At 46.4% G+C, this 143,952-nt stretch overlaps 3 long non-coding RNA genes across 4 annotated transcripts in view; 2 read left to right on the plus strand and 1 right to left on the minus strand.

The window, feature by feature from the left end:
* Nucleotides 1-27,598, plus strand: part of LOC121033503 (uncharacterized) — a 195,637-nt gene extending 168,039 nt beyond the window's left edge. For both annotated transcript variants that reach the window (XR_005791945.1, XR_005791946.1), the window contains exon 4: nucleotides 25,855-27,598. This is a non-coding gene — a long non-coding RNA (uncharacterized LOC121033503). The remainder of the gene's footprint in view (nucleotides 1-25,854) is intronic.
* Nucleotides 27,599-39,892: 12,294 nt separating this feature from the next.
* On the minus strand, nucleotides 39,893-118,231 carry LOC121033504 (uncharacterized). The gene is made up of 4 exons (XR_005791947.1): nucleotides 117,978-118,231; nucleotides 99,226-99,464; nucleotides 55,619-55,698; nucleotides 39,893-40,249 (listed from the first exon to the last, which is right to left on the minus strand). It is a non-coding gene; the product is annotated as an uncharacterized LOC121033504 (long non-coding RNA).
* LOC121033505 (uncharacterized) lies at nucleotides 48,443-50,365 on the plus strand. Its single transcript, XR_005791948.1, has 2 exons — nucleotides 48,443-48,838; nucleotides 49,133-50,365. It is a non-coding gene; the product is annotated as an uncharacterized LOC121033505 (long non-coding RNA).
* Nucleotides 118,232-143,952: the final 25,721 nt, after the last annotated feature.

A 143,952-nucleotide genomic window follows, 5' to 3' on the forward strand; every position in this document is an offset into this window, starting at 1 on the left:
AATAAATAAACATTAAAAAAAAAGAATGTATAAAAATCCTATAACAGGTCATGCAGAACAACAGCAACGAAAAACCCAGCAGAGCTCATTCTCTTAGTGCTCAGGGTCAGAAAATTCTGGAGCACCAGGTGTAAGGCGTTGAAAAAGAGTGATCCGTGAATTTCATACCCCGCGCAAAGTGCGTCTGGTGTGCAAAAGCACGTGACTTGACGAGATAAAGGGATCCTTCCAAATAGATCCAATCCAAGTATTCTTCTTGTAGAAACTATTATTTCAACTCAACAAGATGAAAAAGTGAGAGCTCCGTGTAAAACTCGAGGACGCTGAATAATTGATGGGCACAAATTATAAAACTGAATGTCAATGGAGCTTTTGCAGAATGAAAAGGCAGTGCCGTGCAGAGTAAGCACTCCTGGCAAGAGGGTGTGAGGCTTAGAGACCACGGACATTTTCTTTTTACTTCTTTGAGAGAAGTACATCTAACATTTTCAAAAGCATATGGTACAAATAACTAAAAAGATTACCGTCCCGATTTATGCAAAACCTTCCCAATTCTGTAAGATGAAGGTGACTAGACCTAATAGAAAATTTCTCAAAAATGAAAAGATGAGTCAGAAAAGGAAGATTAGGAATATAATTAAAAATGCAAAATAAGAGGCACCTGGGTGGCTCAGTTGGTTGAGCGTCTGACTCTTGGCTTTGGCTCAGGTCATGATCTCACAGTTAGTGAGTTTGAGCCCCACATGGGGCTCTGTGCTGACAGGGCAGAGCCTGCTTGGGATTCTCTCTCTTCCTCTCTCTCTGCCCCTCCCTTGCTCTCTCTCTCTCTCCTCTCTTGAAATAAATAAATCAACTTTAAAAAATGCAAAACAAAAAACCAAATTGATATTTTTATTTTAACCTACCCAAATGAAAAGGGCTAAAAAAAGAAAAAGATACTATCTAGCCTTAGCAAGGGTAAGAGGAAATGTACAAGGCTAACTCAATGTTTATAGAAATGTAAATTGGAATGATTTTCCTGGAGGGCAATTTGGGGACAGACGTCAAATGCCTTACAAGTATGCATACTCTTTGACTCAATAATTCCACTTCTAGGAATTATTCCTTGTGCTCTGCCTTCATGGCACTTGCCTCTTTTTAAAATCAATTGTTAATTATATATGTATTTGTGTGATTATATGATTAGCGGTTAGTTGCATAAAAGCAGAGATTAGTCTGTTTGTGCTTATTATTACACCCTAGCACTCAGCATATCCTTGAAAGAATGAGCAAGAAAACATTTTTTTTTTTTTTGAGAAAATACACACATACATGCACATGTTGTGAAACAACTTTCAGCGGATTAGGGCCCAGGCAGCATCATGCGGGAGCTGGCTCACCCCAGTTACTCTGAATCTTGATTGTAGTGATAGTTGCACAACGGTAGACGTGTGTTAAAATTCACGAAACTGTTAATTTCATGGCGTGTCAAGGTTTGTAAGTTTACTTATTTATTTTGAGGGAGAGAGAAAGTGCGAGTCGGCGAGGGGCAGAGAGTAAGAATCCCAAGCAGGCTCCGGAGTGTCAAAGCTTTTTAAAAAAATAATAAAGAAGAGAAAAGGTATTATATACTTAAAATTCATCAGTTATTTTACTACATTTTATTATTTTTGCTGTTCTTGCAGTTATGTCTATTGTAGCTTATGGCAAAAATACTCTAGAAGCGTGTGTTCATGCGTATCTCTCCCCAACTCCGAGTGGAGCGGTATCACCGTGGTATCCTGAAACGGGCCATGGGGCGAGCAAGTACATCACAGAAATTGACAAATGCAACAAACCAGGGCTTTTCTCCTTGGAGAGCCGGTCGTTAAAAGCTTACCAGCTCACCCCTCGTTAGGAGCCCAGGCTTTCTAAGCAGATGTTCCTTGAGTATTTGGAGCTTGGACCCTGCTTGACAGGAAGGGGACGGGAGGGCAGGTGGGCAGAGCACCTCCACCTGCTTCTCTGTGTGTACCCGTGAATATAGGAGGGGAGGAGAGTTGCTGTCGGGGGAGATGTGACAGAGGCCTGGCGTCTTCCCTTTTCAGGCAAAGGTATTAAAATCTGTTGAGGACGGGGATCACTCTGTGGAGGCCACCTGCTATGAGAGAGTGCACTACCCCCGCGTGAGCACGGCTCACTCACCCTTTCCCAGCTGTTGAGTGTTGGCTGCTAAGGTCTCACAGCTGTCCCCTTCTTTAGAGGATTGTCCTGGGCTGACCAGAAGTTGCCTTGCCTAGAAGGTTATGCTCCCCACTCCTTCCCTGGGGTCAGCCCATAGCCGGTAGGCATCTGGCATGAGGTATAAAAGGCTGGACCCCTTTACCCCCAAGTGGGATAACTCAGTGGTACTATCCCTGCTCCAGAACTCCCTGTGGGATCAGGCGGAGACAGACTTGGCCGAGGCTACACCCTTGCTTAGCCCCTCCCCTGCCAGCTGCTGCCTCCTTCCCTTCTCTCCTAAGAGTGCTCCTCCATGAATCAATTGGCCAAGAACCCCGGATTTCAGGCTCCGTTTCTGGTTATCCTGACCTCAGATAGAGACAGAGAGAGATTTTATCGGGAGGGCAGGTGACGACTTGCTCACAGTCAGGGCATGTGTTGGCTTCTAGGTCTGCTCCGGTAATCCCAACATGGTCATTCTGGTGGGGCCTTGCTCTCAGGAAGCAGCCGTGTGAAGGAACCTAAGATCTGAAATTTGAAAGACCAGGCCACTTCCATCGCGGAGTACCCTTAATCTGAACAAAACCCTGAGGCGGGAGCATGCTTCCCACCCTGGAAAACTGGGCAGAGACCCAGAAGTTAGGCTCAGCAGGACTAGGATATCTGTGGGTTCCCTGGCATCAGTCAGCAGTGACAATATGCCTCAGGATTTATGGGGACTAGTGGAGGTCGGGTACAGAGACACCCAGAACTGGTGGCCAAGTTGGGATCTTGTCTCTGGACAGTGTCGGACTGTTAACGAGCTGTGGATGGGGCCCCCGGCATCACCAGGAGGCGAGGAGACAATACTGGGAGGAAGCTACAATAGTGTTGATGTGTGCACGTTAAAAAAAAAAAAAAGAAAAAGAAAAAAGACTTCCGTGCTTCCATGGGGGCCCAGTGGAGTTTCTGCTTCATGGAGTGAGAGGCACCAGGAATGAAGGAGGAGCCCTAGGGAGTTTTGCACCTGCTCATCAACAAATATTATCAAGCCAAGCGCGTGTCAGGCGCTATTCCACATTATCGTCCGTTATGTTCCTTGGCCAGAGGCTCTGTGACAGCAGGTAGCCTGCAGCAGGTTTCCTGGGGAGCCTTCTTAGAAATAGCATCAGTAGAGGAGTTAAGGAGGCAGGAGTGGACAGAGGGAGGTGAACCGTGATGCAGCCAGTTCCACGGGGGCTCTGTAATTAGAATGGACCTTTGGAGTCATTCCAAGCTGGGGCAAGGGGGTTGGGCCTCGGTACCCCCCAAGCCTACAAGTCACTGATGTGGGCTACTCTGTGGAGGAGACATAACCTTGGAAGAGGCACTCCTTTGGCTGAAGGTTATTCCTGAAGAAGGGCTGATCTGTGAGCCAGCACTCCAACTCCCAGCAGATTGGCTAATGAGAACCTTGGCCTTGAACTTGTGGTTTGGGCAGCAGACCATGTCATTCACTGCATAGATCCCAGGGATGCAACAATGATCAAAAGAGACAAAATCCCCACTTCACGGAGATTATATTCCAATGAAGGGAGACAGATCATAAATAAACAAGATGAACATGAATTTTTTTTTTTTTTAATCACAGTGATCATCTCTGGGTCGTTGAGTTCATGAGAGATTTTAGTTTTTCTTTTACTCTTGCTTGTGTGCATTTCCCAAGCATTCAGTAATAAGCATGTATTACTTGGACAATTAAAAGACAAAAATTATTTAAAACATCTTTTGGAAGGATGTGTGGGTGAGAATAGTCAAGATTAATTTTGATTATGTAGACTCATTAGGGGATCTTGTCCTATCAAGATACTTAGTAGATGGTTAGATGCAGGACAGGACAGGCAGAACTATGAAGTTAAACAGATTGTATGAAAGGACCATGCCCCATGTGACGATTTGGTCTGTGATGTAGGTGGCATCATAGCAGAGTGTTTAAGATTCGGGAGTCAGAAAGTCAAGATCACTGGCTGTCTCCCTGCTCAACCTCTATGAGTTTCGGTTCCCAGATCTGCAGAGTGTGGTGAGGTGCACAGCAACTGACGTAGTAGGCTAGCTTGTGAGGAAGGATCTAGCACAAATCTGAGTGGATAACAAGTACTGATAAATGGTAGCGGGGATGATTATTAATAAAATCACTAATATTCACTCTCAGTGGATCAGAGATCCATCAAAAAGGGAAAGTACATTCCAGGTGAATTACAGAATTACAGGTAAAAAATGTATCCGCGCATTTCCAATGAGTTTCACAATTTTGAAAAACCCCCGCATTTATATTTAAATGCCCCCACATAAAAAATGCTAAGATTATAGCGTCACATGCCATGGAACACCAACCAAAAAAAGGTAAGAAATGGAATTTGGGTATCATTAGAAGTCTCCTCACGAAGGCCAGACTTTTCCCTTGCAGAATCAATTTGCTTCCCTTCATTCTGATAGAAGCAGGGGCTTTGCCTCTTGTTTGGAAATTCCTTCGAAATATCTGTTTAGAATTCTGCAGCTGCAGCCTGCTATTTCCCTCCGCCCCTGCCTCCTATTTTCTAGCACCCAGAGCTTTCCTAATAGGCACCATATCCAGAGACATCATCTGACCTCCTCCGTCTGAGATCTAATAACTCAGAGAGTTTTACACCGCGATCCGAGGAAATATTTTACCTAGCAATTTACCAAGTTTCACAGAACCATTTTCCCAAACACTGACAGTGCTTTGTGAAGGAGAAGTAAGAGAACTCTAGAAAATTGCAGGGATGAACCAAACGTCCAGTGACTTCGCAGGTGGATCATTACCAGACCCTCGTGAAATCTTGTTTATCTTGTTAAAGATAAATTAGTTAGACCCGGGCAAAATGGTTTTGATAAAATAACCGTATTTGGCGTATGTCTGCTCTGACCTTGAAAAGCACTTCAAGGTACTCCTCTGTTTTCGTTTTCCAGTTTTCACTAGTTCCTCATGAACAAAAGAACATTAAAAAATACTTTCATGTATCACCATTGTTTTATTGATTATTATTCATCACTCTTTGGTTGTGTGAGTCGTATGTTAATGGAGAACTATGGAAATACGGAAAAGCAAAAAGGGGAGAAATCAATATGGATCTCATGGAACAGATATAACCATGACTAATATTTTAGGATATTTCTTCTATCTTGTTTGCCATATACACAGATGCAACACAATTGGGATAACACAGGGGCACTCAGGTGGCTCAGTCAAAACATGCGACTTTGGCTCAGGTCATGATCTCACAGTTAGTGAGTTCGAGCCCTGCATCGGGCTGTCTGCTGTCAGCACAGAGCCCACTTTGGATCCTATCTCCCTCTCCCTCTGCTCCTCCTCCCACCTCAAAAATAAATAAACATTAAAACGAAACAAAACAATTGGGATAACACTGCCCTTAAAAAGGCAATGTGCCTTTTTAAAATTTAAGATTCTACAGTAAATTTATTTCCTTAAATGATATTCAAGAACCTGGTTTCTAGAAATGAAGTGGACCCTTACATTGAATTATTGTGATGTATCCAAGCCATTCCTCACATTTGGACATGTAGGTGGCTTTCAATTTATTACTATTATAAGTAACTTCCTTGTATGTCTCCATCAATACATCTCTTAATTGTTGAATTTCTTATCATTTTCCCAAGGTAATTCCTAGCAATGGAATGACTGGTCGGAAGGCATGCATATTTTTAAGGTTTTTCATGTTAATTTCGTCTCTCTGCACTTCAGTTTCCATATTGTAAGATGGGATAATAATAATAATACCAACCTCACGTGATTGTCGAGAGCATCAAGTGAGGTAATTTATTGCAAGTTTAGAGTAAACTAGGAAGTAGTGTGCTGAGTTTATTATCATTAATCATTCCATTCCATCCCATTCCAATCCACACCAGTTGGTTCCCAGGCAGGCTAATTAGCCGCATCCTATCTCAAGCTTGCCGAACACAAAGGCAGAACATTAATAAGTTTCTGGGTAGCCAGCGGCTGCTGGGAGCAAAGCAGGCGTTTTATTCCCTTGGGAAGTTGCCAATGCTTTTGCTCAATTCGCCTCCGTGTATTCTATGCGACGGCGATGTTACGGGCTGGAACAGAGCAGCTCGCCTGTTTTCTGCCCTCCCAAACCCAAAAATTCAATCCGGCTCTGAGAAGTCTGCCAAGGCTTCCCTGCCCCATGGAATCGGGAAGAGTTGTGAATAAATATGGTGTTTTATTGTTTTTAATGGAGACTTCAACTTCCCGGATACTCTCAGAACACCTGTTTACGGGCACAGGCACACATGTACACGCACCGTATGCGTCCTTACCAAGATTGACATCCGTGTTGGGGAGAGGGTCTCAGGGCCAAGGCCAGCTCACTGGGGCTCAGTCCCAGGGGCAGCGGAGTCTACACGGGGGAGGTAAGGAAACAAAGCCAACAGCCGCTAGCAGAGTCCTTCTGAAGGCTGTCTTGGGGATCGGAGCTCTCTGACCATAAACGGTCTAAGGGATAATTGGCTTCAAGTCACACAGAAGCAAAATGAAAAAGAAATTCAGGCCAGTTAAATAAAGTCGAAGCGACTGGTGTGCCGGGGGACAGCAATGGCTCACAAGGAGAATCTCGTTTCATCTCTGATTTGCATACGGAGAAGATTGATTTTCTACGGCTAATCCAAATTTATGACACATCAGGTGATATTTAAAGGACTCAATGGAGCATTTAATAGCCAAACATTTTTCCTGATTAGTACCCACTTGACCTGGTGACCCGGAGATGAACGCTGATCACCCTGCCCCCCCTCCCCTCTTTCCAATGGCGGTGAGTAGAAGAGCAGCAGGAGAGCAGCAGATAAACAGACCAGCCGGTAGTGGGAATAGCCAGCTCTTTAGACGCCCGCCACTCTCGGGGGGCGGGGGAGGGGGGCGGGCAGGGGCTGGGGGGCCAGCTGGTGGGTTTGTCTCTTTTTCAAAATTGCACACGTCAGGGACTTGATGGCTTTCATGCCCCTGGTCGTATTTATGCAGAATACATCTGCAGAGCATTCACTCATTATATGCCATCATCTTATACCTAATCTTAATAATCTCAATAGATAAGAGATTCTTCATCTCAATCGGCGGATGAGGAAACTAAATCCCAGGGAAGTTAGGTAATTTGCCCAATCCCCTAGCTAGTGAGTGGTGGGGCCAGGATTAAAACTTGATTCGGGTGACCCCAAAGCTTCAACTCCTTCCAGCTTAAACCCTGCTCGCCAAAGACTCATGGATGGTTGCCTTGGGTGGTAGCTGGATCCGAGCAGAAACTCTCAGGGGTCTGGGTCAAGGCACGGGGGAGAGAATAGCCAGAGCCAGGCCAGAGTCTCTGCATGAACCGGGCAAGGGATGTTGGGAATTTTTGATCGTGACTTTTGTTCCTTCACAACATCCATCTGGGGAGCTGGGAAGGGGGTCACGGAGCCCGTGTCAATCACCCGGCATGAATAGCTGCATTGCTCTATCATTTGTGAGCCCATCAGCAGGGGGCCTCCCCAGGAATAAACCTGCCCACCCCTCAGGTTTCCTATCAGCAAAGGTGATTTCTCCCAACAAGATGGTGACAGACTAGTTTGTTCTCGGGGAAACCTACGTGGCCCTTGTTAAAGATTTCGGGAGTGCATTCTTTATCTATTGACGCATAGGAAACCACCCACACAATTTGGTGGTTTAATACAATAACCATTTTTCACTCATAATTCTGTAGGTCAACACGTTGGGCCAGGCTCAGTGAGGCAGTTCTATGGAGGTCTCTCAGAGGACACCCACATGATTGCTGTATCTGGCAGCTCGACGAGGACTAGGTGATCTCGTGTGACTCATTCACACGTCTGGCTACTGGTTATAGCTCTTGGCTGAGCCTCCCTCTCTACAGTTTTTTTCATCCTCCATCCAGCTGGCCAGGGCCCCTTCACACAGGGTTCTTGGGGTTCCAAGAAGGGGAGGGCAGAAGCTGCAAGGCCAACTCAAGGCCCAGACTTGGACCTCCAATGTCATCACTGCTATTGCAATCACTGTTAGTGTTCAAAGCAGGATACGAAGTGTCCAGATTCAAAGGGGTAGAAAAAGACTCTGCTTCTCTCTCTTTTTTTTTTTTTTTTTAATAATTATTTCTTTTTCTTTTCTTTTCTTTTTACTTATGTTGAGAGAGAGAGCATGCACGCACATGAACATTGGGGAGGGGCGGAGAGAGAGAGAGGGGGAGAGAGAATCCCAAGCAGGCTCCGCGCCGTCAGCGCAGAGCCCAATGTGGGACTTGAATTCACAAACCGCGAGATCATGAGCTGAGCCGAAATCAAGAGTCCCACACTTAACCGCCTGAGCCACCCAGGCGCCCCCAAAGGCTTTGCCTCTTGATGGAGGAGCAAAGGGAGCTTGTGAACAGACGAGGGAGGAATCTGTGACCAGCTTTTACAGGCTGTCACAGTGAGAAATAGTCCCGCCCAAACAAGGGAGGAGCTCTGTCCAAGCGTTCTTCACACCATGGTATACGCATAAATCATCTGCAGCGCTTGTGACGACGCAGGTTCTGATTCAGTAGGTCTAGGCGTGGGGCCCGAGTGTCGGTATTTCTAACAAATTCTCAGGTGATGCTGGTGCCACTGGCTTGCACACTATGCTTGGAGCAGCGAGGTTCTAATCAACGATACGGCCCAGCTCTTTTTCCTGCCAAGCTGGGTTAGTGCTGGCCTGGCTGATAATGCACAGGCTCTTCCAAGAGTGGAGAGCCTCCCAGCGCCCCCCTCTGCCCCGCCTGTGCCTGGAGTCTGGAATACACAGTCAGGGCATGTGTCCATGTCCGTGGCTATATTTTCCATGCATGAATTTTATGATCCCGTTAGGAAAGATCACCCAATCTTAACATGAAAATGTTCACTCTAATTTCAAAAAATGCCATCAGTCTCTTTGATAGGGTTTTTCAGAAGATTCTGAATAGTTTCATAGTTCAAGTATTATTAGAGTCGATTGGGGAGGCCAGCTGGATAATTCTCAGAGTCCAGAACAGGTAAAGCTTGTCTGACTGCATTCAGTGCCAATTTTCTTGCACGATAACCCCTCCTGGACAGGGCTGTTCATACCACTGTCTCAGGCAGGGTCCCCAAGCTCAGGGACAGAAGCTTGAGTAACAAAAACCTGAGCTAAAGCCTAGGACTCTGGTCACTAGGAGCCCACACAGAGTATATATTCTCTTTTTGACATGAACAGACGATGTGATTTGTAATAAAAGCAAACGTTTTGAGCTCGTGTCTATGTTCTGGCTGATGTGGATGCAATGAGCCATTTGTAAAAGAGTGATCAGTCATTGCATTTGTTATTTTGCTTGTTTTCTTGTGTTTCTTCTTTTTAATTTATTTTTTAAAAGATTTTTAACACGTTCTTTATTTATTTTGAGAGAGAGAGAGAGTACGCATGTACATGCATGAGTGGGGGAGGGGGAGAAAGAGAGAGAGAGAGAGAGAGAGAGAGAGAGAACCCCAAGCAAGGTCCGCACTGTCAGCACAGAGCCCATCGCCAGGCTCAAACTCACAAACCGTGAGATCATGACCTGAGCTGATATCAAGAGTCAGACACTTAACCAACTGAGCTACCCAGGTGCCCCAATTTTGTATTGTTCCTTGATGTCACCAAAGCCATTTTATTTTTGTCCTCCCATATGCTGGTCACCTGGGAGAAACTGAGGCAACACATACAATCCTTCTCTGGATAGTGAGGGGCTACAAAATGAAAAAAGTGGTCAGAAACATGGACACAGATGATGGGCCGCTAATGTGCTTTTTTTCCTTTCTGGATAGTGAATAAAAGTCTAATCAAAGTTAGGCATCATGTCAACGCCTAGAGGCAGTTGTTTATTTTCTGATGGTCGCCTAGGTTCCTTTCAAAGCGGAGGGCTGAAAGTATAATACAAAGGGGAGAAACAGATCTGGTTATAAATTAATGGAATGCGAGTGTTGAAAGGGATATAAGGAGGACAATTACTGTGACCATTTTTGAAACAGATCCATTATATAGGTAGATATAGATATTTACTGAACACACATGGAGATAAAAGTTCCAACAGTACTAAAAGGTGTGACAATATTTCTATGATTTACCCGGCCCCCAACATCATAATCCTATGCTCCAGAGGCAACCACTTTGAACTAATTCTTTGGGTAGTTTCTTCCATATTACTGAGTTAGCTATTATACACCATTGGGCATCGCAAGTTGAGTGGCCAAACCTAAATCCTAAGTATCCACAACTTTCCCTCCTGCTTAGGTGGCCTAGGTCAGCTAAAAGAGTTAGTCCCCATTCAAATTCTATAGTTTCCAAAATTTTTCTTTTTTTGTTTTATTAAAAAAATTCTGTTTAATGTTTATTTATTTTTAAGAGAGACAGAGCACAAGGAGGGAAGGGGCAGAGAAAGAGGGAGGCAGAGAATCCAAAGCAGCCTCCAGGCTCCAAGCTGTCAGCACAAAGCCCCACGTGGGGCTCGAACTCACAAACTGCAAGATGACCGGAACCGAAGTCAGATGTTTAACTGACTGAGCCACCCAGGGGCCCCTCAAAAATTTTCTTTAAAAAAAAAATTTTTTTTTTAATGTTTATTTCTTTTGGAGAGAGAAAGAGAAAAAGCATGAGTGGGGCAGGGGCAGAGAGAGACAGAGACACAGAATCCGAAGCAGGCTCCAGGCTCTGAGCTGTCAGCACAGAGCCCGACTTGGGGCTCGAACTCACAGACTGCACGATCATGACCTGAGCTGAAGTCATACGTCCAACTGACTGAGCCACCCAGGTGTTCCCCAAAATTTTTCTGTCATGTTTTACTTTTTGTTTTCATAGACTGTGTCTTTCAAAAAGCCCCTCTACTGCTTTTCATTAGGGTTTTGAGACCAAGAAGAAAATGTATTCATGTGGTTAATCTACTATCTCAACTTGGAAGCCCCATAATATTTTTATTGATTTATCAATTTTATTTTAAAGTTGTTTTTTTTTTCAACGTTTATTTATTTTTGGGACAGAGAGAGACAGAGCATGAACGGGGGAGGGTCAGAGAGAGAGGGAGACTCAGAATCAGAAACAGGCTCCAGGCTCTGAGCCATCAGCCCAGAGCCTGACGCGGGGCTCGAACCCACGGACCGCGAGATCGTGACCTGGCTGAAGTCGGACGCTTAACCGACTGCGCCACCCAGGCGCCCCTGATTTATCAATTTTAAAAAATATTTGTTGACTCTCTACCTGAAAGGCAAGAATATTAGTTCATTTATATTATCTCTTCTACTCCCTTCTATTACTTTAGTTTCGGGTTGCTTATATTTATATTTTTATTTTATCTATTTTTGTCTGACTCTAGTAGAGGGGATACAACAATAACAAAATAGACAAAGTGTCTGTATTTCCAGGGTTTATGTTCTAGAGGGGCAAACTGAGTTTAAATGGTTTGTACATACATATGCATAGAATTATTACAAGTATAAAATAATTATGTATAAAATTTTATATGTATAGACATATAAAATTTATGAACTCATTCTTGCTCCTTTTTATAGATACACGTTCTGTTTTAATGGATGCAGTAGCCACTCAAGTTTCTCTAGGGAGAAATTACATTTTCTCTACAGTTCTCTCCTTCAAAAGTTATTTCGGCCAGCGTTCTCTGTTCGTATTGGCCCAAATCCTTTGTTCTGCTTGTTTACTTCGACAGCTAGTGAATCTTAGTTATTTCGTCTTATATATGAAAGGGTAACTATGGCCATGGCGTATGACCCTTTTGAAGGTCCATTTTCTTTTTTCCTTTTTTTTTTTTTTAATGTTTTTGTTTTATTTTTGAGAGAGCGAACATGAGCGGGAGAGGGGGACAGAGGCTCCGAAGTGCGCTCCTTGCTGACCGCAGGCAGCCAGACGTGGGGCTCAAACTCAGGAACTGTGAGATCACGACCTGAACCAAAGTTGGAAGCTCAACCGACTAAGCCACCGGGTGCCCCAGAAGGTCCATTTCCTTCATAGGCTGCCTATAGGTGCCGTGTAAGTGGACCAGACGGATGGACCCGCCAGCTTCGTTTTCGGAGGCCCGGCGGGTCCAACTGAGCACTTGGTGACCCTCAAAAGTCAGGACAGAAAGACTCCAGCCCAAAGCCGCAGCCCCTTCATTAGATGTCCAGGCGTGCTTTTCATTTCCTTGGAATTCCTCTCCTAGGGTCAAACCCTGATAACCCTAGGGCCAGGAGTCATTGCAGTTTGGAGGCCTTTGCTGTTCCCATGCTTTTCACCCACCAACTAGAAGCCAGCATTTCCCCAAGCTCCAAGGTCCTCTGATCAGGACACCCCCTGCTCTGGTTTATTCTTTCAAATCATCCCACCCTGCCCAGAGGTTCAGCAAGGTCTCTGGTCTTCTGCACCATTTTTCCTCCTTTATGAGCGTATCGTCTTCTGACCACTTTTCTGTCATTTAGTGGCAAATGTGTGAGGTCACTCCGCCATCTTGAACCAGCCAAAACAATCTGTATTTTAGGAGACTCCCCAGATAATTGAAAAAGGACAGCGAGGGTTGACAGTCACGGTTTGTGAAGCTCACAGGTCCTCTGGGCATCAGGGAAACTCTTGTTAATCTTTCTTTCAGCCCTTTAAGAAAACTTTATATTAGCGATGAAAGAACACACAGACCTAGTCACCAAGCGAGGCAAGCCTGGTGTGGATTTCAAGATGTCATTGAATAGCTAACAGGTGCTGTCATGACACAATGGGTCTCAAGCTATGGTCCCTGACTGGCGAGTTGTGTATAATCTAGTGAGGGGCGTTGGCACAGTATGACCAGGAGGAGCAAAGGGTCCCACAAATGCTTCAGAGGGAAGCGTCCCTCCTAACTGGCTTGACTGTGGAAGCCATGAAGAAGGTAGCATCTCAGCCAGGCTCCCAGGCCAGGCTGTATTAGTTAGGAATATTATGGTCATGGAACAGGAAGCAAAACTCAAACTAGCTTAAACAAAAAAGGTGATTTATTGACCCAAGTAACACAAGTCCCAAGTCAGGGCAGCCCTCAAGGTTGATGGATCAGGTGGCTCAGTCTTCCCACTAAGCAAATCCCTCTTCTCCCCACCTGCCTTCCACGGTGTTGTCATTGTTCTAAGGCTGGCTGGTTGATGGCTGACAGCGGCAGATAGTGCCTTCACTTCCCCTTTTGCATCCAGTTAGAGAGAGAGTGCTTCTGTCCCAACTTCTGCCCAGGAAAGAGACCTCAATTCCCACTGAGGGAATGGCTTAGGTCTCATGTCCAATCCCGGACCAATGACCGAAGTCAAAGGAGATAGCGTCCCGGTTGGTCCGAACCACCCAGATCCCACCCTTCGTGCCAGCTGGGGTGGGGTCAGTTCCTGGAGAGAGAGAGCGGACAACTAAATAAAACTTAGGGCACTGAGGGGTTACCTGATGGAGCAAGGATGCTGGAGAAGTAACCGGCACTGACCACTGCTGCAGAAAATGGCACGTTAGACGGGGCGTCAGTGGGAACGGAGACTGAGGAACAAGAGACTGAGACGTGTGTCTGGGTTTGGAGACTGGGAAGTATCCGAATGTGACTGCATAAAGAGGGAAGCAGCCCTTGCACCTGCCTCTGGGTCCTTGATTTTTCTCTTCCACAAGGAAATAGGGATCTTCACGTTGAGGTCTTTGTATCCCCAAAGGTCCACTGGACAGACTACAGGGCGGTCTAGAAACCTCCTGCAATGATGTACAAAGTATTGGATGTGTTTGATGTACTGGAGGTATTTGCCCATTTTTCTGGGGCGAGACATCTGAACGTTACTCAGATTTATAAAATGGCACATGATTTTGCACGAGTTAAAATCATAAGCCCAAGTAAGAGCACCCATGCCTGGGAACAGTGCAGAAGGCTGGAAGTCTGTGCCCTTCATGCTGAGCTTTATGATTTACCCTCATCACTGCCCAGCTGTATCCTAGACCCACGTGCATGCCTCGTTCTTCCTACTTCTGCAAATTTCCATGGAGTTGACCATTAGCTCACTTTCAAATCACTTTTAAACCAACAAAGAAAGGACAGATTGTTAATAAACCTGAAATATTTTGAAAAGAAAAGCCTTGTAATTTCTACATGAAAATAGATTCCATATGGTGTAAGGGAATAAATGTAAAAAAATTCACCAAGCCTATACCAGAAGACGTTACACTTGAATAACAACATAATTTTAAAGTATTAAAGGAATTCCTTAACGTAAGCTCAAGGGCAGTTATCTTAAAAGAAAATTACATAGGGATTAAAACCTCTGGACATCAAAAAGTAACAGAAAAGATTAAAGGCAAATAAACTAAGAACAAAATATATGAAACATGTGTGACCAAGAATTAATATAATTAATCTATAAAAAAAAAAACCCTCGTAAATCAAGAACAAAAGATGAATTTTCCAAAAGACAAATGGGCTACGGACACGAGCAGTTAGCGTACAAACGATAAATTACAAGATGCTAATGCAAATGCGAGAAACTTTCATTTTACTTATAATAGAAGTAGTAAAATGAAGACAATGAGATTTTTCTTTAAGCTGTAACGATCAGTAAGAGAAAGCTATAAAGGGATGGAAACCCGGTACACCTGCTGATGGAGTTCAAATTAACACCACATATTTAGAGAGTGACTTAATTGCTTTTAGTTGGTAACAAAAGTCCTAAAAACGTGTGCGTGTCGATTTAGCAATTTCACCTTTGGAAACTTGGTCTAATAAAATAGTCACTCACGTAGGTAAAGATGTGGGTTCAAGGATATTTATTACAACGCTTGTAATAGAACTGGAAACACTCTACTGTTTTACAATAGGATATTGGTTGAAGAAATTATGGCCCATGTTTATAATGGAACACCATGACTATTATGTATAACTTTGAAACCTATGTCTCTGGACGTGGAAATATGCCAACAGTATATCAATAAGTGAGGAATGTGGATTATGAAATGAAAAGTACCATGCTCTTGCTCTTACAATATATGTAAATGTACAGAGAGGTACAGAAACTGATTATCCGAGCAGCACCATCCAATAGAAATATAATGGAAGCCCCATATGTAATTTTACATCTTCTAGAGGCCACATTGCAAAAGGTAGAAAGAAACGAACACAACTGATAATGTTTTATTTAACCCAGTATATTCACAACAGTTTAATTTCAACATGTAATCAATTTGAAAACTACTGAGATATTTTACAACTTGGTGGGTGTGTGTTAAATCTTTAAAATCTAATGTGTATTTCCCCTTACAATGCGTCTCCATTCAGGCTCGCCACATTTCATGTGCTCACTAGCCAAGAGGGAATAGTGCCTACCGACGTAGACAGCACAAGTCTAGAATCATATTCGCCAAGCTTTTAATAGAAGTTGAAACGATTAGTGCCCTGTGCGCTCTTTATGTTTTTGTGTCTTCTGGAATATATGACTTTTTTTCATAGAAGAAATAACTCAAAGAAATGTTTTTATTTACTCAGAGAAAGGAGTCCAAAGAGTCATTTGAATATCGGATCAGGCAGACGGTGGAAAATAGCATGGAGTGTCCTCAAAACATTAAAGATAGAACTACCCTACGATCCAGGGATTCCACTACTGGTTATTTGCCCGAAGAATACAAACACACTAACTGAAAAAGGATACATGCACGGCTCTGTTTATTGTGGCATTCCTTACATTAGCCAAGATATGGAAGCAGCGTCCCTCAATAGATGACTGGAGAAAGAAGATGTGATATATATGATGGAATATTATTCAGCCGTAAAAAATGGATCTTGCCATTTGCAACAACATAGATGGCTCTAGAGAGTATAATACCAAGAGAAATCAGAGAAAGACCAATACCATCTGATTTCACTCATATGTGGAATTTAAGAAACAAAACAAAGAGAAAAGAGAGAAACGATAAAACAGGCTCTTAAATATAAAGAACAAGCTGATGATCACCAGCGTGGAGGTGGGTGGGGGATGGGTGAGAGAGGGGGAGGGGATTAAGAGCCCGCTTCTCATCACGAGCGCTGAGTAACGTATAGAAGTGTTGAATCGCTATATTGCATCCCTGGAACTAATATAACACGGCATGCTAATTATACTGAAATTTGAAAAAGTAAAAAGTTGAAGAAGCAGAAGGGAGAATCAAACACACTGACCACATACGCCTAGAAAATGGAACAGAATTTCTGAGCTCTCCATACATATGCTCCCAGGAACCCAGCGCACGAGGGTGCTTACTTGTTTTAAACAACACTGGAATTTCATTCAAGTAAAAATACTGATTAACAAAAAATAGCTATCCGGGGCTTTGGAAATCAGATAATTCCCTTTTAAAGATATTTCTGGAAATTCTATGGAGGTGTAATAAAACACACACACACACACACACACACACACACACACACGAAACACTTAAAGCTTTTCTTGCTGTGGATGTTGGCATCAAATGAAGAGTGTTTAGGGCAACATACCCTTCAGTCAAGCCAGATTGATGGGTGGAAATGTTCCAGTAAGGATAACGTAAACATAGAATTATTATTTAATCACAATTTAAATTATTGGAATATTTCCACATCAGGCAGAACTTAAAGGAACAAATAGAAATAACTTAGTCGGGGCGCCTGGGTGGCTCAGTTGGTGGTTAAGTGTCCAACTTTGGCTCAAGTCATGACCCGTGTTCATGAGTTCGAGCCCCGCATCAGGCTCTGTGCTGACCACTCCGAGCCTAGAGCCTGCTTTGGATTCTGTGTCTCCTGCTCTCTCTGCCTCTCCCCTGCTCGCGCGCGCGCTCTCTCTCTCTCAAGTAAATAAACATTTTAAAAAAAAAAAAAAAAGAAAGAGCTTAGTCTTATCATTAGGACACACATGTAACAGACATAGGGATGCACCCACGGAGCCACAGGAAGAAAAAGGTAAGTTGCCCAACTAATATTCTTGTAAGTGAGCGTGTTTTGCCACGTTTGAACCTAACAATTAATTTTATTTAACTCTACTGCCAACCTGTACGTTCATGTCTTATTTGCTGGGGCTTCCTCAAGACCTCCCGTGGCACCTGCTACATGGTAGGTGCTTTTTACTACTTTGCTTAATAGCACTGTTTAGTGAGTGTCTATTACGTGCCAGACCCTGTTCTGCTTGTGGTCTGTCACAGGACAAAAGGCAAAAGCCCCCTAGCCTCATGAAGTTTCCATTCTTTTAAAAAAAATTATTTTTTTTTTTAACATTTACTCATTTTTGAGAGACAGAGACAGAGGGCGAGCATGGGAGGAGCAGAGAGAGAGGGAGACCCAGAATCTGAAGCAGGTTCCAGGCTCTGAGCTGTCAGCACAGAGCCCGGTGCAAGGCTCAAACCCACGAGCTCAGATCATGATCTGAGCCGAAGTTGGACGCTTAACCAACTGAGCCACCCAGGCACCCCGACGTTTCCATTCTAATGAAGGGAAACAGATCATAAACAGTACACATACAAATGAGTAAATTTTATAACATTGTACAAGGTGATAAATGCAGTGAAAAAAACCAGAGGAGGGTACAAACCCACATTCATGACAGCACTATTCACAGTAACCTCCAGCTTGCATCAACCCAAGTGTCCATCGATGAATGGATAAACAAAATATGTTACATATGCACAGCCTTAAAAGGGAAAGAAATTCTAACGCATGGTACCGGGTGGATAAGTCTTGAAGAGATTAAGTTAACTGAAATGAGGTAGTCATCAAAAGACACACACTGTGTAATTCCACTTATTTGAGGTATCTAAAATAGTCAAAGTCATAGAGACAGAAATAAAATGGTGGCTGACGGGGGTTGGGGGGTATGGGACGTTGTTGTTCAATGGGTACAGAATTTCAGTTTTGCAAGATGAAAACGTTCTGGAGGCTGGTTGCACAATAAAAAATAATAAAAAAAACTAGAGGAAAATAAAGTGGCTTAGGAGTGCTGAGGGCAAGGGTTTGGGGGTGCTCTCGATGTCAATGATGTGATTAGAATAGGTGTTTTAGCCTGAATGTTTGTGCTCACCCATTCACCTGTGGAAATCCCAACCCCCAGTGTGACAGCATTAGAGGGTGGAGACTTTGGGAGATCGTGCGGGCGGAGCCACCATGATGGGATTTTAAGAAAGGAAGAGACACGAGGTCTCTCTGCACCATGTTGAGGACAGCAAGATAGCCATCAGCAAACCAGGAAGGGGGCTCTCACCAGACACTGGACCTGTCGACACCTTGATCTCGGACTTCCCAGCCTGCAGAACTTCGGGAAATAAATGTTTGTTGTCTAAGCTGCCCAGGGGATAGTAATTTGTTCCAGCAGCCCAAACAGACTGAAACAATAGACTCGTCCTCACTGAGAAAGTAACATTATGGCAAGGATTTGAAGGAAGGAAGGGACTGGCCATCTGCATATCTGGAGGATACTTGCATTCCAGGCAGAGAAAACAGCCAACACAAAGAAACAGGCCCAGCGTGTGTGAATAGCAATAAAGAGGCCAATGCAAGGGGAGTGGCTTAAGGGGGAAAGAGAGGGTGATGGGGACACTTGGGATGGGAGCCTGATCACTAAGGCCTTGGGCACCATTCTAGGACTCTGACTTTTGTTTGGGAGAGGAACCACTGAGGGTCCCGAACAGAGGAGTGATGTGACTTGACACAGGCTTTGAGGAGATCACTCTAACTGTATGGAAGCAGGGAGATCATTAGATGGTCCGAAGGTGTTGCCACAATAAAAAAAAAAATGAATGAAGAAACAAACGAATAAGTGGGAAAATTAAGGTCTTTTCAAGCAGTGACATCCTATCCTATAGTGACGAATTATCTTTACTCAAAGCAAATTCTGGCCTTTGCTCTTGGCTTCTGGAAGCTGATCTTTAGTCCCCTAGAATGTCCTGCCTGATAGGAATGTCTTCGTTTGCCCATGAGCTTTGACCACTGACACTCTCATAGCGTGATTCACGGCGGAGGCTCTGGAACAGGCCATATCACTTCTGAACTCTGGAAGAACTGGAAGGCAAAGGTTTTAGGTTGACCCTTGGGAGGGGCGGGGAGCTAAAGCTCAGCCTCAGTGTGTGGTCAGTGTGTGACGGGGGCCAGTGAAAGCTCTGGATCCTGACGCTGGGTTGGCAGGACTCCTATGAGCGCTGTCACACGTCATAGCCAGGAAGAGAAATGTGGTACAGGACTCCGTGAGAGAAGACCACGAAAGCTTTATGTTTGCCCCCCTTCCCCACCCCGATCTTGCCTTGTGTGTCCCCTCCCTCAGCTGGTTCACATTTAAACCCTTTTACTGTAATAAAACTTCAGTTGCAAATATAGTACTTTGCTGAGCTCCATGAATAATTCTAGAAAATTATCAAACAGGAGGGAGGCTGTGAAAACCTCCAAATCTGTCACCTAGTCAGAAGTGAGGGTGGCCCTGAGGACCCCCAGACTTGCAGCTGGTGTCTGAATCTTGGGCTGATAGGGTGGGTGTGTGGAGAACGGTGCCCTTGGCCTTGAGTTTGGCAACCAAATGCAGTTACGTATTTCATTTACGGTCTCCATTCAAAGATATCGCACACATTCTTTTATAGATTGTTACTTCCTGGACCAGAAGTTTGCAGACACTAGCCCATGGGCTAGATCTGGCCCCCTGCTTATGTTTGTAAATAAAGTTTTATTGGAACACAGCCATGCTCGTTCCATTACATATCATCCGTGGCTGCTCTCCTACTGTTACAGCCGAGTTGAGTAGCTGCAACAGAAACTGTATGGCCTGCAAAGCCTAAAATATTTACTCTCTAGCAAACTGTCTCGAACAGAAAAAGTTTGCCAGTTTCTGATCTGGACCTGAACTTGACCTGGGAATCGGGAGTATGGGCTCGGAGGGTCACTAAACGTGGACTAATTATTATTATCTTTCACAGGACAACAGTTGGGCAGGACATACAGGACAAGGAAAGTGAATCGCAGTAATGAATTCAGCAAACGGAGTGCAAATTACTAGATAGGCGTGGCATTATTACGTGATAAATGTGAAATGATAAGCTTCCATGTTGGCCCCCTAACCTCTTTGTCATCAAAATATATTCTATAGAGCAATTTTTATTTTGTCCCCATGACACATACTTCCAATTTTAGGCTAAGCAAGGGTGGTAATTTACATTAAAAACTCTACAGGGGCGCCTGGGTGGCTCAGTCGGTTGAGCGTCCGACTTTGGCTCAGGTCATGATCTCACGGTTTGTGAGTTCAAGCCCCGCGTCGGGCTCTGTGCTGACAGCTCGGAGCCTGGAGCCTGCTTCGGATTCTGCATCTCCCCCTCTGTCTTCCCCTCCCCCACTCATGCTCTGTCTCTCTCTGTCTCAGAAATAAATAAACATTAAAAAAAAAAAAAACCCAACTCTACAAACCCATCGCTTCTCAGCCTTTTGGCTAAGATCAAGTATAAAAACTACAAACCTTGCCAACCACCGAGATAATAGATGTTCAACTCTTAAAAAAAAAAAGCCAACTGGCATCATTCTGTCCGGAGATTAGATCAAATTCCATTCCGAATCTTGCAGAAAGTGAAATGCTGCCCTGAGATGTCTACAAGACCCCAGAGGCCACATTTGTGGGGCCGCCCCTCACACAGAGCTGCACCTCTGCGATGCTGGTTCTGTTCTCAGCATTTCCTCCCACCTGTGCCTGCTGTCACCACCCTGCCTCACTGAGTCGTCTTCGACACTCAGCCACGTGTCAACACTTACACACATTCTCTTCCGGTGTTTCGGAACTTGCTGAACCTTGGGAGAGACAGGACAACATGGCAATCCACACTGGGAACTCAGAGTGAATGCTGTAGAACCCTGGTTCCCAAACTGTGTGCCAAGGCACCCTGGGGTGCTGCAGCCAACTCACAGCAGTGCTGGAAGATATTTTACGTTTCCGAAGGAAACAAAGGGATATTCAGTCGGGCACTGCACACGTTACTAACTCAAAGTAGTTCACTGTTTCAACAGCAGATTGCGCTACGCTCCTTTCAATGACATCTCTGTGACTCGTCGATGTTTGAGGTTACTGTTATTAGAAGCACGTCTAGAGAGAAACTCAACATGGAACAGGAAATGAGGGCGGAGGCATCTAATCCGATTCCAAAGTTGAGAGGTTCGCACCGCCCAAGATGCACGCATCTGATTGGTAAATCATTGTGATTACTTAACAATAAAATAAAATAAGTTTTCATTTAACTTTTCTTGCAAACTGCCGCTAAGTTGTTAGGCCATATTAAGCTGTTTGAGCTTACCACTTGATAAAAGAACCATTAGGGAATTCGTTTGACCTAGGGGCCGCCGTGAAAAAAATCACAAACACTAAGGGTGCTATGAGCTGAGAAAGTTTTGGAACGGCTGTTGTAGAAGTTAAACGGTTGAAAAAAGTCAACGGGCCATTTCTTCCATCATAGACGCCAGCTCCTGGCCAAGGGGTTCATCATTTCTCTCTCTCTCTCTCTCTTTTAATTTATATTCAAGTTAGTTAATATACAGTGTAGTTTTAGCTTCAGGAGTAGAACCCAGTGATTCATCTCTTACATATGACACCCAGTGCTCATCCCGAAAAGTGCCCTTAATGCCCATCACCCATTTAACACATCCCGCCACCCGCCTCCCCTCCAGCAGCCCTTCTATGCTGGGTCCCTATTTCTCAGCTCCCAATTGCCTCCAGTACAGAACTCTTGAGTCCCCAGTGCTGACTTACCCCTCAGGGTGTTCCCTTCCAACCTCCAACAGCTTATCAAGGTGTTTTCTACACAAAGACAGTTCCTCCCTCCACCCCCAAACAAATTCTTTTACTAGAAAATAAAAAAAATATTGGGGGGGGGGGGTCTTCTAATGTATACTGTTGTGATACCAGAGAAGAGGGTGTGCATGTCGAGAGCCCCAGGCACTCAGGAAGAGGGAGAAAGAAAGGTCAACTCAGAAGCAAGACTGGTGATGAAAAGGAGAGAAAGAGGTCCAAGAGAAGGTTGCCTGCCTCACAATGGCGCCCTGACCACGCGCTGTGTTAGCAAACGTGCTTTAGCCATGTCATCTGTGGGCTTCGTTGGAGCACAAACACCAGCCTCTCGCTTTAACCTTTATTCCGTTTTTATTTAAAAGAACGTTGTACAGCTTTGCCAGTTTTGGGGCGGGGTGGGGGGTGGCAGGGAAAGAACAGAATCTTTCACAAGAGCAGATCTGACCTGCCGTTTACGAAGGCTTTGCCTGCGCCGTTTGCTCTGAAGTCCGAGTACCGTGCTCCCTCTGCCTCCTCCATACCCATCACTGTCCAACGGTGACAGAATGATGGACACACAAAATCATTCTTTCCCGGAGCAGAAATCTCTCGCCCCAAGGGGTTTTGGGTAGCTCCTCTGACACATCTTTGGCCATCAGTCTCCTTTAAAATGGGATCCATATTCCGCTCTGCGTTGCAAGAACCACCTGTTCCCGTGTTTCTTTGCATTAATTTGCATTAATCCCCACGGCAAACAGGACCTCTGCATTGCTGACAACACTCTGAGGGGGCCGTTTACGGGGCATAGATGTGATAAGCGGGGAGGAACATGGCTTTCTTGAGGCTTTGGTTGGGAACGCCTGCTTAGAATTATTTCTTGTTCGTCCATGCTAAGGAGCAAACATCTCCTGAAATTTCAGGTGGACAGTCTGTGTTTCATTTTCTCTGTACAGAGAGATCTCAATCTAATCTCAACCACATCATTCCAAAAAAAAAGAAAAATGACTCCTACTGTTCCAAGCACTGGACTAAGGGCTTAGAGTTGCTGGTCTCCATACGTGACCGCCATCAATTGCTTCCCATGCCGCACGCACCCGTTGTTTCTCATTTGAAGAGATGGAGTGTATTTCTGCTTCCTTTGAATCTGGGCTTGGCCCTTTGGTCTGCTCTGACCATCACAATGTCGTGATAATGACACTGCGCCACTTCTAGGCCTAACCTTTCGGAGGTCTGGGGGCTTCTGCTTCTTTTCTCTCTTGGGGGCCAACTGCCAAATGAGAAGTGCAACTATGCGGACGCTTCCATGCTGGGAGGTGGCCCAAGTGTCTGGATGGAGAGGCCACGGAGCCACACAGAGGGAGAGCGAGCACCGCTTGGACAGCCTCCAGCCATTCCCGCCGTGCCGAGTGAGGTGCGAGACGTGTGTGCGAAGAAGCCATCTTGGATGTTCCAGCCCAGAAGAACCACCAGCCGAGCACAGCCTCTAGGCAGAGTTGTGAGATCACAAACCATCGTTGTAGGTCGCTAAGTTTTGGGTTGATGTGTTGGGTGGTAGCCGATAACTAGAACTATCCTTAATAAGTATTATTTCATTTAATAAACATACCACCAACTTGGTGAGGTACAATCTGCCCAGCCCCCCATCCACACCCTCCCCTCCCCCATTTCACAAGGGAGGAAACTGAGGCTTGGAGAGCTACATGATCTGTCTGATGTCACACAGCTAACTGTGACAAGGCTGAACGGGCACATGGTCCCAGGCCTGCCTGATTCCCAAAGCTCAGGGTGTCCTCTGTTCAAAAGAAATCTGTTAAAATGCTTGGATTAGCAGATGCTCATAGCTCCTGACTACCCTTCCCTTCATGTTTCCCTAAAAGAAACCCCCGTGTCAGACTTTTCACAAAGATGGACTGTGGCCATGTGAACCACGTCTGGGAATGACAGCTGCTGACAGGGACGGAGAGGACAAGGGGACAGCTGGGGAAGGAGGTAGCGTTTGTCGAACAGCTACCATGTGCTTCTTGGGCATGATGGACTGACAGAATCCTCAGGCAAGCCGGCAAGGATGGCATAACCACGTCTGCTTTACAGATGAGAAAACTGAGCAGAGAAGTCGAGGAACTTGCCCAAAGCAACCTGCAAGCAAATAGCAAAGACAGCATTTGGCCGCAAGCCTGTCCAGCTCCTAAGTCTGCAGTCTTTCTGATCTAATGAAAACCAAAGACCTGGCCCTATGTGCACAACTCTGAGATTTTTAATGTTGGAGGTGTGGGCATTTCCAGTTTTTACGTTTTACTTTGCAGTACCCTCATTTTGCTAAAGCCAAAAGGCAACCCGGGGACAGACACAGAGGAAAAGAATGACATGTTTCAAAGAAAGACCCGGGAGAACTAACTGAAATACAAACCTATTCAGGACAGCGAAACAAAATCGGGAAAAAGCCTGGTGTGGGTGGAGGTGGCGGGAGGCCCAATGCGCAGGACCCATCCTAGCAGCCGGGTCTGGAGGCCTCGCTGCAAAACTCCTTCGGCAGGGGCTACCAGTCGTTATGGTGGCTTCTAAGGAAATTTAAAATGTTTTGGGGAGTCACCCCTTTGTAAAAGTCACCCCTCTACCCGTCACGGCCCCTTTAAACAATAGCAGCAAAGATTCCAGCAAAGAACTTGTGGCCCCGTGGAGTCGCCTGCAGTTCCTGTCCCTGCGTCCTGGGACAGTCTGCCTGCCCTTGTGAAGGTGTGGGCGTGCGCGCGTGCGCATGCACACACACACACACACACACACACACACACACACCGGTGCACACACACTCACTCACGCACACATGCTCACTCGCACCTGGCGGACCTCACAGCACACTGCCTCTATCAGCAAGCCAAGCACTGTCCTAGTTTCCCTTGGGTCCCCTAGTTACTTAAGAGTCAGCCTGGATAGCGCGCTCTTTCTCAGAACAGAGGCTCTGGGGACCAGCTGAGTGCTGTCTGTGTCCCATGCAGTCTGCCCGGTCTGTCCCTGCGTTCCTTTTTCCCCTGCCTGTGTCCCCAGCACGGAAGGGACACAGGCATCTTTGGAATTCTCCCCCTTCCTCAGACCCACGGCAGGTGCAGAGGCTCTGGAGGTCTGTGCTGCTCGCCGGCTTGCCTTGGGAGGGAAGGCAGGACTGGCTACTCCTGGGCGTCCCCCTCTCCGGCCTCTGGTCTCCTCTCACTCCAACCAGGAGTTCTACAGCAGCGCTCTTAAGGGATCCTCCTTCCTCTGACCTACCGAGACCACAGAGTCTTTTCCGGTCCGCAGACTGCCATGCTGGGGAGGACAATTCTGTCCCTCGAGCTCTGAAAGCCTTAGCCCTATTGTGTCCGTGGGGGGGGCTCTCGTCAGGGTCTTCCCGGGAGGACTGATGCATGGGTGGGTCTGTGAGCACCTGTGGACTTTGCCCCCTGCCCCATACCCAGGACCCTCTGGTTAGAAACATGCATGTGGGGCTGGCTTAGTAATTAGATATGTGACTGGTCCCCTCCTTTTTTTTTTTTTTTTTTTTTTTTGCTGCCTCGTAATTGCAGCCCCTGGTTCACCCCAAGAATGACTCTCCTATTAAAAAGTAGAAGAGAGGAGAGGAAAGCCTTATTAATCCACCCACATGCGCTGGTAGAGCTGCTGGTGAAGTAGGCGAATTAACAGTCCCATTCTGTAATTCTGCTTAAAGCAAAGTAACAAGAGGCACCCCCGTTGCCACCCCTCTCCCCACCTCATAAATGCTTCTGGTGGCTTTGGACAACTGGAGCTTATGAGAGCCTGAGTGACAATATTTTCGCAGCTATGGAGTCATCTGCCATACCAGGGATCTTGGGCTCCAGGCTCCGTGACCACGTATGATACCGTATCTTACTTGCTCCTCTATCCAGAGCCGTAAGATGGTGTTTCTTGTCCTCTCCACAGCTGCCTGAAAATGATCCGTGAAACTGTCTGAAGAGACTCTTCCACCATCACTGCAAGGCAGGGCTTGGGCTACGTACAGCTGAGCAGGCACGTGTTCTCAAATAAGAAAGGTTATGTATGAAAGAGAGAGGACAGATCAAAGATCGGGACAGTGACTTGGTCAAGTCATGCAATCCTTCCGAGCCTCAGTGTTCTCATCTGGAAAATGGGAATAAGAACACATACATTTGCTGCACAGAGTTATTTCAAGGCGTAAACAAGGTGGAGATCTCGATCAGGTAAGCTCAGAGTTAATCGCTTGAAGACCTTGGTCTTACGATCTTTCCCAAGGCCTAGGTTGATTTTATTTTCTTCATCTGTAAGGAGAGGAAATGCACACCTAGGGAGGTTCATAAAATTGCCAGGCCTGGGTTTATGACAGGCAGAGCAGGGGTGGGGGCACCTGGGAGTTCTGGCTGCTTTGGGGTGGTCCCCACGCAGCATCTTGGTGGTTCCATTTCTGTCAAGGAGAAAGACGCGTGTGTGTGGGTTTCTCCTCTCTGCATCTCAAAGTCATTCTTCCTTTATGGCAACACATAATAGGCGTTTGCTGAATTGATTTGATGAGACTCTAAACAGAGCAACACAAAATAAAATGGCCTTGGGAAAAGACGATAGTGAAGTGACCAAGTTTTCGATGAAGACCAAGTACAAGGTGTCAGCATTGCCGACCCAAACAGATGGGTTTCATAAGAAGTCCATGCATCACCGAGAGCAGAACTGCCTCAGTCGAAAGTATACGGGAGTCAAGGCTCCTAGAGTTGGAAGGTCTTTACAGATTCTCTTTCTTCAACTCTCGTCTCACACATAAGGAAAATAAAAGGAAGGGATTTGGCCAGAGTGACCCAGAAGACGAAAGGTGTTGCCAGGTCCTTCCTAATCGCTATATTTCCAGTAAACCCAGGACCATAAGTGTGTCAAAAAAGTGGCCAAAGTTCCAGACCCGTATTTGCAGTTCTTAATCCAGAATACCAAGCTATGGTGGGTTCATCAAGGCTCAGTCAGAGCCCCTTATCCGACCAGGTCCCAGAGGCCGGCAGGGCGGGATGTTGAGACCTCTTAGACACTAGAAATATATCACAAGGCTGACCATGACCCAGAAAGGCCCCCCAAAGATGCAACATGGAACCTGGATGGGATGTAAGAGGACGGTGTCCAGGCAGAGGATGGATGAATAGTTGTTGTTGTGTTGTGTTGTGTTGTTGTGTTGGCAGGAGGCTGAATGGGAGAAATAGGGGGAGACAGGAAGGTGTCAGAAAAGTGGCACAGGGTGGGTAAGAACAAGAAAGTTCCTGCACGAACTGAGGCAGGTGGGAGAAAGAACGCCAGAGCCAAACTTCTAGAACTGGAGTGTAACACATCAGCCTGGCTCCAAAAAGACAAAAACAAAGAAGAACAAAACAAAAAAAATCCAAAGGGATGCCCAGGCACAAGGAATGGATGTAAGAGCAGCGCAAGTCTAGTGTGGACGGAACAGAACAGCTGGCCTGGCGCCCCAGAAAGAGGATCCAGAAAGAGGATTGTCTAGAGGTGGTAGTCGTAGTTCCAATTATGTTGGAAAGGCTACAGGGGGGAGAAGGCAGACGGGTCCTGTTCTGCAAACTGTACCCAGAACCCACTTGGCCCAGAGGGAAAGGAAAGGAAACCAAAGGCAGAGGAGTTGATGCATAAAGGTTTCTAAAACATTTATTTGCAAAACACACTTTAAAAAAAAAAAAAGTTGAGGACTAGTGGCAATAAGATCTAAGGGCTGGGGTCCTTTTTTACTGAGCTGACATTTCTCAGTCCTACAGTGGACAACAAGGAAGGGAGGGCAGAGCTCTCTCCACAGAGCCCTGGGTCGTATCTGGAGGAAAACCAAAGCCTCGAGGTCTCCTCCCACTTCTGGTCCTCAGCATATTTTTGGAAATATATGGTATGGGTAACGTCCCATTCTCATAAAGATTTGAGCCTTGAAATCTCTGACTTTATTCACAGCTGGACCTGGGCCTATTGACCATTGCTTAAGTGATTCCATGCCTGGGGGAGCCTAAGTTGGGCCTTTCATGTTCAAAGGACACGGTCCATTGAAGACTTGGAATATGGACTTGCTCTGATGTTCTTAGTCTTTGGTTCTCATGGCCAAAATAAGGCTGATTTCAAAAAGGTGAGTGTTATCTTCCTCTCTTCCCCCACTTTCCATATTATCAACTGTTCAAGGGCAGAGGAGGATAATGCTACATGGGAGCGGAGGAGTGGCCATGCCGGCAGAGTTTAACTCTTGGGCTCTCAGTGTTTCTTTCCAGTCGGCAAACATCTCCACGACACCCTTCTGTCATGAAAAGCACACCATGTCAGATGAGCCTTTCAGCTGGACTTTGAGGGTTGGACTTGAGATAAAAGAAGAAAGATTTTGAAATCTGTATTCAGCCAGCATTGTCTGAAGTTCCAAATCGGCACAAATTTAAAGGAGGGCCCCCATTCTTTCCTTTCACTGGGAGCATAATGGGAATGTTAACTGTTGTCCCAGCTCAAGACATCAAGACGGGCTGGTTTAGTTCAGCCCAGGAGCAGGCTCTAACACTCAGGGGTGTCGAGCTGGGTGGGGGCGGGGTGTACCCCATGGTTGGGTCACGTGGTGCTGCAGCGTAGGGGGAGGGCACACACAGGAGCAATGGGCAAGCAACAGGTGAAAGCACTGCCTGTTGGCTTGTGGTAAGACCACGCACGGGTCTGGGTGGGTGGGTGCTAGGAAAATACACTTGGGGCTGGGGCAGCCCGGGAGGTCCTGGGGAGGCATACCTGGCAGAGACTTGCAGTTAGTTCCCTCCCAGGGGAAGGGGGCAGTGCTTCCTGTGGGAGGAAATGTGATAGAGGTATGTGACTGGAGACAAATTAAATACCCATCAGGAGCTAAATATCGCGGAGGCGTGTGGCATGTAGAGCTTTTCGTGTAGACGCACGAACTCATTCATGGTTCCCTAATTTGCAGAGGTGGAAACTGGCAGCTCAGAGAGTTAAAGGGCTGTGAGAGCTGTTTTTCTTCCCTGTCCCAGCCTCAAGGGCCTAGAGCTCTGGGCTGGGGTGGCCAACCGGAAGTGTTTATAGGACCCTGCCTTGCTCTGGGGCACAGCACACGCTGGCCGGCCTTTATCCGCCAGACCAAGAACTGCTGCTTTAACTGGGACAGAGAGGGACAGCTTCCCATCAGCACCAAGCACCATGCGCTGTGGGAAGAGCTGGCCTAAGCTAACCTGCTCCACTGGACGGCAAGACGCTTGCTTCCAGGCTCTTGAGGGGAACTCACCTTGTGTCTCTCTCCCGCTTGACTTGGCTCAAAGAGATGTAACCATATGGGGGCACCTGGGTGGCTCAGTCGGTTAAGTGTCCGACTTCGGCTCAGATCATGATCTCATGGTTTATGAGTTCGAGCCCCGCGTCGGGCTCTGTGCTGACAGCGCGGAGCCTGGAGCCTGCTTCCGATTCTGTCTTCCTCTCTTTCTGCCCTTCCCTTGCTCATGCTCTCTCTCTCTGTCTCTCAAACATAAATAAACACTAAAAAAAAGAGAGAGAAAGAAATGTAACCATAGCCACGGAAGCCCAGAAAACAGAACCCATGCCGAGTAGTTCAATCGAGGGATTTTTAAAAGGGAACCTGGTTATAGAGGTTTTGGAAGAGCTGAAAAAGAGACAGAGGGGCAAATTGAAGATTAGAAAGATGTGACCACTCTTAGAGCTAGAGGGACAAAGGGCAGAGATAGTGGCTCCAGAACATAAGAGCCAGGCCTGCCTAGGTGGAGCCGAACCTTGGAATTGGAAACATGGGGGTAGCGGCCCCTGGGATCTGGAAGATCTGGGATCTGGAAGGGTGAGCACGCCTGCTCTCAGTTTCCCATGGGCTCTTCCCATTGGTGAACCTCACAGGAAGCCAGTGGGCAAGGAAGCCTGGGAAATGTAATTTTTAGGGGGCTGATGCCACATAGAGCAGAGCAGAAGTGCAGAGACTAGATCTAAGGCCAAATAGGCAAATGACCAATATACTATAGGACGAGACTACAAGTAACCCACATATTCACCTATGGTGAGTTATATGTCACCTACCCATCTGCCCTCCATAAGCCACTAGGGAAGCCATCAGCAGAGAGAGAAGGGAAAAGCCTCTGGGCTATTTCTTTTCTTCCTTCTTAATACATGTGCCAGCTTTGGATCCTTCTCTGTGGCCCCTGTTGGTTGATCCCGGGCTGGTCACTTCCGATAGCCTGATTGTTGGTATGCTAATTGCGGAGAATTTCGTGGTCTCTTTTTCTCAAACTTCTCACTCTAGGATTTGCAGTAGAATATCTTCCTTGACTCTGTATCCACATTTCCTGTTGTCTTCACTCTTATTTGGTGCTGCACTATTCAGTGCAAATGTTGGAGTGGGGACTCGCCTCTGATTTTCTAAAGAGGATTGCAAACAGCTCAGGAATGCCACCTGGTCTCCGCATTATTAGAGACAAATAGATTGATACATGTCCCAGTCTTTAGTGGGAAGGGGACATCCTCTATCTAATCTTGGTGCTGGTGGGAGAAGTGTCCCCTTCCCCACTCATTGCTTTTACACATGTTCTGGGTCATTGTCTGTGACTCTATCACCCTCCCCCCACTCTGCCAGCCACTCAGCTGTTGTGTTCGCTATTTTTGCCCTTTCGTGTGTGGGTTGTAGGAGCAAAAATGAGTGGATTAATCACCATGTTTGCACCTCAAACCCCTCTTACGCCAGCTGGCAAAGCAATTCATGCCTCACCTTTCAGCTGACCTGCCTTCCTATATATGGAGACATATATAGTGCCCTATTTTCCTATGTGCTCACCGTAAGACAGGGCCCAGGAGATCACCCCATTTCCTGGGCCCCAAGGATGGTTATGCATCTGACTCAGTAGCTGTCTTGCTGTGAGGCTCTCTGAGGTCATGCCTTGCATCCAGAGATGTGAATGTCTGTGCCAAGTTCTCCGACAAAGGTCCTTTAGGGACATCAAATATTTTACATGAGCCTCCTGGATTGCTTGCTTGCTTGACTTATTCATTCGCTCAACACATATTTACTGAGCATCTACAGTGGACCGGGCCCTAGGGATGTGTTGATGGATGCAGGTGAATAAAGGGCAGAGAGGATGCTGTAGCTTGATTGATCTGCCCTACAACACTAGCAAGATCAATAAATATGTTCATTCTCTCTTTCAAAAACATCCCGAGAGAGGACTGGGGGCTAGGCACACATTTAGTGATTAACATGGCAGGTGGTATTATTTGCCTGGGTCTATTCCTGTTCTCTGCGTGGTGCAGCTTTTACTCCTGCTCCCCACTGACTCCGAGGCTGGACGTGGGATTTGCCCTGGCTGCTGCAATGTGAGCAGAGGGGACAAGGTGCCAGTTTAGAGCCGAGGCCTTATAGGAGGCATCGAGCACCGTTTCTTCGCCATCTTGGAGTTTCTATCTTTTGCCACAGGAAGAACCTTCTCCACAAAGCGGTTGGGGCTGCAGCCAGGGTCCTGAGATAACAGTATAGGCAACGTGAAGCCTGGAGCCGGAAGCCAAGCCCACCTGAGTTGCACCTGACCTACAGACTCATGAGTAACAGATAAATGCGTATTGCTGAAATCCGCTGAGAGTTTGGGATTGTTTCTTACACAACAATATTGCGATACAAACCTAGCTCTTAAGGCAAACTCTCCAAGTACAGCAGCCCCTACTTCTTGCTGGTCCCGGCTCCTTGGAGCTCCTGGCTCCAAGGGTTTCAAAGGAAATAGCACAGCGCCTGGCATACATAGTAAGTGCTTTGTAAACGGTGGCTGTAACATCACCATTAGTATTTTTTGAATGTTTTGTTTTATTTTGGAGAGAGAGAGAGCGTGCACATGCATGTGCAAGTGGGGCAAGGCCAGTGAGGGAGGGGCACAGAGGATCCGAAGCGGGCTCCGTGCTGACAGTAGAGAGCCTGATGCAGGGCTCCAACTCACCAACTGTGAGATCATGACCGGAGCTGAAGTTGGACCCTTCACCGACTGAGTCACCCAGACTCCCCTCATCATCATTAGTATTAATACAACTATGAGATTTATCCAGTGAGCCCTTTTCAATGGCAATGCTATTCATCCTCCTCAGTAGGTTCTAGAATAATCTACGGCCATGTTTTTATGAAGCCAGAGCTCACATGATGCCTAAATCAACTAGGCTCAGATCATAATTGCTCTCTAAGCTGACAACATTTTACCTTGAATTTCCTTTAATATAGCAAGTGAAGGCTGTGTGAATTGCAGGTGCTAAAATCCATTACCAGATCACTCGGTCTGAGATCTGTGGGCCAAGGGAATACACTACCACAGTCCCTACACGTCATTAAAGAGCTGGTTTTCTCAAGAACATCAGGTGAGAAGAGTAATTTAATGAGAGTAATAAGAGGCCTCCAAATGAAAATTCAAGTTTTGAGAATTAGGTCATCCTAAATGGAACTCAGAAACCTAGGCCTAAAAATAGACTAATTCCATGCGGGGTAAGAGACAGAGGCAGAAAATGGGAACAGAGACCCTTGCACAAAGCCAGTATACTCAAATGCCCCGGTCTTATTAAACAATTTTCTGGTTAATTTTATATGTCAATGTGGTTGGGCCACAGGGCCCAGATATTTGGCCAAATATTATTCTGGATATTTCTGTGAAAGGTTTTTTTGTTTTGTTTTGTTTTTTGGTGAGAATAACTATTAAATCAGTGGAGATTGAGAGGCAAGCAGATTTTCTTCCACAATCTGGGTGGGCCTCATCCAATCAGTTGAAGGCCTTAATTTAAAGACAAAGATTGAGGGGCACCTGGGTGGCTTAGTCGGTTGAGTATCTGACTCTTGATTTTGGCTCAGGTCATGATCCCAGGGCCGTGGGGTTTAGCTATGTGGCGGGCTCCATTCTGAGTGTGGAGCTTGTTTGGGATTTTCTCTCTCTCCCTCTGCCCCTCTACCCCACTTACTCTTGCTCTCTCTAAAAAAAAAAAACAACAAAAACAAAAACAAAAACAAAACAAATGAACAAGGATTAACCCTCCTCAAGCAAGAGAGAATTCTTCCAGAACTGCAACTCTTCCCTGGGTCTCCAGCCTGCTGGGCTACCCTGCAGATTTTGGACTTACCAAGTCTCCATAATCGTATGAGCCAATTCCTAAACTCTCTGTCTCTCTGTCTCTCATATGCACTTATAGATACATAGATGTGTATCTATATGCCCATTCTGGTGATTCTGTTTCTCTGGAGAACGCTGGCACAAACAGTGAACTAAGGCAAGTCCATTCACTATCAAAGAAAAGTGACTAACAAGTTTGAATCTCTTTGAGCCTTCCTCGCAGTGGAAAAGATTCTTCTCTGGGAATGTGCATCCAAGGGTTGCCTCATATCGGTTCTAGGCTCAAACCTATCCTAGCACACTCCAAACCGAGACATGAAGAAAGAGCAGTCCTTGGGAGGCCACATCTTTGGGGCAACTGGAAAGAAGCGAAAGTAAAATCCTTTGGGAGAGATTCCTCCCACTCAGCCTGTCCACACAGGACACCTGCAGATAGATCCCACCCCACATAAGCTTGAAAAACAAAATTCCATGAGCTGGGGTCAAGAGAGTCAACCAACAGAAGTCTTAGACTCCTGGGAACTTCAATGATAAAAGTATCGAATTCAGGATATAAAATAAATATATTTACAAGGATTAAATAGAAACGGTATAATATAGAGGTTAGCTTACTGTAAAATTCTGGGCAAATTACTTAATCTTTATGTCTCAGTTTCCTTATCTGTCAGTGGTTCCCTGAAGTCTGCGTTTTTACCAGATCCTTAAGGGTTCGGATGAATGCTCTATGTCGAGCCCCACTGCCCCCGGTTATACTGGGTTAGGAACATCACAGGACAGAGATATTCTTCTGTCTTCAGGATGGACAGTCATCCTTTCTATTGGCCATCCCCCACTTCTCTCTCTGTACACAGGCGGTAACGCTTTCCCCCGATCAGAACAAGCAATAGATACTCTTCATCGGTGTTTTTATAGCACGTTCGATCCCAACTGGAGTGACGTCATTAAGTTTGGCTGACAACCTTGCTTCCCAACCATCACTGCTTGAGGATAGGCAAAGGAGGTGAGCCACTGGATGAAGGGCCTAAGAGCCAAGTTACTGGAAGAGTATCGGTTATCTCAGCAAGAGCAGGGACCTGACTAAATTATGTTGCCCGGGGAGGGTGCCAGAAGTTACAGGAAGGGGACCAACTGAGGTACAAGATGGAGGACGGCATGCTAGGAACAGAATGGTCGTTACTGAAAGTCTCTCTACCGTAAGACTTACCCTGCAATGAGCACGGGGAAAAAGTGGAGGAGGGCATGCTGAGGTGGCTCAGATTAGAAATAACCTGGTGAATTTTTCCTGAGGGAGATGATGGGAAAACTATCCTCAAATATGCAAAGTTCAAGAAAAGGTAGTTCACTTCGTGGGGGTGGGGGTGAAGAGCACTTTCTTAGAAGCTGGGTCTGATGATGGACTCCCCAGGGATTATAGCAGCAAAGTCAAGCATGAGCCTGAGGAAGATAGACACAGCCACAGAGAGGTGTGGGTCAGGGAGCCAGGGAGGGAAAGATTTTTCCACAGCCTCATTTTATACCTGCATGATGTTGTTTGAGCCTTACGGCATACACAGGGATGGCCCAGAGGTGGACCAAACACAGAATAGTGAGGAAATCACGCCCTTGGAAACAAAGCACAAAGGAGGTGAGCAATTCACCCCGGGGGGCCAGGCTAATGCACACACCCAGAGAAGTCAGAGTCCCTCCCACAGCGGTGGGTGGTGTATCTGCTGAATGAAAGGAAATCTGTCCTAGGGACACTGGGGTGCACAAAGAGATCACTGGCCGGAGAAAATGTAGCAAGAACTGATCATTCAACCTGGTTATCCTTGTTGACAAAGGTTCCTCCTCCCTTTCCCTTGTCCCATTAGAGGGACGCAATCCACTTCGGAAGGGGAGGGCACTTCGCGGCCAGCAGGACGGAATGTGATCGTCTCCCCACTAGCTGGCAGAGTTTGAAAGCAAGCCGTCCCTGCCTCAAGGAAAGGAGAACCAGTTTTTTGGTTGCTAAATGTTTGAGTTCTGGGTTTTAATGAGCCGAAGTTAATTGTGAAAGAAAAGAAAACAAGGCTTTTGTACAAAGAAACGGGAGTGTGTAGGTCAGAACCCAAAGGAAGCCTGTGGGAATAGGAGCAACCAAGGGTCCTGGATGGGGCCCAGTAGCTCAGAATAGGCCCTTTGAACATCCTGAGGTGGGGTGGGAGGGAACTCAAGACCTGTAGCTTGTGACAGCGGCTCATGAGGCCCTCTTTGTAGGACACTTTATGGAGTTGGTCTGAAAATCCCCACTCATCTTACACCAGAAGAAGACACCTCATTAGCTATTCTAGAGTATGAGTAGCATGGCCATGACACCAGGGGAGACAATCTGTTCTTTCATAGCCCGTTGCTGACAACATCTGCTTCCAGCCTAGCAGGCACAGGCTTGCCCGGAGGAGCGCATCCAGACAAACCACAGACATTAAACTCACTTGTAACTTTCCCTTTTTTAAAGGAAACAGCCCAGGAAAATAACATCCCACCCCATCAAACAGCAAGAAGCCGAGTAGAGTCCATTCGCAGGCAAACCACCTCAGGCTCCTTGCACTTGCTGCTTCCTGTGCCTAGAATGCTCTGTCTCTCATTTCATCCCACTGTCTGCTGAAGCATCACCTCCTCCAAGAGACCTTCCATGGCCACCCTAGCTGAAACCACATCACCCTCAACTCTTTCTAACTCTGCTTCTCTTCATAGCACATATTATGTCTGGCCTCATTCTGGACATTTGTTTATTTTCCGTTCCTACTAAGATGTGAGCTTCAAGAGGGCAGAGAAGTTGTCTACTTCATTCACGTTTGTATCCTCTTTATCTAGAACAATGCCTGGCACACGGTAGGCACAGTTAGGTGGATGAATGAACCAGCAAGATAGAAAAATTAGTACTTCAGCTAAAACATAGATGTATTTCAAAGGAGTTCTATTTCAAGTCAGTTAGATATCATCCCAGCCCACTATGACCCTTTGAGAGCGAAAGAAAACTAGCTTTCCTTACTGAACCTGTCTTCTATTAGAAAAGAAAAGTGGTCTGGGAGCCTGAATTACCTGTTGGACTGCTCCATCAATTGATTTCTGAGTCATTAATTTATCTTGGTGTAGTGGTGAGAGCTCAAGAACACCAGTCAGCTAATGCCTGTCACTGATCCACAGCAGAAAAGATACAGTCTGTCTTGTCACTTCTGTTCTTTACTGTTTTCCTTCTCTAATTTAAAACTAATTCTATTTCCTCTCAATTTAAAGAAATACAAGGAAGCATAAAATAAACTCAATGCAAAAGAGGACAGTGAAAAGCAAATGTGCTCTTGACCTCAAAGACCCTTGGTCTCCCTCATCAGAGATGCATTCATTGGCATCTCGTTGTGGTTGCAAATGTACACAGCCCTCATCACAATGAAATTAATCAGCTTTTCGTATATTTATGGCCATTTAGACACGTTGTTCCCTAAGTGATCTGTTTAAGTCCCTTGCCTATTTTTTCATTGCATTGTATACTTTTTTCTTTCTTTCTCTTTTTTCTTGTTAATGTTTTTAAATTTATTTTTGGGACAGAGACAGAGCATGAGCAGGGGAGGGGCAGAGAGAGGGAGACACAGAATCCAAAGCAGGCTCCAGGCTCCGAGCTGTCAGCACAGAGACCAACGCAGGGCTCGAACCCACAGACTGTGAGATCATGACCTGAGCCGAAGTCGGACGCCGAACTGACTGAGCCACCCAGGCACCCCTGTATACTTTTTTCTTATTGATTTGTAGTCTTTATATTCAAGATACAAGTTCTCTGTCAGTTATATGATTTCCGAATATTTTCTCCCACTCAGTGGCTTGCATTTTCATGGTCTTTTCATGCTTAAAGGTAATTTCAGGCTCTTAAAGGTGACTTTTTTAAACAGAAATTCTTAATTTCGAGTCTGGTTTAGTAATCTTTCTTAACGTCCAGTCAGTGTTTCTTATGGTCTCGTTTAACCTAAGAAATGTGCAAAGTTTGCAAGAGAGGGATTGGTCGGAGAGCCAGGGAGGCAAAGACTTTCTCACAACTTGATTTGGAGTTTTAAAATTTGAGTATGGGGGTGCCTGGCTTAGGTCATGATCTCATGGTTCGTGAGTTCAAGCCCTACATCGGGCTCTGCGCTGACAGCTCAGAGCCTGGAGCCTGCTTCGGATTCTGTGCCTCCCTGTCTCTCCACCCCTCCCCCACTCACACTCTATCTCTGTCCTTCAAAAATAAACATTAAAAAAAATCAAAAAGAAAAAAATAAAATTTGACTAGGAAGATAAGTATATATGCATCAAATTGTCACCATAAACAGTGCCATAAATGGGACCATTACCTCTAAAGGTGTCCTCCTTCCTTTTTTTCCATAAGAACACTTAACCTAAGATCTACCTTATTAGCAAGTTTCTATTTCATTAATTACTATGTGTTTCCGTATTATTTCCTTCCTCTAAGATAATGAAGATATTTTCTAATCTTATCGTCTAAAGAATTTGCTGTTTTGCCTTTCACATTTAAAATCCACTTGGAATTGATTTTTGTGTATAGTATGAAATAGGGGCTCAGCATAACTGTATCTCTATATCTCAATATCTCTATCTCTATCTCTATCTGTATCTACACATCTATATCACTATCTCATTGTCCCAGCACCATTTACTGAAAAATCTTTATTCTAATTCTCTGCAATGCCACCTTGGTCATAAATCAAGTATTTCTACACCTATATATTTGTTTCTTGGCTCTCTTCTGTATCATTGGTGCCTTTGTCTAGACTTTTAGCTTAGTTAACCGTATCTCAGTTACTGGAACTTTAAAACAGTAATTCTTGTCTGGTAGAGCAAATCATCATGCCTTATGTTTCTTCTTCAAGAGTGTCTCAGGGGGCGCCTGGGTGGCGCAGTCGGTTAAGCGTCCGACTTCAGCCAGGTCACGATCTCGCGGTCCGGGAGTTCGAGCCCTGCGTCGGGCTCTGGGCTGATGGCTCGGAGCCTGGAGCCTGTTTCCGATTCTGTGTCTCCCTCTCTCTCTGCCCCTCCCCCGTTCATGCTCTGTCTCTCTCTGTCCCAAAAATAAATAAATGTTGAAAAAAAAATTAAAAAAAAAAAAAAGAGTGTCTCAGTTTCTCTTAATTTTTACAGAAAGAAAACCCTATTCATAGTTTGTTTGGGGCATCAATTCAACAAGAATAGATGACTTTTACATAGAGTCTGCTAATCTATAAACATGGTATGCTTTTCCTGTACTGATGTGTGTGTGTGTGTGTGTGTGTGTGTATGCATCTCGTATGCATTGCACATATACCCTATACATTGCAGAATTGAAAGAATAGCTGAAGAACCAGGTTTCAAAAATGATAGAAGCTAGGGTACTCCAGGGATCTCTGAGGCAGGAAGTTTTGTAGTTTTTATATCACTCTCTTCAGAACTCAAATTCCAGGGAGTGATCACCTGATTTACGTCAGGTGCCCACCTCTTGGCCAGGGGCAGGTAGGGCAGACTGGTTCCTCAAAAACAAATATTTTATCAGAAGATTTGGGACTGGATGCTGAACAGACAAAAATAACACGTATCCACTACTGATACAGATAGAGAAATATAGCACGAGAGACACCAGAGCGTGGAAGCAGAAGAGAAGAAAAAGGAGCATGGAAAAAAACGAAAACAGAAGGGGTGGGGTACTTTGGACTAGTGTGAGCCATCTGAAGTGGGAGAATAGGCCAAGAATCAAAAATAAATAAATAAATAAATAAATAAATAAATAACTGAACTCCTCCTCAGGGATTCAGTGTAACTTCTATGGGTTTTTATGAGTCCCTTTGTTCATTAAAAGAAAGGTTTTGTTTTTTTTTTTTTTAATTCTATTTTATGACTGTGCTGGTATAAAGACAAATACCACCCAGGCTGGATTTATTTTTACATATTCATTATGATTATGTCCATTCTTCCTTCTGATCTGAAAAGAAACTAGAATGAGAATGTTTTCATGGGCCCCAGATGTTGTGCCTGACGAAGGAGTCAGCTCGGCCTCTGTTCTTCTCCCCCTCTTCCTTTGGCCTTTACCATTTCCATGCCTGTTGGCCCATCTGTTCAGGGCTGGCACCTGGGGCACTTTGCCTGAAGCTGGAATTGTTAGGGATTTCCTGATCTAGCAGCTCTAAAACAGTATGTAATGGGAGATGGTGTGTAAATACCCTTAGTTCCTCACTTCCCAGGCCGAAAACTCAGAGGCCCACGTTCTTCATTGACTCCCAGAGGACACAAGCAGGATTAACCCCTAGCCTCCCAAAGTGTAACTTTTTTGACAATGGACCTTTTATTGGCTGTCTTTCCTTCCCTTTCAATTCTTCACTCTCCCACCCATGTTTCCTCTTGAATAAACCATTTACACTCAAATTCTTTTTTTTTTTTTTTCAATGTGTATCTTTGAGAAAGGGGAGAGGGGCAGTGAGAGAGCGAGAGAGAAGGGATCTGAAGCAAGCTCTTCGCTGACAGCAGAGAGCCTGATGTATATCTTGAAAACACGCACCAGGCGATGGTGACCTGAGCTGAAGTCAGATGTTTCACTGACTGAGCCACCCAGGGTCCCTTACACTCAAATTCTTGCCTCAGGGTCTGCTGCTGGGAGAACCCAAGCTGAAGACCTACTCTTCGGGTTACCTTGTATCTTGGCACAAAGCTCTCAGATGTGCCACCTTGCAACCCAATGGGAGGGCTTGGTCCTTCACTCTACAGAGGGGAGGAGAACAAAGGCCGGCCAATTATTTTCTTACAGAGATGTTAGCTGGGAGGGGTAGGCTCTTTTGTTTTAATTTCATACGAAAACTTCAGCAATGGCCAACAACAACAACAAAATGGACTATGTAATTCAATCAAAGCCTGGTGGGATCTTTCTCCTTGATGTTTTGGCTGGCTGAATCACTTGGTTTGCACAGACCAACACCAGAGGGGCAAAGCACTTTGATAATATAAAAGGTTATGGAAAGACTAATTTATGTGAATCATCTGAGTTAGGTTTTCATTTGCTTTAATGTGGTGGACTTGGCCGTGGGGAGAGCAGGCCTCATGACTACTCCTCAGAATGAAATTTTAAAGGAACGCGTAGTTTTGGAGAGCCATGTTTCTGTAACGCATCCCGAATTCTTATAAGAAGGTTTAGCTGGCAACACGTCCACGTGAAGAGCCGTTATGTACATTATGATCCACGGCAGAGTGCTTGGGGTACTCTGGAAGAAAAGAATCGAGAGGAATCATGCAAGTTTTCATGGCATATTTATGGGTGGAACTTGGGAGCAAACGTGCTTTATTCTTTCTTTAAAATAGCTCTTATGGTTTTACCCACATGAATATATCTGCAGTACTCTTCTCCACCGTCCTCAAGGGGTCAGCTCACACACAACGTAATGATTAACAGCATGATCTTCAAATTCAGAAAGATCTGGGCTGAAATCTTAGGTCTACCGCTTACGTGTGACCTCAGGCTAGGTACTTAACCTTAACAGCTGGGATTTGTTGAATGGGGATAATTATTCCTGGGTTCACAAACCCATGAACTTAGTGTTGGTAGAAAAAATCATGGACAACAGTGCTTAGCATGTACAAAATACATTACATACTATTGTTCTTAGCCGATGTTCCCTTCACTTGAGTGTTTCCCTGCCTTTTGGTAAGTAACTTTTCTAGATCATTCACAATGTCCTCACAACTACAAAGCTGCTCTCACTCAAGGCCAGGGCGCTTCTCCGTGTGGACTCACCTTCTCACCTTTGTGAAGGGCAAGGTGGTTTGGAGAGAGAATGAGCAGAGGCCTGAAGTACAGGGAGGCGGGAAAAGTAAACTTCACTCGGGGCCAGGGAGGGTATAACTGACCTGCAACGATACTCAAAGCAATGAGGGAACACAAGGCAAAGACAGGGATAGACGGTGTTCAGGGTTATCCAAAATCCAGGAGTGGGATGACCATAATAGGTGAACTTGGGCATCTTACACAGTCAACCCAGATGACCCAGGAGCTAAAGGTAATAATCACAGAAGTAGTAACCCGTTCTGTTGATCCTTCGTTTTACAGCTTGCAATGGATTTTCATTCATTCCTTGTAGACAGCTCCCTGGAGGCTGCTCTGTGTCTCATTTACCAGCAGCCATGTCTGTTTCCCGGGCAGAGACACTAGGGCAGAGCAAGCGGTTGGGAGTGAGGAGACCGGGGAGGGGGCCTCCGCTGTGGCCCTCCCAATTATGAGCTGAGTTGCAAGGGCAAGCACACAGCCAACTGAATCTCCAAAGATTTACCCGTAAAGTAAGAACCTGATAATGTCTACCACAGGGCTGTTGGGAGGACCAGATGAGGCCAGTTACGTGAGATGCTTCATAAACTTGACAGGACCGGCCACACGATACGTTATTCAATTTGCGGCACTTAATCCGGGGCTTTGTACCTGTAACAAGGTGTTAATCTTGAAGTTTCCACAGAGAGGATGAGACACAATGGTGTGAAATTCCAAAGCCAGCTCCCTCATGTAAAATTTACAAAGAAAATTGTCAAGAACCAGTTTTAGGGCTCCTGAATCTTCTCTCAGCCACTCAACTATACTCTGCACTCAAAATACGCAAAAACAGTAGCGAGAGAGGAGAGGGTGAGAGAATTTTGCAGGGGTGTGTGTTATTTATGTATTTATTTATTGAGAAAATACTTGCTCTGCCAAGGGGTTCCTCATCCCATCTAGGGGAAATGGTAGAGTGCTACTTTGGCCTCAGATTTAGGGAGACGTGGCCATGGGACGCCTCAGAAAGCTGTGACATGGGTAAAGCTGTATGAGAAGTGTGGAAGGAGAGATCAGTATCTTCCTTCATGGCTGCTAGAGACAAAGCGGTCCGTGGCTGCAAGGTTGAGGGGATCGAGCTGGATGCAGAGGGGAGCAGGGTGGGGTTTGCCTGCATTCATCTCTACAAAGGCCCCAGGAGCTGACGGGAAGGCTGGACCTCTAGGGGCCGTGGAAAGAGCCTGACCAACTCCTGGGACAGAGAGACCTCTGTCTGGATGGAGGGAAGGCCCAGTGAAGAGCCAGCAGGGAACATCCAAGGAGCCCACACAAGCTCCCCGAGAAAAGCAGCTCCAAACATCTGCCGGAATAAGAGAGGACAGATCGGGGTCTGCTCTCAGCCAAGCAGGATTTTTTCCTGCCCCTCTTCCCTTCTATTCTCCCTGCTGACCACCCTGGGGCATCAGGAATTGTCCGCCATGTTGGCCTCTGTACAGTCCGATGGCTTTATACTGGGAATACGCTCTCCCCGAGACACTGCCTAACTGGAGAACTCTGCTGCAGAGCCTGTGAGGTTGGTGAAAGATGTCCCGGGGAAGTTTCACCTTTCCCCCTGCCTCTTGGCAGGCAACCCCAAACAACTCTTGCTGTGGGGCCCCAATCAGGACTGGCTGCATAAGGTGTGGGGCCAAAGACAAGATGAAAAGGCAGGGTTCATCGTTTACGAATTATTAAGAAATTTGAGCCAGCAAGAGTAGGGCATTAAACCAAGCCTGAGGACCTTCCCAGTGGGAAGCCCTGTGTAACTGCATGAGGTGAACACACATAATCCTGGCCCTGACCCGAATTTATGCCCTCCATTAGTAAGCACTAATAGAGGGTTCTGGAGTCCGGCCACCATTCAGGGAGACCTTCCTTAGGCTGCACCCTCAGACTGACTTGAACAAGCCTCAGTCTGCCATCCTCCTCTTCCTTCTCCAGGTGGGAAACTGAGGCACAGAGGATGATTGGTGTTAGCTGGAGCTCTAGGAGAGCCCATAGACCCAGGAAAGCCTCCTCCCAGCAATGTGGCTGGGCACTCCGGGTGAAAAGAATTCTCTGACAGGACCCAGCCTCTGTGTAAGCCCAGCGATGACTGGGATGTTCACCTTCGGTCACAAGAGCTGCGGGGTGGCTCTCAGCCCACGATAGCATGGGGGGTCTTGAGCCGTGTTGGATTCTGTGGGACTGATGTTGAAGTCATGGCCAGACTCTTCTAGGAGGCAGCCATATTCCCCCACAAGCTGAGCCTCTCCCGAGAGGCTGAAATAACCAAGTTAAAAAAATATATATAAAGGGGACCCGGGTGGCTCGGTTGGTTCAATGTTGGACTCTTGATTTCAGCTCGGGTCGTGATATCACAGTCATGAGAATGAGCCCTGCATAGGGCTCTGCACTGGGCAGGGAGCCTGCTTCAGATTCTCTCTCTCTCTCTTTCTCTCTCTCTCTCTCTCTTTCTCCCTCTGCCCCTCCCCCACTCCCTCCCTCCAAAAAAAAAAAAGGAAAATAATTAGGAGAAGGAGCTGTGAGCCACACCAAGGGGTCTCCTGCAGGGTTCTTGCCCCTTTAACTACATGGGTTCACCGGCGGCAGCCAGCTCAAGGGAGATGGTGAGACTGGTAATGCCATCTGGGCCCCTATTTCTAACTGCATCCCGGCAGCTCCCAAGCAGAAGGTTCTGGTGGCCATGCTTCTTCCTAGACTCACTTGCACTCCTGCACCGTCTGGGAAATACGGCTTTGGAGGCAAACAATCCCACTACAGTGTGGAAGGCCACCCAGCCACCACGCGCCCAAACGGATGCGTGTAGCAGTCTAATATGTGCCTTTCCCCCTGGTAAACAAGCTCCGAGGGCATGGGCCGTACCCATCCGGCTCCTCGTGTGCCTCAGTGAATGAAGCGTGCTTCGACATATTTGTCGAATACCTGAATGGACTGAGAAGAGAAAGGTGGGTGAAAGCTTTCACGGCGGGCTTGAGTCCGGCCTCCTTGTAAGGTCTGGCTACATCTCGCTTTGTCTTACATTCCCTGCCCCACAGGCAGAGCCTGAGAAGGTGGCCAACTGCGTGTGGCTTACTGACAGAATGCTCCCAGGGGAAGGGAGGGAGGGAGGGGAGCCCAGAGGGAGCAAGAGACAGAGCAGGGATGGGGTCTCAGCTGGAGACTGCTGGGGCTCGGACTGACCCCCTGGGCCGGGCTGGCCTTTCGTGCCCCCATTCCAGTCAGTCATGGGCTGCCTGCTGCCCCTGGATGGGGTGCGGGGCGGGGGGAAGGAGGTATGAGCCTCCCCAGGGCGATTCTCTGGAGAAGCAGCTGTGACCCCTTCACAGCCGACACTCACAGCAGCTGAAGGATCGGGGCACCCACCAGTCCCCATTTGACCACCCAACTCTCAGCCCCTCCCCCAGCAGGCACGCCTGAGCAGGTGGGCTCCCAGATTTAAGTTCTCAGGATATGAGGAAGCTAGGCTTTGGTCGGCAAGCCTAAGCTATGTTCACGGCCTTAGGGGTATCTGGTGCTTTCCCAGTGATCACAAAAGGGATGCTTTGTTTTCCCTTTGGCTGCCAGCGCTCTTGAACACAGAAGACTCTGTCCAGGACCCTGGAGGGGAGATGCAGGGAGTTGGAGGAGGACCAAAACCTTGCCCTCGCTCTGTGCTAGACGCTGCCTGCGTGGAAAGCGAGAGGGGTTCACAGAGAGAGCAGAGTGACTCATCGCCATAGCGGAGAGTTGCCAGTAACGGGCATCAGCTCCCACAGCCCCTGCTAAAAACCGTCGCCTGGCTTTGAGTGACACCGGATGAGAATCCGGACTCTGCGCCCTATGTGCGAACCTCGCCTCACCCGGTCCCTGCGCACCTCTCTGGGCTCCCCGCCTCCTGTTGGCCCTCTTTCGTGTTCTGGCACCGTGGCATCTCCTCGGTTCCACAGGCAGGCAGATCTCACCGCTGCCTCGGGCTCTCCCGCCTCCTCTGGCCCCCACCCGGGGCGCTTTCTCCCGCATCCTCTGCTTAGAGAAGAAGCCAGTGTTGGTCACTCCGTCCAGTGAGGTCTACACCTCTAACCCACTACACCCTGACCCCCCGTCGCCTGGTGTCTCTCTTCTTTTATCACCTGCTTTTTACATTCTCCCCCCCTCCTTTGCAAATGCCAGCTCCACGAGAACACAGATCTTGACCAAGTCACTCGTGGCTGTAACTCCAGCGACCACACATGGGAAAGTCAGGGAAGGGAGCTCTGTGAGAGTGAAGGGGGAAGAGTCATGGGTCTTCGGTAGAAGTCGAGTTTGATGTTCTAGTAAAGCATGTGGATGGAAATGCCCGGGAGACAGCTGGAGATGCCTGGCCAGACCCAAGGGAGAGTCTGAGCCTGGGATATATATGTTGGAGTCCTTCCCATAGAGCTAATAGCTAAAGTCCTGGGTGTGGATGAGAAACTAAGAACAGAGCCTTAGGCAACACCTACTTTCTGAATATTTGTTTTATCACTGCCTAGAAGGTTCTTCCTCCTGCCATGAAACACCTCTCTCTCAAAACTAAAATTGCGGCCTAAGAATTCCTTTCCCCTTTCCCCGTGTTTATAGTTCCTGCCCTGTCGCGAATGTGGACCAGCAAGCACAGCCCTTCTGGAAGCAGCCCTCCCCCTCCTGGCAGCTGACGGGAGGCTCTCAGGCCGGGCTGGAGCTCCGCATATGGAAGTTCAATTACTGTCAATGGGAGGCCCATCTGCGGGGCGAGGGCAGAATGCACAGTGGAGATTGGTACACCAGATAGTAGCCTGGATCAAAGAGGAGCCCAGAGTTTGTGAAGCCCTTTCATCCTTCCTGATGAAAGGTGATACACGAAGGCAAAATTATCATGATTATTTCATTGGGTTCCAATTGGAGATGGGCTATACAGCTCACTAGCATGGACAATAGCTCGCAGGCTGCATGGACATTTCTATAATACGCACAGACGGGCTGTACACAATCAAACGTGTGTGTGTGTGTGTGTGTGTGTGTGTGTGTATGTTCATCAATAACATCACCTGAGCACTCTATTGTCAAAGAAGCCCTAAAAAGAATCACAGACTTGAACTCACTGAGTCCTACAGATACTGACATACCATGAAATATACATATTTGGTAAATGTGTATAAAAAAGCCGTGAAGCAGGGGGTAAAGGAAACAGTAAGGACACTTGGATTTGTCAGCGTCTCTCCAGAGAGAGCCCTGAGGATATACCATTCTTAGAATAAAGCTTTCATTTCACAGTGCATCAGTGGGAAAATTAACAAGCTCCCTTCGTCCTGTTCCATAATGCATTCTCTTTGTTTTAGATATTGAGCTGAGCTGGTGACTTAAAGCCATGCAAAATAGCTTTTAAATACAGATCTGGGCCTGGCAGTTTTGCCTTGCCAGTGACGGAAGGCCAACTCGTCCCATCATTAGGGAGATGGACATCATGTCACTTTGTCATTCAAATTCCATTTCGATTTAACTTCGCGTCCCTCACTGGTGTTGGCTGTGGCACTGCAGAGGATGTGGCTTCTGGGTTGAACACTTTCCTGCCATTCGGGATCGGTGCTGTGGCTGGATTTAGATAGAGGTCCTTAGCTTGGAGTGAGGATAAGACACGGTATACGTGGGGTGGGGGAGGGGAGACTTTCTTAGGCCCCGTGTTTACCTGACCTTGCACGTAGCTTCTTCTTCCTCAGGGAGAAGCCGACTGCTGTTTTTGGCAGTTCTTCATGCCGAGGGAAAGCGAAAGGCCACAGGAAGGTGACAGCTGAGGCAAGGCTAGAACAGCAGGTCCCCAGGGTGGGTCACTCACGGGGCTGACAATCCAGTTGATGCTTGCTTGGGTTGGGGCCTCGCGCTAATTTGGGTGCTGACATCCTGGTGACAGGAGCAGAGGGAAAGCGAGCCAGAGAGCAGACATGGGAAACCTTGAAATGACTCCCCTAAATGACGGTTGACTTGTTTTGTGGCATCAGACCCCCGAGGCACAGGAATGCTGAGGTGTCAGCTGGGCAGGCTGGGTACGCTTCTATTCGGGACATGGAGGCAAACAGCGTCCTACAGAATCGGCCCAGTGGCTTCATCATACGGGGTTTTGTCCAGCTGGGTCCGGATGTCCATGAGTCTAGGTTCCATCTTCCCTGCTCACGTTTTTACTCCGGCAGAAATGGAGGGCTTTCCTCCCTGCAGCCGAGCAGAAGACGTGCAACTCACAAGCAGACCCTCTCAAAGGACATCGCAGGTTCTTGAAGAGAGCGTAGCAGGTCTAAGTGGATCAGATGCCATGACTCAACAGCTTCTCCTTGATTCTTTAATCTCACATCTTTAATCTCACATCCACCTGTTGCACATTTGCACACTCAGTTCGAGGCGCTGGGCATGATTTGTAAGTGTGAGCGATGTTTTAAAGATCGATCCAAATCATACCCAGGAAATTCTGTTCTGGACCAGGCCACTGCAAAGCCCCATGAAGGCCAAGAACCGTCAAGAAGAAAGGGCCACCTCTAAGTTAGTTGGAGGGAGAAGAGACAGACGAATACTATAGACCTTGGACCAAGGAGCATGGGAGTGAGGTTTACCTCCATTTCCAGCAACTGCCACACACATAGTCCCTTTCAAAAATGCCAGTGGCCTCGAAGAAGAGACAGCTGCCTCCCCAGTCCCTCTCGTTCATCACCTGCTTGTTGCCCTAGGACTGATAAGACAAATCCAGATCAAATTCCCTGGCAGCTGGGAGAGCTCTGAGACAGGGAAAGGGAACTTGGCAGGAGTCCAAGAGGGTAGCAAAGATCAAATTGTGTCTTACATTTTCCAGGAACTAAAACCTTGCTCCCTCTGCAAACCTAGGGGAGGCACCTCAAATCAGTTAGCACCAAATGGGCTTTCTTGGAAGAAAACAATGCCTTCAGCTTCCACAAGAGGAATTAAGACAACAGAGAACTGATAGGCCAGTCTATTCTCACTGGGCCAGATAGTAGGAAAATAAAGTCAAAGGGCAGAGACGAACATTGTAGCAGAGATGAAGGGCAAATGGGAGAAGCTTTGAGCAACACCGGACTGAGCGAGAGGCATAGGTTCTTGTTCTCTCTCTCTCTCTCTCTCTCTCTCTCTCTCTTTCTCTCTCTCTCTCTCTCTCTCCCTCTCTTCTTCTTTCTCTCTCCATCCCTCCCTCATTTTGAAAATGCACTCAAACCTCTCCGGGATTTAGGTTATTGTTTAATGTAGTGATCTCTTCAAGTTCAGATCCCTCCGGCTTGAAACTTTTAGAATTTCTTAATACCAAAGTCTTCACAAGGCATTCCATCTGATGTCTAACTCTTTTGACTCGTTTATCTTAGTGACACCTCAAGTTTGGGCTACAAAATAGCCCAGAGGTGTTGCTAAAGCTTTAACTTTTTTTTCACTCAAACATACCAGTTTTTTGGGGAAGCTGCATCCAGACGTGAGGTCTCAAAATATCAGTGACCTGAGGAATTCTGGGAGGAACTGCTCTGTGTCTTATTTGTCATTATACGAGTCCTTGCCGGTGTTAAAAAAAATCATAGAATTATATACACCCAAAAAGGTAAATTTTACTGTTGGTAAATTTTAAAAATATGAACACAAAAATTGCCAGTGATGTCCCAGTATTAAATCAAGCAAACGTCCTAATCAGATGAGCTCTCTTCATTCATCCAAAAAGCAAAAAAAGGAGATGGTAGGTATGGTAAAGTGATCACATCCACGATCCTAGTTCCCCACCCCTTCTTGTAGCCATGACCTCTGAAGACCTCCTACTGTCTGTGCATCCAGCCATGTGACTTGCTTTATCCAATGGGATATTAGTGGGCAAGACACAAGCAGATGCTTGAAAGAGCACTTACATGTTTCCATGTGCATTTCTGTTCTTGTCTTCTGTCGCCACCAAGACAACGTGCCCCAGCTAGTCTGCTGGAGGGTAGGACACAAACGTGGGAGCAGAGTTGAATCATCAGCCATCCCAGCCAAGATGGCCAATAGTCAGACAATTACCAGATACGTGAGTGAGTTCTGAGACCAGAACTGCTTGGCCAGCTCAGCCTAAACCGCCAGCACACAGACCCATAAACTAAGTAGATGTTTATTATTTTGGACTTTGAGACCGTCTGTTATGCAGCATTATTGTGACCACAGATAAGTGATACAAAAGTAAGGAATTAGGAACCATAGGAAAAAGCCATTTGAACCAAGGAATGAGTTCAGCTTGGAGAGGTGGGAAACTATAGGATCTGGGCACACATTCCTGAAATGCCCTTTTATTTGTTTGTTTGTTTGTTTGTTTGTTTGTTTATAGAAAGGCCACCTGAATAATGCTGTACAGGGAGATGAAGGCAAGATCGGAGTGGAACCAGTCTGGGCATGTGTCACCTTGTGATCAGTTCCTGATAGTGAGGGTGTCTCCAGATCTTTGAATTCGAATCTATGGATTCAACCATACACAGCCTCAGATGAATGTAACCAAGTGATTGTAAAGGAAAAACAGAGCAGTGCTGTCATAGTTTTTCATGAACGCATGTATGTATCTTGTATATATATTATTCTTCTTTGCCTCCTTCCTGTCTGAAATCTCCACCAGACTCTAAGGTCTATGAGGATGGAGATCAATTCTGTCTTGTTCACCACCGTATGCCCCATGCCTAGCACGGTGCAAGGCATACGGTAATGGTTTAGTAATCATTTACTGAATAAATAAGTGAGATCTGGAAACAAGGCAGAGGAAGAGCAAGACAGAGCCCGGTTAACGGAATCATCCTTCGGCCCCCACCTTGGGCGCCCCAGATGTAGTATGTGGGCCAGTGGGCAATTTCCTGTCACATTTACAGCCACTGTCTTTATGTGGCTCAGGGATAGGTCTGGGTCAGGTAGTCACGTTAGGGCTGCAGGAGACAGTGACACATGTCCTCTAAAGCTGCAAAGAGCTAAAAATATTAGTCTTCAAAGGCTAATTCACTCATAAAGCGTTACCCGAAACCCTCTGTGTATACAGCTCTAAGACATTATGGTTGGCTTTTCCCCTCCTCTAACCCAACTGTCTGGCCCAACATCTCGCCATCCAGACTCTAGCTAACAGCTGATAGAGAGAAGCTTCCCAGAAACTGCCCAGAATGTCCATTGCTGGGATTCTTCTTGTCTTATTTCTACGCCAGCTTCTAGGCTGCTAGCCCTTGTCCTTAGCTGCCATTTTGGCCTCTGCTCCTCCTCCTTGTGACCATGCTAAGAAGCTCCACCCTGAACTTGGTTACTCCCCGAGGGTGTCTTTGGCCCGGCTTCGGGGTCACACTGGCCTGGAGCTGCCAGTAGGGTCCACCAAGGCTCAGAAGGCTTGGCTATGCTCTGGTCGACGCCGAGGACACCCAACTCCGCTCCTGCCAGCCCATGAACTCCAGCGGCTCTGGCTTGCCCTGCTACTGCTCTCCTTCTTGTCCGTTTCCTCTGTGGCCCTTCGTGGTTGTCCCTTCTCTATCCTTTCTTCATTAAAAAAAAATGAAAGTGGAAATTAGTGGGAAACCTAAAGCTTTCCAGTATATAGTGCTTTTGTTTTATTTGTTTGTTTTTTAAATGGCATACTTTAAATTTTTTTAATGTTGATTTATTTTTGAGAGAGAGCGAGACAGACAAGAGAGACAGAGTCTGAGCGGGGGAGGGGCAGAGAGAGGGAGACAGGATCGGAAGCCAGCTCTGAACTGTCAGCACAGAGCCCGATGCGGGGCTCAAACCCACAAACTGTGAGATTGTGACCTGAGCCGAAGTTGGACGCTCACCCAACTGAGTCGCCCAGGTGCCCCATATTTGTTTGTTTGTTTGTTTGTTTTTACACACTTATCTGGAGGTAGGAGTAGCTTTGAAGCCTGGATTTTCCTCCCTGCATTGATCCAAAATGCTGGGTTTGAAAGCACTGGGAGAAAACAAGACAGTACAAGTGACCTAGACTTAAGTAAATGGAAATAAACATCAGGCATTGGCAAAGCCCTACTTTGTGGTCAGAGGACAGTTGCCAAACCAGAGGGGCATTCGATAGCGGGAGACCTAAAGTGACCACAGGGGAAAGGGCTTCGAGTCGTCAGAATCCTTTTGGCAACCAACAGCCTGGAGGATGTCCCCTAGCCTGCCCATCATCAAGGAGGTCCCACCCTCTCGCCCTGCCCCACCTCTGCAGGGCTGAGCACCGGCACGTGGTAGGAGGCCTTCAAAGACACTTTTGCAAGAAGCAGTATCACAGAGTCTTTATATTTCAGGAGAAACGAGCTCCTCCTGAGTTTTTAACGTTTCACGGTTCCACGCAATCACACATAGGTACCAGAATAACAGGGCAGCAGAAATAGAATCGCTGAATTGTAAGCAAGACAGAAAGTCTCCATACTTCGAATACGGGACGTTGAAAAGCTTCTGCACTTAGCACGTCAGCTCAGACACTAGAAAATGGTCGATCCGATGTGGGTTTGTTCGGACCAACAGGGGAGGAAGGTCTTCGTGGACTATTGAAGGAAGCGAGGAGAACATGGAACCAGGAGAGTATGGGAAGAAGGGTCCAGCCGACACTTACCCTCAGCCTCCTCTCTGAAAAAGATGCAGCCATTTCTTAGGAAGGAGGGATGGGAAGGAGCCACTAGACTTGCAGGGGGAGTTAAGCCTGTATATATGTTATGATTTGCCTCCGTGTATTTATCCAGTTTTAATTAGGGCGCGATTAGTTTAATATGTGCATTTTAGTTTATTGTTTAATATGTGCTTTTTAAATAGAACTTCCTGGACGAGATGCTTTAGTGAGTGCCAATTAGTGGCTCCAGCTGTAGGCAGTTCAAGCACAGGGCAGGCAGTTCAGGGAGGCACTTTGGAAGTGGACGGGGTCTCCCAGCATTCTTGGTACTACCTCAAGGTAGCAACTTTCTAGACCACTTCTGGGTCTGGGCAGCTCACTCAGAATACTAACTATCGCCAAGGGGATTGGTCCCCCCAAAATGCTCACCCCGGGTTCCAGGAAATTTGACTTTCTGTCGCAAAGGGTGCTAAGAAGGGGGCCCCGTGCCAGGGTGAGAGAGGCCTGAGTGCCAGGCATTTGCCTGAAGGGCAAGGTCTCCGGAGGCCACTGCACATTCCATAGGGCAGAGTCAGAGCCCTGGCTTGGGGAGGGGTCTGCAGGCCATGGCCTTTGCTAGAACTTGGACGCCCCACCCCCCATTCAGCTTGTGCCTTCCCCTCCCCCCCATCTCTGAGTCACCAGGCATCTAGAAAAGCTCTCTCCTTGTTTTATCTGGCAGAACCTTGGGGACAATACTTGGACTGGGTTCAACTGGCCAGGAAACCAAAGCCCACAGAAAAATGCCTCATGACTCCTGCCAACCTCTGCTCCGTGCCAGTCCCAGTGCCGGACAAACAGCCCTGCCAGCGTTTGGATTTGAGAGGGGAAGTACATTCCGTATGTGGAAGCCACATGATAGAAGTTATGTACTTTTCGGGGACTGAACCGGCCAGCGCCACTGTGGCTCCCATTATGTGGCTCATGAAAGGGTTTCACCTCCTGGACTGGAAGGGAGTTGGTCTGTCTGCAACAAAGGCGTTTGCCTCTGTGGCTTTCTGAAAAAGAATGTGTGTGCTTGTCAAAACAGAACTTTCCTGCGTACTTGGAAGAGTAGGCCCGTCTGCCTGTCAGAAAGGAGCAAGGCCTCAGTCTGGTTAAACAGGGAAAAAAATTCCACTGGGCAGGCCCGTTAGCCCCTGGCCAGGACGGCCTGCCTCTCTCACAAAGACATTTGTTCAGGGTGCATTGCCGCCTTCCCCAGCAACTTCCCGCCAGTGCAGTTGGATGCAGTCTGGAAGGGGGGGGCGGGGAGCTGGCGAAGTCACTGGGGTGCATGTTTTCCTATCATGGAAAGGTAAATAAAACTTTTCTCCATGGTGGACGGGAGCCCCGAGGCTCACGGAATTGTAACGTGTCGGTAAACACTCTCACTTTGCTTTTCCAATCATCTTTTTCCTCTGAACTAGGCTGCCGTTTCCCCTGTGATAGTGGAAAAACAGAGACGCAGAGATAACTTGCCCCCGGACCTGGAGGAGGGCTCTGAAAACCCACGTGGGGATTAATCAACTGGTTACGATAGTGCGGCTCTCCTCCAGAAGTTTGCTCTGGAGTCGACCTCCCAATGCAGACCTGAGAATGGGCTCAACCAAAGCAAAGTTCAGGGTCCAGATTGGGTTCGGCTCTACGAATCCAATAAACACCACTGGTCTCTTCTGCAAGGATAATCTAACGTGGGTGTGATTGGCACACACTTCCTTCCAGTGCCCGACAGAATCATTCCCTTGAATGGCTCCAGATTCTCAAGGAAATCTTCAGGAAAACTCAAAAGTTCACGCAGAAGAGGAACCCCTCTCCCCTGTAAATGGATCATGTCTCCATAAGACAGAGTAGGAGCACAGTAGGCTCCTTGAGGTGATGTGCGGATTCGAAGCCCCTGATCCTGAAAACTGCGTCATTTAATTTGAGCGGTGGGGTAACTTTCCCTAACAAATGAAAATTGCCTCCTTGGTTCCGAGGCAGGAAAGAAAGAATACAGGCAGAGCCTGGGTTAATCTCACATTTGCCTTGTTCTCTGTGGTTGCAGAAGCATTACGTTTTGAGATACCACAGCCCTCGAGTATCTGCCTGAATTTCTGGAGACACCACCAGAAGCCTTTGCAGCATGAAGGACCTTTTTAGCTCCAGTTCCTAAAACCCTAGTTGTGAGCTCCAGGACGATAATAAAATATCACCGCAGAGCGTAGCTGTTGCTAATTTATGCAAGCTTGTTTAGATGACACGGGGAATTTTTGTTAACTGATGCGTGCAAACTTACACATTGCTTATTGAAAACCCATAGCTCACATCTGTGAATGTGGTTGCTCTGTTATTAAGAACGTGCCTGACCCCCTGGGGCTCCGAGAATGAGTGTGTTAACACAAGCACCTGGTTCGATGCCAGGCACTGTTCCATGCCAAGCAGAACTTCACCATGGTTCGAGAGGTTAAAAATCACCAGCCGGGCATAATGATAAGTGTGGACCACAAGTGAAACTTCAGAAGTAGTTTCCTGTTATTATTTCTAGGGATAATACACTGTGGATATACCTGCTGATCTCCAAGGGGTTCATCTGCTGCGTGTGTTCCGGGGTTCCTCGTGACTCTGGGCTACGGTAAGTCAACGTAAGAAGTCAACGGTAAGAAGTTACAAATGCTGTCCAATTGAGATTCAAGAAAAGTATACTAAGTTTAAGAAAAACGACACCATGTATTTAATGAGGATGTGCGCTAGGAAGTTCCCATAAGCATGATGCGTCTCTTTCTATGATACAATTGGAAGCATACAATATTCCCTAAGAAGTATTCTTGCCAGAAAGAATGAACCCGGGCTTTAATCAAGGATCTGGAGGTAACCACCATGCACAGGAAGTTCGGGAGATAGAGGAATACGCTAAACAACATTATGAGAAGGAAGGAAGCCAAGTCCAGGAGATGGGAAATTCTATAGGACAACGGACTTGATTCCTTCAACATGGAAATGACTTTGAAAACACGGGACAGGAGAAGCTGTTACAGATGAATGGAAACTTAGGAAATGTATTGAAAACAACAACGTGTGGACCCAGTTTGGACCTGATGTTATCCAACCAGTTGTAAAAGTTTTCTTGAGATATTCTGGAAAATGTGAACAAAGGTTATTAGATAATCCAGGCTGGTGATAATACACTATGGATATGTTAAAAAACAAAAGTTCTTATTTGTGTGTGTGTGTGTGTGTGTGTGTGTGTAGCTGAGATTTACTTTGAAACACTTTAGCAAAAAAAAAAAAAAACAGATATAGATATGTAGATGAAACAAGATGAGCAAAATGTTGCTGAACGTTGATGCCTAGGTAATGCATCCATAAGATTTCAGTATGCTATTCTCTCCGCTTTGGTGGACAAGAAAAATTTCCAGAATATGGGGGCACCTGGGTGGCTCAGCCACTTAGGTGTCCAACCTTGGCTCAGATCATGATCTCACTCTTTGTGAGTTTGAGCCCTGCATCAGGCTCTGCGCTGACAATGCACGGTCTGCTTGGGAGTCCCCCCCAGCCACCTTCCAGGATATATCCGTGGAAAATATGGCAGCCACGTGGTGCCGTGAGGAGGGGAGGGTGAGCAGTCTTCGGAGGATCTGGGGACTTCGGCCACAGACAGATGCTTGGGAGTGCTGGTCAGGTTGCCCCTCACAGTGGCCTTTCTGAGTTGTCAGCCAGCAACCAGACCAAGGGCCCTGGTCTATGCTGCCTGGCACTCTGGCTTAGGGGGCCGATACTGGACTTCAATCACTGGCCCTGGGGCCATATAATGTGGAACAGCCTCCAGGAGGTATATGCCACACGCATGCGGGACACTACCTTTGGAAAAGTATTTGCGTTGGCTCCTGGGAACAACCGTTTGAAATCTCTTAACGCTGTGCCCCGTTCCCTCGCTGCCTTCTTTCCTGTCACCAACACGGACCCAGGCAACCCCATCCTTCACTTTGCTGCTCTTCCAAGGACCCGGGATCACCTGCATCCCCGCTAATTATTCTCTCTCCCTCCCTTCCTCCGCCCTTGTTTTGTTTGAAGAACTCCAAAGGATTGTCCGGGCTAATTGCAAAGCCTGTTTGAATGAGAACAAGTCTCTGGTGAAAGAAAAGCCACAGTTAGAGAATGCTTTGTTCAGAAGCAATCTCGTTTCTGGAAAGTATGCACGGTAACTCTAACTGCTTATCAAACAGCTCCAAATGTAGGTCTCACCTTTTGAATTGCTGGCTTGTAAATGGGCCTCCCTGGCATCCCGGGTCTCTGCAGAGGTGCTTGGGGGGCCAGCGCCGGCCCTGAAAGAGGGATAAGATAGGAAAGGACATCTGAGCGTGCAGGGTCCCACAGCCCACTTTCGCCTCAGAGAACTCCCCTTTCTTCTGCTTTGTCTAAGACTTAAAAAAAAACTTCCCTGTCTAAAAAAGTAAATAAATAAAAAGAAAGCTGAAAACCAACGGCTTTAATAAGTAAATACTCCAGCTGATTATTGATTTACATATAGTCTTTGCTAAAGGGCTTGGGAAATGATTTCCTAAGATGTCTGAACACTACCTGCAATTTTGTTTCATCTGTTTGTTTTGCTAACAAACCTTTCTTCCACAGGAAGACAAACCAGCCCAGTCCCGTGGGATTTTGTCCAAATTTGCATAACTGGGGGATCCAAAGGTAATTGCATTTTCTATAGCTAATCTTCTTCCCAAGTGGAAATTCAACGTTACCAATCAGCCAACATCCTGTTTGTGGCTCGCTGCACCTGCCTGGATCCCATATCGACATTGAGAAGCCACCTGAACATGGCAGGGGCCGTGGGGGAAATAGTCTCTCACTGATCATGAAGCCTGACCCTTTTCCTGCTGGAAAACCAGACTGATAAATCCAGGTAGCCTCAGATGTGCCCCTCTTCACCTTCCGACTCCCATAATTCCCACAGCAAAAGGCCAAGCGACGTTTGATGGTGACAGGAAAAGCGGCCACGCCATCGATCATGAAATCCCGGGGCGGCAGTTGAGAGTCAATCACTGCCTTGTCACCATTTCCGATAAAAACAATGGCAAAGTTACTGCCTCATAACTGCAAAGTACCTTCGTGTTTCAGAGCAGACACACAAACTGTGGGTGCCTCGATCTCTTCCAAATCCCAGAGGAATGCATTGAACAGAGGCGAGGGAACAAGTCAGAGAGCAGAGAATGACATCGCGACAACTGTTGTGTCCCCAGTAAGGAGTCAGACAACCGCATTCCCTGGCCGGCTGTGGGGGACGGGGCATTCCACTTTATGCCAACAAATATTTGTGGAGCACACGCTCCAAACGAAGCCCTATGACCACACCAAAGGGGCCACGAGGACGGTGAGAGGTGTCCTGTCCTCAAGCAGCTTGCGATCCGGTGACACAGCAAGGTTGTATTCAATGAGCCAGAAAGCATAAAGCACAAGGGGTTAATGTCATGAGAGGACACAGCACAGGCACCAAGGTCAAGGGGCTGGGCATGGCGTACCACCCCGAGGCCTGGACTACAGGGTTCAACCAACCACTGTACCCTTGCATTTGACATGGACCATACTGCAGGGATGCCCCTCCTGACGCTGCACCCCTTTCCACGTAAGCAACACATACGCAGGACGGAGGTCTCTCTGTGGTTACCGCGAGGACCCAGAGAGACTCCCTAGAAGCTGGATTATTGGCCCCAGGAAGTGCAGACAAGGTGAATGCTGTGTACACAAAGGAAGGAGGGGCAGTGGTCTACTTGGCCTGATTTCAAGACCAGAGTACTCTTTATTCCAAAATATCTCTCCAGTTTGCCTCTTTTGAAATAAGAGATTTGTCCTGTAACCAAGACCTTTGTGAGGAACAGCACACTGGATTGATAATGGGCCGATGGCCCATTGACACGCACAGATGTTCAGAACTGGCAGGTTTGACAGAAGGAACGTGTTACCCAGTCACCCCACCCCTCTTGTTCCTCAACCTAGTTAGGAACTTCAGGTCCCTGATTTCTCCGCTTTCTTGCTGTAAATCATCTTTTCCCTCGGGTCCCTCCCCATCCAACTAAGGAGGGGGGGGGGGGTGCTCGCTCCAGAGAAAGTTATTATAAAGTTATAGGGAGGTCTTATTGAGTTCAAAGATTGGAAACTAATCCAGGCCTGTGGGGATTGAAATCTCAGGAGTCAGGGCCACTCCAGCTCTCTCCATACCTTAGGTGCTATTTTCTCACTGGTGCTTCTTTCTACCTACCGATTTGCTTCTCAGTCTGCAGATCAACTTCTTTTACCATCTCATTAACTTGTTCATGGCCCCCAAAGGGCCACTCTAGCCCCAGGTCTATTGGGATCCCGGCATTCAAACACAAACGACATCCACATATCCACGTGTTTTGGTTCAAATTCCCAAAATAGAGGTTCTGATGACTCAACTCGCACGCCACGGCTTGATGGTTGGCCTGTAGTCAGGGGTCAGTGGGGTCAGGTGCCCACCCTTGCCTCCCACCGACAGCCCAATCGGGGAGGTAAGACCGCATGAGCCAGTGCATAAAACAATACATACTTGCCATGTTTCAGTCTGCTAGGACCGGGTGGCTTAAACAACAGAAATCGATTTTCTTGCGGTTCTGGAAGCCGGAGATCTGAGATCTAAGTGTTGGCAGTCGTAGTTTCTTCTGAGGCCTCTTTCCTTGGTTTGCAGATGGCCACCTTCTTGCTTTGTCCTAACACAGTCAACCCTCTGTCTGTGTTGTCTGTGTCCTAATCTTCTCACGGGACATCTGCCATGTTAAATTAGGGCCCACCCTAACGACCCCATTTGAACTTAGTTGCCTCTTTAAAGGCCCTGTCTCCAAATACAGTCACATTCTGAGTCATACTGAGGGTTAGGGCTTCAGCCTATATGAATTGGGGGCCCAAGTGGACCCATAATAACCAATGTGCCCACCAGAGGGGATGTGGGAGGGAAGAGAATGACTGATTTCTCTCATACCATGGTCTGTCATATTCTTGTCAGAATTGTCAGCTCCTGTGTCATTGTCTTTTCATCACACACCTGGGGAAAAAAACCCCAGCTTTATATCAGCCTCCGTGTCTCAGCCTATACTTAATGCTGAAGAGCACTGTTAAAGAAAACCACCCCTACCGTGCAAACTGGTGCCACAGCAAGTTCTCCATCATCAGAGGGGCCCAGAGAGACCTCTGTGTGCCCTGAAACAGCCCTTTCCTCTTTTTTTTTTTTTACAGCCTCTGTTTCAATCTCTTTCTACTCTCCTCAGACCTCTTCCCTCTTGGCAAGTATTCTTACTTGCTTCTCCCTACAGAAGATGGAGTGCCTCTGAGAGGGATTCCTTTGACTTCCTGTTACTGACACTACAAACATACCTGCATCTGCTTCTGTCTTCTCTTTCCTTCTAGTCAAAAGGAAGGAACCCCTCTCCTGCCTGCGACTGGTCCCAACCCCTGGGTTCTGGGTCTCTTCCCTTCCAGTCTCTGGGGTCTCCTCCTTCATTTACCCCTTCTCCATCCCACTGGTCCATTTCCATCAGTATTTGTACATAATCAAATTTCTTTCATGTGGAAAAATCCTCCCACAACCCATGTTCTCTCCAGCTAATCCTCAGGAGAAACATTTAAAAAGGCTTGACTATGAACACTTCCTGCTTCCTCACCTCCCATTTGTTCCTTAGCTCCATCAATGTGGCTTCTGTTCCCATCACTTTGGTAAATGTGCATCACTTCCCCTTGCCACGCCCTACCGTGCTCCTTAACTGAAGCTCACCAGTCTAAATATCACTTCTGGGAAGCCATCTCTGCCTTTAAGACTGGGTTATATACCTTTTATCTATGTTCTCATAACATTTGACTTTTCCTCTTATCATGAAACTCATCATGATGACTTCCAATGATCCATTTACTGCCTGATTATAAGTTCCTTGAACAGAAGGGCGACTTTTCGCTCACTAAGGCATCCTACTGCCTATGTCAGTTTCCAGAACAACAACAACAAAAAGATGTTCAAGGTTATAGAGCTAATGATGGGCAGTGCCGTGACTCAAACACGAGTCAATGCCAAGCCCTATCTAGAATAGTCTCTGCATCTGATTATCAAAGAGATTTCTCTAGATCAGGGCTTCTCAAACTTTAATGTGGAATGCTCATCACCAGAGCATCTTGTTAAAGGTGAATTCTGATTCAGCAGGTGTAGGGTGGGGTCCAAGATCTGCATTTCTAACAAGTTTCCAGGTGATGCTGCTACTGTAGGTTCATGGGTCCTACCTAAAAGCAAGGGTCTAGCTGACATATAAAAACAAACTACTTTTGTAGACTATATCAGAGAAAGAGAGTCTCCCTCATTCCGTGTAAGCTCAGATCCCAAACGCAATGGGGGAGGGACTGAGAAGGGGTTCCTCTGCCTTCTGTTCTCTTCTTTGTCTAGCCCCAGAGCACCTGCTCCCTGACAGCCAATGAGAAATGAAGTCAATGATTCCTTCCTGTGCAGTTATACATTTTAACTCACCCTGCAATTCTTGACTGCATTTCTTGCTCTAGGAAAGGTTCCAATTTGACAGGGGAGGATGAGATAAACCCTGAGTTATCAAATTGTATTTCCTGGATCTGTCCAAACAAATTCCCTCAAACCCTGCTGAGGAAATGGTTCTGCTGTTTCCCCAGTAATCTGGGTAGAGTTGATGTCATTCAAAACCCGGAGATAAGTCAGGGCTGTTCCCTTCTGTTTCTTTAAGGTGCCTCACCCAAAGGAACTCCACGCTTTAGAGATGCTTTCTCTGTAAGAAATTGAAGAGACAGTGCCTGTGAGCCAACCAAGCAAGGGATCGCCACTCCACAGCTGGGACGGCAGTTGGAGGTCACAGAGGGATACAGTGTGCTGAGTGTCTAGGACACCGACCGTTGGTCACTTCTACTGAGCACCCATAGCTTTCTATCGCTTATTGAATTAGCATAAGTTCTTTCCAACTTTGTATGCACCATTACCTTACTGTACCATACCTACTCAACTTTCTTAATATTGCTTTAGTTTATCTATCTACATCCAAGCAATATACAAAAAAAAGCACCGATGAGTTGAAAATTAAAAAACAAACAAACACCCAAACACGTAGATAAAATGACACAAATGAGAGCAACCAAAAAGTCATTATAACAACAGGAAATTAACAAAAGCTAAGACTCTAGGACCTTAGGAGACTTACGTTGCCAAATATATTATCAATTTTTTCTATTCCAGAGTTGTCTAGGAAAATCTAAACCATAGCCAGCTGTCTTGCAAAAATCTAAATTTGTACTCATGCTCAGAAAAGAGACAGGAAGAAATGCGAGGCTGGATTAGCTTAAACCCTCCCCTCTATCAAGAAAACCTTCCATGTGTGCTCTCCTGATGAAGGTGGGGTCAATGGCGATGTGTTTGTCACATGTGCTTGCTTTCCTTCCCAGCTAAGTTGTACATTTCTACACAAGGGTATCTGTCTCTCTTCTGAATACGAATGTCTTATTAAAACTTCAAATATTACCATCCCCCCTAGATCACCTTAGACTCCCATCTCAAGGAGCTCCACTGAGCCTTATGGATAAACTGTTGCAAAAAAAAAAAAAAAAAACCCACAATTACTTCCCTCTTGGTATCCACGTCCGTGTGCAATGTGACTTAGCTGCTCCTCCAGTCAAGAACTGGAAAAGTTCCCTACTCTTAAAAGCTGAGCTGGCCATGTGACTTTCTTTGACTAATCCAATGTGGCAGAAGTAATATGTGGGAGTTTCAAACCTAGATCTCAAGAGATCTTATGGGCTTCCGCTTGCTGCCTGGGGCCCCTGGCTTCTGCCATGGGAACAAGCCCAGGCTCGCCAACAGGAGAATGAGGGACAGCATGGGGGCGGAGTGGGCTCAGTTATCCCACCATAGGTATCAGACATACAGGAGAGCACAACCAAAGGAGCAAAGTCAGTTCCAAGCAACCCACCAGCTGACCACAGGAACCCGAGTGAGCCCAGCCCAGATCGCCCAAGTGTGGCCAAGATGAGAAGAAAAGCCCAGCTGAGGTTCACAGATATTTTGATAAAATTTCCGTGTTTCTATTTACCAAATTAGATTAACTCATGGAACTAAAACGAAACAGATGCTGCCATTCCAGAAAGAGTTCCTGGATTGGTAAATGACATTAAATCATAAGTGTCCGTTTGAGAACCTTCATGAATGTCTGGCCGGGACCGGATGGCTCACCTCCCTACCTCCCCACCCCTTCCGTGATAAGCCGTGTGCCTAACAGAGAGCTGAGCACACAGTAGGCCTTCAGCACAAGCAGGATGAGTACATATGCAGCTTCCCATCTGTCTTACACAAAAGTGGAATTCATCGTCACGAATCCTGTAGATCAAGATTTACTGGAAATACTCCTTCCTAGTCCCTGGGGGACAAATAAAGGTAGGAAAATTTCCATTTTTCTGTCCAGTAAGCCAAGAGTTCTCCACTTTATTTTGCTGCCCTAACACCTTGAGTGACACACACTCCCAAAGGGAAGCTCACCGCAGACCTGGGCAGGGCCCTTCCTCCCGAGGTGGGAGGCGGTGCTTATCAGAATAATAGTGTGCGTGTGCTGTTTGAGAAAGCCTTCCAGGGGCACCTGAGTGGCTCCGTCGGTCAAGGTGTCCAACTTTTGATTTGGGCCCAGGTGGTGATCTCCCGATTCACAGGACCGAGCTCCGCGTCAGGCTCCGCACTGACAAGCAGCGAAACCTCCTTGGGATTCTCTCTCCCCCGTCTCTCTCTGCCCCTCCCCAGCTCATGCTCTCTCTCTTTCTCTCTCAAAATAAGTAAATACACATTAAAAAAAAAAAAAAAAAAGCCTTCCAAGTAATTCCGATCTGCCCTTCTCCAGCTACACGGAGATTCACCAGGCCTAATATGTCTCAGAGTGAACAATAATCGGTTTTCAAACCCTCCTTATTAAACTACAAGCTTCTAGTCCTCTGCTGTTCAATATGGCCTCTAGGCATATGGCTGCTCAAATTTAAATTAATTATAATTAAGTAACATCAAAAATTCAGTTCTCCGGTAACACATTTTGAGTGTTCCATGGCCACTGGTGAACGGAACAAGGCAGAGGACATTGCCATCACAGACCTGCCACGGGACAGCACTATTCTAGTCGGCCCATGAGCTCCCCATAGGGTCCTGCAACCTACCCGTCCCACCGTAAGACATCTCGTTGTCCAATCCTCAGTTTACCTGCTCTCTTTCCGTTTCTGTTTTATCTTTTCCACTGCTTGCCCTTCGTGCGCCTTCTCCCCTTCAGTTCATAGGGCCCACCCTAAACACCTTCCCACAGGTCCTGGATGTGGGTCGCTTCAGTATTTTTCTTTCTCCGGGAGCACATTGAAAACCCACATTTACATTTAAATGAAGGTCCTTCTTCAACCAGACAGAGGTATGCCTGGAAATAAATCCATACGTTTCAGGCAGGGGAGTTATCTTCATTCTTGTAATATAACCTGTCTGGACTCCATTGGAAATTATTACAAATCCGCCGTTCCCTGTGCCTTCAGGAACAGAGTGCCGATTTGGTCTGTCGGCTAGGAATCCAGGTTGCAAACCCTTGCTGAGGGCTGGCTCCACTCTTTCTTTGGCTGTGCTGTCTCTAAAATAACTGATAGCAGTTTAAAGCTGAGCAATAAGTCTTGCCGCTATAATTGGACATCGAGCAGAAAAAGACCTTGAGCTATAATGGGAGGTATGTTTGCTAAAGGACGTCCATCTTTCTGTCTTTCAGGCATCTGCTCCTGCTGGTGATTTCCAATCTAAGAAGGATCATCTTGACCTCCTCCTACCTTTGGGTAACCTAGTTCATCTCTAAATAGGCAGCACAAAGCTGTCAATTCGGAATGCAGACTTTATTAATCTTGGAGAACTGGGGAGTGGGTGGGGGAGAGGAATTAATGATCTCGGAAATAAGAAGAATGAATGAGTATGTGTGCTGATGTTGGGTTCCTCGGGAAGCAGATCCTGAAACAAGGGTTTTAATACAAACAGTCTATAGGAGGTGATCCCAGGAAGCACCAGTATGGGGTGAGCAGGCGAGAGAGAATGGAAGGAAGCCAGTGTAGGAAGTATTGATTACCTCTATAATCACACCAGGGTCCTCCAGGAAACAGTGTAGACCACGCTTTGGTGTCACTGAGATGGGGCTTTTATCTTCCAATTCCCAATTTGTCGATGGATGCTCCTGGGGACGTTAACTACCTCCAGTGCCCACGAACAAGTCAAACACAATCCTGCGGTGAGAGCCCTGAGAACAATCGCAATTGCAGGGGCTATCAACATGTATGGGAACAGTAACACCAAAGGGCTATGCACGGGGCACCAAGAGCTCTGCCAGACCCCTCTTCTTACTAGACGGTAGTTTCATCCGTTTTCTTAAGCAAGCAGGAGGTTTGTTTTTACATCCCTGGGACCACTTAAAAAAATCATCCCCAGTCACGATGCACGGTGGGAACCGTATTGTGTCATTCCCTCCCCTAGAATATTAACGTCAACCCCGACTCTGAGAAGTTATAGTGGGTACAGGGGCTTTGCTGCATTGGCTGCTCGGCTTTCTTTTTTTTCCATCCCGTATGACTGTGATGGAAGGGTCTGTGGATCACAGAGACGGGCCTGTCTTCTGGCTGCAGAGGTGGACACACGGTCAGGGCCAGCCCTATCATAGCCCTCATACGGTGAATAAATGTTGAAAGGGCCCGCATGGGCCTCCAGCAGGGTCAGTCAGAATGCTTTAGTTGACACTTCATATATCGATGCTGGGAGAGCAAACTTCTCAAGGGCCACGTAAGCCTCGAGCTGCCAAGGATCACCTTTCCATCCACAGAGAGAACATCTGGAAAATGAAGCCATACAGAGGAAAGTAGCACCAAGGAATTGGTAGACAGAGACTGAATTATGGTGAAAACGTGAATCCCTGCATCCAGCTTTGGCTGAAGTCAGTCCACTCCTGACTTCCAAAGCACACGAGCCGACCAAGGCCGCTGTTCGCTGGGCTTCACTCACTTCGCTGAAAGAATCCTGTGCAAACAATCTGTTCAAGAGCATTACGCTTTTTGTCTTTTTTTGAGGGCGGACTCTTCATCCATTAGACCATACAGAGAGAAGATCAGCCACTGCGTTCACCATTGGGATACCAGTGTCACCTTTGTGCGCCCTGCCTTTGCTCCAAGGACCATCGAGGAAGGTTAACTTTGCCTAAGATTTACTTGTGTCGTGGACAATATAAATTGTATAACTGATCAGGTTCCCTCCTCCCACTGGCTGCTAGAAAGACCTGAGGGAAACGTGTTGTTTTTCATTGTCTTCATTGCCTAATTTCGTCACATCTTGTCGTTCATCTACGATGAGCTAATCCTTGCATTTAACAGTGACCCGGCTTACTGAGCTTCTGGGTTTTCCTGCCTTGGAGCTTCTCCAAAGCCACCAGAGCTTACTCAGGCCACACAAGCACAGCTCAGAGGGTTGGGGAGATTGACATCCCCAGGATAGACCCCCTATCAAAGGAGGTTGGGGATTGGTATAAAAATGCACCTCTTTTGAGGTGTATTCTACACAGTTCCATAGGGACCCCCCCAGAACGACTGCTCAGGTGCCCACAGAAATTTTACTTGCTTTAAGAACTCACCATTTATTGGCTTGTCTTCTTCTTATCTCACTCTCCCCATTTCCTTACGTTACTTCCTGGAATCACCTTGCAAAAAACTGTAAGCACCCAAGTCCTGGTCTAGGGTTTGGTTTTTGGTAGAGCCCGAACCGAAAGAGAAATTAAATAAACACAAACAAATAAATTAGTAAACAACCCCCCCCCCATTTAGGAAACCCCATTGTAGGAAACGCCAAATACAGCAGCATTGTGCAAAAAATAGAGCAAAGTCAATACGTTTGGTTGAAAATGGCATCGACAGTGTCTGAGAAGGTCCCCCAGCCAAGCTCAGGGATCATATTCCCTCCGTGGGGAGGGCTGTGATGAGGTCCTGGAGGGAAACCAAGCAATCACAAGGCGCAGTTGGACACATCGCGGCCTGCTGGTTGCAGAATAAAAGCAAAACCACCGAGGGGAGGATCTCCTTCTAGACTGCAGGCTTGCAGACACATTTATATGTGCATACCATGCCATTATGCTAAAAAGAGTGACATTCAAATAAATGGAGCCCAAACAAATGCAAAACTTGAAACTTGAAAGAAAAATAAATTAGCTAATTATTCCACATCAAACTAACCATTTGGTACAAATGACTGGCAGGATGTAACATTCTCCCTCCTTTTTCTGCGAACAAAATTTCCACAGCACTTGTTCCCAACTGTGTAATGTACTTCCTGTTGTGATTTGTGAGCTGTTCACACCAACCTGATGTTTCGCGTCAGTTAAAACTTCCCCTTACACCAGGCAGGAGCGATTATGCCCTCTGGGATTGGATGGGATGGATGCCCAGTGGCCTGGGGGTGGGACTCCCCTGTTCTGAGACCCAAGTCCCTTCTCCCTTGTTTAGTCATATGGGACTTTGAGCTTCAGAAAATTCAGCCAACACCCTGAGGCCTACTCACCCTGGCACATTGGTGCTCAGGGGCGAAGGCTTTGCTCCTTCAGAAGTACAGAAAGTGACTGTTGACAGGAGCAGGTCCTGAGAAGGACCAAGCCCAGAATTCTCCAGGATACACAGCCAGGGCAACTTTCCACATGAAGAAAACACAAATTAAATGTAGCCGACGGAGTCTGGCTCCACATCAATCTCTTTACAAAACAATAAAATAATAACAGAAGGGAAATTGTGGCTGAGGGAAAGAGGAAGGAGATTGTGGGGAACAACCGTGGGCTTCCAGAAGGAACGCTCTGGCTAGTGGAGACCTGGGCTCTGTCCAGGCCGACGTATCTTCGCCTGTCACGACTCGGCTTTGCACCAGCTTCTCGGGGTCCTGAGGAGACCCCGCAGGCCCCAACATGTGGCATTAGCTGAATCCAGGGTCACCAACGGGTCACGGTTCTTTGACGGTGGCCCCGGAAGGTCCCGGAACTGCCCCTCCAGGTCTCCAGGAAGCATGGAAGAGGCCCGGGTGACCACAGGCCCACCAGGAAGGGCCCTCGCAGGTGGCTCCGTCTGGCGAGCATCCCCCTGGATTCCCTTGGGGACAGTCTGACTCAGCAAGCTCCCAGGAGAGCCTTGCCTCGAAGAGAGCCAAAGCAAGGATTGTAAAAATAGAGCCAAGAGGCTGTGATTACAGAGGAACCGTTTCGATCCATCAAAGACCCAGGCTTTTAATGCCTCACATTGAGGCTCAGGCTTGTGTGGAATGAGAACGGACCTGGGCCTTTGTTCCTGCCCTCAGCTGCAGCCAGGCCAGTATCCCAGGAGGAGAACCCCAGCTGACTCCCAGTCTCCGGAGTGACAGCCATCTCTCTGGCTAAGGTGGTAATACACACTCCTGGCCAGGTTCAGGGGCTGGGGAGGGGTCTCAGCTCCAGGAGGGTCAGGGCGGCAGGCTCAAGGGCTGGAAAACACCCCCAACAGAGACACTTGCTAGACCTTAAGAATCTGGAGCAGCTTGAAGGCAGGGCAGGGTAACAGGGAGGCCATCTGTGGGGTCATCCTGGTTCTGGGCAACGAGTCATGGTCGGGCTTGAGGTGCGTGGCCCCCCACGGAAGAAAGACACACAGGGCTATTGGTTCACCTGGAAACAGGAAAGGGAGGTGTCAAAACCCCAGGGGTTACTGTTCGCCATGCTCTGTGACCTTAGGAAGGCTGGTCACCATTCCTGGCCCCTGAGATTCCTCACCTCCTGGCAAAGCTCAGTGAATGCTCCCGAAGAAAAGAAATGGCAATGGGGCCACGTGACTGCCAGAGTGCAAAGGCTCAGGGAGCCTTCTGGTACCCCAAAGAGGCAGGACAGCTGGCATGAAGTGCAGGCGGCAGGAAGGCATGGCGACTCTTGCCACACACACACACACACACACACGCATGCGCGCGCGCACACACACGCCTACCCTGCAGAAGCTCCCAGCCAGCAAAGGTCAACCCCGACCACAGTGCTCAGAGAGGGAGGAGCCCGCGCTGACGTGGGGCTAGCCCATGCGGAGGCTACACGGCCCAGCACTCCCAGGATCGGTTTCTCTCTCAGCAAACACTTGCCACCATTGCTTGTGGGCACTGGGTCTGCTCTCCTCTAGGACAACCAAGAGAGGAATCGGAGGAGGGACCATCCTGCCCAGGAAAGAATGGCCCATTTCCTTTTCCCTCCAGGGCAGCAGAGCTTGGTGCTTAAGAGCTTGGGTGCTGGGTTCAGGCCACAGCAGATTCAAGGTCGGGCTCTGAGATACCTTTCTTCCACCTCTTTGAGCCTTGTTGCCTAGTTTGTAGAATAAGAGGGATCAAAGGTAACAACCTCAGAGCTGTTAGTGGATGATGCAGGTATCTTGTTGGTCGTAGTCTAGCAAATAGCAATGGCCCAATAAACGCTGATTATTGTAACTACTGAGCTCTGAGGCAATGTTGCCCAACACATGAAAGAGGCTCCCTAAGTGAATCCTGGTGAAGGTGTCACCCTCCTGGAAGCTGGTGCCCTGAGGCCTTGAGAGGGGAAAAGAAAGGGGCTTATGCATGAAAATGCTCTGGCTTGACCTCCCACCAGTCACCTGGCTTCCATTGCGTCCCAGACTGACCAACCACATCGGCTCAGGGGAATGAAGAGATGGCCCTCCAGGACTGGAAAGGTCTCTGGCTGCAGATGGAAGAGGAAGGAAGGGGATTCTGAAGCCTTCAGAAGCCCATCTTTGAGGAATCATGACACCATCAAGGCTACGGGGTTGGAAACTTATATTCAGATTTCAGTTCTGTCATTTCTATCTTGTGTAACCTTGAGAAATGGAGATACGCACCCCTAACCTGGGAATAACTGTAGGGATTAAATGAGATCATGTATGTATAGCTCCCAAGAGATGTTTCTTTTTGATTCCCTTATTTTATTTTTTTTAAGTTTATTTCTTTTTAAAATTTTTTAATGTTTTTTTTTTAATTTATTTTTGAGACAGAGAGAGACAGAGCATGAGCAGGGGAGGGGCAGAGAGAGAGGGAGACACAGAATCCGAAGCAGGCTCCAGGCTCCGAGCTGTCAGCACAAAGCGGACGTGGGGCTCGAACTCATGGGCTGTGAGATCATGACCTGAGCCGAAGTTGGACGCTCCACCGACTGAGCCACCCAGATGACCCAATTTTTTATTTTTTTTAAGTTTATTTATTTTGAGGCAGAGAGAGAGACAGAGAGAGAGAGAGAGAGAGAGAGAGAGAGAGCCTAGGGGAGGGGCAGAGACAGAAGGGGAGAGAGAGAATCCCAAGCAGGCTCTGCACCATCAGCCCAGAGCCTGAATGCAGGGCTCAAACCCACCAACCGTGAGATCATGACCTGAGCCTAAATGAAGAGTGGGCTCTTAACCGACTGAGCCCCCCAGGAGCCCTTTTTTTTTTTTGTTTTTAGTAATTCTGTTTTTAGTAATTTCTACCCTCAACGTGGAACTCGAACTCACAACCCTGAGATCGAGAGTCGCATGCCCTTCTGATGGGAGCCAGCCTGGTGCCCCTCTAGGAAGTGTTTAATAAGTGTTAGTTTCCTGTTGTTTGAAGGACAGCTCCATGGAATCTCTGTCTCATTCTCTGTGGTGTCTTCATTTCACTCTGTACAGAATCAACTGCCAAGCTTCTAAAGCAAAGATCCCATTACCTTCTGTGTCAAGCTGTGCTCCACCCAAAATTGTGTGTGCATATGTGCGTACACACACACACACACACACACAGCCCTTTTAAAAGGAAATTTACTTCTCTAGTCAGAGAAAGACAAATGCCATATGATTTTACTCATATGTGGAGTTTAAGAAACACGACCAATGAACACAGGGGAAGGGAATGAAAAATAAGATAACAGAGAGGGAGCCAAGCCATAAGGGACTCTGAAAGACAGAGAACAAACTGAGGGCTGCTGGAGGGGAGGTGGGTGGGGGGAGGGGCTGAATGGGGGATGGGCATGAAGGGGGGGGCACTTGTCGGGATGAGCGCTCGGCGTTGTAGGTCAGAGATGAATCACTAAATGCTACTCCCGAAACCAGAACCACACTGCGTATTCACTAACTTGAACTTAAATCAATAAATGATGTGCCCTAAAAAATAAAATTAAAAAGAATAAAAAATAAAAAGTTACAGTTACTCCTCAGAACCAATCACCTTCCAGCAGGAATGAAGGTCCCCGCCGCCGTGATGGGAGCTGTGAATTCAACCCCAGTGTACCCCTTGTCCTCTCCTCCCCCACCCCCAGGTACCTGAGCCCTTTAACTGCGTCCAGAGGCTTCCTGCCCAGCACGTGGACGGCAAAAGGATAAGTCACTCCTGGGGAGGCTGAAACTCTGCAGATGTCCTAGGTGCCCTCCCAGTCGGGCCCCACGGAAAACACCTAGGGCCACCGCCAGAGTCTCAGGTTACCCCTGTGGGCTAGAAGATCAGCCTCAAACCCCAGGGATGACAGTTATTTGAACTTCTTGGCTCACACGTGGGACTCCACATGCGCGTTGCAAAAGTCCACCCCGAGCTCCCATTTCGGGGGAAATCCGGCCCCGGCCTCTCAGATCAATACGCAGACAGCCCTGCTCGAGTCAGCCCCCTGTACACCCATCTGTCACTCACTCAACAAACAACTCGGGGAGCAGCTGCTCCTGCTGGACCCCGGGCAAGGAGGCCCTGTCAGTCCTGTCCTGTCTCCTCTCCATCCCAGGGTTACTGCCCAGGCCCAGAACATCACTGTCTATCCCTCCACGGTAACAGCCTCCTAACACAGCACCTACTAATCTGCTGTCCCTCCAGGAACAGCCCATGTGACTGCTGGTCCGGTGCTGCCTCAGCCACGTGGCCGGGGTCCCCGTTCACACACGCTGCGTTTCAGTGAAACTAGCTTCCTGTGGTTCCCCGTTTTCTCTGCCCAGAATGACCATCTGGCTTCCTCACCCTTCCCCCACCGGCCTGAGGAACTAGGATTTCCCGAAAGATTTGCCTCAAGACTCCTCTCATTTGGGAGCCCCCCCGCCCCGAAAACCCTGCCAGAATGAGTCATGCTGTCCTGCAGGCCGTTTGTTGTCCCTTGATCACGGTACCGGGTCAACAAATCCTGTCCACCTTTGTTTCCCCGCCTGACTCTGAGCTCCTCGAGGCCGGAAACTCTGCCTTAGTCGTCTTTGTGGACACGGTCCCTGGCAGTGAGGAAGGCTTGTGTCTTCCCCAAACCCATATGTTGATTCCTAACTTCCAGCGTGGTGGTATTTGGAGGAGGTAATTAGATTGTGAGGGCAGAGTCCTCATGAATGGGATTAGAGCCCTCATAAAAAGAGGCCCCAGAAAACTCTGGCACCCTTCCACCATGGGAGGACACGGAAGAAAGACAGCCATCCGTGAGCACGAAGCGGGCTCTCACCAGATACTGCGTCCTCAGGTGCCTTCACCTTAGACTTCCCAGTCACCAGGTCCGTGAGAAAGTGAATTTCTGTTGTTTATAAGCCACTCAGTCTATGATATTCTGTGACAGTAGCCTGAAGGGACTAACACAGGCTTAATAGAGTTTTATGGAATGTATTGCTTATCTAATGTTAGAAAACAAATCACTCCAAAACTTAGGGGCCTAAAACAATACAATCATGTATTAGGTCTCACGGTTTCTGTGGACCAGGAGTTTGGGAGTTGCTTAGTGGAGTGGTTCTGACTTGGGAATTTCTTCAGAAGTTTCCAGCCTCGATTGCATCATCTGAAGGCTTGACTGGGGCCGGAGGATCCACTTCTAAGATGATTCACTCACAGGGGGCGCCTGGATGGCTCAGCTGGCTAAGTGTCTGTGTCTCCCTCTCTCTCTCCCTCTCTCTGCCCCTCCCCTACTCATGAGCGCATGCTCTCTCTCTCTCTCTCTCAAAAATAAATAAACATTAAAAAAAAATCTAACATGATTCACTCACGTGGCTTCCAACTGGGGACCATGCTGATGGGGGCAGGGTCTGAGTTCATTTCCATGAGGTAGGGTTGTCAGGTAAATACAAGACAGTGCATTAAATTTAAATTTCAGATAAACAAAAATTTTAGTATAGTTATGTACCAAATTATATCTATATCTATTTAGTCTTTCTTTCTTTCTTTCTTTCTTTCTTTCTTTCTTTCTTTCTCCCTTCCTTTCTTTCGTGAGAGTCATTACACTTGCACACAAGCAGGAGAGAAGCAGAGAAAGACTCCCAAGCAGGTTCCACGCGACTCCTTGCAGGACCGCCCAGGAACCCTCACAACATGGGGGCTGGCTTCCCCTGGAGTGAGTGCTCCCAAAACAGAAACAGCAATACCTTTTGTGACCTAGTTTCAAAAGTCACACACTGTCACTTTCCCCATAATCTTCTGGTCACATTGGCCAGCCTTCATTCGGTAAGAGAGTAGCACACGAGGGCATGAATACCAGGAAATAAGACTCAGTGGGGCCATCTTGGAGGTTGGCTTTCATATGGAGTAGATTCTCCAATGGCTGAATTCAATTCCTAACATCTCTACTTATTTTCCGGATGCCAGTTGAAACATCCAGTTCTCCCATCTTTAAGGTGGGAAGCATAGCCAGTCCTGCTGGGTGTTTTTCTTAGAACAGATCCTTAAAGACGTGAACCAGCCACTCTTAAATGCCTGCTTTAGTGGAAGGAGGCTGAAGACCGAGTAATCCCACAACCAAGTGGAGAATCTAAAAACCCTCAGCTTTTTATATTGGACTTGTAAACCTAAATGCATGCAACTTCCTTCTCAATTCCTCTACCCCGTGAATCCTTCCCTTATTCCATACTCCTCCTTCTCCTGTCAGAAGCCACCACCACTCACCAAAGGAGAGCTGACTGTATTAAAATGTATTGCTACGTATTCAGACAATAGGATGGTCCTCGTCAGCTTCCAGAAAATATGATAATCCAGAATTGACTTTACCTCTGCAGCACATTTAAACTGAAGACTCATCTTTGATCTCACCTCAAGGCATTTAGACCTGCCATTACCTCTACCTGGAAATTCTCCGTGACACCCACTCCCCAAGAGTCTAGCTACCTCTTCTCATTATTCAGGGATCTGCTCAAATATCACCTCCTCTGATAGACCTTTCCTGACCAGCCTATGTAATATCAACCACCACTCTCCTACCCTGGTCAATTTCTATCCCTTTAACTTTCTTTGTTTTCTTCATATCACTTGCCATTCTATGGAATCTCACTTTTCACTGTTTATGTGTGTATGTCTGTTTCTTCCACTTAGAACGTAAGCTCCAAGAAGACAGGAACTTTGTGTCCTGCTGTATCCCCAACAAATTGAATGGTTTCTGGTACATATTAGACAATATATATTTGCGTAATGAATGAATGTATGAATGAATCCTAGCACATATGTTTTATACTAGACTTTTTTTCCTTCAAGTTCATTCATTAATTCACTCATTCATTGAACAAATATATATTGTGTGCCAGGTTCCATTTTATTTACAGAGTAATCAGAATAGACAAGGTCATATTCAAAATCCTTTTCCAAATGAGTCTCTCACTATAGACTTAATCACTGCTATTTTGGGCATGTAATTTGCTGTGAGATATCACCCTTAAAATTCCTGGAAACCCTCCTGTCTAGCTGAGTGGACTTATCGGGAACTACCTTGATTCTCTCAGCATCTCACAACCACATCCTTGGTTTGATATTACCGTGATAGCGCGTGTTAATTTGATCACCTTTTCCTCACTCCAGAGACTAGAGATGAGAAAGTTTTCATTTTTCAAATCAAGCATGGCTATATTCCCTCTAAAGTTGGCCTGTAAACCAGCCCAGTTCTCTTTGTGCGTTCATTTCTTCTTGTGGTATATTGGCATATATGGCGAGTAAGAGCCAGCTGACACTTTCAATATTCTGCCTGGAGATCCTTTGGACATGTTCAAAATTCCATTTGGTACATTTTCTGTCTCCCACACGAGCACAGGCAACTGGCTGTTGGCTGATCAGGATGACCTTGGCTGACTCAACTTGCTTCTCTACCAATGACCCTTCAATCCCCAGCAGGCTAGCCAAGGCGTGTTCTCATGGCAATCAGAGACCAAAACAAAAACAAAAACAGGAATTTTTTAAATCACTTTTTTTATACGGCTCAAAGCAACGGTTTGTCAATCCCTCTCATAACTGTGCAGATGGGCTGGAAGCAGCTGGGCAGTGCTCACCTGGGCCCTCTCATGAAGTTGTGTCACATGGCGGCTGGAGTTGAAGTCATCTGAACACTTGGCTGGGCTTCTATCCAAGGCGGCTTATTCACTCACATGCTCTGAGACTCAGCCAGGACAACTGGAAGAATGGGGTCCGCTCAGCCTCTTTCCATATGGCTAGGTTAGGCTTCACATGACAACAGTCTTAGAATAGCTGGAGTTCTTACACAGTAGCTGGCTTCTCCTGGAGTTCGCATTCTAAGAGCTATGTGTTGCTTTAAAAGCTTTCAAAATGACTTACACCTTTACTTCTCCACTGCATTTCTCATGTGGCAAGACACTGGCCATGAGTGGAGTGATGGGCTCTCCTGGCCATCTAAAGCAAAGGAACAAGTCTACCCACTGGTGGGTAGCAATTATAGGGTAACCACTTAGGTGCCTCAGGGCATTGGAGTAGTCTCAGAATTGAGTGTGTCTTCTTTATTGATGAGTGTGGGGTTCTGAAGTTGGGGCCTCCTATTTTCAGAGTTTCTGGGACATTTGACAGGCATTCTCACGTGACATTGGGACATTTGACACCTTCTGCCTTCCTCTGATGTCAAAACAAAGCCACTTGCCTTCTATCTCATCAAAACGACCCAGTATTTCCATCTTAGCTGGAGTTTCCCTGAAAGGAGAGCCTGCGATGAGAACTTGGGAGCACTTATTTGAGAGGTGACCCGAAGAGGCAGAAGGGAGAGAGTGGGGAGAGTGAGACTGGCGAGGAGGAAAAGCCAAGAAAGGGGCATTGAGTCACCACTGTGTGCAACTGTGCTCAGTTCCACTGGGACCTCCGGAGAGTCATAAGAAGTGTCTCCTAGAACTGTCCATCCAAAAGATGGATGTTCATCCAGCCAGGCATTTATCCACAAGCGTCCCCCTAGTTGGGGGGTGCCCCTGCAGGGCTAACCATGCACTCAAGTGCAGGCAGAGAGAGCCAGCTGGCCTGGGAGAAGCCTTGGGGGCAGAAAGCAGAAGGACCAATATTGTGTCAAGATGCTGTCCACTCAAGCCAGTCTGAGCTTGCACAGAACTGTCTTCGGTCCTCTACCTTGAGTTACGCACGCTGTTTTCGGGAAGGCATTTATAGCTGTATCACATTCTTCTCGGAGAAGGGTACGTGATGAACAAGGAAAGCCAAAGGAATGGCCCCACGTACTCCCAGGAATGAGATTAAAACTCACTCGCTCAGGGGTGTCTTTGTTACCTGAATCCCAGCTGGCATCTGGGATCCTCTTCGCACCTGGAGGTCTGGGGGAAATTACTTCGAAACTGTCTTCCCATCACCTCCAGGCCCATTCCACCGGCCGAAGGAACCTACAACACTCTCCCAGTGTTCTCCCACAGTTCTGCCAATTCTTGGAAACTTCTGTTCTCCCAGGTCAACTGCCTCACAGGCTCCAGCTTTGTGGGATGTTTTATAACACGTCAATCCCAATGAGAAACTCGAGCTGGTGGTTCATTCCAGCAACAAACAATGGTTCGCATCCAGCATGTGTGGATTTGGTGAATTTGGGCATCCACACATGCCCTCGTGTGGATTTGGTGAATCCAGCCTCCTAAAGGCTGAGGAGAGCGGATCTCAAGAAGGGGGTCTCACCCGACTTCACACAGAATTCAAACACCTCCCTGCCTCCTTCTCTCTCCACCTTCTATCTTTTATCATCACGAGTAACTTTAAGCACGGTCTGGGAATTTCAGAAACTTTCTGCTTCCGTTATGCTATTGTACTTCTCAGCAAACTCGTCTCCCAAACACTGCCGTTCGAGGGGCTTTCAAAAATGCTTCCCTGCGTCCTTTTGACAGTTTTGTTTTGTCCTGTTTTATTTATTCATTTTTATTTTTTAATTTTTTGAGACCGAGAGCGTGTGTACCAGCGGGGGAGGGGCAGAAGGAGCCCCCCGTGGGGCTTGATGTCACAACCATGAGATCATCACCTGTGCCGACATCAAGAGTCCTACACTTAAAATTTTTTTTTTTCAACATTTATGTATTTTTGGGACAGAGAGAGACAGAGCATGAACGGGGGAGGGGCAGAGAGAGAGGGAGACACAGAATCGGAAACAGGCTCCAGGCTCTGAGCCATCAGCCCAGAGCCCGACGCGGGGCTCAAACTCACAGACCGCGAGATCGTGACCTGGCTGAAGTCGGATGCTCAACCGACTGCGCCACCCAGGCGCCCCAAGAGTCCTACACTTAACCGACTGAGCCCCCCAGGCTTTTTAAAAACAAAGATAGTTCCCTAATTAAGAGAAGTTTGGTGCCTGCTACTAAGATAATATTGCCCTGTTCATTTCATTAGTGATGGTCACCGATGCACTACTAGAAATTCTGTGCCACGCGCCCCACTTCCTTACTGGTTTATTTGCCAGCACTCCCTCCAGGTACCCCCTTTGCCTCGCCATGGTAGGCCATCCATACTACTCACACCTTGGGTGTGACCTAGAGGCTGTGGAACTAGCAGAAGTAACGGAAACCATTAATTAATTAATTAATTATGAGAATTTACTGGAAGAATGCTAAGGTGGCTTATGGAATCCCAGAAACCAGGGAAGCCCCTAGCTCCAGGAAGGCTGGGATTAGAGCTTCCCATAGCAGCATCAGCCTAGAGTTTCAGACCTATTTTTTTAAGTGTCTACCATTCATGTGACTCTGCTTGAAAGACCGCCAATCCATATTTGTGTATGTTCCAGATTTCAAATTCCCAGGACAGAGACTCTGATTGGCTCAGCGTGGATAAAACATCTACTTGTGGATGTATGAACGGTAGTTAAGGGCAGAAGAAAGTGAGGCTTGTGGTAGAGACAGGGCCCATTTCCACAGGTGGGATCAGGGAGGCGACCAGGGGAGGGTGAGACTATTGAACTAAGAAGCCCCCCTGCCCCCAACCCCGCCAGAAGGCGACGTAGCCATTCATCGATAGTCTTTATTGCACTCAATTCGGTGGGTCCTCAGTTCTGATATCACCACCTTGGGGAGCCCAGACCTCAAGCCACTTGATAGTGACGGAATTGGTTTAAAAAAACATTTTTTTTTTGATGTTTATTTAATTTTGAGAGACAGAGCATGAGCAGGGGAGGAGCAGAGAGAGTGGGAGACACAGAATCTGAAACAAGCTCCAGGCTTCAAGCTGTCAGCACAGAGCCCGACGTGGGGCTTGCATACGCAAGCTGTGAGATCGTGACTTGAGCCCAAGTTGGATGCTTAACCGACTGAGCCACCCAGGCGCCCCATGGAATTGATTTTTTAAACAGAGCGTAAGCTGTGGACTCTGGGGAAGTTCTACGCTTTAAGGCTTTGAGGCCTGCGAAATACATTCCAACTTTTTCCATCACTGACAGGTAGGCCATGATATAACTTTTGGGGTTGTATTTCATGGCTCTTGTCGTCTTTATCCTGTCTGTACTGCGAGGCCTGCTGCCCTCAACTTCTAAAACTCGATCCTTCTATCTGTTGCTTTTCTGGTTTTTCCTGACTCTTCTTCCTTCTGCAGGCAGGGCCCCGCTCGCATTATCCACTGTTCTGCTCTTTTCCCAGGGCCAGACAGACATTTATAAGGAAGTCTGGGAACTAAAACCAGTTAGCTTCAGCTCTGTAGGTATGACTTTTGCTGTAGAGTTTTAATTATTTCCAAACAGAGCCTAGAAGTCTATTTCTTTCTTTTTTTTTTTTTTTAATTTTTTTTTTCAACGTTTATTTTTATTTATTTTTGGGACAGAGAGAGACAGAGCATGAACGGGGGGGGGGGGGGCAGAGAGAGAGAGGGAGACCCAGAATCGGAAACAGGCTCCAGGCTCTGAGCCATCAGCCCCAGAGCCCGACGCGGGGCTCGAACTCACGGACCGCGAGATCGTGACCTGGCTGAAGTCGGACGCTTAACCGACTGCGCCACCCAGGCGCCCCGAAGTCTATTTCTTTAGGATTTTGCATTGTCATGGATTCTTTTAAGATTAAGCATCAGATTGTATGGTTAAATTGCGTTGTTTAAACAAAACAAATTGTTTCTGCTTTTAGCGCTGAAAAAAAGAAGATGAGAAAAACATGGAGATTCTCAGTCGCTCCAACTGGTGATTCTAGTCTTGCTTTGGGATCGTGACACTTCTGTTACCTACTGCAGAGTACCCCAATTGCTGGCTGAACATGATGATGTGTGATTAATAACTGTTGGTGGCATTTTTCAATTATTTTCTGCGCGGTAAGTACTCCGTTGACCCCTCTGCGTAGTGTATTAGCCTTCTTGGGCTGCCATAACCAATGGCCGCAAACTTGGTGGTTTCAAACAATAAAATTCTATTCTCTTACAGTTCTGGAGGCCAGACATCCAAAATCAAGGTGTTGGCAGGTTCCTGATCCCACCAAAGGGTCTAGGGGAGGATCCATCCTTGACCGTTCCATCTTCTGATGGCTCCTGGCGCTCCTCTGCTGGTGGCAGCTTAACGCCAACCTCTGACCCCATCTTCACGTAGGCTTCTTTCTGTGTCTCTGCCCACTCCTCTTCTTAAAAGGTTATCAGTCATTGGATTCAGGGTCCACCTTAATCCAGTATGAGCTCATCCAGTGTGTTAACTAATGGGTTTATATAGACCCTATTTCCAAATAAGATCACATCCTCAGGTTTTGAATGGACATGAATTTGGGAGGGGACAGTATTCGACCCACTACACAAAGGGATGATTGCGTAACACTGTTTCCATATCATCACTGGGAAAGCTGAGATCTGGGAGGGAAAGCCACTTTCCCTGTCACTCAACTGCCCACTGGCAGAGCTAAGTTGTCGTCTCAGACATGTCTGAGGCCAGTTCCATGCTTTTTCTGCTACACCACGCTGCTTCTAGAAAACCGGTCTGCAAACTGGAGCCTGGAAAGTCATGAAGCCAAGGGTTGTCCAACAGTTGGCCCCCACATCATACGACTGGAGGCAAAAGGGCAGAGGGGTCTGTGAGAATTTGGTTTTCATTTTAGGTACAGTGTTAAGATCTAAGAGGATGCTGAGCTCATCACTGTTTCAAAACTGGAAGCAGTCATTTCGTGTACTGCAATTCTGTCCAACCACAACGCAACTATTCAACCATCACACAAGGGTAGGAATGTCAGGGACTACCCTTCTCTGGGCTCCCAGTTGTAAGCGGCCAAATGACCTCAAGCAGGTCACTTTTCCAGGTCTCTGTAACAGAAGGGCCTAGCACTGGACAATGCCTTCACTGCAGGTGTTTCCCAAGCGTATCCAACAGACGTGTATAGTCACAGGAAGGTGTGCTTGCCCATATATGTTAATGTTTGCCGGAGTGTGGGCAGGGTAGTACAAAGAATGTACATTGACTTTTCACCTCAAAGTTAATAGTTAACTTTGTCTCCTTGTTTGACTGTGTTGCTTGTTAGCTTTGATCAGGAAAAAAAAAAAAATCCTGACACACGGGATGGAACTGTTTGAACATTTACCTTTCTTCACCTTTACTTGGTACAGTTTATTTTTGTCAAGTTGGGTCAAGATAGCTTTTCAAAAATGTATTTCAAAAATACAATATACCACTATGCTATTTACCATATAAATCTTGGAACAGATGTTAACTTTTCAAAATAGGAGAATTTTTTTTTTTAATAAGCTCGTGCTGTTTTTAAAGGTTAGAGACATCTATTGCAGCCATCTAGAAAAATCATTCTTTGTGGGTGGCTCAGTCAAGGCCTGTGGCAGCTCTGTGTGTGTGTGTGAACATCATGAATTTGGGGGTCACACAGACCTAGGTTCAAATTCAAGTTCTGTGACCCACTAGCCATACGACCTGGTGAGAGTCACATAACCTCTGGATCTTGGTCCCCTCCCAGAGGGGACCTTGAAATAATCCCTCTGTAAAATTATTGTGACTTTTCGAAAGTAACGTATGTAAGAATCTTGCCTGTAGTAGGAGGTTAATAAATGTCACTCACCCTCTTCTTTCCTTAAGTCAGCTGTTCCGTTGGGCCAAGATCCGCCATTTTGAAAATGTGGTTAGGACCTTACAATTAGATTCTCTTCTCTTCCAAGTTTACTAGTGAAATGGAAAACAAGGCAGAGCAGTGGCCCTTCCTGCCCCTGGAAGGAGGATCGCAGTTCAGAGCAGGGCCCCTGGAACCCAGCAGCCTGGGTTCAAATCCTGCCTGAGCTACTCCCTGCTGTGTTACTTTGGGCAAGTTACCTGACCTCACTGAGCCTCAGTGGCCTCATCTGATGATTACAGCACTTAACCTGGTGGGGTTTTTAGAGGATTAAAAGAATGTTTTTTAAGCGGTTGGCACATCACAGCACAGCACTTTGTTGTTAAATTGCATATAATCCTTAAGGAATCCCTTTCCATATGGGCTGAGACACCCCCTTTTTCAATCTGAAAATTAAGGCACTGAATATATAAGCAGAGCTTTCCTGGTTTATAAGCATATATTCATGAAAAGTCTAACAGAATGTGGCAACATTAAACATGTTTGTATTTAACAGGCCACCTTTTACAGAGAGCACCCAAGTGTTTGATATCAGCACAGTATCTGTTTTTGCCACTGATTGTTTCTAGCAAAGGCTTAAGGGGCTCTTTCTGTCCTGGGGAGAGCTGGAAGCAGCCCCACATCTTCAGTAAACCTCCTTCGTTGTAAGACTAGCATAAGAAGGAACTGTGTGTGACGAATCTTGGGAACGAAATCGAAAGACTTCGTGAAGCAGAGAGAGCCAGTGGGGGCAGAAACACGTGCTTTCCCAGGCTAGCTCTCTCCGTGTTAAGTCTGCTGTTTTCATTCTACTCATCCCCGATTCCCCACCATCATGCAACGTGCCCTGAGCGCGTATATGTGTATGTGTACGAGCATGCACATATGCTCTCTCTCTCTCTCTCTCACACACACACACACACACACACACATACATGCACCTGAGCACAGGCTTGGATTATCCTCCTAAGCTCTCCTGGCTCTGATGAAATGACACTCTTCTGACCGGCTCTAAACAAGCCCCAGGAATACCATCCACCCAGGCCCGGAGGTCTGGGAACCAGCTGTGTCTCCCACATGCCGATGGTCTGCTGCCTGTCTTTCTTCCGACCTTTTCAGCACATCCTTGTTTCCAGCCCGACGCCCTCCTCTCTGACTTGGAGACACAACTTGGCCATCAGGCTCCGTGGGACACAACCTGCCGTGCCCCCCTGGCACAATACTGGGAACCCGACCAAATCCGTTCCGGCCACTGGGACCTCACCCAGTGGAGACAGCCAGGTCTTGAGCACCTGTTCGGGTGAAGGGGTGTCAGTCACTATGTCCTTCTGCAGGTGCAGCCTCTTCTAATCCTCACATTCTACCATTTTTCTCTGACCTACTTTGTATACGGCACTTCTCCTACTGTGAGGAAGCATCCTGGCGGCATGTAGCGATGAGCAAATGGACCTTGACTCAAAGGCTGTTCTAGTTGTAACTTTTGGGGGGATTTGTGCACCTGGGACTTGGTTTCTCCCTCCCATATTTTAAGCATCCTGTGAAACTGCAGAGGTGGAAACCCTGTAAATTTCTAAGGGAAACTATCATTCCTCGCCCTTTCTGCTCTCAGACCTGCTCTCTTTCCACCCTTGTCCCTCACACCACCCTCTCCGTATTAGAAAGGGTATTTTCATTAATTGTCAGTTTCTTTGGCCGCCTACTTCTGGCGACTGATTCCGTGTGATAGATACACATACACAATTAAAGATAGAGAACGTGGGGCGCCTGGGTGGCTCAGTCGGTTGAGCGTCCGACTTCAGCTCAGGTCATGTGAGCTCAGGTCTGCGAGTTCGAGCCCCGCGTCCATCGGGCTCTGTGACAGCTCGGAGCCTGGAGGCTGCTTTGGATTCTGTGTCCTTCTCTCTCTCTGCCCCTCCCCTGCTCATGCTCTGTCTCTCTCTCTCTCTCTCTCTCTCTCTCTCTATCAAATATTAAAATAAACAAAAATAAATTAAAGACAGAGAACGTGAGGACTATCAGTTCCTCAAGAGTATGACTGTCCCCAGCCCAGTGCCTGGTTGCATGAATGAATGAACAAATGAATACATGGCATGATGTGTTTGCTACTTAAGATGGAAAGATGCCTCATGCTCTCCGGACCAAAGGCTCCCTCTGGTAATGTGACTGCATGAAGATTAGCCCCACAGTGAAGACTAAAAGAGTTGACCACGGCAGTATCCCCACTTCCGCACTGCTCATTCTGAACTCTCTGCCCCCACCCCAGCCAGGACCCTTCCCAGAGTTCACCATCAGAGCACCCACATGCTCCAGTCAGAGCAGACCTGCAACATCTGTCTCTTTCCCACCCGCCATCATTGAATCTCGGTCATCCCACACACCCAAATTTCTCTCTCTTGACTTCAACCACTAATCTTAGCTATGATCATCTCTTGCCTTGTTTACCATAGAATTTTATTTTATTTTAAAAATGCTTATTTATTTTGAGATTGAGAAAGAGAGAGAGAGAGAGAGCAGGAGCAGGGGAGGGGCAGAGAGAGAGAGAGAGACGATCTCGTGCTTCCAGCACAGAGTCTGACTCAGGGCTCAATCCCATGAACCGTGAGGTCACGACCTGAGCCAAAATCTAGAGTCGGATGCTTAAGTGACTCACCCGCACAGGCGCTTCATCTTACAAAATTTTAGACCTCCTAATCTGCTCAGGCAGAGTAATCATTTTATAGTGAAAATCAGGTCATGTCATGTCCTTGCTTAAAATCCTTCAGCAAGTTTGCACTGTACTTAGAGCAAAATAGAATTCAAAATAAAATTTTGAGAATGAAATCAAAACTCCTTAGCATAACCTAGATGTTAGAACGATGCTAGCTGCTGGAACAGATGGAACAAAAGACATGTAGCGGTTGAAACACAATCAAAGGTCAATTCTCAGACACATAGGAGTTCAGGGTGAGTGCGCCTAGGCGGCCGGCAGCCGTCCTCTAGGATTTAGGGGTCAGACTTCCTTCTATATTACAATCCCACAGGTTTTGAGGGCCTCATCTACATCTGCTTCCAGCTGGAAGATTGGGAAAGGAAGGGTCTGGAGAAGGCAGACCTACTTCTTAAAGGTTTTAGCCTAGAAATGGCACATATCACCTTGATTTTCTAGCCCAGAGTGGCCTCTAGCCACATCTAAGTGCAAGGGGAGGGGTCCTGACTTGCCAAACACTTCTCAGAAACAACTCCGTTCTCTGGAAGGGGTAGCATGATTTTTGGTGGAAGCTGGTCATCTCTGCAACATGTAACACCCAAGGCCAGGTGTGATCTGGCCTGCTTTTACTGCTTTGCTTGAGGCCACCGACATACCCTCACTCAGGGTGGCCGCTCTTCTCATTCCTTACTGGAGCCCACTCTCCAGCTCCCTCAAAGCGGCCATGACACCCTTTCTTCAATCTTGAGTGAACCAAGCTCTTCCTGCTTCAGGGTCTTCACATACCCTGCTCTACTCCAGAGTTCTCCTCTTCCTCCTTCACCCACCCTTGTGGCTTTTCTGGGCTATCTCTAACAATTCCTCCAGATTCAACTTAAATATATCTTCTTCAGAGAGGCTTTCCTGACCTCCACATACAAACTCATATCTGTCTAGTAGGCTTTCTCATGGGGCCATGTTCTTTTTCTTCCTAATACACGTGTAACTAAAAATTCCTTATGTGTAGCTTTGTTAATGCCTAATTTCTCCTCTTAGACTCCATGAGGGCCAGGACCCAGCAGGTTTGCTCATCACCAGGGTTACTCTTGGCTTATACTCAGGGCCAGTTCAGCACCATAAATATTTGCTGAATAAATGGATGTATGGATGATGAATGAATGCCTTGTTAATGTCAGGAGACAAGGTAATCTTGCATTTATTTAACATTTGTTATATGCCATCGCCTGGCTAACACCTTTACACACATTATCTGATTTTATCCTCAGTTCAACTTTTTAAGATAAATATTTTTATTTTCACTTTCTCTGTGAGGAATCTGAAGTTCCTAATTCTTAAGCATTTCACCACAGTTTGAATAGCCAGCAAGTGGCGAAGGCAACAGCCATACCCATTTGTACCTGCTCCCAAAGCACAGGGCTCACTAGGGTTTCACAGGGAGTGTTCTGCAAGAGAATATGACCAGCAGGAAGTCTGGATCGAGCAAACTGCTTGAGGGCCAGAGTTTTCAGCCTGCTGCCTGCGTCTTCCTTTACGCTTTCTTTCTTTCTGTGTAGGCAGGTGTGTGGGGCATGTTTTCTCTTTTTCTCTTCATTTAAATAGGTTTTGGTAAAGTGTAAGTATTTCTCTATTCCCCTCCACTTCACTCACCAAAATTCTCCCCTCCGTATTTTTCATGTTCCAAGAAATACAAATTCTTGTAGGACCTTTTGCTATGAAATGTGTCCAATCAGAAGGGCAAGTGATCATGTACAGGTTTAGCCACTGAGGCCTGGGGGCTGCAAGGTCAAGCAAATCCAACTCTCCATCCGATTTCCCCAAGGCTCTGGCTGACGGGCAGAAAAATATTACCAAACCCAAAAAGGACCTGTGGCATAAAAGCAGCGTAAATGGCTTCGAGAAAAAGTAATTTCACACTTGCACTGAGATCCCTCTTTGGAAATCTCTGTAAGGTCCTCTCCCTGAACCTCCCAGGTTCCCCCTTACCTCCCCGGACCCCCATCCAATTACAGGATTCATTTTGAGGCTAAAAGAGAAGGGCCAGGGGAGAGGTGGGGGGAGGGGAGAAGGTTCAATACGGAAATGCCATGGTCAGACCAGGCCACATCCTGTCCCTGTTAGGATGACCAATTGTTCTGGTTCGTCTGGGACTGATTTTAGTGCTAAAATCAGCAAAGTCCTGGACAAATGGTGACAAGTTGGTCACCCTCGTCCCCACTGACAACCCTGAGAGGTATGTGCTCATACTCCTGTGGCTAGTATTTTCCAACTCTCAACCACTAAAAGTTAAGACACACAGGTAACATATGTCAAGCAATTTTTTAGATGCATCATTCTATATTTTCGAACAAGAAAGATATAGTCTAATTTTACTGGCACTTTAGAAAGATACACTGGAATAATTTGCAACCCAGAAATTGCTTAAAATGCAATATTAAAATAAAAACCAACATTCATCAAGTTAAACCCAGGATCTGTGCATTTCTCTGTATTTGTGTTACATTTTAATATAAATTTTGTTTAAAAAAACAACAAAATTTCTGATTTTAGGAGATTCCCATTGCTGTTTCAAATAACAACTGCCGTGAATTCATAGGTTAGTGATCAGCAAGGAGTTTAAATTTTTAATTTGAATTCGGGTTATCTGTTTACATATAATTATACAATGTAAGAAAATGCAGGGAAACTTGTCATTTGAAAAGTGATGGCATTTGGCAATAAAATAATTGAATACTTTAAATTTTAATGTTATACATTGCGATATTATCTTATAAAGCAAAAACTTCTATAATCTATTCAAATTCGAGTCAATGTATAAATGTCTACTCTCTTCTTTTGTTAACCTTCTTGAATCAAGGCCTTCATTTTAATGGAAAAGTGAGTATCAATCTGTAAAATAATAATATGAATTACATTTTATAAAGAAGCATTGATTGAAGGACCAAAAAGGAAAAAAGAAAAGAAAAGAATATAAGTGAGTCCCAGATTTAGTGCACCTGGATGTTCTCAGTTGGCCCATGTGACGGGACTGTACTTAGAGACTTTCTGCTTTATTAAAAATGTCAGAAAAGGTAGTGTTGATTTATTTAGATCCTGGATAAATACAGTTGGCTGACCTAAACGATTTTGCATACGTTGGTTCTAAGTAGGAAAGTTCAAAAAAACCCAGGAAAGAAAACACGTGGTTTATTTAGCATTATGATGTCGATATGCACGGCTTCATCGTGGATGGGAGAGAAGAGAGGGTGTCTGTGTTCTTTACCTTTTAACCCAAAGTGACCTCACGTGTTAGGGAACACAGCCGGGCTTGTGTTCTGTTCCTCTCTGGGGGAGGGGGGCGGAGCAAGAACAAAATGAGAGGGGACTCTCAAGGGGTATCGTCAATTGCATCAAGCAAGAGGCTACTCCGCTTGATGGTTCCAATGAGCCGTGACTTTGATTAAAAGGAAAGAAAATGGGGGGCTCCTGGGTGGTGCAGTCGGTTAAGCGTCCGACTTCAGCCAGGTCACGATCTCGCGGTCCGTGAGTTCGAGCCCCGCGTCGGGCTCTGGGCTGATGGCTCGGAGCCTGGAGCCTGCTTCCGGTTCTGTGTCTCCCTCTCTCTCTGCCCCTCCCCCGTTCATGTTCTGTCTCTCTCTGTCCCAAAAATAAATAAACTTTGAAAAAAAAGAAAATGGGGGCGCCTGGGTGGCTCCGCCGGTCAAGCATCTGACTTTGGCTCAGGTCATTATCTCACGGTTCCTTGGTTGGAGCCCCGCATCGGGCTCTGTGCTGCCGGCTCGGAGCCTGGAGCCTGCTTCAGATTCTGTGTCTCCCTCTCTCTCTGCCCCATCCCCCCTGATGCTCTGTCTCTCTCTGTCTTAAAAATAAATAAAACATTAAAAAAATTTTTTTTAAAGAAAACATTTAAAAATGTGTATATGTGTGTATACATATGTATATATGTGTATGTATGTATGTATGTATGTATGTATTTATTTATGCATCTGGGGCAGGGCTCAAAATGCCACACGATGTCCAATGAACAGAGACAAGAAGGGGCACCCGGCAGGGAGTTGGTGGAGCATGTGACTCTTGATCTTGGGATGGGGAGTTTGAGCCCCATGTTGGGTGTAGAGATTACTCAAAAAAATAAAAAATAAAAATATTTTTTAAAAATTTTAATGGAGACAAGAATAGAGAATAGAGATTGTAGACATTTATTTCTAAGTGTCTACAAAACATAATGACTTCATTTACTCAGAGCTAGCTGTGAATCTATGAAAATAGAACATGAAATTTTAAAAAGCAAGAAATCAGCAAGATACTTATTTAGATGACCATCTGTCGTTCACATGCTGTCCCAGGTGTGAGGTTTATGTCCTTTTTTCTTCTTTATTTTATTTTTTTGAGTTTATTGATTTATTTTGGGAAAGAGCTCAAGCAGGGAAGGGGCAGAGAGAGGGAGACAGAGTACCCGACTCGAGGCTCAGTCTCACAACTCTGAGATCACCACCTGAGCCAATATCAAGAGTCAGATATTGGGGCGCCTGGGTGGATCAGTCGGTTAAGCGTCCGACTTCCGCTCAAGTCACGATCTCACGGTTCGTGAGTTTGAGCCCTGTGTCGGGCTCTGTGCTGACAGCTCAGAGCCTGGAGCCTCCTTCGGATTCTGTGTCTCCCTCTCTCTCTCTGCCCCTCCCCAGCTTGTACTCGGTCTTTCTCTCTCGCTCAAAAAGAAATAAAATAAATTAAAAAAAAAAAAAGAAAAGAAAAGAAAATGGGGCAGTAAGACCCAGATCATGCTAGAATGTACACGTTTTGCCTTCTTATTCTCTCACGTATATCTCCTTCAGCCACTTCTCTTCAGGATGGCTGCTTTCTGTAAAGGGGACATATCTGTTGGAACATACACCTGTCTGGGGACATCTTTGTCAGATAATATGGTTCATATTACATGTCTGCTTGGCTAGGCTGTGGGCCCAGTTGTTTAGTCAAACACCAGTCTAGATGTTGCTGTGATGGTATTTTTTAGATGTGATTAGCATTAACAATCATTGAGTAATTTTTTGCGTAAAGATTAACATTTAAATCAGTAGGCTTTGAGTAAAGCAGATTACCCTCCATAATGTGGGTAGGCCTTATCCAGTTAGTTGAAGGACTTATGAGTAAAGACTGAGGTGTCCTGAGAAAAAAGGCATTCTGCTTAAGACTGCACAATATATAAATGCTGCCTGTTTCCAGTCTTTGGATTCAAGACTGCAACATTAACTCTTGCCTGAATTTCCAGACTGCCAGCCTGTCCTACAAACTTTGGACTTGCTAGGCCCCCATAATTACGTGAGACAATTCCCTAAAACAAATCTCTCCTCTCTTCTTCCCTTCCACCCCACGTATATATTCTGTTGGTTCTATTTCTCTGGAGAACCCGAATTAATACAACATTCTTTCTGAAAAGTAGGCCTGGAAAGTCACAACCAACCTCTGTCACAAAAGGAGCCTAGACCGATCAAGCTCGCCAGAGCGAAGGCTGCTAACCTGTCTGGAAGGTCCTGGTGCAAATTCTAGCAAGTGGAGGAGGACGGCCGAGGGTCAGATCAGCTTTCTGAAGGTCCCGGTCTACCAGTCGGGTCTGCTGTAATTCAGTAGATCCTTTCCTAAGCACCCACACAATGGTTGCTTCCGTTGGGTGGGGCAGGGGGGCCCGGGCAAGAGTTTCAGCTACTCCACGGTCAAGTTCTATTTATCTGCAGGAATTGTGATCATGAGGATAAGTTGTAATAACTCTACTTGTTTGTCTGAAAATTGTCCCTGGGCAGGGGTGGATCACATCTACTTTTGGGGCTCAGGGCCTCAGGCCCTTCTCCGCTAGAAATTCCATTAGCTTAGGGCACAAAGCCACACCAACAAAGCAGCTTCTTCCGTAGAGTGCAGGCTCCAGAAAGCTGCTAGTTCATCCTTACCTGGCCAGTTTAACCAAAGATCTGTCACCTAAAGCAAATCTTGTTTCCTAAGCAACTCCCTCATACTCAATTAGCATCACAAAGCACATCCTCCAGGGAAAAGGCTCTCACTTCAGGATGGGTCATCCTGGGGGCCACTTCTGGTTTAGGTTCTTCAGCAAAGAGCTAGGGAGTAGCTGTGGAGATTTGAGCCCTCTCATCCTTTCGACTTTTAGTCAGGTCAGAAGCTGGAATTGAGGTTTGCAATGGTACGCCGACCTCAAGAACGCATGGTGTATTCCCTTAGAGAAGACAATTTAAAGCCAGAGACCCAACTGGATGCTCCTCTTGGTATCTGCCAAAGGTCTAAGGATTGCATTTTACAGATAATGGCTGGACACATAGGAGTGGACACACACGGGGCACACTTTACACGCGAGGAGTTGATGGTTTCTGATGGCCCCATATGCCACCCATAGGGGAATGTGGATATATGCCAGAATTCATTTATTAGTCCACGAATGGGTATTGAGTGCTCATGATGTGCCCAACATGTCTCTGGGAGCTGGAATTTGGTGCTCGGTTTCCCAGAAATCATAGCACATGGTCTGGGTCCATCATCTCTCTCTCTTTTTTATATTATATGCAATTTATTGTCAAATTGGCTTCCATACAACACCCAGTGCTCATCCCAACAGGTGCCCTCCTCAATGCCCGTCACCCACTTTCCCCTCCCTCCCAACCCCCAGTCACCCTCAGTTTGTTCCCAGTATTTAAGAGTCTCTTGTGGTTTCCCTCCTTCCCTCTCTCTAGCTTTTTTTCCCCCTTCTGCTCCGCCCTGGTCTTCTGTTAAGTTTCTCAGCATCCACCTATGAGTGAAAACATACAGGATCTGTCTTTCTCTGCCTGACTTATTTCACTTAGCATAACACCCTCCAGTTCCATCCACGTTGCTACAAATGGCCGGATTTCATTCTTTCTCGTTACCAAGTAGTATTCCATTGTATATATAAACCACATCTTCTGTATCCATTCATCAGTCTCTGGCCACAGGGGAGAGGTGCACGGGACCTGAGCTTGGCTCTGGTACAGGAGCATACTTGCAGCTACAGAGGGAGAGAATATTCTTGATCGACCATGTTCCAGAAGATCTGTACCATGGGCCGTAAGCCAAATGTCTGGTCACCCCCCTTGGTGTAAATTCCCCCAACTTCCTCTCCCACAACCTGCCTGATGAGGAATTTGAAAAGATGAAATAGCAAAGACAAAGGCCACAACCGGCCCTGAGAGTTTTCAAACTGGTTTTTTACCGTGAGATATAGTTTAACCAATGACTGGATTAAACAGTCCAGAAAAAAAAGGAGGGCACAACTGAGTGTAAGAAGGTTATTTTTGAGGGTGTGGAGAGGGTGGGAAGCCAATGGGATGGGTGAAGCGCTTGTGGCTGGTAACTGTGGGGTCCTGAGCTGGCGAAGGGAGACTGTCCAGCCCAATGGCTAATGAACCAACATCATCACAAAAGAAGGGGGCATCATTGAGTTCTTGTGTCCAGGCACCATGCTAGGCACTGGGAAATGCATTCCCTATTTAACCCCCAGATAACACGATTGAGTCATGGGGTGAAGAGTCAGATCTGAGGGGCACCTGGGTGGCTCAGTCAGTTGGGTGTCTGACTTCGGCTCAGGTCCTGATCTCATGGTTTGTGAGTTCAAGCCCTGCATTGGGATCTGTGCGGACAGCTCAGAGCCTGGAGACTGCTTCGGATTCTGTGTCTCCCTCTCTCTCTCTGCCCCTCCCCTGCTCTCTCTCTCTCTCTCTCTCTCAAAAATAAATAAACATTAAAAAAATTAAAAAAAAAAAAAGAGATATCACAACTCTTGGGGCACCAGAAACAAAACCAGTGTTGTTTCCGTGGGGGCCAGGAACAAATATTCTTACCAAGCTATTTGGAAATAAAAGGAGCTTCAGAACAAAATATGGGGGGAGGGGGAGGGCACTATTAACCAAATAGGTCCCCCCCCCCACCCCGTGTTCCCAGCCTAACCACTGGCCCGAGTTCTGGATTCTGGGCCCCAGTTCTGCCTCCAACAAATCAGACAACCTTCTGTATCCTGTCTCCCGATGCTCTGTGAGATTTTGAACCCCCACCTACCTGCCTGCCTAAAGGAACGCTTGTTTCCAGCGGTTCAGCTCTGTTGACACAGAGTGAATGGGAATGAATTCCTCTTCCCTTCCCAGTGTGAAGTTTCTAAAATTATCCCGCTGTCATAGAACAAAATTAGTCAAAGCCCAAGTGAGCCATTAAATTAACACCCCATGAACTTAACTCTCCTTGCTTGATTCATAAGACAAGTTTACAATTTTAAACACCGTTCTTACCGAGGAAAAATGAACGGAGGGTTTGTCTGGAACTTACTTTTTTTTTTTTTTTTCCAACGTTTTTTATTTATTTTTGGGACAGAGAGAGACAGAGCATGAACGGGGGAGGGGCAGAGAGAGAGGGAGACACAGAATCGGAAACAGGCTCCAGGCTCTGAGCCATCTGCTCAGAGCCTGACGCGGGGCTCGAACTCACGGACCGCGAGATCGTGACCTGGCTGAAGTCGGACGCTTAACCGACTGCGCCACCCAGGCGCCCCTGTCTGGAACTTTCTGGACTGCTTCCCGGGGCTACCCAACTGATTCTCCTACTGTGATGTTGTTAACACGTTGCCCTGTTCACTGACCCTCGTGCCAGCTCAGTCATTTGCGATGGAGGTAAAGGTGACTTTCTGTAGCTGGAATCCCACAGTTACGTGTATGAGAATTTGGTAAACCGGTGAGAACTAGGTCGCCCCTGGCACCAGGTCTTTGAAGCAGTAAAAAAAAGCTAGAACTCAAATTCAGAGAAAGAGAGAGAGAGCACTCACCTGCTCCCAGGGGCCACCAGCCTTGGGAGTTTACAACTTGTGTTAAGTGATCAGAATCCTATCCCTTGACCCACAGACTCATTCTCGGGCGGGGGCTGCTGGTACCGAGCTCACCAGGTGACAACTCGTGAGCTAGACTGGCAGTGAGGAGGGAGCTCTGCTCCCGATCTGCTGTTTATCTAGTGTGTGGGAAAGGGAAAGCCACTCCTGGTTTAAAAACTGGCAAACATTGGGGCACCCGGGTGGCTGAGTGGGTTAAGGGCTGACTTCGGCTCAGGTCATGATCTCACGGTTCATGGGTTTGAGCCCCTCATCGGGCTGTGTGCTGACAGCTCAGAGCCTGGAGCCTGCTTCTGGTTCTGTGTCTCCCTCTCTCTCTCTGCCCCCCCACCCCGCCGCCCCCCGCTCGTGCTCTGCGTCTCTCAAAAATAAACGTTACAAAACATCTTAAAAACCATCAACTGTTTCTCATTATTCTTCAGTGGGAGCCTGGCTTCCTATCTGGCTTAGCCAGACCTTGCTTGGCCCCACCTGCCACTGCCCTGCTCTATGCGGAGCACCTGTGACCCTCAGAGCCCTCCCTGGCTCTGCTCTGTGCCACAGGTGCCCCCCTCGCAAACCATGCGTCCTAGGACTTCTCCCCTCCCTTCTCCTCTTTGGGACATGTCTCTGGCTGCGGCTGCATTTTATTCGTGGGTCCAGCTCACATCGGGGCTCTGGCAGCACCACCACCATCATCTTTGCTCCCCCCGGCCCAGGGTGGGAGCAGCTGCCCACTGCCGCGGATCTCAGGGTGGCCCCACTGTCCCCCAGGTGCCCTTTCAGCGTTTCTCTTCCTTCTGATACCCTGCACCAACTTCCTGGCATGGGCTCTGTCTTCCCGTCTGCTCCCTTCTCGTGCACTGGCTTTCTTTCTGTTACATAAACGGGTCATGCCATTTGCTCTTTCTCCCGTCCCCTGCAAAGATGCAAAACGCCCCTGCACTTGTCACAAGACATCCTCCCTTTCTGGGGCCTGGCCAGCCCGGAACAGCAGCCTCTGTTTCGGATTCCTAGACAGTGGTTCCTTTAGAAAGCAGGCCAGGCGCTGGAGCTGGGGCCCCAGTTGTATGCAGCTAACTCACTTCTACCTTCCCGAATTCTGAAAAAGCCCAGACGCACCAGCGCTGGCACAAAAGGTCACTGCTCATTTTAATCAAACCGCGTTGCTCTGCATGGCTGGGCTGTGGCCTTCAGTCGAGATTTCCTGCGTGGCAGATTTTCTCTCCTCTCGGAGAACAGTGATATTTGCTGCAAGCATCTAATAGAGCTTGAAATTACCGTGGCAAGTTGTTTACTCTTCTCCAGAGTGGCACTAGGCTCTGTGCAGTGTTTATCCAGCACCGTCATTGTTTTTATTAAGTAAGCCCTTGCACATCCAAAGTGTGCCAGAGGCCCTGCAAATATTTTATTAGCCTTTGTAATTAGTCGTTATGTCGCCCAGCCCTGCTGGGAAGTGGGTCAGTGTGACAGTCCCCATTTTACCACGGAGGTGAAAGACACCTTTCCCGGAGACGGGAAAAGGGCCTTGAGTCTGAGGCCGAGGGAACAGCTCCTCCTTCCAATGAAGGGCAGGGAGTTCGCTTGCTGGTGTTGATAGGGATCTGAGAGTCCAAACAGGGAGCAGTGAGAATAACCGTCCATCACCCCCAACATGGTTGGCGATTCTTCTGTAGGACTGTGCTGAGAACTGAATGAGAAAATGCGAGAAAAGCTGAGCAAACACAGCCGTGTCGGCAAGTGACACCAGTTCCCTCTGCACCACTCCCGCCCCCGCCTCTGCCCCTGCTCGGTACCACACTGGGGCTTCACGGATGCACCCCCCGAGTGTGGGAAGGGGAGGGACAAAAATGGCCACAGCGTATGAGGGGTGTGTTTCCAAATGAGATCTATGAACTCTCTTATTGGAGAGAGTCTGTTTTCTTGGAGGTGAAGTAAATGTTGATATTGGTTGGTTCGTTGGTTGGTTTATAGAGAGAGAGAGGGTGCAAGTGGGTGAGGGGCAGAGAGAGAGAGAGAATCCCAGGAGGCAGAGAGGGAGAAGAGTGAACGAGAGAGAGAGGCAGGGGTCGAACTCACGAACCGTGAGATCATGACCTGAGCTGAAGTCAAGATGCTTAACGACTGAGCCACGCAGGCTCCCAAATGTTGATTGTTAAACATGCTTTCCAGGGTGGAAAGGATTTCGTACAGAGCTATTAGATGAACTTATCGGTTGTGATATTTAAATACTCCAGAGGTGCAATCAAATCTACCCCCAGAGTGATTTTGTCAAGCCCTCCTTAATTTCTGGGTGTTTTTGTTCTGCGCCTTAAGAAAAAGTTTTTTGTAATTTAAAGAATTTATTTACTTATTTTTAATGTTTATTATTTATTTTGGAAAGAGAGAGCACGAGCCGGGGAGGGACAGAGAGAGAGGGAGACCCAGAATCCGAAGCAGGCTCCAGGCTCCGAGCTGTCAGCACAGAGCCCCACACGGGGCTTGAACTCACAAGCCATGAGGTCATGACCTGAGCTGAAATCAGACACTTGACCGACTGAGTCCCCCAGGCGCCCCTGTTCTGTGTATTTTGCTGTCATGTTTTTCATCGCACAAAGGTCCATGTCTGTCTTCATCTTCCTCAAGGATTGTATCTATTATGAGAAAAATGTAATCTTTTTCTTCACTCCATGGTTCAGGCCTTGAATTATCTTTGCATTGAAATACCTCCTTTCTTGTTTTTAATTATTCACATTTTCCTGGTGTAGCGTTGAGTATTAAAATCAACATTTCTTCCTTAGTGTTTACTTTTAGAGGTGTCTCTTAGAAACTGCATGTAGATGAAAATTTCATTTTGAACCAACCTGAGGTTCTATTTATTTTATTTTATTTTTTTTAATTTGAGGGTCTATTTTTTAAAGGGAGGTTTCAGCCCATTTATTGACCTAAGTGACAGATTTATTTTTAGTTCTTCTCTTCTTTTTTTAAACGTTTATTTATTTATTTTGAGACAGAGAGAGAGAGAGAGAGAGAGAGAGAGACAATGCGAGCAGGTGAAGGGCAGGGAGAGAGAGACGGAGAGAAAATCCCAAGCAGGCTCCCCACTGTCAGTGCAGAGCCCCATGTGGGGCTCAAACCCACGAACCCTGAGATCGTGACCTGGGCCGACACCAAGAGTCAGATGCTCAACCAACCGAGCCACCCAGGCGCCCCTAAAAACTTTTCAATAAAGGCCAAAGTAAATGAAAATGAATCAAATAATCAGATTTTAAAAATAGATCTAAACGGAAAAAGATAATGTAACAAAGAATTACGAAGCATGAATGTAGGATTTCGAAACCAAAGGTAAGTACCTGAAGGGGAAAGCTGATGGGGTGACATTTATAATTAGGGGCAGTCTCAGCAAAGTTCAAAGTTGAAGGAGGGAGGAAAGAGCAAGTAAAAAAATAAAGCTTCCTTCACCATGAGAGTGAAGGGGGCTGAGCTGGCAAAGTGTTTTATGGGGATAGAATGACCATTATTTAATTTCATAGACCAGTGGATGATAGAGCATTAGATATACTAGTATTTACCCCTAATACTAATATTTCATAATGGAGAAGCGTGGTAACAGCTGTAAGTGGATGGCGGAGAGGGAGTTAGTATAGGAGGAAACCCCCCAAACTCGGCCAGGCCACATAGTAGGAAACAATAGATAAATCGGGACCCACGATTATAATGATCAGAAAACATTTAGAAAACTGTTCTGTGATTCTGTGTCTCCCCCTCTCTGCCTCTCCCCTTCTCACACTCTGTCTCTCCCTCAAAAATCAATAAACATTAAAAAAAAATTTTTTGGGGGGCGCCTGGGTGGCGCAGTCGGTTAAGCGTCCGACTTCAGCCAGGTCACGATCTCGCGGTCCGTGAGTTCGAGCCCCGCGTCGGGCTCTGGGCGGATGGCTCAGAGCCTGGAGCCTGTTTCCGATTCTGTGTCTCCCTCTCTCTCTGCCCCTCCCCCGTTCATGCTCTGTCTCTCTCTGTCCCAAAAATAAATAAACGTTGAAAAAAAAAATTTTTTTTAACGTTTTTAATCAGTTTTGTTCTAACCTGGGTTTGCCAGAAAGCAAAGCCTAAGACCAAACAAGACAAACCGGGGGTTTGCTCCAGGGGACGGGGAGGGATAGGAGGTGAAACAGGGAAGGAGGGAGAGCCGGTTCAAGGATTCACTATTGCTTGGTCATGACGGCAGGTGACTGGTTGGTTGCTCTATCGGGGGACAGCCTGGACAGCTGCGTGAACGTGTCCTGGCGCTGTCTGTCCATTCCCGAGAAAGAGGGAGGGATGCCTCTGTCAGCTCAGGATTCTCCCCCTACACCAGTTGGTCAAAGAGGTGGCTCAGGGGGTGTCAACTCGACCCTATTTCCAGGTGGAACGTACATCAGAAGGGAGGTGGCTCTTGCCTGGGTCTCTGGGAGAAGCTCAAGGGCAGGAAGTAAGAAGCATACGTGGGCCGGAGGCCAGATACCGTCAGGCTGCCCCTGCAGGAGGCTGGCCAGATGCTGCACTGCGGCCGAGATTTGAGGAACCGGCAGGTGAGGCCAGGACAAGTTGAGGCATAAAGGGCTTTCGTTGTAAGCACAGTACCTGCAAATCATCACACAATCACGTCGTACCAGAAGATTTAGAAGAATTAATTACCCTCCCACCCCCAACCCTTCCTCAAGCCTGCTCCCTTAGAAGCAATTTCTTTTTGCCTCCTTGAACTGTTCACTTCTGATATTAACCTGCAGGGTTTTGTTTTTTTCTTTAATGTTTATTTTTGAGAGAGAGAGAGAGAGAGAGAGACGGAGACAGAGAGTGCGAGCCAGTGCGGGAGTGGGGAGGAGAGCAGAGAGAGAGGGAGACGCAGAATCTGAAGCAGCCTCCAGGCTCTGAGCTGTGAGCTCAGAGCCTGACGTGGGGCTCAAACTCACTAACTCTGACATCATGACCTGAGCTGATGTTTAACTGACTGAGCCACCCAGGCGCCCCTAACCTGCAGCTTTCTAAATACTTTCATATCCCTAGTTTCTTATTCACTAGCTTTTAGAATTTAGCCATTAACATCCTGTTCGACTGAGTCAAAATGTTGTCATAATGCCACCCAACACCCTCTCCCCCGCTCTCATTCTCCCCAAAACGTCTACAGAATTGTTTCTTGTTCGTTCACTAACAGTCAATGTTTACATGATTGTGGTTATGGAAATAATGTTCCTTGTGGTGGCAAGTAGAAGATTATATATTTTTTTCCTGTACAATTTGTTTTCGTTTTTCTGAAATTAACAGTTGCCTGGTTTTTACGTACCTGTATCTCACCCACACGTGGCATCTGAACCACCATATGCCAAGCAGTGTTTTCTTCCGGAGTACTCCTTCGTATCAGATCAGCTTGGGGTAAACAGTTCCCTTCATTCTCTTTGTCTCTCTCTTCCAGAGGCCCTGTTCTTCTCTAATCTGACTTCCTGGACCTTCTGCAAAGTCCTCAGCCAGAGATTTTGTGTTATATATTATATATATATATATATATGTGTGTGTGTGTGTGTGTGTGTGTGTATATTATATATATTATGTTATATATATAATATATATTATGTTATATATATGATATATGTATGTAATATATGTATGACCTCCTCTTTATTCACTCATCTTTTGAAGGACATTTGGGTTGCTTCCATAGTTTGGCTATTGTAAATAATGCTGCAAAAACATGGGGGTGCATACATCCTTTTGAATTAGTGTTTCATATTCTTTGGGTAAATACTCAGTAGTGTGATTACTGGATCCTATGGTAGGTCCATTTTTAACTTTTTGAGGAAACATCATACAGTCTTTCTCAGCGTCTGCACCAGTTTGCATTTCCACCAACAGCGGAAGAGGGTTCCTTTTTCTCCACATCCTCTGTAACACTTGTGTTTTCAATTTTAGCCATTCTGACAGGTGTGAGGTGACACCTCATTGTGGTTTTGATTTGCATTTTCCTGATGATGAGTGATACTGAACATCTCTTCACGTACCAGTTTGCCATCTGGATGGCTTTTTTGGAGAAATGTCTGTTCATGTCTTCTGCCCATTTTTTAATTGGATTATTTGTTGCTATTTGGTGTTGAGTTGTATAAACTCTTTATATATTTTGGATGCTAACCCTTTATCAGATGTATCATTTGCAAATATCTTCTTCTATTCGGTAGGTTGTATTTTAGCTTTGTTGATTGTTTCCTTTGCCGTGCAGAAGCTTTTTATTTCGAGGCAGTCCCAGTAGTTCATCTTTGCCTTTGTTTTTCCTGCCTTAGGAAACATATCTAGAAAAATACTGCTCTGGCCAAAGTCAGAGACGTTACTCCCTGTGCTTTCTTCTATAATTTTTATTGTTTCACATTTAGGTGCTTAATCCATTATGAGTTTATTTTTGTGTATGGTGAAAGAAAGTGGTCCAGTTTTATGCTTTTGCATGTAGCTGTCCAGTTTTCCCAACACCATTTGTAGAAGGGACTGTCTTTTTCCCATTACATGTTCTTGCCTCCTTCGTCAAAGATTAATTAACCATACAAGTGTGGGTTTATTTCTGGACACTCTGTTCTGTTCCATTGATCTATGTGTCTATTTTTGTGCCAGTACCACACTGTTTTGATTCTTTTAGCTTTGTAACATAACTTGAAGTCTGCAATTGTAATGCCTCCAGCTTTGTTTTTCTTTTTCAAGATTTCTTTGGCTATTTGAGGTCTTTTGTGGCTTCATACAAATTTTAGGATTCTTTGTTCTGGTTCTGTGAAAAATGCTGGTGGTTATTTTGATAGGGATTGCATTAATTCTGTAGATTGCTTTGAGTCATATAGACATTTTAATAATATTTGTTTTTCCAATCCATGAGCAGAGAATGTTTTTCCATTTGTTCGTGTCGTCTTCAAATTCTTTCATCAACGTTTTATAGTTTTCAGAGTTCAATTTTTCACCTCCTTGGTTGAGTTTATCCCTAGATATCTTATTGTTTTTTTTTTTTTTTTGGTGCAATTGTAAATGGGATGGTTTTCTTAATTTCTCTTTCTGCTGCTTCCTCTTTAGTGTATAGAAATGCAGTTGATTTCTGTATATTGATTTTATATCCTACGACTTCACTGAATTCATTTTACCAGATCTAGTAGTTTTTTAGTAGAATCGTCAGGGTTTTTGTATATAGAGTATCATGCCATCTGCAACCAGTGAAAGTTTTATTTCTTCCTTACTTATTTGGATGCCGTTTACTCCTTTATGTTATCTGTTTGCTATGGCTAGGACTTCCAGTACTGGGTTGAATAAAAGTTGTGAGAATGGACATCCTTTAACAGACATTTTAAATTTGAGTTCAAGGTTTTCATTTATCATTTGCCAAATTCTAACAGTACAAATACCAAAGACACCAAACACAAACTATTCCTTCTAACGAAAAAGACCAATACAATGATTTTTATTCTCGGAAGTCTTTCCATCCTTAATTCTAAATCTTATTGTGGCTCAAAGACACCTACCCACTAAAAGTCCAGCTTTGCTCCCGGGTTACCAAGGTTATTTCCTGTTAGAGATTTCTCCAGGACTTGAAACCTGGAGCTTCAGAAACCAGAACAATCCCTTTCTCCACCCATGCTGTCATACCGAGCCCCTCTTTAGTAGATTGAACCCCATGAAAACAGCATTTTTATAGCATCCCACATATGTGTGTATCAGTTCTGCCTCGTGGAGACATTTATATCATGGGTTGCAAAACACAGGGAAGCAATATTCTCATAGTCCTTTATGCTAAATTCTCCAGGCCACACATTTCTTGTATATATCAAAAAAAAAATGACATTTGAGTGATCATAAGCTATCTTCAGGAAGTCATTTTTAGGATGTCATTCTACCCTCCTCTCCCCTTGACCCAGGGTCAAACAGGACCTTCTAAATTTGGTAGGCGTTCAATTCTGTATTCTTTATTGGTACACTGAACAAATCAGTAATACCCATATGATAGCAGCGTGAATAACGAGACCCAATAGCAATACATTCTATCCCACGTACCTTCGTGTTAACTTGTCAGTCTGGGGGTACTTATCCTCTCCATTCTTTCTCTTGGGGAGTCCGTGCTTGACCGCCAGCCTCCGAGGAAGGCTCTGGGGGAGGTCCTTGCAGGCAGGCTGCAAACTTTCACTGAAACCCTCTAGTTAAGCTTCAGGCATTACCTCCCACACTCCGCTGTGTCTGCTGTCCTCTGCACTGTAAGTCTTTCCAAGCCAAGCTCCCCGGGCTTCCTCCTGACACTGGGATGGAAGAGAGTACAGTTCAGGTGCAGATGGCTCTAACCAGTCTGCCTGGTTCCAGCTCCCAGTGCTGCCCCGCCCTTTGCTGTCCCTGGTGCCTTTGAGTCCAGTTCTGCGGAGCGACTTGGCTCTACCTTGCTCCACCCACCTTTTGATTGCCCAACATCCACTGAAACCTCTCGTCTGCCGCTGTTTCTTCTACTGTCTTTCGGATCTTGTGGGGTTTTTCCTTTTTAAAATTCACTTACAATCCTTTGAATGGGGCCACAGGAGAGAGAAGTATAAATGCGTGGTCAACTTTAACTGCCAGTCCAACCATTTAGATTTTACTCGATGCATTAGAAGTGAGAAGCCCACTGCTATTTCTAGTCCCCTGCAGATCTTGGATCTCGTTTGATTTTCATCTGGTTTGCATTCTCCTGTCATGAATTCTCCTTAGATAGGACACCTGGGTAGTGTTCTCTCTGAGACTTTGAGTGTTTCAAGATGTATTTCTTTTGCCCTGACCTAGTAATGCTATCTTGCACGTGTCCAGCTTTTGGATTAGTGTCCTTGTCGCTCAATGGGGTTCCTTTGGGAGGTAGAACTATAGCTGTGATTCCCAGGGCTACAGATGAGAAGTCTGTTCCTAATCTGATTCTCTTTCTTTTTTTCTCTTTTTTTTAAATGTGCAATTTATTGTCAGATTTGTTTCCATACAACATCCAGTGCTCATCCCAACAGATGCCCTCCTCAATGCCCATCACCCACCCTCCCCTCCCTCCCACCCCCCATCAACCCTCAGTGGATTCTCAGTTTTTAAGAGTCTCTTATGGTTTGGCTATCTCCCTCTCTAACTTTTTTTTTTTCCTTCCCCTCCCCCACGGTCTTCTGTTAAGTTTCTCAGGATCCACATAAGGGTGAAAACATATGTATCTGTCTTTCTCTGTATGACTTACTTCACTTAGCATAACACTCTCCAGTTCCATCCACGATGCTACAAAAGGCCAGATTTCATTCTTTCTCATTGCCAAGTAGTATTCCATTGTGTATATAAACCCAATTTCCTTATCCATTCATCAAATTATGGAAAGAGCCTAAATGCCCATCAACTAATGAATGATTCTCTTTCTTTTTTAAGGAAGTGTGGAAGATCCATTGTCCTTAGGATGGGTACATTTAGGCACGTAGGGCTGGTTTTTGTTATTGTTTATACTGGTTTTGATATAAATTCTTACTAATTTTGCTTTTCATTAAGTGTTTAAAATCTGAAGATCGAGTCAACTCAGAGATGTTTTCTTCTATTACTTTCCTAATTATCATTATTCTCCTTCCACATCGCTTCCCATCTCCTCTTATGGAAATGTTAGATTTCCTGTACTTCCCCCCCCCCCCCCCGGTGCCTTATGTTTTTCTTTCATCACTTCATTTCCCTTGTATTACTGCTCAGTGTGGTAAGATTATGTCTTCCTTTGGATCTTCAAAACCAGTGTCAGGCAATTCTCAGGGCTGGTGCTGTATTACGGGTCGCCATAACCAGACTGAGTGGCTTACATAACAGACACTTATTTTCTCACAGTTCTGGAGGTTAGAAGTCCAAGATTAAAGTGCCGGCAGAGTTGGTTTCTGGTGGGCCCTCTCTCCTCAGCTTGCCGATGACACCTTCTCACTGTGTCCTCGGATGGTCCCTTCTCTGTGTGTGCGGAGAAAGAGCTCTCCGAGGCCTCTTACAAGGACATCAGTCCTATCAGATTAGGGCTCCGTCCTTATGAATTCACTTAAACTGAATCACCTCCATCAAGGCCCTGCCTCCAAATACAGTCACATTGAGGGCTGAACTTCAATATATGAGCTTTGGGGCACACGGTTCAGTCCACAGCCAGTGCTTATCCTTTAGTTTCCTTATGAAAGTTGTAATCACGTCTTAAATTAAAGAAATGTAAGGAAATATTGAAGAAATCATATCTTCCAGTTTCAGGACTTTGGGATTTTATAAGTTTTGTCTCTTTGAGAGCGCTCGCTGCTTTTTAGATAAAATTAAATTCCTTTTGGCTCTTAAAAGTTCGCTTGATGGAAACCAATTTGGCAATAAGTTATATCTAATACATAACAAAAAGAAGAACTCCTAAAAAAGAAACAGTTACTTTGACTCAGTAGGAACCACCTGTTGGTGACGGTCGACTTGGTGTCCCCTCCCTTGAGTTCTGGAGTCCTCTAGGCTTGGGCATCACATATTTGCCACCCTTGCGCGTGAGTCCCGTAAGCAGCCATCCAAGGTCAGGCTGAAGGCCCGCGGGAGGTGGACACCACACGGTCACTTCAGCGGTTCAACGGGAAAAGAGGAAGCAGAATCTCAGCAGTTTGCAACCATGCGGGGAAACATCTCTCTGTTCTCTGATTTCTAGTAGTACCAGCAGGTAGGCAAAAGTCACGACACATCTCAAAGCCTAGGAACACTTCAGCTCACTGGTGTAGCCCCCCACCCAGGGGCCCCGGGACGCACAAGCCTCCATGCCCACCATTAAGGGGCATAGACTCTCTCGGGAGAGTTGGTAGATGTGCTGGCCAGAGAGTGGTAACAACTCAAGTCCAGCGTGGCTCCTGCTCACTCCCCTAACGGAAGGTCTCCTCCTTCAGGGACAAGGGCCCACCGTCGTGGCCCATGTCGAAAGCTCTGTTCCCTTGCTCATCGTCCGCCCTCTCTTCCCCACTACGCAGCGGCATCTGTCACTTCCACAGTAAACCTTGAAGAGCTATGAGAACCACATTCCCAGTCGCTAGCAAACGAAAAGGATTTTCTCCCTTCCTAGAGGACAGGGAGGGCTCCGTCATCGAACACTCCACTGAGGTGAAAGGAAATAGATTGCTTGATGACGTCTAGCATAGACTCTGCATCGTTGGAATACAGATGCACATTCTTAGTAAGAAGGGGGTAGAAAAGAAACGTGGGACTTTCCTTATTAGAAATGTTAAGGCTGCATGACCTGACGCAGTTGCCATACGCCTAACCTCCTCTCGCGATGTCTTGTCCAATGGCCCTGTGGCCGGGAGACCACAGCCCCGGAGAACTCACCACGTAGCTGCAGGGCCTCTAGTCCCCCGTAGTCAAAACTCACAGCTGTGGAATGGTGCACAGAGGGACGGGCTTCCCCGGGTGCACAAGGCACACCATGCACCACTGTGTGAGTGAGTGTGGCAGCTGGGGGTTTAAATTGCTCTATGTGTCTGTGGGTATCTTCCTAAAGAAACGTAGAAGCCCTTGAGAGCGGATACGTTGTTGCTCCTGCCAGGTGTCCCCCAAGAGGCCCTGCATGATTTGGCGACCAGTAAATATTTTCCGAAATGAGTAAAAGTCAATAGAAAGGGAGCATATACGTGATGTTGTATAGCTGAAAAGTAAGGAGAGAGCATAAGGCTAAATTCTTACAATCCTAAAGATTGGGGGGGAACTAGAAAGGATCGTTACGGGTAAGGTTATCTTTTAAAAAAAAATTTATCTATTTATCCTGAGAGAGAGAGAGAGAGAGAGAACACAAGTAGGGGAGGGGCAGAGAGAGAGGGAGACAGAGAATCCCAAGCAGGCTCCACACTGCTATTACAGAGCCTGGCACGGAGCTCGAACTCAGGAAGCTGTGAGATCGTGACTTGAGCCGAAGCCAAGAGCCGGCCGCTTAACCGCCCCAGCCACCCAGGCGCCCCTAAAATCATCTTTCTCACATGAATCTTCAGCTACAGCATGCTGTGAGGAGTGATGGTCCATGCTGGACGTGAATATGGTGACCTTCTCCAGATTGCTCAGAGCTAGGGGCCTGGACTTGAAATCCCTGACACACATCCAGAATCGTCCAAGCGTGACCGAATAAACACGCAAGACTAGAGGAGCCTTTGTGTGTACGGAATGTTGCACAAAGAGGCACCGGTAAACACAGCCAACTAAAACGTTTGCGTATCTCACGTTGTGGGATTCTGATCAGAAAACACTCGGGAAACTGGGATGCGGTCCCCGCTTGACCGCGTTAAAGTGACGGTTGTCCCCACTTCGTTATATTCTGCTGGGACAGATGCAAACTCCTCAAAGGCAGTAGCTGGAAAAGCAGAGAGAGTGGTGCCGGCACGAGTAGGGAGGCAGGTCCCCGTGTGAGACGCTGCTGGTGGGAACAGCGCCTGGGACGGAAGTGGGGTCGTCCCACTTTCATGTTCACGGTCGTTCCTTGGTCCCCGCAACACTCTGGAATCTGGAAACAAACCCGACGAAGTCTGGGTTGGGGACTGGACAGCGATGGGTTTCAACCTTCCTGGGTAAATGCAGGCAGATGTAACGTGTGGTCAAGGTCGAGAACCACTAGTTGATGAGTTGTCGTTATTGACCCACTGCCAGATTACAGGTCTGAGGACATTCAAGGAGCCTCCAAGGAAATAGGGGAATGAGATAGAGTACTGTGGGATATGAGATCAGGGATACCCGGGCAAATGTGAGAAACGGTCTTGTGAGGTTCAAAAATGCCCTTTGGGGTTAGAGTTGGGGTAAATCCCACTATTTCTACTTACAGAGAAGAGCTGTCCAGAATTCTGCTCTGCTGTCCCTTCAGGGCCCTCTCTCCCACCCCCAATCCAGCCCTACAAGCCAACACTGCAGAGAATCATATCCATGAGGTGGAAGCCATGTTTGGGAAGTGCTTTTGAGACACAAAGGTGGGGGTGGGGGGCATCTGGGGGGCTCCGTCGGTTGAGCGTCTGACTTCAGCTCAGGTCATGATCTCACGGTTGGTGGGTTTGAGCCCCGCGTCGGGCTCTGTGCAGATGGCTCAGAGCCTGGACCCTGCTTCGGATTCTGTGTCTCCCCCTCTCTCTGCCCCTCCCCCACTCCTGCTCTGTCTTTCTCTGTCTCAAAAATAAAATAAACATTAAAAAAAAAAAAAAACCTTAAAAAAACCCCACAGAGGTAAGGGAAGAGCTAAATGATAAGAGAGGCGGTAGCTATCCAGGATACAGAACTGAAATCCAAGGTCAGAACTATTGCTTTCCCGGGGGGGGGGGGAGAAAACCCAGGCAAAAATTAAGTTCCTAACTGGAGACAACTTTCCTGATTTCTCCTGATCTGAACGCAGAGATTGAAAGAGCTTCCCGGGCCAACGTTTTAAATAAATGAAAAAATAAATGAAAAGAGATCCATACCAATACGTGTTCTGTCAGTTTTATTGAGTTGCCCTGATGATGAAAAAAAGTCCAACAAGCACCTCCACACAAAATACAGGCCGTTCAATCCCCTCTTCATTTCAGGGCTCGTCTGTAATGCTCAACAGCTAGTTCACACTGAACTTGCTGCCCCAGACACAGCATCTGTTTGCACACCTCTGTACCCCTGGGAATTCAGCTGCCTCAGCGTAGGGCCTCTCCCACCCCTCTTCTGAAATTCTCTTGGGTTCATTCACCTTTCAAGGCTCGGCTCAGGCTGCATCCTCGGCTGGCTCCCTCCCCATTCCGGATATTGGAGTCAGTCTCCTGCTGGCCTTGCTCCCCCACCACACCCCAATTATGATTAGAGTTGTCTCCTGCCTCCTTGCTAGACTGGGAGTCCCTCTGAAAGGCCAGAAGCACTGCCCGCCCAATACATACACCCCCTCGCTCCTACCCGACCAAGCCTTGCTTGCTCCTTAGTTTGGCTTTTGACTCCCTTTGTGTCAGGGTTCTAGAGTAGGCCTCGGCTCCATTCTCCAGAGGACAACGAACTGTGGGTCACCCGTCGGTGAAATTGCGCCGGAAGTCACCGCCTGGACGGCCCGAGTGAATGGCTGCCCCATCTGGTGGGTGACTCCAACCTCCAACAGAGCCAGCCATCTAGGACCCATTTCTCTCAGGAAGGGACTCTCACAAGAACCCTGTTGACTCCAGAGCTTTGGGCCTGCCTGAGCTCTCCCGGCCACGATTTAGATTCGGTAACGGAGCACTGAGGCAAGTGTTACCATCCCCACTCTACAAGTGAGGAACCTGCAACTCAAAGAAGTGAAGTGTCCCACCCCGAGTCACATAGTCCCTTAGCACCCTCATTAGGATTGGCGCTCAGAATCTGGGTCTCCACCATCCCAGGATGCTTCCAAGATGGACAAAAGGAAGCAGGAGGAGGGGTAGAGGTTTGCCCCATTCCCACACTTGTCTGTGGTGGCTCCATGTTTCCAAAACACACAGACCACGATCTGTCCCTCTCCTCCAGTTCATCACTGCACTGTTTACCCGTGGGTAGAACGCTGGTTTAGAGACATGGTCAGGCCTTGGACCAGCCGACTCAAGGACGAAAATTTAGAACTTGTTGCAGTCCTCAACGTCAGAAGTTAAGATTGTCTAATCTGAGATTTAGCTTTTGACCTCTAACAAGGAGAGTAAATAAGCAAACCCAGACAACACAAGCGTCACACAGAATCACGGCAGCCCAGCCGGGCATTTTAGCAATTAGAGGTACTTGTCCATAAAGCACTTAAAAATCCATTTAGACTGTCCCAGTCGGTTTAAGCTCTTTAATCTTGGATAAAGTAAACAAGACTGTTTTTAAGTTGGGTTGTTTTTTTTTTTTCCTCTATTTTAAAACAAGAATATTGGGACAGAAAAAAAATAAGACATTCAAGGCCAGACCTCTGTGCCTCCGTAATGTGTAACAGCTGCAGAGGCTGGTCAGACGTTCTGGTGGGATTTTCAGCCTGCCAACACCAGTTCACCCTTCTGTAGACGGAAAACAGCACATCTCCTTGAAGTACACTTTTCTTTTCACTAGAGGCTTGGACATTCCTTAAGGGCAGGCCCAGACCTTGCTGGGCACCCCACTGGACCTGGAGCTCAGCCCGTGGGGTCTCAGCAAATGCTTGCTCACAGACTGACCATTGGAAGTATCAAGCGATGCCCCCTCCACCCTTGTTGGTTGTCGGCAATGAACACATCTCCCCATGGCCCGCAGGCCCCCCACTCTCCAATCAGACCCGCCCACTTCCAATTTGGCCAAGCTCTGAACCACCCCTCGACCTTTGCTTGGCCCACGTTGGTTCTCCACCCGGAGCACATTTCCATCCTGCATCCCCACCGCGCCTCCCAGCTGAAGGGACACCTCCCAGGGGCTTTTCCCGATCTCCTTGGAACTTGCCCGGTTTATTTTTCTGCTCCCACTGCCTTGGCAGGAAGTTCCGGAAGGCATGGGCCGCTACATATTTCTCTGTGTTTGCTTGCTTCACGTCCGTTTTCCCTACCCAACCCCATGAAGGACAACAAGTGCTTTATTCCCTCCTGCATCCCAATGCCTAGCCCAGGGCCTACCGGCACCGGGACTGAGTCGAACTGAGTAACACGGACATCAAGAGCACCAGGTACACAATTCTCGATTTATTCTCCCTTCCAGTTAAAGGTCTTAAAGTATAGTGTGCCCTTTAACCAGCACGGCTCAGCCAACCGATGACTCACCTAAAGCCACACAACTCCAAGTTTACAGGGCGTGACACTCCAAGGTGTAGCTTGCAGGGGCCTAAGGAGAAACACTATGCAGCTTATCTGAACCAGGTGCACCTAGGAGCGAATTCCCCCGAGGACAGGAGGTGGACGGCGGCCAGAGGCTGGAAAGCGGGGCTTATTCCCACTGGGAGACATTGTTCAATGAAGCAGCAGCCACACCCTCACTTTTTTCAATTCTTGTTCTCCTGGACATTGTTCCACTACACAAGGAATTTCCTAAACAGGAGGGTTCCGCAGGGGCCGGCCACCCCGCCCCTGTGTGTGCAGACAGGCGTGTCTCCCTGAGCCAGTGGTACGCTGAACTTCGGACCTCGCTGGAGACCAAACACTTCAAAGCCGCTTGGAGTCTTAGGAACACAAACAAAGCATTTAATCTCGGGTCTCTGACACTTTCCCAAGGCGCCACACTCCATTGAGGTGGCAAACGCAGCACTCAGGCTCAGAATACCAGCCCCTTTAGATTTCTTTGAGCGTCGATTTCCTTTACGTTTGGGTGATCACTCTCTCTCTCTCTCTCTCTCTTTTTTAACTTTTTATGCAATCCTTATGCATTTGTAGTCAGTTGCAAAGATAGTGCCGAAAGGTGCTGTGTACCCTTCACCCATTTTCTCCAAAGGCTACATTCTTACGTCATTGTAGGACCAATCTGGGAAACTGGCATTGGCACTTGTAGATTTCTGTAGCCACCACCAATCAAGATACAGAGCTGTTACATCTTTGCAAAGATCTCCCTCCTACTACCCAGTATAGTCATTCCCACCCTTCCCCCACCCCCCCACTGCCCCTCCCCAACATTCTTTACGCCTGGAAACCACTCCTCCATTTTCGATCTCTATAATTCTGTCATTAGGGAATAATATATAAATGGAGTCATACAGTATGTAATATTGAGGTTGGCTTTTTTTCATTCCGCATAATGCTCTTGAGATTTGTCCTGGTTGCTGTGTGTATTAATATTTTATCCCTTTTTATTGATGATGGGCTTGTTGTGGTTGTTTACCACAGTTAACTGTTTTCCTTGTTGAGGGGCATTTTGGTTGCTTCTGGTTTTTGATGACTGCAAATAAATAGCTATGCTGTGAACCGTCCTGTAGAGGATTTTGTTAGACATAAGCTATCATTTCTCCGGCAGTATAATCTCTAGTAGGTGTATGTTTAGTTTTTTTTAGACACTTTCAAACTCTTTTCCCGAGTGACCATTTTATAGAAGCCATGTGGGCAATCCGTCTCCACATCTTTGCTAGCACCTGGTGTTGTCAGCTTTTTTTGTTTGTTTGTTTTACCTATTTCAACTTCTATGCAGTGATAAAACCTCATGTTCTCAATATGCATTTCCCTAACGATTAGTGATGTTGAATATCTTTTTGTGTGCTTTTTTTTTTTTTTTTTGAGAGAGAGAGAGGGTGCAAGTGAGTGAGGAGCAGAGAGAGGAGAGAGAGAGGGGAGAGAGAGGGAGAGAGAGAGAAGCGGTGCTGGTGCTCACCTGAAGTGGTGAGGGGCTCGAGATCACCCGATGAGGGGCTCACATTCACCAACCGTGAGATCATGACCTCAGCCAAAGTCAGATACTTTAACCGACTGAGACACCCAGGCGCCCCTTTGCGTGCTTGTTTGCCACTGCATCTCCTCTTTGATGAGATGCCTGTGTCTTTTGCCCATTTGAAATAGGATTTATTTTATATGTGGCATGTTGATGTGTTGACATGCAAGAATTCTTTCTTCATCTTTTCTAGAATGTGAGTCCTATGTCAGCTATGTGGTTGCAAATATTTTCTCCTGGTTGGTAGCTGGTCCTTTTATCCTCTCAATGGAATATTTTGTAATATTTTAATTTTGATAAAGTCTAATTGACTGATTTTTTTTTTTTCTTTTCTAGATCATGCGGCTGGTGTCGTGTCTGAGAACTCTTCACCAAGACCTGGGTCCTAAAGATTTTTTCCTGTATTATCTTCTATGAGTTTACGGCTTTAGGTTTTATTTACCCTTAAATCTATAACTGACTTTCAGTTAATTTTTGCCTAAAGTGTAAGGTTTAAGTCAAGGTTCATTTTCGTTGTTGTTGTTTTTTTGTTTGTTTGTTTGTCTGTGGATACCCAATGGTTACAGCACTATTTGCTGGGAAGACTGTCTTTCCTCCGTTGAACTGCTTTTGCCCCTTTGTCCAAAATCAGTTGCTCGTACTTGTGTGGGGGTTCTTTCTAGCCTGTTTTGTTCTGTTCATCAATCTATCCTTTCACTATTGCCACACAGTCTTAAATACTATACCTATATGACAAGTGTTGAAATTGGATGCAGTAATTCGTCCCACTTTCTTCTTCTTTTTCAAAATTGTTTTAGCTGTCTCGTCCCTTCACCTTTCCATATAAAAGCTTAGAATTTTGTCAATATCTAGAAAAAAAGTCTCACTGGGATTTGGGAGTTAAACCTACATACCGATTAGGGAGAATTGGCATCTTTATTATGCTGAACCTCTCAATTAATGAACACAGTATGTCTTTTCATTTACTTGGATCTTCTTGAATATCTTCCTGGTGTTTGGTATTTTTTCAGCAAACCAGTCCTATGTATGTTTTGTTAGATTTACACCTAAGTATTCCCATTTTGTTTTGAGCAACTTAAATGGCATTGTATTTTTAATTTCAGTTTCTATGTGTTCCTTACTAGTATACAAAAATACAATTGATTTTTGTATATTCTTCTATCCTGTAACCTTACTGAACTCATTACGTCTGGAAGTTGTTTTTTGTTTGTTTGTTTGGTTTTTTTTGTGGTTTTTTAGTATTTATTTATTTATTTATTTATTTAGAGATTGAGAGAGAAAACGCACAAGCTGGGGAGGGGCAGAGAGAGAAGGAGAGAGAGAATCCCAAGCAGGCTCTGCATCAGACGCACAGAGCCCAACGGGAGGTTCAAGCTCACCAACAGTGGGCTCATGACCTGAGCCGAAACCAAGAGTCAGTTGATCAACTGACTGAGCCCCCCAGATGCCCCAGTTCTAGGAGTTTTCTTATAAATTCTGTGAGACTTTCAATGTGCATAATCATATTCTCTGCAGATAGGGACAGTTTTACTTCCTTTCTCATTTCTGTGCCTTTTATTTCCTTTTCTTGACTGTTGTGCATGGTAGAGCTTCTAGCATAGAGGTGAGAGTGAATATCCTTATCTTATGCCGGATCTGAGAGGAGAAGCATTCAGAATTTCATGATAAGCACGATCTTAGCTTAGTAGTTTTAGTAGATATTCTTGATGAAGTTGAGGAAGTTCACTGTTCGTTTTCTGAGAGTTTTTATCACAATAGATGTTTAATTTTATCAAATGCCTTTTCTACATCAGTTGATGTGACCATGTGCTTCTTCAACTTTTTAATATGGTGGATTATACTGACTGATTTTCCGATATTAAGTTAGCCTGTCACCTCGGGAATAAACCTCACTTGGTCATGGTGTGTAATTCCATTTCTATATTGTTGAATTCTATCTGCTGCCATTTTGTTGAGAATTTTTGCATATATATTCATAAGGGATATTGGTCTGTATTTTTCTTCTTTTGGTATTGCCTTTCTTGTGGTTGCAGGTAGTGTTGGCTTTATGAAGTGACGCTGGAAGAGAGCGTTTCTATTTTCTGGAAGAGACGGTATAGAATTAGTGTTAATTCTTCTTGAGACATTTCGTGGAATCGTCCATTGAATCCATTTGGGCCTGGAGATTTCTTTTGGGGGCATTTTTAACGTATGAATAATTTTCATAATTGTGATGGACTGTCCTAATAATCTATTTCATACTGAGTCTGTACTTTTTAAGGACATGGTCCATTTCATCTAAGTTGTCAAATTTATTTGTGTAGATGCGTTCACCATATCCCTTTGTCATTCTTTCACATCTCCAAGCTCTGCAGTGATGCCCCCAGTTTATTCCTGAAGTTAGTAATTTGTGTCTTCTCGTTTTTTTTCTTTGTCATTCTTGTTAGAGGTTTGATCAATTTTATCGATCTTTTCAAAGAACCAGGGTTTTTTAAAATTGACTTTATTATTTTTCTGCTTTCAATTTCATTGATATCTGCTCTTACCTTTTTTCCCCCTTCTTTCTGCTACTTTTGGGTTTATTTTTCTCTTTTTCATTTCTTGTGATGGGGGTTGTAAATTATTGATTTGAGACTTTTTCTCTTATTTAATGTAAACATTTAGTGCTATAAATTTCCCTCTCAGCACAGCTTTAGCTGCAAATTTTAATACGTTGTATTTTCATTTGCATTCAGTTTAATGTATTTTAAAATTTCTCTTAATATTTCCTCTTTGATCCTAAACTGAAGTCTGGATCCATTGAGGCCAGAAAATATATTCTGTATTATTTCTATTTTTAGAAGTTTGTTGAGGTTTACTTTTCATCCGTGTGACTTCTTTATTTTATAACTTTACAAAGTTTTTACCTTTTTCTTTTTTTAAGTAGGCTTCACCCCCAGCACAGAGTCCAATGTGGGGCTTGAACTCACGACCCTGAGATCAAGACCTTAGCTGAGATCAAGAGTCAGACACTTAACCTACTGAGACACTCAGGCAGCCCAGAAGTTTGTACCTCTTAACCCCCTTCACCTATTTCACCCATCCCTCCACCCACCCCCTACCTTCTGGAAGCCACCACTTTGTTCTCTGTATTTCCAAGTCTGTTTCTGTTTTTTTGTTTGTTTGTTTTGTTTTATAGATGCCACATACCAGTGAAATCTTATGGTATTTGTCTTTCTCTGCCTGACTTATTATTTCACTTCGCAAATACTAAGTCATCCCAAATGGCATGATCTCATGTTTATTACATAGCCTGCAATATGATCTCTTTTGGTATATGTTCCCTGGGCATAAAATGTGCATTCTGCTGTTGTTGGGTGAAGTGTTTTATACAGATCAATTAAATCCACTTGGTTGATGGCGCTGTTGAATTCTTCTATAGTCTACCTGGTTTTATTTTTTTATCTTTTTTTTTTTTTTAATTTATTTATTTTGAGAGACAGAGAGAGAGAGAACACGTGAGATCCTGAGCAGGGGAGGGGCAGAGAGTGGCAGGGAAGGGGGAGGGGAGACAGAATCCCAAGCAGGCTCCACACTGTCAACACAGAGCCTGATGCGGGGCTCAAATCCACGAACCATGAGATCATGACCTGAGCCGAAATCGAGAGTCGGATGCTGAACTGACCCAAGTGCCCCTATGTTTGCTGATTTTCTGTGTGGTTTTGCTATCATTGTTGAGGGAGGGGTGTTAAAGTCTCCCACTAAAACTGTAGGTTTGTCTATTTCCCCTTTCAATTCCATCAGTTTTTGTTTCACACATTTGGTAGTTCAGTTGTTGGCTGCATACACCTTTCAAATGGGCATGCGTTCTTGGGAGATTGATTTATCATTCTGTAATGTCCTTCTTTATCTCTAATAATTATCTTTGCTTCGAATCTACTTTTTCTGATCTTTGTATAACCACTCCTGATTTCTTTTGATTAATGTTTGTCTGGCATAGCTTTTCCCATCCTTTCAACAGACCTATCCCATCATATTTGAAGTGAGTTTCTTGAAGTATGTTAATTCAATAATTTTAAAAAAGCTACTCCACCCAATTCTGTCGTTTAATTGGTGGATATGTTCATTTACATTTAGTGTAACTATTAATATGCTAGGGCTTAAGTCTATCATTTTACTTTTTCGTTTTCTGTTTATTCTGTTTTCCTGTCATTCTGTTTCATTTTTCTTGCCATCTTGAGGGAGAACCGAGCGTTTCTTTAGAATTCCATTTTGATTTTTCTGTAATGTTTTTGAGCGTATCTCTCTGCATACCTTTTTGGGCAATTGCTGTAAGTATTACATTATGTGTCCGTAACTGTCATAGTCTGCTGATGTTGCTTTTTGCCAGTTCAAGTGAAGTGTATAAAATGTACTCCCCTGGGGCGCCTGGGTGGCTCAGTCGGTTAAGCGGCCGACTTCAGCTCAGGTCACGATCTCGCGGTCTGCGAGTTCGAGCCCCGCGTCGGGCTCTGGGCTGATGGCTCGGAGCCTGGAGCCTGCTTCTGATTCTGTGCCTCCCTCTCTCTCTGCCCCTCCCCCGTTCATGCTCTGTCTCTCTCTGTCTCAAAAATAAATAAAACATTAAAAAAAAGAGTACTCCCCACTTTATATCTCTTTACCCTTTCTGATTTGTAATACAATTTCCTCAAATATTCCACCTACATCCTTTGAGAACTACATGAGATGATGTTGTCATTTCTGCTTCAACCGTCCGTCAAACATAATTTAGAAAAGTTAAGAGGAAAAGGAAAGCCCCTCTTTCCTGACTTTTTTTTATTATGTTATTCCTTCCCTCGTGACATTCCCAGATGCCTTCTTTTATGGTTCTCTTTCTTTTTATGGAACTACATTTAGCCATTCTGGTAAAGTAGGTCCTCTGGTGACCAGTTCTGTCAGTTTTCCCTCATCTGAGAAGGTCTTGATTCCCCTTCATTGCTACAGGATATTTTCTCAGAATATAAAATTCAGTGGTTTCAGGTCTTTTTTTCTCAGCACCTGAAAAATACCTCGCTGCTTCCTTATGACCTCCATGATTTCCGATGAGAAAGCCAGTGTTTTGGATTGTTTTCCCTACAGGTAACACCTCATTTGTCTCTGAATTCTTTCAAGATTGCTTTGTCTTGAGTTTCGGAAATTGTGGCACAGATTTCTTTGGGTTTATCCTGTTGGAGATTTGCCCAGCTTCTTGATATGTAGGTTTATGTCTTTTGCTAACGTTGGGAAATTTTCGGCTATTTTTTTTTTCCAAATATTTTTCCAGCTCCACCCCCCTTCTCCTCTCCTTCTCGGGCTCCGATACCCCAAATTCTAGGTTTTTTGGTTGTTGTTGTTTTGTTTCGCTTTTTGTTTTGTTATAGTCCTGGGGCTCTGTTCAGTTTTTACCGGATTCCTCGGGATTTTCTGTATGTAAGATCACGTCCTTTGCAAATAAAATGGTTTTACCTCTTTCCTTCCAGTATGGATACCTTTTATTTCTCGTCCGTGTCTCATTGTCCTGACTGGAAGCTCCAGTACAGTATTGAATAGCAGTGGTAAGAACATTCTTGTCTCGTTCTTGATTTTAGGAGGAAAGCACTCAATCTTTCACCATTAAGTGTGTTAGTTGTGGGCTCTTCATAGATGCCCTTTACCAGGTTGAGAAAGTTCCCTTCTATCCTTAGTTTGTTGAGTGTTTTTGTCATGCAGGGGTGTTGAATTCCTTCAGCCACTTTTTCTGCATTTGCTGAGATGATCACGCGGATTTTGTTCTTTATCAGTTTATTTTGTCCTCTGTGGTTCAGAGTCTTAATTTCTATTGTTTTACCTTTAGGGTTATTGATTCTTTTCTCTGTCCTCTCCATTCTGCCATTGAGCTTTTATTCTGGTTATTGTATATTTTAGTTCCAAAATTTTCATTTGGCTCTTTTTTAGATCTTCTATTTGTTAGTTAGGGTTTTCTAAAGTTTAATTTGTTCAGGTAGGTTCATAGTTACTCATTTAAATGGGTTTATATCGGCTGGTTTTGAATTTTTGTCAGATAATTCCAACGTGTCATCTCGGTGTTGGTGTTGGTATTTGTTTTGGTATTTCACGTTGATATTTGTATTTGGTACTTGGGCATAATCGTTGTGTATTGATGTCTTTTGTCATTCAAGTCGAAATCTTCTTGTTCTTGGTATGACTGCTGATTTTCAGTTGAAACCTGGACATCTGGGGTACTATGAGATTCGAGATCTTTTTTAAATTTTACGTTGTTAGAAGGATTCTTCTCACATTGCTCCCAAGGGAGACATCACTTCCTTACGGGGGGTGGGAGTCAAAACAGGAGGAGGGAGGAAGCTTTTTTTGTGCTCCTGGGTGGGAACAGGAGTTCAGTCTCCCCCACTGGGTCTCTGCTGTTATTATCCTGGTTGAAGGGACAGGGGTGGCACTTGGTTACTGTTCCCGGTCACCTCCCAATGAGCTGGGTGAGCTCATTACTGCTGAGCAGTGGCAGAAGTCCTGACTTTCCACCTGGTTTTCTCTGACACCCCCCAGTGAGGAGGGGAAGGGGTACCTCATTATCGCCTGGAAGTGCAAGTCCGTACCTCAGAGATGAAAAGTCCCAACTCCCTACCTTTTGTGACACCACTCTGTCGGGGGGGACGTGCCTTGTCACAGCCTGTTGAGGTGGAAATCTAGATTCTCCACTTGGCTTTTGCTAGAACGAGTGGAGTAGGACTACAGTGCTCTCTGTGCTGTTTGGCTGGAGGAGAGCAGTGGTCGCCTAAAGGTTTTCTGGTCCTTTGGCTTTCCCGGTCCTTTGGTTTTCCCGGTCCTTTGGCTAGAGAGAGCAGGCTTTTCCTGGGGCTTCTTTTTGTCTGCAACCATTGGCATATCTGAGTTGCTGGCTTCCTTTGGTCTTCGTCTGGGATCTACGGGGCCCAAAGAACACCCAGGGAAACATCAGCTTGTCATTCCTGGGGTCCTGAGGTCCTCAGCCAAGGTCTACCTTTCAGAGTCTCCTGAATTTTTTAATTTTTTACGTTGTATTTTATTTTTGAGAGAGAGAGACAAAGTGCAAGTGGGGGAGGGCAGAGAGACAGACAGACAGACAGACACAGAATCGGAGGCCGGCTCCAGGCTCCAAGCTGTCAGCACAGAGCCCGACGCTGGGCTCGAACTCATGAACCGTGACACCCTTCCTTACGTTTCTTTTCTATGTAATGTCCAGAGGTTTTAGCTGGATTTAGCGGGAGAGATAACAGAGAGTACGTCTGTTCCATGTTTCCAGAAACCTTCTCCCATTGGATTTTAAAACTGACATTGGCAGCCATCCTGGAACCCCCTTGTAAGTTGCTTCATGGTGCTGGAGCATGTGTGCATGATCAGTGCCTTGGAACGGGGATTCCAAGAGTCTAGGTTATAATGGGACACCGTGAACGAGCCCCAAGAGCTCCATTTACATCCTATCACACGCTTCAAGTGAGTTTAATAAATTGTCTGGTGGGGGGGGGGTCTGAAAAATTAGACCACATTTACTAGTAATTTAGGCTGGGTTAGTTATTGGAAGTTATCGCAGTTGTACAGCTGGTGAACAAAGGTGATGAGTCAGAAGCAAAATCAAATTTCAACTCCATTTATCTAACAAACTTGAATATAAAATGCCCCCAGGGGCGCCTGGGTGGCTCAGTCGGTTAAGTGTCCGACTTTGGCTCAGGTCATGATCTCGCGGTCCGTGAGTTCGAGCCCCGCGTCGGGCTCTGTGCTGACAGCTCGGAGCCTGGAGCCTGCTTCACATTCTGTGTCTCTGTCCCTCTGCCCCTCCCCTGCTCACACTCTGTCTCTCTTTCTCTCTCAAATAAATGTTAAAAAATGCCCCCGAATTAACGGGCTCTCAGGTGACTGGGAAGAGGAGTGGGCTCAGGAAGTCACCACGAAATCACCATATCTTTTTTAGGGGTTTGAGTCAACTGGCTCACACTCTCTTTGTAATCTTTGTGGCCTGACTAAGTCTCGGTTTCTTACAATCTCCAGGAGAAAGCAAACAAACAAGGAAAACCGAAACCTCATCCAGACTCCCTCTGTACGAGATCCAGCGGCTTCCTGAATAATTCTACAGGTGGAGAATTACGGACGTCACCTCTCAATCTCAACTGTTGCCAGCTTTGTCTTACTGCCTTCTGACCGTCCGCTCCCTGCTCCTGCTGACTATTGTGTTTCCTTGGCATGGCTTTGCCCAGACGCTGACGTATCTGCTTTTTCCCCTCTAGTTTCCGAAGACACTGCTAATGCAGTGCTCCGTGGGTGATGGGATCCACTGAAGGTTTGAGAGCAACAAAGGGGAATGACTGCACAAGACAAAAAGACAAAAAACACACAGTTGAAAACTGACCATCCCTGCCTTGGGCGTATCTTAACCGCTGGCACTCTAACTTCTGACTTGAGCTCACTGGGGAAACATTTTAAATCTCTTAATGTTAAGCGATCCAAGCCGAGTAATTTCTCTTGTTGTCTTGACAAGAGCCAGGGAGCTTATTCATGACCAGTGAGCCATCAGAGCATTTCCTTAAAGAAGTGTTTTCTCCCTGAGACAATACGGCCTTCTCCAATGCAAAATTGTTGGAAGTGGGCTTTTTAACAGCATGTATTCCAATAGTTTTAGATGATCATGATTTTAACCCAAAGGCAAGTCACATGGCCTGGCAAGTCCCCGCCCCTTCCCCCCCCCCCCCCCACCATGCATGAATATATCCACATGAAAAACCTTTCAAAGTTTTAAAACCAGGTCTGATCATACTGCATGCATAACAGAGCCTCAGCTCTCCTGTCTATAAAACTAAACGCTGCCATGTACCTTCAGGGCTATTGTGTTGTTAAGTGTCTCGTGAAACACGTGAATAACCTAGAAATGTAACCTGGTCTCCGGCACACCAAGCACACTTTCCATGTGAGCTGGCTCTTTGATGAGCAGAGTAAAATTAAAAGAAATATTTGGATGGGAGTTACCAAACCTCGCCAAATACATGAGTCTGACTCCATCTGCGATGTATTTACTTTCTACAACAGAAAGAATTTCCATAGCGTATATGAAGATCAAAAGTAATTCAGAGGATAAAAGGAATCTTAAGAATGCCTCGTCCCCAAATCTTTCTCCTCCATACATCACTCCATCATTACCTCAGTCCAATATCTTGAGATTAAAGACGAGGAAAAGTAATCGTCTATTAACTTTGATTTCCAATTTTTTGAGGTTTAAATTTCACTGTTATTTTCCTAATGGGCTTTTATGAACGTAAAAATATTTATAAGAGTTTTTAGGTTCACGTACAACCTCCCTATCCCAATCTTTTCCCAGCCATTCGTCCTTCTAGAACTGTGGGGTTTTAAAACATGTGGCCATTTTGACTGAGGAAACGATATCCAGCAGCTTTCCCCTGGGTGAAACCAGAATTTCTTGTCACGTGCTAAATTGAGTCCCCCGACCAATCCCCACACCTGGTCCTCTGGGCTTTCTATATCAATAAGCCCTTTTCACAGCCCACCTTGAAAACAGCCATTTCCTGTGGGTCAGAGGCGTTTCAAAGCCAGTGTTGGGACTCTCCTCCTCTCTGGTTTAGGTGTAAGTGACAATTCTGAAAGGTAAGAGATGGCATTCAGATCCTCAAGTTGTTAATAGCACTTCTCTCTTAGCTTGGGTTCCCCCAGAAGCAGAGCCTGAGACAGGACTCGTTCCTTTGGGAGGAGATCCCAGGAAGCAGGGGTAAAGGGAAACCAAGTGAGCAAGCCCAGGAAGGAGGAAAAGTCACTCTATGTGTATTACCAAGGTTGCTGGGCAACAGGGTCTCAATTCTAGAACCTCCGGCAAGTGTACAGAATTCCTTCCAGAACGTTCTGTCCAAAGGATGAGCTTTTTGTCTACTGGCTCTCATTCTCCCCTTGATGGTGGCTCCTGGGCGTGACCTTCCCACACTTCCAGGGTGTGCTTGTGGGAGAGCTGGGTGGGCTCCCAGCTTCAGAGATGAACTTACTGAACTTACCATCAGAGCCACAGCTGAAATCATAGGGGGGCTGAGGGGATGTGTCACAGGTACCAAAACCATTGTGTAGGGGCGCCTGGGTGGCGCAGTCGGTTAAGCGTCCGACTTCAGCCGGGTCACGATCTCGCGGTCCGTGGGTTCGAGCCCCGCGTCAGGCTCTGGGCTGATGGCTCGGAGCCTGGAGCCTGTTTCCGATTCTGTGTCTCCCTCTCTCTCTGCCCCTCCCCCGTTCATGCTCTGTCTCTCTCTGTCCCAAAAATAAATAAACGTTGAAAAAAAAAAAACCGTTGTGTAAAAACATATTGTCCCTTCTGTACCTACTGTTCCCCACTGTGCCCATGGGGGTGCTCCCCCACCAGGGGATCCAGAGGATCCCAACGACACTGAGGCGGAAGGCACTGCTATCAGCTTCCCCCGAGGGGTGTGGGGACCCTAAGGACGGCCCTCCTCTGTCTTTCCTCCAACCTATACTTTTGTCCGCACTCCCTCCTGCAGGGAACCGAAGAGTGGCGCAACCTCAGTGGGCCCCAAGGCTAGATGAAGGCTGCTGCCTAAGGGAACATTTCACTTGACCGTGAAAGAGGGTGGCAAAGGATCGTCTGACCCTGCCCGGGATGTCTCCCCATGCGCGCCTCCCCTGCACTGCTCACACCTGGCCCCGTGCCCAGGACGATCTCCAGGCTGAGTCACGCCCTGTGCTGCCCCTTTCCAGTGAACTTGTCCCGTCTGCTCTCATGTGTCTACCGGTCCATCCCCCGTGTGCACCAGGAGCTTGTGGCCCAGCACACCGTGTCTCCATATCTCTCGTCCAGCCCCAGCGCAGCGCCTGGGACACACGGGTTCTCTGCAAATATTTGCGGAGGAAAAGGGAGGGAGGAGGCAAGTCGGTTGCCGGGAGAGAAAATGATTTGCTTATATCGCACTTGCCAAAGAGGAGTCATCTGACATGTGGGGAGTTCGCAGAACTGACCATTTAAGAGCACCACTCGGACGAAATCCGTGGCAAAACGCAGTACTTACTGAGGCATCTGCTTTTGCCTCTATTATTTTTGAAGCGAGAGATGCTCCAAGACCAGTGTGACTGACACTAACCAGGTGACTTGGCTGTGGCTTCCTGTGAGTCAGGCCTGCCAGACAGCCGAGGCCAGAGGTGAACAGGAAAGAGGCTGAGAAAAGCCAGAGAAACGGAGTCAACACAGACGTGGAGGAGGCTTCTGGAGGCTTCTGCAGCCCTCTCAGGCCAAAGGGCGCACAGAGCCGCAGACCCCCAGACACTCACGCTCAAGTGCATGCAGCTGACATCGCTTCAGCTTGAAACTCTCCTCGGGTAGCAGTCAAGATCCGGTCATAAAGGCCCTGGGGTTAGGACCACTTCGAGGGGCTTTTTCTTATTTATTTGTTGGGTTGAAAAAAAAAAAAAACAAAACCCAAACCCGAGATGTGAGTACTGCTACTCTCCTAAACTGTGAATGTTCCCTCCCTCCTCTCTTCCCAGCACCCTCTCTCCCTACTCTGACATCCTGACAATCCTAAGATTTGCTCAGTACGCAGAAGAGGCACCGGTTAACATCACTCTGTGAATCGAGAGCATAAACAAAAAGTTGCCCGCTTCTCCTTGAAAAGCACAAGACCCCACAGACGCGAGGCATCTTTGAACAGAAGCAGCCACAACCCCGCACCCCTCACAGTCCCTAGCAGCGCCCTGGGCTTGTCCGGTCTAGCCCCTGGGGTGTTTACCATCCAAAGCGGGCAAAGCAGAAACGTAAGAGCCTCTACACACATTGCTAAGCGTTGCGCACAGGACAGCACGCGTTAATTACACTTTACAGGGTGCAAAGCACCTTCCCCGCGTATTGCTCAAGGGTTGTTGAACACACAGGGCTGTACCTGGGCAAAGGCAATCCACGGGGGAGATGAGGGCTCTTCTAGAGCTGGGAGGAGACAAGGAGAGGAGGTCAAGGATCTAGAAGGGACAGGTGGGGGCGGGGCAGAACATGTCCTGCGTGTCCGTGTGCCCCACGGGGCGCTCTGCCCTCACACCCACCCGACTCCGCCCTTGTCTTTCCAGCCCTCAGTCCTCGTGGACAGTGTTCCGTGCCTAGGCACCTTTCTAAGACAAAAAGATGTCCCAGCTCAGGGCTCTGGTGCCGGCTGTGTTGGATCGCCCCTGCTCACCAAGACGTTTGTGGGACAGGGGCGGCTAGGGTTGCTCTAAGGCACCCCGCCCCGGGGGTAGGCAGCGTGAAGGCATGCTGGGGTCCGCAGGCAGCGGGCCGTACCAAGATTCGGGGCCAGTCAGCAGCACAACAAGGGGAGCCTCAGGATGGGGCTGGGACACCGAGCCTGCCCAGGGTTTTAAACCTTATGCAAATGCCAGCAACTCTGAAACGTGTTCTTTCCAGCCCAGACCCCACTTGCTAGCTCTGGAGCCATTCGTGGGTATCACACACTTGGACGTGTCCTTGAAATCTCAAGCTTGTTTGTGATGGAACTGGTAACCCGTCCCTCTCATGGGTTGCTCAAGCCAGGCTCTGGACATTGTCCCCGTGTCTCCTCCTCGCTCCATTTAAGCCCATCACCCTGTGTGCTTTCGTGCCCCCAGATCCATCCACCTCTTTTCGTCTCCGAGGCTGCCTCCTTTGCAATGGCTGCCTCCTTCTTATACAGTCAATGTCAGAGTAAGTGTCACCTGAGACCTCCCAGAGCCCTTTCCGGACTCTCCATGAAAAGAAAGCCCTTCCCGTTATTCTCTGTCAGCATCCAGTTGCTTTCTTTCCTAGCAAGTATCATGACCTGCTCTTATGTACAGATGTGGTTTTACTTCTTTGATGCTTAGTCGTTCTGCTAAGCTTCGTGAGGACAGACATCCTGTCTATTCTGTTTTCTCCTGTGTCTTGAGAGCCCAGCCCTGTGTGTCTGGTGCATAAAAATGTGGTCATAAAGAGAGGCTGGATGAATGAATAAATACGTTTTAAAATGGAGCAGGCTAATATGGTCTCTCACGAGAGTTTCTAGTCTTCTCCTTCCCTTCTACCTCTGACTGTCCCCCATCCACCATGCGCTCTGAGCGTGCAATTTAATGCCACATCAGGATATGCATGAGTCGTCCAGCAAATCCCTCCCCTGGGCCATGAACCCTCTTCCGTCCTTTCCTCCTTTATTAATGTAGTAGATGAACCCATATGGAACAATCATAGTCTATGACATAATAATAATGACGTTTATGGAGCTTTTGCAGTTTGTTGGGCACGGTCCTTTATTTTCTCATTTAGTCCTCTGGACAAACCCAGGGTGCAGTTACTAGCATTTGCGTATTTTACAAAGAAGAAAATCAAGGCTGGATGAGTTAGTGACTTTCCCTGGCTCAGATGGTAGTCTGGACGGCTGTTGGATGCCATAACCATTAGGCAACACCGCCTCCCAAGGGTTCCCTGGTATTCAATGCATTTGAGATTCAACCCACCCGTTAAGTCCCCATGTATGAACCAAGCACTGTGCACAGTGTTTCTATCCACGTTCATATTTGGCTCCTACAAGAACCTAGCGAGGTAGGTCTTTATTATTCTCATTTTTGCAGAAGGACGGCCGAGATCCCAGGAGTTGAAGCACCTTTACGTGGTTCATTGTGGAAGAGGCAGGATTGGGTGTAGCGCCCTCCCTCCAAGGCCGCCGTTCCCTCCATTCCTGCAGTGCTTTGCTGCTCGGACCAAAGAGAAAGGAGCAGAGAGAACCAGGCCTTGGAGACGCCCACACGCTGATCAGGGGGGTGTGGCCGGAGGGACAAGCCACCCCCTGGGCAGCCCCTGTAGTTCTTCCACCAGCAGAGAGGCTCTGGAAAGTCACGGGACAGGAGAGAGGATGGGCTTTGGAGTGAGACTGATGTCCATTTAATTCGCAGCTCTGCCCTTCATAAGCTAGGTGGCCTTGTGCCATGCACTCCACTCTCTGAGCCTCTGGTACCACTAAGGGGGTTCTAGTATCATCCTCATGGAGCTTTTTGTGGGGATGAAATAAGACCACAGAAAGAAAGCCCTTAACACAGGGGTCAGCACATGGGAGGTCCCTGTTGGTGGGCTTGGTATTTCCAACTTCCTGCCCACTGGGTTCTCAGACCTCAGGGAGGAGGCACTAGAATTGGGCTATTCTGCTGTGGAAATGCCTCACAGCCTCGTGCCTCTCTCTCTCTTTTTTTTCCTTCTATTGTCTCTCCCTTCCTCTCCCACCCACAATTTGAAGCTGCCTGTTCTGTCTGCAGGAAATGTGTTAAACGAAACACTGTTTGTGTTCGCGCCTCCGTCCACGGGCTTTTCTGGCATGTTCCTCCGTCCTGGTCCTCGGGGAGCGTCTGAAATGTGATCAGGTAGACCCACTGACAGTCTGACAGGCATGACGCACACAATTACTAGAAGAGAAATGTTATTCACAGAAAGAACAGGAGAGTAATGTATTCAAATGGCCATGGATTTTAGAGACCGGGTCTGGGTCCACATCCCAGCAACGTTACTGACTTGTGAGCTTGGCGATGTGGCTCCTGTCTCCAGTGGTCAGTGTCCTTGTGCACAAAGTTTTCAGAATCTGATCAGAATAAGGAGAGGCAGGGTTTTGAAACATCTGGACAATGTCAGGCACTTTGTAGATGCTTGATAAATGAGAATCTGACATGATGCTTGGCATCTAAAACACCTGGTCACAGGACCAATCTAGCCAACTTACCTGTGTTTACAAATAAAGTTTTATTGAGACACAGCCACACCCATTCATTTACATATTATCTACAGCTGGTTTTTTTTTTTGCCTACAACTGCAATTCACTGTTAACTCCTTCCTCTTCTTCTAGAAACTAGAGGGCTGCTGTGGACTCCAGGGTCTGAAGTACAAGGGCTACGGGGTCCTCCCAGTAGCTGCCCATTTAGTGTATCCGTTGGGATTAAATTCAGCTCCATGAACAGAGAACCAAAATAAAAATGGCTTAAACGTGATAGAAGCTGACTTGCCTTTCATACAAAAATCTGCAGGTGGGCAAATCTAGGGCTGTTCTTGCCTATAAAGCACTCAAAGACTCAGGTTCTTTCAACTTGCCACATTTTGTTCAGGATGAAGCCTTCATCTTCACAGACCAAGATGGTGGCTGAAGCTCCAGCCATCACATTCTCATCCCCGGTGCTTGGATAGAGAAAGGGATGAAGACAAAGGAGCTGTATGAACCAATTCTTGTCAAGGATGGTTCCCAACAGCTGCCACCTGACACATCTACCAATAACTCACCAGTCACATGGGCACACTTAGTTGTAGGGCAGGCTGGGACATGGCGCATGAATCCAAGTGGCCAGATGCCTGGATGAAAATGGGGGAGGGGGTCTCTACTTACGAAGGAAGATGGAGAGCGCACATCTTGAGGGAAAACCAGCGGGTGTGTATCTCAGCGGTTTAGGCCACCGGGACATTCGTTCTTTAATCACGGAGAAATCCAGAGGCAGGTGGTCCAAGGCTAGCACCCACGCTTCCCCTCTGCCTCTTATTTCCCCCGGCCGTGGTCTTCTGGTGGCAAGATAGATGCTTCAGCTTCGAGCAGCAGATCCCCACACCTGCTCCAAAAGTAGGACTGAGGACGTGGTGGCGGAGAGCTTCCTTCATGTCCTGCTCTTTTTTGTGTTCCCGCAGAAGTCCCTAGGAGCTTCTCCTTCCGTCTCCTTTGCCAGCCCTGGCTCCCCTGCCCAGCCCCAGCCCAGCAAAAGGGAATGGGATTGCCAAGACTGGCTTACGTGACCTGCTGCCTGAACAAAATTAGGGTTCTGTTAGCAAGGAAGAAAAGGAAAACAACCTGTGAGTGGAACGCAAGAGAAAAATCCACTATTAACGGAGAGGGGAAGGCATAGTCGTTGTTCCCCCCGGGCTCGAGGAACAGGAGACTCAGATTCTTCTTCCTGGATAAAAGGCAAGGAGTGAACAGAACTGGGATCACATTCTCAGGTTTCTTGTGACTGCTGTTTATTATCAACGTGTTTCGTATCATTACAAAACCTGGAATTAGACGTACAGTCTGCTCCACAAATCTTTAGGCTTGAACTCTCAGTTCGGTACTCCGCACGGTGCTGTCTCCACAATGTTCAGAGCTATTTTCAGGTGGATGTTCTGATCAAAAAAAAAAAAAAAAAAAAAAAAAGCAGCTTCCTAAACATAATTTTGCAGCGGCCATCCTACAACTCCTGGAAATGATGCCCCTCCATCTTGCTGATTGGGTCTGCAATCTGATGGCAGAGCCAGCAGCCATAACTTCACTGTCGGTGATAATGAGATTAAATCCCTTCCCACTAAAGACAGTCCTCATCTTCCAGCACAGCCCAACAGCACTCTGCAACTCTATCCAGCAAGCCTGATGTTGGAGAAGAGCGATGGGCGGCTCGCATCTGGATTCACAACGCAGAGCTGGAAGGCTTGACGTAATAGGCAACTTGCCTCACTCAGATTTCATCCAGAGCTTTCCCCTAGAGAAGAGAAGAAGTCAAGTGGTGTTCCTGGGGTGCCTGCCATGTGGTAGGTGGTTTACATATATTGTTTCTCAAAGCCTTCCTTTCGTAAATTAACATGGTCTTACTCCTGTCTGAAACCCCCTTACAGGCCGAACATGGATGGGATTCTGGGTTGGCTGAGTTTGGGGTTGGAGGCTGGAGGTCTTAGACTCTGAATTCAGATATCTGGAATTAGAAGGAACCAAAGGCAGGGTCTGGAGTCTGCTTCGGATTCTCTGTCCCCCCCCTCTCCCTGCCCCTCCCCAGCGGTCTCTCCTCCTCTCTGTCTCTCAAAGATAAATAAAAACATTCAAAAAAGTTTCAAGAAAGAACCAAACGATGTACACAAGACAGATTCCCAGCAGACGCCAAGGGTCCAAGTCTAATAACCCAACAATAGTGCAGAGAAAGAGGAGGAAAGGTTGGAAGAAGTCATGGAAAGATCTGAGGGGTTTCCATAAATAAAGTTCAAGGGCACATACGGTGTAGGAGTAGTGTTCAGGTTTTCAAATGTTGAATGATAGTGTTGAACAACAGTGACAAGTGGGAGAAACGTCTTTCGGTTGTGATGTATGATCTTTTTTGTATGTTGCTAGATTCATTTTGATAGTTTTCTTTCGAGGGCTTTTGCTAGTATGTCCATGAGGGATATTGGTTGGTAATTCTCTTTTCTTGAAAGTTTTTTTGGTCTCATTTTGGTTTTAGAGTAAGCCTGGCTTCATCGAGTCTGTTGCAAAGTATTCCATTTTTTTGCAGTTTTCTGAAAGAGGTTGTATAGAATTGGCACTGTTTCTTCCTTACATGTGAGGTAGATTCACTAATGAAAATCCATCTGGGTTAGGAGTTTTCTTTGGGGAATGTTTTCGACTATAAATTTAATTTCTTTAATATTTTTAAGGCTATTAAGATGATGTATTTCTTCCTGAGAAAGCTTTGGTTGTTTTATCCTTTGTCCCTTTCATATAAATTGTCAAATCTATTGGTATAAAGTTAATTACAATATTTATTTATTGCCCTTTAATAACTGTAGAATCTGAGGTGATGGTACATCCCTCATTCATACTATTGGTAATTTAAACTAATGTCATTTAATTGATCTTCTCTATTTTTTTATGCGTTCTATTTCATAGCTTCTACCCCTGATCCATTATATTCAATCCTATTTTCTTTTTTTATCCTATTTTCTTTTTGAGAGACAACCTGACTTTTTACTTATGATACCATTCTGATACAGACTATACTCCCAATATGTTTTGTGTTTTGCCAGAATCCCAGAGCCGATGTTTCCGGCACGTTTAAATTCTCATATAACCCAAACCCCAGCAAGACTGACTTCTCTCTTCTGTATCTCTGATGGCTATTTGTTCAGACTAGTCTTGAGTATCTGCAATGATAGAGAGCCTGCATACTCAAAGGTGCCATTTTCACTTGGGACAACTCCGGTCAACAAAACACGCTCTCTTATTTTGAGGGGGAAAGGATTTTCTCCCCTATGCGCCCCCCCTCCCTGATCAATCTTAATGTAAGTTCTAGAATGACAACATCTCCAGTGCTTGAAATTAGAGGACTGCCAGTTGTATGGAGTTAGACCGTTGAATTAGGATTCCAGCTCCAACACTGGACCTACCACTCCGAGCCTCAGTTAACTCACCTGTAAATTAAGGATAATGAGATTACTCACTTCAGAGATCATGTGGAGATCACGTAAAATCATTCACGCAGGATGCTTAGCACAACGCAATGACTGACACAGAGCGGGCACTCCAAAAAGTTAGCTCTTACTAAGTATCAAAGAGAAGGCATTTTGCATTGTACGGTCTTCCTCCCCTTCCGAAGAGCTAAGCCCTTCTGGGTTCTGAAGGAGCCAGCAAATGGCTCCTTGATTTGGGGTGGGGTACTCTGGAAGCTTCCCTCAGGCCAAATGCTTGCTGGGAAGTGTCAAACACTGTGTTAATATTATTAAGATGGGAAGAGCAGGTGCCCTGAGGTGTCAAGGGGTTCAACTATGCCACGCTGGCACTGGAGCTTACAGCCAACCCAGCCGTGCTCAGCGCGTCCGTTGCAAGCTCCCGTGATATTCGTAGCGGTGACGTAGCGGATGTCATCATACTTTTGTAGAACTCCACAGGTTCCACAGATGCATCTACAGGAGTTGCATCTAAGCTGCTACTTCATCTCCATGGGGACCCGGTGAGACTGGAATTAGCATTCCCGTTTTACAAATGAGAAAACCAAGGGTTCAGAAGAACGAAGGAACTTGACCAGGGTCCTCAAGGACAGAGTAGTTACCATCTATGGAGGGGCAGCTCTGTGCTAGGTATTTTACCAGCTGATTTCGTATATGTTATCTCATTTTATTAAAAAAATCCAACTTATCCATGAGTAGGTACTCATTTTTATTTTATTGTTCTTAAACGCTTATTTATTTATTTTGAAAGAGTGGCAGAGAGCGATTGCACGCATGCCCAAGGGGAGGGATGGGGAGAGAATCCCAAGCAGGCTCTGTGCTGCCAGCGTGAGCCTGATGCAGGGCTCGATCTCACAACCGTGAGATCATAAACCTGAGCCAACATCAGGAGCTGGAAGCTTAACCGACTGAGCCCCCCAGGTGCCCCGGTACTCATTCTTAAATAAAGAAACTGCGGTTCAGAAAGGTTAAGAAACTTCTCCGAAGTCACACAGCTCTAATAAATCCATTAGCAGCAAACTCCGTGTGCTTTTTACATTCCCCACATGGCCAAGGAGAATTACACAGAACGTTCTGAACAGCTTCAGGTGGAATGGAGACGACAAATGGTCACCTTGGCTTGGACCACATTTTCTCCCAGGTGTGTTATAAATCTTGCTCGTGAAAGAGGTTCTCTCCTGCTCCTAATTTTGTTCCTCAGCATGGAGGAGTCACATTCCTCGAGGGAGAAAGCTAAATTAATGAGTGTATCTGGGGACCCATCTGCAGAATTAGAAGCCAGTTCTCACCAGCCCTTTGGGTGTTCCTCAACAATACGGAACACCTTGGGAAAAACCACTCCTCCTGTTACCAAAGAAATGGAAAATAACAGTTGAGACTCAGACCGTGCTCCTTCTACAGCGGTTACAAAGGTTTTGAACCTTGGCTGGGATATACAAGAGCGCTACTGAGGTCAGAATTAGCCAAGTTCCAAACGGTCAGCTTGATGGCTGGCTTAGAGATCGAGCCTTGGCGATCCCTTGTGTTTTCAAAGCAAAACACCCCTACCTCACACCATTAATAAACTCGACCACAAAAGAGGAGGAAGAAGTGGGACCTCATTCCACGTAGTATGGTGGTGGCATTGGCCACGGCCCCGGGAGCTAGTGTAGATGGGTGGTTCTCATCCAGGGGCGTTTTTTTCTCCCCGGGGAATATTTGGCTGAATGTCTGAGACGTTTTTGCTATCACAACTTGAGGGGAGATGGGGATGCTATTGGCATATGGTGGGTAGAGAACCAGGAATACTGCTAAACCTTGTATAGTACGTAAGACAGTCCCCCAAAACAAAGATTTATCTGTCTCAGAGAAGAGAAACCTGGAATCAGTGAGGAGGGACTCCCAACAGCTAACAGCCTCAGTAGCATCTTTACAGGTCTTCATAAAGCTGGATGGGGACAGTCTTTAACAGGTCTTCTGAGAGCAAGGTGCCAAGGAGAGACCCCCCCCCCCACCACAATGCCGGTGTTCATAGCCCAACTCACTCATTCCCTGTGTAAGAGAGTCTACACGGAACTGAGTCATGAGATTGCTTTCTGGCAGGAAGCCAAAGCAGAGGGAGGAGGTAAGGTGGCAGAAAAAGCCAGAACTGCATGAGGCAGGCACACCTGTTTTAGTTGGATTCCCCAGAAGTAGATCCTGAGATAAAAACCTGGCAAAGGAGTTGGGGGGTGCAAGAGCCAGGAGGCCAGGAAGCCAAGCAGAGGTTCCCACCAGAGACACTTTCAGAGGACGGTGGGCAACTCCGGGGTATGAGTTTTGCTCTGGAGTACAAGTTACACTTGCAAGCAGGAAATGGCTTCGAATCCTCCTGCACCCATCAGTCATTGGCTATGGGCCATGGCGGAGAAGGAAGCTCGCTCTCCAGAACTCTCAGCCTTTGCTATGGATGCACGTGGGGGGCTGCAGCAGCCCAAGGGCGTCCTCAGGAAATCGCTGCAGGCACTAGCTGTGGGCAGTGGGATCACAGGGAAGACACAGAAGTGGGAGAAGCACACAGGGAGGGGTAGAAAAGGATCTGAGGATATCTGGGCCGAGTGCCTCGCCTTTGGCTCTTTACTGTATCCTCCCCGATGGAGCTTTGCGATTGCGTTTGTTACATCCCCAGCCCTCAACCTACGCTCTGGTCTGGTCTGTGGGTTCCCCTGATCTCCACCGGAGTGCATTCAAGGGTGTAACCCCACCGTCGGGGGATCTGAGTCAGACCCGCAAACCTGTGCTCGGTGAAAACCCATCGAGGCCTCCTCAGTGTTGCTGCAAATGCTGGAGGGCCTCCTGCCGCTGGGGTTTGCTTCAAGTATCTCACCCTTCCGCCACTCAGGAGGAGATACGAGCTCCTTCACCCCTTTGCGCGAAAACCCAAGGGCGCCCGGGGTTCGGCAGGGGTTTGGGCTGACCCAACTGACCTTGCTTGGAGCACAGAGAGAGGGTAACAGTGCAGAGCGTGGCCCACTGGCAGCCTGCCGGTTCCTTCCTTTCTCCCTCTCCCTGTGTCCGAGGATCACGAAGAACGCTCTGCAGGGCTGTGCACAACAGTTTAGTGAGCACCTTCGAGGCCTAAGCTGGCCCTGGGACTCCCCACAGCACCCCGGCGGCTCATCCGTACATCTCTTCCACATAAACGTGATGCTGCTGCTCACAGGAACTACGGGAATAATGAGGCTTCCTTTCGCTGCCTTGTGTTTTGAACAGATGATTTTATTTGTGTGTCGCACCCCGGTGAATTCTTGTACTTTCATTTCTATGTGGATTTCTTTGTTTGTTTCTTGCTGACATTGTAATTTCTCTGCCTTTGTCTTAGATACGTTACTTAGGAGTAATCCCCACTTAGATCCAATCTGGGACTCTTTGCTTTTATTTGCTTCGAAGATGGACGCGGTCGGTCTTGTCTCTTTCACTGTGGTTTCCGCGACCTGCTTGGGATTTTTATGCCTCTCTGCCTCTTTGTTTCCCATCTTTTGCCAAATGGCTTATTTGTTCTTTTCTTACTCAAGTGAGTGGAATGTTGTGAATTCTGTTTTTTCCCGGGATAACGGTTACCCTTACGTTTCAAGAAATAGTCGATCCTGTCTTCTTTTTGTTGTTTGTCATTCCAAGTTTTTATTTGAATTCAAGTTAGTTAATTTGGTATTTACCCAAAGGATACAAAAATGCAGTCTCAAAGGGTACATGCACCCCAATGGTTATAACAGCAATATCAACAAATAGCCAAACTATGGAGAGAGCCCAAATGTCCATTGACTGATGAATAGATAAAGAAGATGTGGTATATATAAAGGAATATTACTCAGCCATAAAAAGAATGAAGTCTTGCCATTTGCCATGACATGGTTGGAGCTAGAATGTATTATGCCAAGTGAAACAAGTCAATCAGAGAAAGACGAACGCCATATGATTTCCTTCATATCTGGAATTTGAAAAACAAGACAGATAAATTCAAGTTAGCTAACATATAATACAGTATTGTTTTCAAGAGTAGAACTAGTGACCCATCACTGACATATAACACCCAGTGCTCATCACAAGGGCCTTCCTAATGCCCATCCCCCATTTAGCCCATCCCCCCACCAATCTCCCCTCAAGCAACCCTCAGTTCTCTATAGTTAAGAGCTTCAAAAATAAAATAAGATGAAAACAGAGAGGGCGGTAAACCATAAGATCCTATATTGTTTTATCAGTGTCAAGAATGAGACAGGATTAATTGGCCCTCTCCACAGTGGATGGTTTAGTACACTTTTATTTTTTTCCCCACCTATGCCCATGCCCAACTTCCCAGGGTTTTTTTTGTTTTTTGGGTTTTTTTTTTGGTATAACCTTGGTTTTTAAATCCAAGTTAATATTATTGTTTAACTGTCCATCTCTTTCTGTTCATAAGTATTTTTACATTAGCATTGTTTCCTTACATAATTAAAAATTTAATTATATTTAATGTGATATTTACATTAAAAAAATCTTTTTTAATGTTTATTTTATTTTAGAGAGAGAGAGAGACGGAGCATGAACAGGGGAGGGGCAGAGAGAGAGGGAGACACAGAATCCAAAGCAGGCTCCAGGCTCCGAGCTGTCAGCACAGAGCCCGACACGGGGCTTGAACTCACAAACCATGAGATCGTGGCCTGAGCCGAAGTCGGTGCTTAACCGACTGAGCCACCCAGGGGCCCCATGATATTTACATTTTTAATCAATTACTTAGAGAATGATTTCACTCTACAATCTATCATTGCCCACCCCACTTCTTTCCTATTGTGTTTTCCTCATACCAGGGTTCCGTATTGTGATTTGTTGCTAAGATCACTGGACTACTTTTCTGGGAAAACAAAATTAAGAAGAGAGGTGAGTTGTTGCATTCCCCCTGGAGACCTTGTCATCTGGGTCTTCCCTATTTTACTTGCCCCAAATTTGTTCAACTGCCATCTATAACATGGCCCCATTTCCTTCTAATCTTGAGAGTTGCAGAAAGAAAGTGAGCAGCACATTTGATCATTTTGTTTGTTTTATTTACACGGTTACTTGTAAGACCTTTCCCCTTATTCTTAAATTTAAAAAATTTTCTCCAGGATATTTCTAAGTGTCTATTCTTTCTCTATATTAATTTCTCTGATACTTGGTAAGCCCTTTTAATCTGAAGATTTTAGTCTTTTCCGCTCTGGGAAATAGCTTTCATAATACCTCTGAATCAATTTTTCATGACTCTTATCTTTCGCTCATGATCTCAATCTTTTTACATTTATAGGAAATCTTTTTACATTTCTGAATAATCAGATAATTTATCAAACCATCCTTCAAAATCAATGAGTGTCTTTTCTGCCTTATCCACTGTGTTACTCACGCTGTCCAGGATGGTTTTCTAAATTAGGGAATTCATGTTTTCATCAGAAAGCAATCTATCCTGATTTCGAATTTCTCCCTTTTCATCAGTGCTGTGCCGTCTTGAATCTCGCTGAGAATACAAATTGGGGGGATTTGCCTCCTGTTCCCAGGTTGTTCCCAAGGTCATGACTTGCCCGGAAGCCACTCTCTCCAGCCCCTGCGGGAGGTGCTTGTGTTAATCAGGACTGCCATTGTCCACCGGAGACGGGGAGAACCCGCTGGGGAGAGAACAAGACGGTGCAAAGATTCCCTGCGAACTGAAAGCTTCTCCTCACACGTCAGTAACCCCAGTTTTCTGGAGCCCAGCAGTGCTTTCTTAGGACCACAGACAACTTTAGGCAGCCCCATTTAATTAACTGTGCTGACCGTGCCACACGCGGGCTGGTGGTGAACACCATCGCCATTCACTCCCTATGATGGGTTCTAGTACAATTCATTCATTCATTCATTCATTCATTCAACAAATATCCCTTGAGCACCTCTCTGTACCGAATCTGGTTCTACACATTGCAGATATGATGGCTCAGTTTGTCCTACCCCCATCACGTTTTTATTATGGTGGGGAGACTTGATATACTATCGAGGAATCACAAGTGCTATGAGGAAAAGCAAGTAAATCCAGGGTAGGAGACTAGAGGGAAAAAAAAAAGCGCGCTATTTTCGTAAAAATGGTCTGCAAAGATCTTTCTTAAGGTCACTTGAGCAGACAACGGAATAGAGGGGGGGAAGTGAGCCAAGAGGATGTGTGGAGGAAAAGCAGTCCAAGTAGAGGGGAGAGCAAGGGGAAAGGCCCTGAGACAGGAAGGTGCTGGACTTCCTAAGGAAAAACAGAGACCAGTGCGGTTAAGGCTGCATGAGGGAGCAGCGCGGGGCAGGGACAAGTCCTGGGGCTAGCATGTTGTGCTGTGCCTGCTTTGTCAGACAGCCCTGTGTGCATCTGGGCCATACCTGGGCTTCTTATGGGAAGGCTGTACCATTCGAGATGCCAGGCCAGCTCAGGGACCTAGCTTTTAGCAAACTGCCTCCCAGCAGCCCAGCTCCAGCACGTGGGGCTGAGCCACAAGCCTAATACTTGCTGCGATGAGGTCTCAGGCCACCAAAGGGCCCCCTGCCTCCACTTCTCACTCATACCCGTCGTGTTGGGCCAGCTTCCCACCTTCTCTCGTCCGCAAGCCTGGGGCTAAGCTCCAGCCTTCTTGGCCTGAGGCCTGAAGCTACTGAGGGCCCACGGTGCCCTCATTTCAGAGGGGAACCAGATGTCCCACTGTGGCGTTAGCAAAGCTGCATTAATCTGGTTAGTGGAATCCTCCCCAAGTGGGCTCAGCCCTCTCCCTCTGAGAGGACCACCTGCTGCCTCTGCTGGTTGGGACCCTCCTAACATTCGCCAAAGGCTGGTTGCCCTAGAAGCCTCTGCCCTAGCGTCCTGGACCTTCACCTCCACCCTCATTCTTCCCATGCTTCCCTAGCTTTCTCCGTCCCCTACAAGCCTGTGTTTCTGAGGTCTCCATATGTCCCACCCCAAGCCCGTCTGAACTTTTACAAGTGGGTACTTACCACCCTCACCCTGCTCTACGTCCAAGCTGGGTGAGGTAAAGGGATAAAATCACATCCAGATTTTCATAGGCAAAGAAACTTATCATTAAGGGAAAACAAAAGGTTATTTTCCAAAGGAGAGCTCGTGAGATGGAACAACCATCCGCTTCCCTCTGTCCCGGCTAGCCCACCCTTTCCGAAGGGTCTGAGTCTTTCTGAAAGTTTTGGTTTATGTAATAAAGTCATCATACACACTGTTAAACTTTATGGATCTAAATTTTTGCTTGGGAGTACTGTTAACAATAACTTACATCCTTTCTCCCACTAAATTGATATAAATTGATATATATATACACATAAATATAAATAGATATAAATAGATATATACTGATTTGTATCAACATAAATTTATATCAAGAAATTCTTCCCTTGCACTCATTTTGCAGAAATCTATGTGGATTTCTCATTGGAATTTTTTGACCAGTCATGCTAGTTGTTAGGATCTATTCCAAATTACCTCGCAGTTATTATCAGATGGGCAATACTTGGGTGAGTTATAGGGTCCGCATATCACACACACAAAAATGCTTTCTTGGGACGCCTGGATGCCTCAGTCGGTTAAGCGTCTAGCTTCGGTTCAGGTCATGATCTCACAGTTCATTGGTTTGAGCCCCATGTTGTGCTCTGTGCTGACAGCTCAGAGCCTGTGTCTCCCTCTCTCTCTGCCCCTCCCTTGCTCACACTCTGTCTGTCTGTCTCTCTCTCTCTCTCAAAAATAAATAAACATTAAAAAAAATTGTTTTAATCCTCTTCTATATCTTTCTGGAGAAAATATGTAGTTTCTACAGCTTATGAATAAACTGAATTGTAGAGACAAGTTTAATTACTTGCCACCCACTGACACCTATAAAGGCACTTGTCAATCAACACAGTCTATACTGTCTGGCTGCATCGTTAATGTAGTCTGTGTCTTGGAGAAAATAGCCCAGCGTAATACGGGACCAGCATGGCAAGTGACTCAATGACATTTGATCTAACATAAGCCAGTTGACGTCTACTATGCCCTACGCTCTGATATTGCCAATAGTAATAATGCAGTACCCTTGCAGAGACTCAGAGTGTCTTCAAGGACAGTCTTGACCTTGTATCACCTTCCAGACAGTCTTCATAAGGAGTCCAGTTGGCTTGAACTGGTTCAACAATGGTTGCTATTCGTGAAAGAAAAGGATCTGAATCAAGCATCACCAGCTAGGCTCGAAACTTGTCTCTGGAGCCGGCCCACTGTGGATGACGAAAACTTAATCTTTGATGTTGTGAACAGCAGCTGCTTTGACCAGTTAGCTTTAGAAGATGAATTGACCCAGGATGTTCTAAAATTCACAACATACGCAGTCATTTCTCAAAACTCTTTCTTGGTAGTAGAAGGGGCACAAATTATTAATATCCAACTTAAACAGCAGTGGTTCACAGGCTACAGATTCCATTTGTGTAATTTAAATCTCTGGGCAGTGACTGATGGTGCTTGGGAAAAGGGCCTCTTCGGTAAGCCCACAAGTTCAGCTGTCTTAGTCTAATTTAAAGAAGGGCTGTGAGAAACTCTCCTACGGCATGTGTTTCTGTCCCACAGAGGACAATGTGAGCAAAGCAGGGGTCCTCCCCACAGTAATAATTTACATTTCAGTGACACAAGCCTATACCTCATGCAAAATCTACCCACCGTCTGCTCCTCCCACATGCATTCATAAGCAGTCGTCCATTCCTTCTCTGGTCCCTTCCTTGGTGCTCACCAAATCAGAAAGCCGCCTAAGGGTGGTGCCCCCCACTGCCTCTCTTCCAGAGATGATGTTGCTGGGTCATATGGTATTTAACTTTTTCTTCAGTTTATATATTTATTTTGAGAGAGAGAGAGAGGAAGAGAGAGTGAGCGTGAGCAGGTGAGGAGCAGAGAGAAGGGGAGAGTGAGAATCCCAAGCCGACTTCATGCTGCCAGCACTGAGCCTGATGTTTCTTGTTTGTTTGCATATGGATGTCCAATTGTTGAAAAGATTACCTTTACTCCAGTAAATTGCCTTTGCGATTTCGATGAAAACCAATCAAGCATATATGTGGATCTATTTCTAGAGTTTCAATTCTGTCCCATTGATCTTTGTGTCTATCCTTTTATAAATAACATACTCTTTTTATCACTGTAGCTTTATAAAATTCCTGAAATCAGATAGCGTGAGTTCTCCAAACTTGTTTTTTTCAAAAATTGGTTTGGTTTTTCGACGTACATATTCGAATCAGTTTGTCAGTGTCTAAAAAAATTCCTGGTGGGATTTTGGTTGGAATTACACTGAATCTATAAGTCAACGTGGAGATAATTGGCACCTAAACTATATTCAGTCTTCCAATTCACAAACATGATATTACTATTTACTTAGGTCTTCTTTTATTTCTTTCATTAGCGTTTTGCACTTTGCAACACACTCATTCAGACCATATTTTATAAAATTTGTACCTACGTATTTCATACTTTTGGGTGCTATTAACATGATACTTTTTTAAATTGCAAATTTCAATCCTTCATTGCTAGCCTATGGGAATAGCATTGATTTTTTTAAATTAGCTTTGTATTCTATAAAACTGCTAAGCTCACTATTTCCAGCAGTTTTTTGTAGATTATTTGGGGTATTTTATGTAGACAATCATGCCATCTGTCAGTGGAGAGAGTTTATCATTGTTATCATTTCTCCTTTCCAATAGAGATGCAGTGGCTAGGATCTCCAATACAATAGTGAACGGGAGTGGTGAGAGAAGATATGTTTGTCTTGTTTCGATCTTAGGGGAAAATATTCAGTCTTTTCTAGTGAGTATACATTAGCTGAGAGGTTTTTTTTCTTTTTTTTTTTTCTTTTTTTTTTTTGCAGATGTCTTTGATCAGGTTGAGGTAATTCCTGGTTTGCTGAGAGCTCTTGCCTGTGAATCAATATTGAATTTTGTTAAATGCTTGCCTTGCATCCATAGAGGTTATCACATGGTAATGCTTCTTTAGTGTTTTGGCATGGTAAATTACAGAGATGGATTTTTAAATGTTGAACCAAACTTGCATTCTTAGGAAAATCCTTGTTAGGCATAATGTATTATCATTTTATATATTCCTGGGTTTATTTTACTTGTATTTTGCCAAGGAATTTTGCATCTATGTTCATGAGGGATATTGGTCCATAATGTTATTTTCTTGTAAAATTTTTGTCCAGTTTGGTATCAGAATAATACTGGAATCCTAAAATAAATTGGGAAGTATTCTTTCTTCTTTTATGTTCTCTAAGCATTTGTGTATAGTTGATGTTATTTCTTCCTTAAATGTTTGTAAAATTCACCAGTGAGACATCTAGGCCTGGAGTTTTCTTTTTTGGGAGGCTTTTACTAATTCCATTTTTTAATAAAGTATTTTACAAATAAGGTAAAGGACTATTTAGGTTATCTATTTCTTCTCGAGTGATATTTGGCAGTTTGTGTCTTTCAAAGAATTTGTTTATTTCATCAAAGTTGTCGAATTTATCGGCAGAAAGCTATTCATAGTATTCTCCTTACCCTTTGAATGTTTGCGGAGTCTTTAGCGATATCACCTCTTCTTTTCCTGATATTTGTAGTTTACATCTTCTGGATTTTTCTTGGTTAGTCTGGTTAAATGTCTATCAATGTTATTAAGCCTTTCAAAGAGCCAGATTTTTAGTTTCATTGACTTTTTTCTTTTGTTTTTCTGTTCTTAATTTCATGGATTTCTGTTTTATCTTTACTACTTCTTTCCTTCTGCTTGTTTTGGATTTAATTTGCTCTACTTTTTCAAGTTTCTCCAAGTGGAAACTTAGAACCTCACCATCTTCGGCTCATCCTTCCTGTGTTTGAAGACATAATGAGTCCTTTGTCCTATTGTAGCCAGCAAGTGTTGCTTTCTCAGCCTCATTGTGTCTAAGCTTCTGGTATGGGCATGGGTTCTACCTATCGGACATATGCACTGAAGTCTTCAGAAGAGGGAAATATGAAGAAACGGGTCAACATGAGATCCTTCTTTTGACAAGGTTTGTTGGGAAAGTGTTAGCTCTACAGGAGCTTCAGAGGCAGAGTTGCTGGTGTCCAGGGTCTAACATCACTGGGGCCACTTGCAGAGTCTGGATCAAGGAAGGGCAGCAGGGATATCTTAGCCAGAATGGCCCCCATAGTGTGATCTGGTGTTGTTCCAGCCCTGCATCCTACAATTTTATCTCTAGCCCTCCTAGAACTTCCACGAATTTCTTTCCTGCTTAAACTCTCTGGATTGAATTCTGTTGCCAACTAAGATCCACTACTGATGGGTCCATCTTTAAAATTTTTCCAATTCTACGTATGTTAAATGATAGCCCTTCTTTATTGTTTAATTATGACTGGAGTCTAGAGTGTTTTAATGTATATTTGGCTATTTATATATCTGTGTCTGAAGCACCCATTCATATCTCTTGTCTATTTTTCTATCGTAACAGCTTGTCTTATTGATTTGTAACACCCACACTCCATTCTATCTAATAATCTCTTTGCATTAAATATATTGCAAATATTTCTTCTGCGTATAACTTTCCATCTAACTTTGCTTATGGTATTTTTTTTTATTGTTGCTCACACGTTTTTTCATTTTTATGAGATAAGGTTTCTTAATTTTCCACTTTTATGACTTTTGGGGGTTTATTTGTTGTTTAGGAGGCCCACATCCAAACATTTTTTTTTTAAATGAACTATCCTAAGGTGCCTGGGTGGCTCAGTCAGTTAAGCTCAGGTCATGGTCTCACAGTTGGTGAGTTCAAGCCCCCCATCAGGCTCTGTGCTGACAGGTCAGAGCCTGGAGCCTGTTTCAGATTCTCTCTCTCTCTCTCTCTCTTTCCCCACCTGCTTGCACTCTGTGTCTCTCTCTCAAAAATAAATAAACATGAAAAAATTAAAAATAAAATAAAAATAAAATGACCTCTCCTGTGTTTTATCCTCATACCTGTATACTTTTATTGCTAACTTCTTAATGCTCTTTGAATATATTCCTGTGCACAGTATGGTGTAGAAGTGTATCACTTCTTTTTAACGCCTTTTATTGAATGGTCCAATCATTTCTCCACTCTTCCACAAATCCTATTGCAGAAAGATTCCAATATGAGTGTACCTGGCACACAGCGAGTCCCTGAATGTGGAATATTTACAAACTCTTCTGAAAATACACTCTCTATATAAACATTAAATATATTAATATGTAGCTAACACTGTGTGATTATTTCTTCATCTATTTCTCATCCTATTCCAGATAGGATTATGCATAGAGTTGTGTCATTCTTCCAGCATTAGAAGCAACCAGTGGAATATACCAGATGGACTGACTTTGCACTGTCTTCATCTCCTTGGCAGAACTCTTGGGCATCAGGCATTCTCAGAGGCCCTGCAGTGGTGGGACTTGAATTGGGCAGGCTCTAGCTACAAGAGTTTTCTGCTTGGGTTCCTAGCGTATTCAGTATGTGCGTGGAGCAGGCACAGAAGAAGAGTCAAGAATGTGTCCTTGGCTGTCATTGGGTAAAGCAAGTAGGAGGAGAAGGAGGGGTGAGCAATTTTTTCTTTTCATTTCGCCACATAGAGCTTTAAGGGGGGAAAAAATGTCTCAGAGCATGTCACACTAATCCAGGAGGCAAAAAAAAAGGACAGCATGGTACTGGGCAGAGCCCCTCCCGGCTAAGCGTGAAGAATGGTGAAGGACTGCTTTTCCAGCCTGGGGCCAGCTGCACCTGCTATATTTGGGGTCAGTCTCCTTGAGGCAATGCCTCTGCAGGAGTCACCCAGGGAATTCCTGGGAATTTCCACCCACTTCCTCCCCTCGAAAAGACAGCAAGTGGCTTTTCACTCTGACAGCATTTATGTTTGCATTTGGGTTTAGGATAAATTGTCAACTCAGGCAGGCTTCTTGGAGAATCCACGACAACCAACGCCTCTTTAGGAATGCAAATGAAATGTTCCTCCGTGTGCTATTTTGTATGTATGCTATTTTCTTTGTTTATCATATCTTTAAAAAATACGATGCTGAATTTTTAAAAAATATTTATTTGTAGAGGTAATCTCGACACCCAACATGGGGCTCAAACTCATGACCCTGAGATCAGCTCTTCCAACTGAGCTATCCAGGCGCCTGTATGTTGAATATTTGAGAGCAATGATTTCAGTACTAATTAAAGGCACACAGGAAAGGCAGAAATAGCCATGCAGACAAATGTATGTGAGAGACGAGACCGGCAGTTCTTTGGTGAGTGTGCCCTGTAGAGCTCAAAGGGTGGGGGATTGCCTTCAGTTTCACCTACTGGGGAGGATTGGGGGGTCAGGAAAGTGTCTCTGCGGGTGATTTGGTCGTGGTTCTCATTTCCTCTCCCAGGGAAGGTGCTCAACTTCCGTTTCCTGCCTTTCCTGTTAAATACCACCATTTGTCCCAAGACTCACAAGCACTCTTCCGTAGCCCTCTGGGACATCTGAACCAGCCTCCAGAGCTCCTACTCTCCTACACCTACTAGACAAAAAAGAGAGGTGGCTCTGCAAGAAGGAGGTGGCTCTGACCTTCCCTCACCCCTTTAAGGACCTTTGGCAACTATGGAGGAGCTCAAGCTATGGCCAGAGGCTGACCAGGAGCTGGGCAAGAGGGTCAGTAATATGGGTGGAAGGGAGGGGCCCAGGAGACTGCTATTGGGTAATCTCACCGGGTTAAATCTCACTGCATTAAAGACCGCTCAGATGGTTGATTACAAAACAAATCATAAGTGAGCGTGCGATCAAACCAGTGTGCTAGAAACTCTGTTAATTCCCTCAACACTCCCGTGCAGCTTGCATTTTCATTCCCATTTTACAGATGGTGAAACAGGCGCAGAGAAGGTCGGTGGCCAGTCAGTTCTGAATTCAAACCCCTGTCTCCTCTCCACAAGCCCCTCCCACTCTACTGCCCTTGGGGATCCAGGGTTATATTTTAAAACAGAGGTTCTCAGCCTTCCCTCTGCCCCCACATTGTCCACATTCCAAGGCTTCCCCATCAGTATCTTCCCAGATTTCCCACAGGGATTTTTTGCCAGGGAGGCAGAGAGGAGGCTGTATCTCCACCGCTGACCCTCTGCAGGGCAACCCATCAGATTCAGAGGACAAAGTGTGCCTGTTTTGAAAGAAGCTCCCCAGAAATTCTAAAAGCACCCTCCAGGCCACTTGAGAATCACTGATTCAATTAAACTAACTAAACTTGGCCTTCGCTAGAGGCCAAGGTCACATAATTTTCTTCTTGCCCACATAACTGCCGTTTCCATCCCCAGGGACGAGTTTGGATTAACATTTGATGCTCCCCTGTTAGCCTTTATTCCTTGTTTCTTTTTAATGTGGGAGTTTATCAAAGAATTACATTCTCCATCTAGAACACTCACATCCAGAACCGGTGTGGAGGTACAGATAGTGGGATCACAGCAGGTGCGGGCTCCAGGGCTGCCTGGGAACACAGCGGAGAATTCAGGGACAGGAAAAGGGACGGGGACCAAGAGCTGGGGCAGCAGGAGAACAGGAAGGACCCAGCAGCATCCAGATGTGTCCCAGCCACATCCTCCCAGCCTCCCTGGAGGACTCCTTCTGCCGGCCGATGCCCGCACTGCTGATGGCTGCCTGTGTTTGTCAGCCGGAGGGGGGCATTCTCTGGCCGCAGGCACCTGTTGTGTCCACAAACTGGTCAGGCTGGAAGCACTGGGGAGCGAAATGCCTCAGAAAGTCTCTCAGCCGTAGGGGGATGGGCGCTAGCGAGCAGACACTGTGGTTTCCTCTGACACCGGTGAGAAATTTTGAGATATGTTCTTCGCTGGTTCTCGGAGACCCAGCGGGATCGAGTCCCAGGTGCCCATAGAGGTGCCATGCTCACAGACACCCCTCGAATTGTCTTCCTTTCCTCCACTTGCACCCCCGCCCTCTCTCAGGGTCTGCTGTGAAGGCACCCAAACGAAGACAGATGCTTGATTTGCAATCAAGCTCTTTCTCCGGCTGCCTGACCACACACCAGTTGCCTGGAGGACAGCCTCCATCACACCCACACCAGACTCCGCATTTGAGTGTGAAACGTGCTCCTCCTCCCTCCTTTGCTTTCAGCTAATGGCACGGGGACTCTCTTCTTAAGATATCACCTCCCCTGGCCTCAGGGATTAATTCAAGTGGCCCAAGTGAGAGGAAATGAAAGCCAAGATCAAGCCTTCCGCTCACGTACTGGGGGAGAAAGAAAAAAACCTGTCCTTTTCCAGCCCCGAGAAATGGTTGTCCCTTGTGAGTGTCAAGGCAGAGCCGGCGAAGAATGGAGATGAGACTGTGCTGTCGGGGCCCCACCATTATCCGTGGGGCTTCTCCCCTGCGGGGCACAGCAGCTGGAAGGGACTGGGAATTACTAACTGCCTCTGAGCAGCTAGCCACCAGTGACCAGTGGGAGTCGTGACCCCAGCTTCCCCAGCCCTGGAGCAGGGAGCCCGGATGCTCTCGCTTCCATGGTTTCCCAGAGCTTCTGGGAGGCCTCGAGCTCCGGGCACAGAGATTTCCCAGCAGCCTTCCCTCCCTGACTCACTTCCCGACACCCCCACTGGTTCTTCCTGCATTTCCCAAATCGTAGTCAGATCCTTGCCTCCAGGTCCAGTTTGGGGGAACCCAGATTAAAAAGTGACAGCTCAAGGACAAAAAAAAAAAAATAAGAGAAAAAGGGAAACCTATTCTCAGTCATCATTCGAACCCGAGATGGAGCAATGCCTGAGGCAACATGTGGATTATTTATTTTATTTTATATATCGAACACCCCCCAACGCACACCTACCCTGTCGTTCTAGATGCTGCGCCCACGGCCCCAGCCTGAGGTTCTCCAGAGCCCTCTCCCCACCCTCCCCCATCTCCAAACACAGCCCAGACTGGGCCTCTTGCTGGTTGCCGGAACCTTCCAGTCCTTTTCTTATGCTCAAGGGATCCCTGCCACCCTGGCTCATCTACGCCTTTCTCTGTTTAACCTCACCCCCCACCCCCCACCCCCCCTCACCCCCAACTCCCCGTCTTGCAGGGCCCAGTTCTGAAGCCTCCTTCTCTCTTTCCTGTCGGAACAAAGCACCCTCCATTTCCGGCAGGATACTGTTCCCCCTCCGTGGCACTTTCTCTGTTCCTCTCAGGTCTGCAAATACGAAGAAAACATTTGCTATTTAAATTACCACCTGTCTCAGAGGCCCGGAGATGGGGTGCTTTTGTTTTGTTTCCTGGTCTGCACACGGGTTCCCCAGGTGTGTTTTCTTTGTGCAAGTTTATCAAATAGTAGGCTCCAATGTGTGCACTCTGCATGGATGTAGTCTGCCAAGGAAAGAGTTTATTTAAGGATAAAGTATCAACTGGGTCTAAAGTCCTCGTGGCCAAGAGAGAGTTCTTTTTTTTTTTTTTTTTTTTTTCTCTGAGCACTGTGATGCATTTGGTTGTTCACCTTTGGGGTTCGGAGGTGGGTAAACAGGTCACCCTAAAAGAGGAAGAGAAACATTGGCGTTTCCCTGAGTGGCAAAGGGGTGTGGGGCAGAGAGACCCCTAGGGCTGGGGGCGGGGGCAGCTGTGTTCCCGCAACGCCGCCGCGACTCTGTGACTCGCAACGTGCGATCCAAGCTCACAAAACGCACCAGTAGGGTCTTTTTCTGGACTGCGGTGAAGTGGCTCAGTCCCACGTGTCCACTGGCACAGAATGAAATGTTGTTAGCACACTTGATTCAGGAGCTGGCAGTAAAGAGCCTCAGGAGAGGCTGAACTCTAGAATTGGCATTCATCCCTGAGAGGACATGAGACTTTATGGAGCCAAGAAATTGGGTGTTGAAGCAAGTTCAGTTTCTACCAAAGGGGCTTGGACATGATACAGTTTGTTCAGTGTGTTTTTCTCCTTTATTGGTCTGTAATTTTCTTCAGGCTGAAGGCAGCAATTGGACAGATAGACCGGTATGTGGATAGATGGATGGATGATTGGATGGATGGATGGATGGATGGGTGGGTGGATAAATAGGATGGATGGATGGATGGATGGATGGATGAATAGATGGATGGACAGATGGATGGATGGATGGATGGATGGATAGGATGGATGAATAGGATGGATGGATGGATGGATGGATAAATAGGATGGATGAATGGATGAATAGGACGGATGGATGGATGGATGGATGGATAGGATGGATGGATGGATGGATAAATAGATGGAGGGACAGATGGATGGATGGATAGATAGGATGGATGGATGGATGAATAGGATGGATGGATGGAAGGATGGATGAATAGGATGGATGGATAG

This window comes from Herpailurus yagouaroundi, unplaced genomic scaffold (genome assembly GCF_014898765.1).
Source record: "Herpailurus yagouaroundi ecotype Mexico unplaced genomic scaffold, PumYag 159, whole genome shotgun sequence".
Classification (NCBI taxonomy): domain Eukaryota; kingdom Metazoa; phylum Chordata; class Mammalia; order Carnivora; family Felidae; genus Herpailurus; species Herpailurus yagouaroundi.